The sequence below is a fragment of the Melitaea cinxia genome, chromosome 3 (assembly GCF_905220565.1).
Source record: "Melitaea cinxia chromosome 3, ilMelCinx1.1, whole genome shotgun sequence".
Taxonomy (NCBI): Eukaryota; Metazoa; Arthropoda; class Insecta; order Lepidoptera; family Nymphalidae; genus Melitaea; species Melitaea cinxia.
The window spans coordinates 11,259,949-11,404,127 of NC_059396.1; the positions used below are offsets into that span (position 1 = coordinate 11,259,949).

General features: G+C 31.9%; 3 protein-coding genes and 1 pseudogene across 3 annotated transcripts; 3 read left to right on the plus strand and 1 right to left on the minus strand.

Annotated features, from left to right (window-relative positions):
* Window positions 1-5,552: 5,552 nt before the first annotated feature.
* Window positions 5,553-8,500, plus strand: LOC123669467 (exonuclease mut-7 homolog). Its single transcript, XM_045603072.1, has one exon. The coding sequence runs from the start codon at window positions 5,903-5,905 to the stop codon at window positions 8,438-8,440; it is 2,538 nt and encodes an 845-aa protein (XP_045459028.1). The 5' UTR covers window positions 5,553-5,902; the 3' UTR covers window positions 8,441-8,500.
* A 671-nt stretch (window positions 8,501-9,171) lies between these two features.
* Window positions 9,172-14,076, minus strand: LOC123669468 (geranylgeranyl transferase type-2 subunit alpha). Its single transcript, XM_045603073.1, has 10 exons — window positions 13,928-14,076; window positions 13,697-13,807; window positions 13,486-13,601; window positions 13,149-13,348; window positions 12,627-12,788; window positions 12,230-12,343; window positions 11,911-12,140; window positions 10,856-11,039; window positions 9,652-9,977; window positions 9,172-9,565 (listed from the first exon to the last, which is right to left on the minus strand). Exons 1-10 carry the CDS (start codon window positions 13,928-13,930, stop codon window positions 9,413-9,415), a joined length of 1,599 nt encoding a protein of 532 aa, XP_045459029.1. The 5' UTR covers window positions 13,931-14,076; the 3' UTR covers window positions 9,172-9,412.
* Window positions 14,077-15,081: 1,005 nt separating this feature from the next.
* Window positions 15,082-16,469, plus strand: LOC123669170 (protein bric-a-brac 2-like). The gene is made up of 2 exons (XM_045602798.1): window positions 15,082-15,816; window positions 16,008-16,469. The coding sequence occupies exons 1-2, from the start codon at window positions 15,123-15,125 to the stop codon at window positions 16,259-16,261; spliced, it is 948 nt and encodes a 315-aa protein (XP_045458754.1). The 5' UTR covers window positions 15,082-15,122; the 3' UTR covers window positions 16,262-16,469.
* Window positions 16,470-23,961: 7,492 nt separating this feature from the next.
* Window positions 23,962-82,116, plus strand: LOC123667498 (annotated as a pseudogene).
* Window positions 82,117-144,179: the final 62,063 nt, after the last annotated feature.

Sequence of the window (144,179 nt, forward strand, 5' to 3'; positions counted from 1 at the left end):
GGAATAGATATAGGATATTTGTGACATATAGATCATAAATATATAAAATAATAAAATATATACATTCAAATATATTACCTATATTATGTATGTATGACATACATAATATAAAAACTAAACCAGATAATTCCAGATACATATTTAATGTGATAAATATTTAAATTTCTATATTATTAATAATTATATAATCTGAAATTATTTTATATATGTAATATTTTTTTATAAATAAAAGACAAGAAATTGAGGTTGGAAAAGGGATATGATATGCTAGTAAGGATTTCAGGAAATCGATACGATTATAAAGAGGACAAGAAAAGAAAAAATGATTTGCATCGCCTGTTTCACTACCACACAAACAAGAAGAGTCGTTAGTAATTTTAAGCTTAGCAAGATGAGCAGGTGTACAAGTATGGCCAAGTCTCAATCTTGAAATGATACTAGAGCACCTCCTATTAAAATTCATTGAGAAGAACCATGGTTTTGATGGAATATCAGGCTGAAGAGAGTAATAATAATTACCCTTTTCTTTACTACTTTTTTCCCATAACGTTTTCCAAGATGTGTCAAGATCGAGTTTAGGTATTGATAACAAATCTGAGCAGTAAATCTTATACGGAACAAGGTCACCACAAGAAATCGCTTCATTAGCAAGAGCGTCTGCAATAACATTTCCTTGGATTCCAGAATGACCAGGAATCCAAGAAAATTTAATATTATAATTTTTTGATAAGCATATAGATAGAAGTTTTCTTATATCGAATACTATAGGATTGTGCTGCTTAATTTTAAACGGGTTCTTTTCTAATGCTTGTAAAGAACTAAGTGAATCACTAAAAATTATTGAGTTATTGAGCTTAGCTAATAATATATATTCTAAGGCTTTGAAGATACCAAAGCACTCTCCAGAAAAAACAGAAGATTCTGGTGGGAATTTTACCTTCTGTACAATATTATACTGACAGTGAATGATTCCTACACCTACAGTACCGTTAGCATCATGTTTTGAAGCATCAGTAAATATCAGGTGGAAGTTTTTAAATTTTTTGTTAATAATTGTATTAAATTTTTCGTTGGCTATTAAAAAGTCCGACTTAGATATACCCATATTCAATATTTGTGGCGATAGAATGAGAGATTCGTAAGGACAAGAAAACAAAGGTAGCATGTTAGATTGATGTAAAGGTGCAGAAAGAGATTTGAACTTATAATAGCTGTTGACTAAATATGGATTGGATTTATGAGTCCAGTACGGTGAATTCGACACAAAGGAAGCTAAAAGATGAAGTTTTTCAATAAGGGGATGATTGGTAAGTTGTAGACGGCGAAAAAGAAATTTATCAGACAAATACTGACGTCGTAATTGTAACGGGGGATCGCAGCACTCGATTTGTAAAGCGTTAATTGGGCTAGACTTCATTGCTCCACAAATTATTCTTAAGCATTTATTTTGAATTTTGTTCAACATTTTAAATCCAGAAAGAAGACCCGGTTCTAATAAGAATGAACCATATTCCATGACACTCCGTATGAGAGCATTATACACAATTTTCAAATAAAAAGGATGGGCACCCCACCAAATTCCTGCTAAACACCTTATGATGTTAATTATTTTTTCACACTTACTTGCGATAAAATTGCAATGAGAGATGCCTGTAAGCTTATTGTCTAAAATAACGCCTAAAAATTTAAAATCTTGTTTTTGTGGTATAATGGTCTCATCGTAAAAAACGTGAATTGGAGTGGTTGATCGCATACGGGAGAATAAAACTACTGAACTTTTAGATGGGGACAAAATTAGACCATGATCATCAAGCCATTTTTTTAAATATTGAAGAGATGTCGTTAACTCTGTACATGCTAATTCAATGTTTTCACTTTTTACATATAATAATAAATCATCAGCATATTGCAAAACCTCAATCTTTCTATCGATATTTAAGTCTAGATCATATGTGTATAAATTATACAATATGGGGCTCAAAACGGATCCTTGTGGAAGACCTTTAGAAAGAACTCTAGAATATTTTTGATCGCCGTCAATAAGAAAAATCGATCTATCATTAAGCATATTTATAATAAAACAAATAATTTTTTTAGGGATCTGTAGGTGTATAAGTTTTTGTTTGAGAATTGGGATCACCACATTGTCATATGCATTAGATAAATCCAAAAATGCTGCAATGACAAAATTATTAACAGAAAATGCTAGCCTGATATCAGTTGTAAGTAAACTAATATTATCTATGGAGCTTCTGTTTCGTCGAAAACCAAATTGAGATGCTGAGAGCAAACCGTTGCTTTCGACGTACCATTCGAGACGATTCTTAATTAATTGTTCGCAGATTTTTAGGAGAACAGATGAAAGGGCAATAGGACGATAGGACAAAGCAGAAGAGGGGTCTTTATTAGGTTTTAATATTGGAATTATGATTTGTGATTTCCAGTTTGAAGGAATGTGACCAGATTGAAAAATAGAATTTATCAAATTTAAATAAAATGTCAAGCTTATGTCATTTAAATGAGTAATGAATGAATAATAAATTCCATCTAGTCCAGGTGCAGAATCTGATGTATGTTCTAAAACGTTCTTTAATTCTGACATTGAAAAGGGAGAGTTTAATTCAGATGATTCGTTATAAAAGGCACCATAATCGTTTAAGTTATCTTCACAGAAATTAACAGTTGGGGGAGAAATTCTATCAAGAAAATCGTCTATTAGAAAAGATGGAAAAGTTGGAGATGAGGAGGTATTATAAGCTGATCTAAATCTTCTAATGTTATTCCAAACAGCGGATGGGGGAGTATTGGGAGATAGAGATGCACAAAATTTTTGCCAACTGTCTCTTTTTTTTCTTTTAAAAAGTAATTTTGTTTTGTTAGTAATCTCCTTTAGTGATAAGAGGTTCTCTATGGTCATATTATTGTTAAATATTTTTTCGGCATTTTTTCTTTTATTTAAAAATTCTTTACATTCGACATCCCACCACGGAGGACTTGGAATATATGAGCCCCCATGATTTTTATTAAATACTTCATTAGCACTCTCAGTTAATGCATCCAAAAAAATTTGTGCATAACAAGAATCACTAATATTTTCTGATATTTTCTGATTAAGTTTTAAGTCCACATTATTACTGAATTGAATCCAAGTATCAGAACTGGCTTTAGATATATTGAATCTAGGAGGTAGTTTTTTACAGTTTTTAATTAGTTTACCAAGAGGAAATGAGGTTACAATGGGATAGTGGTCACTTCCGAATGTTGATGATAAAACAGTACTTGACAGCTGAGATGTAAATTGGGGTGTGCAAATAGTTAGATCAACTACACTATTACCTTCGGATAGGTTTGTACGTCTAGTGGGATTTCCATTGTTAATAACACATAAGTTGTTTCTGTCTAATATGTCTAAAAGTTTATTACCATAACAGGTTGTCACGGAGCAGCCCCAAGACTGGTGATGACAATTAAAGTCACCAGTTATGATTAATGGTTTAGGAAGAGATAAAAATATATCCCCAACTTCATTTAATATATTAATAGAAGTATGTGAAATATATACAGAAACAAAACAAATTTTATTTACAGTAACAGCTAAAATAGAAATTTCTGAACTATGTACAGGAATGGATACTATATTAAAAGGATAGTCTTTCTTAATGAGAAGAGCTACACCACCATATCCATCTAATCTGTCTTCTCTGACAGTATTATAATTTTTAATATTTAATGTAAAACCTGGTCTAAGCCAAGTTTCACATAATGAAAACAAGAATGGTTTATATTTATTTAATAAGTAAATTAGATCACTTTTCTTATTAACTATACTTCTAGCGTTCCATTGTATGATTTTGTTGGCCATTATTTATTTTAAGTAAATTTACAAGTAACTCCATTAAGGGGGCAACGATGGACGGTATATTATTATTGGTCTGGGCAAAGGTTTGTAATAAAGATATAATATCTGATATTTTTGTTGGTTCTTGTGTTGAGGGAGTATCATTTGTAATTGGACTATAATTTCTATCTATTTGATTAAAGCAAAATTCTTTTATGATGTTGTCATGTGCAGTTTTGTCATAACCTTTTCCAACTTTTATAGGACGGGAAGATTTAGATATTACTGTTTTCTTGTAAGATTTTTGTGGCGAATATGAAGTTGTAGTATTAACGTTTTGGAACGATAATTTTCTTTGAGGACTGGACAAGACTTCAGCAAATGATTTATGAAGTGTAGGGAAAATTTTACTTGCTTCTTGATAAGAAACGCAATTTTGGGACATATAAAGCTTAATTTCTTTCTGTCTCTTAAGTTCTGGACAAGATTTACTGTTTGCCATGTGCTGGCCAGAACATTGACAACAGTAATAATCATCTACAATATTACATGAGTCGCTAACATGATCTTGACCACACTTTAGACATCTAGGTTTGAAACGACATTGCAACTTCGTATGTCCATAACGACAACAATGATAACATTGAATGGTGGGAAAAACATATAGGTCCACGGGCAGGGAGTTATAACAGATAAATATTCTTTTTGGTAGTACCTGACCATCAAAATACACTACTACCGACTGGGTTGGTTTCCACGTTGGAGACCCATTAACAATAGTTTTATAATTTAATCGTCTAATTTTAACAATTTTGCCACAGCCAACAGGGGTTGAGATATTAGACATTATTTCCTCAGGAGACCAATCTGTTGGAACTCCTCTAATAACACTTATTCTTAAAACGTTAAATGAAGGGACATATGCTTTATAATTATTTTCTGTTATAATACTATTGTTTATAAAGGAGTTGGCATCAAGGTAATTTGTAAAAGAGACAGACATACGGTTTCGACCAATTCTTTTAACACTACCATTAACTACATTATAGATTTTATTTTTTAAAAGAAAATTTCCAAAGGTAATTGGGTGCAATATAGTTCCATCATTATCGGAGGATTGAATTTTCTGAATATGTATAATGTAGGGAGGCGCATCTAATTCATTATAAAGATTTCGACTAACAGTAGAATTTGTTTTACTGTGCGAATCAACAACTACTGGATTATTAGATTGTAAAATAGGCTGCTTTGTCATTGAAGTATTTGTTATGTCTTTACCCTCATCAGATTTATCGGACTCTATACAGCGACATCCAATATCTTTTTGGTTACCTACATTTTTTCTTTTCTTTTTATTGCAATTTTTGCATATTTTATGTAAGCGACCACGTTTTAAACACTGTTTTTTCGATGACTGGTCAGTGTCCATGCTAGAATCATCGTATTCTACGGTGATATAACTACCTACTTCGGGAACTTTGTATGTTCCCCCGGGATCGGGTGGATCATTCATTTTAAGATAATAAAAAAAAAAAAACTTACCAACAAAGACTGCTAACTAATTATAATATATACAAACTAAATTAATAAAAAAATACAATATAAAACTGTTCTGAATGAATAAAATAGAAAAAACAATTAATAAATGAAGAACACAAAAAAAAGACAACCGCGCGCCTTGAAATTTCCCGCCGTTTTTTTCGGCTTTTTTCTTTAAACCATTATACTTTACGTAAAATTGTGTGTTGTCAGCATAAAGGAAAAATATTGCCGTGTAATTAATAGAAGAAATAAACCTTTAATAATAAGCTATAGATAATCTAGAGACAAAATAATGAAACTTCCAGTTTTGTTTCTATTCATCCCGCGATTTCTATTCACCCCATTTTACGGTTGTCATTATGTCATTTGTCCATTGTCAAATTTGTCATAAATACATAAATACGAGGTACAAAGTGGTCACATTGAGATTTCGCCTTGCTAACTTAAAATTCCAGAAAAAAAACTGAATTATTTTCCTCAGTTCACTTTGCCAAACATGTTTGATGATATTTATAAGTTTATATGATTTATGTGAAAATGGATATCAATAAACTAGTTGACAAAGACCAGCCTATAAAAATTGTTCCATCACTAGAAGAAACTTTAAACGTATTAGGTCTGAACACGAGCATCAATGATAACATAATAGTGTGGTTTAATCAACTAAAGTTAAAATGGAAAACTTGGAAAATAAGTCCAACAACGGATCATCACTTTCAACAATTGTTTCAGCTTACATCTGATCCATACAGAGATATTTTAGTGTGTATTATTAGATGCGAAGAATCCAAAGATTGTAAGCCAAAAACTTTGCCCTATTATATGTTAGAATGTTTACATAAGTGGTCTGAATCAAGTGATATTTTACCAGAAGAAACCTTAAAACTTCCAGCTTTTCAAATTGCAATACAACAAAGAAACTCACAATTTTTAGTCTTACTTTTAAAGACATACAAAATAAATACGATTAAGAAAACAATTGTACCCATTGTTAAGGATATGTTAAGAAATGACAACTGTAAAAAAGCTTCTCAAATTGTTATAACATTGGAATTATTTGATGAAATACCAGTTGAAAATTTACTTTTTCCTCTAATTCTACAAGATAGGTCTACCATTATTGATGAATATTTGTTAGAGTGCCCTGATCAAGTAAAACCTCTTATATTATTTTTAGATAACCTGTTAGATAATAAAATTAATCTAAAAGATTTTACATGTAGATATATTGATGAAAATAAAGTATGCAATGTTAAGTATGAAAAAATTCATCATAAACCACTTGGTAAATTAGTTGCTCGATTATGTAATAAATTCAACATTCCGATTGAAACATGTAAAAATCTTAGCAAAAATCGAACTAGAGGAGGGTTGAGATATTTAATTTATCAAAAATATGTCGAACACAATGTAAGTGCCTCAGTGTGGGATGATCTGGTAAAAGATTCTTTAAGAAATAATATTGAATGTGTCAATGAGTTTATTGACATGTTAGTAGATTATGATACAAAAGAAGCTCTTAAGTGGGCCACATACTTCAATGTGCCTAAAAATAGTCTACCATTAGCCATAACAAATTTATCAATAGAAGAGGTACCTGTCGACGTAGAGAATTGGGATGACACCACAAATTATAATCAGAAATATTATAAACTGACAATTTCTGAAAAAAACATAAAGTTTATTGACACTGGTGAAAAATTCTATGACCTAGTATCTAACTTAGTAAATTGTAACGTTGTAAGTATTGACTGTGAATGGAAACCATCGTTTGGTGCAACACAATCACAAGTTGCTTTAATTCAGCTTGCCTCTTACAATTGTGTTTATTTGATTGATACATTAATTCTTAATAATAAACAGTATTCAAGCTTTTGGTACAGATTTAACAAATCCTTGTTAGATAATGCAGAAATTATAAAATTGGGTTTTGGACTTGAACAAGATCTAAAAGAAATAAAGTCTTCAATTACTAGTTTAAGCAATATTAAAGTTAAGGGTGAAGGATTATTAGATTTAGGACTGTTATGGAAAAGTCTTATTAACATTGGATTATCATTACCAAGTGATAGTGACAGTGGAGGCAACAGTTTAAGTTCTTTAGTTCAGGCTTGTTTTGGACTACCCTTGGAAAAGGCTGAACAGTGTTCTAACTGGGAACTGAGGCCATTAAGGAGTACACAAATAGACTATGCAGCTCTTGATGCTTTTGTACTGCTAGAAATTTATTATCATCTACAAAAGTTATGTGCTGAACAGCAAATTAATTTTGATGAAGTTTGTAATGATGTTATGTTAGAAAAGAAATTAAAAAGTGCAAAGAAGATTACAGTTGCTGATAGGTTACAAGCATACACAATGGATTTTAAATCAAAACAAGTTAACGAAGTAAAAATAGTTGTTGAGCATGACTTGTCCTATTTATTAGCATATTTTAGATACTGTGGCATCGACACTATAGTTGTATCACCGACAAATTTATGGCATGACACTGTTAATTTAGCTCTTCTCGAAGATCGATACATTTTAACAGCTAAATTAAAATGTTCTCCTACTCCTAGATTTTCTCAACATTTAATATTAGATGTAAGCCAGGGTAGTGTTAAAGACCAAGTGCTAAAAGCTTTATCAACATATAATGTTGTTGTCACACAAAGTGACCTTCTAAGCAGATGCTTACAGTGTAATGACATTGATCTAAGAAAACTAACTATAGATGAAGTTAATGATATTTGTACAAAGTATCAAATGCCATGTAAAAGTAGCACAAACTGCAGAAGATATGCAAGTGATGAAGAAGAAGATCCTTACTATGATAATTTTCTCAGTGACTCAGATGGAGATGATTTGTATTTATGTCCTTCTGTTACTAAACAAAAGAATTTATGTGCTACTACTAACAAAGGTGCTTTAATTGACATAAGCAATTTTGAAAAGTTATTGACATCTCCCAAACCAGCTGTTCTGTGTGAAAAATGTGGTAAATTGTACTGGGATGAAGACCCTTTGATAATGTCAGTTTGTGAAATCATTTCATCTATAATAAAAATTAGTAATTAGAGTGTTTAAAGTTTAAGAGTACAAAATAAAAGATAAAGCAATAAAGTAATTAGTAATTAATATTTTTTTTTATTTGTTTATACATGTTTAAACATAAATAATGCATATAAAATAGATACACATGGTGTTCTTAAAATAATATGTAAGAAATAGTATTTTTGTCGTTTATAATATAATGTGATAATGATTATGAATAAGGTAACAAGGTAAAAATGATGTTCATTAAAAGTAGTTTTTGACTTAATATAAATATTGTTTACAATCTATACAATTATAATATAATAAAAATAAAACTTTGTTATTTAGATAATTTGAAACAAGTGTTGTTTGTTGTTTAATTCAATTCAATACAAACTTGAAACTTTTATAACTTAAATTACCCTATAGCAATAGTACATAAAATAAACTGTTATCAAATAAAATTTGTTCTAAATCAGATAATGTACTTTTCAAAATTCATATCATTTTTTTATAAAAAAATAGTTTGGTTGGCTAAAGAACAATAGTTATTCATAATAAACGTAATATGTAATTTACCTACTTGTATTTTTTTTTAAATGTATACACAACTGACTAATAAGTATATAAATTTAAATTTATAAAATATGAATTACTCATGTGACATTTATTTGCTTTTATTGTGCTGAAAGTATTCTGAAATTTCTTAAATAACATTTAAAAAAAATTACAGAAGCCATTTAAATAACATATTCTCTACACAAAAAAAAATTTCTGTTGATATACCTATATATACATAACATTAGCGACATAAATAATTAAACTAATATATGATTTTTATAGATTTATGTTTTTCTTTAAGTAGTTCTATCTCTTCCAAATTCAAATCTGGATTGTTTTCTAGGTTCAATACCTCTAGATTAAAATAAGGAAATTTCTTTAGTGTAGTTAATTTGTTGCCATTTCTGTTGATATACCTATATATACAAAACATTAGCGACATAAATAATTAAACTAATATATGATTTTTATAGATTTATGTTTTTCTTTAAATAGTTCTATCTCTTCCAAATTCAAATCTGGATTGTTTTCTAGGTTCAATACCTCTAGATCTAAATAAGGAAATTTCTTTAGTGTAGTTAATTTGTTGCCTGATAAGTCCAACTCCTGAAATAAATATAGAATACTGACTTAGAAGTATTTAACTAAATTTAAGCAATCAATATCTTACAAACTCTTTAACAATACTCTACCTTACAATGTTGAAGCTTTTTCAAACACGGTAAAGCACATGATGTAAGATCTTGATTTGAAAAATCAACAGATTTACAAAAATTGTAATACTGTAAATGAGGTAGGCTCGTCAACTTCTCATTAAATCCATTTTTGTAATGCATACTATTCTTCTTGTAGTCACAAGGTAATTGTTGCTCTATATTCCATTTGGATAGTAAATCATTATAATATCCAGCTCTCAATGAATCTACCTTTTTTAGAGTTTCAAGATTTTCTACTACCTCTTTATGATATAAAGATGCATTTATACAATGCAAGAAAACAGTTGTTGTTAGCAATGTCCCTGTAAATTATAATTAATTAATTTTATTACTAAACTAGCTGTGCCCGCGACTTCGTCCGCGTGGAATTTAACAAAAGAGTTATTTTTCAGTTTGCAAAGTTATAAAATAAATAAATTTCTTAAATAAAAGTATCCTAAGTTTCTCCTTATTACATCAGCTGCATCTGTCTGTAAAAGTTCCGTCAAAATCCATCCAGCCGTTTTATAGATTAGCCGGCACAGACAACATTGTAAAAAATGTTATTTTAGTATATGTACCGTGTATAAATCCATATACATTTAGTAAAAAGTCGTTATTTTAATACTACAAACAGACACTCCATTTTATTTTATTTGTATAGATATTATTATTGTAAATTTTGACTTTTTACTTTTATTTTCATTTGTATATAAGGGCGTTCCCTTACTACGTGAAGTATTCATGGGTCTTTAAAAACCACTCTTGGTCACAGGGGTGGGGGTGGTCTTAGGTTTTCGTTACATAGTCAATAATCTCTAGAAAAATCTTACGCTTTTTCGAACTATATTCAAATATGGCGCTTTTATTGTATTAATATATATATATTACTTTCATTTGCAAAAGTTATTTAAACGTACTTTTGAATGACCACATAAAAACTGGAGGGGGGAGGGGTAGCAAATGCTACGTAGTGTCACCAAGGGTGGGGGGGGCAAGGAGAAAAAAATGAAAAACTGGTCACATAGTATGGGTCTCTCTACTCACTCTCTAATGTTAGTAATAAAAGGCTAGTTTAACCTAAGCAGACCTCAATACTTTAATTTTGACTATAATTACATTGGTAAAATATAAAGTAATAGCCAATACCATACCAGTATTTAAAACAAATCAAATTTTAATAGTAAAACTAAACACTTACACTTGCTATCAGGTTCTAAAGCTAACAATTGGCGACATGAGTCAAGTTGTTCATTTAGTTCCTTCATGACGGCTTCTGAGTATTGATTTTGGAAACATATATTATTCTTTCCTATAAATACATAAGGTTCATATTTCTCACACGTAATTATTTCATTTTCATCATCCAACATTTTGTGTTCAACCTGAAAATTTATTGTTATAAATTATGAATTGGTCTTTTTCTTTTTAACCGACTTCCAAAAAAGGAGGAGGTTCTCAATTCGACTGTATTTTTTTTTTATGTATGTTAGTTACATCAGAACTTTTGACCGGGTAGACCAATTTCGACAAATTTTGTTTTAATCGAAAGGTGGTGTGTGCCAATTGATCCCATTTAAATTTATTTCAGATCTAACAACTACTTTTCGAGTTATATCTAATAATGCGTTTTTACTTGACGTTTTTTTCGTCGACCTACGTTGTATTATACCGCATAACTTTCTACTGGATGTACCGATTTTGATAATTCTTTTTTTGTTGGAAAGGAAATATCCCAAGTTTAGTACCATAATAAGGAAACCCGGATCTGATGATAGAATCCTAGAGAAATCGAGGGAAACTCTTGAAAATCCGCAATAACTTTTTACTGGGTGTACCGATTTTGATAATTCTTTTTTTGTTGGAAAGAAGATAACTCTAGTTTAGTACCATGATAAGGAAACCTAGATCTGATGATGGGATCCCAGAGAAATTGAGGGAACTTCTTGAAAATCCGCAATAACTTTCTACTGAGTGTACCGATTTTAATAATTTTTAATTTAATCAAAAGCTGATGTTTGTCATGTGGTCACATATAAATTTTATTGAGATCTGATAACTACTTTTTGATTAATCTTTGATAACGCGTAGTTACTTGACTATTTTTTCGTCGATCTACGTTGTATTACTCGTCGATGTAATTGAAGTCGGTTTTTTTTTTTTTTTTCGTTTGCGAGCAAACAATTATTTTATGAATTGGTCTTAAAGTTTATAATATAATAAAAATAAGAATAGTCTTGTTATGGGTTAATATACCTTCACATTTATAATATCATCACTGATTTCTTTGTTGTGGTCAAAGATCCATAAATTATCATATTCATGTTCATTACAAGAGATCCATTTACCTTCTGTTATTGTATCATTAAAATATACTTTTAGCTGGCTACTTATGTATTCTGCTGAAACAAATTTGTTCCAGGCAGCTGTTGTTTTTTGTGGTGTAACAGTAAATGTAACTACACGTACAGTCTCTTTCACTGCACCTGATAAATAACAAATAATTTTAGTTAATTTCTCTTTACATATTTTAAAAGTAACTTTAGTAATAGCAGGTTTTAAAGAAATCAGTTACCCAATAACCATCTTTGATAAAACCAGGCACTTGTGTCATCAGGATCAGTGAAAGCTGCACTTTGAACCATTTTCAATTCATGCTTATGATGATTATCTTGAATTGGTCTTCCTCCTGTAGTGATAATATGAAATATGTAGTTGGCACAGAAATGTATTATAATATGAAAATGATTTATAGTTGTAATGTTAGTATTCTCAAGTTAATAGTTTTTTTTTTTTTTTTGTTTATTCATAGTATAGTAATTACATGAACTTGTCTAAGTTTTAAACATAAACATGTATATTTTTATTTATATTATACATGACTATATTTTTATCATATTATTGTGCATAAAACTTTTTGAGACAATAATCTTATTAAATTTTATCAAATAAATAGTACATAATTGAATTACCTACGAGATCAGGATACAATTCTAATAATATTTTGCTTCTATAATGCCAAGCTGAGTAGTTTGAAAAGTTGTCGTACAGTTTTTCTGTAGTAAATTCAAATTCCTCTTGTAAAGGTGGTTTACACTTACTAACGACGAAATGCCGATAATCCCAAGTATGAACTGAAATAAGGGTGGAAATAATTCTGATAAACTTTTATTTACAATTTGTTGCTTTTAATAAAACATATAACAGCAAAAATGGTGGACTAATACTAAAATGACTACTAATGATTTTCAGGGAGATTTTTTTAATACAAAGTATCAATTATTTTTTTTTACTTTTCTTACAGGATTTCAATATCTAAATTATTTATATTTAGCCAAATCTATCAAATGATTCTCAAGTGGTTTCATTGAAACTTTTTATATTAGAAATACAAATTTTTTTTCCTTGTTTTTAATTATATATGTCAGAACAGCTTAATAGACAAATTATAATTACGCTACAATAAAAATATTTCAATTAATAAGTTCACACACAATTTCTCTCATCTAATTTGAGGTATGTGTTACATAACTCAAGTTCCTTCTTCCAATCAGGGTCTGTCCTTGTGGTAAGGACCCATTCTCTTTGAAGCCAGGAACAATATGATTTAGGATTAATTTTTAAGCAATATTCTGTTAAATGTAATTCCGAGTCATATAATTTTGATATGGTTTCTTCATTATCTGCCATTTTTCTGTAACCAATAAAAACCACGATAATATTAACCACTAAAAATATTATGTGTATATTTGTTTGTCTTGTAATTTAAAGATTTAAATGAAAAGAACAAATAAAATACAAAAACAGTATAAATGAAATTTTGAACATTACCCGATAGATATTAATACTTCTCTTCTTATATTCCACAAAGTATGAATATCAGGATTGGAACAGAGAACTTTTTCTGTTAGATCCAATTGCTCTTTGTCTTGCTCACCATTCTTTCGCTAAAAAAAAGTATTAATTTAAAACAATAATTTTAATGTAGCAAAGGTTACCTTATAGCTCAATATTTAATAAGATAACAAATTAAAGAGGTTACTTTTGTAAGAATCTTTTGCATTGCATATTTAAACTGTTTCAACTTCTCTTGTCTCTCCTTTTCTTTTCTTGCCTTTTCTTCTTCAGATGTTCGTACTTTGAGTCTGCCGTGCTAAAATATAAAATACGTATTATTTATTACATTACTTGGTCTATGCGTATTATATTTAAAAAATATTACAAGTCAATAGTATAACAATCATTATTAAAAACTCTATGTACATTTTCTTACCATTTTAGCCTCTATAATAGCAGTGTCAAGTGTGTAATAAGAACTGATTGAAGATAATATGTAATTGCACTTATATAGATAATTTTACAATTATTTATTCTCTTACTTCGCTTTAATCAAAGCATTATTATTATAATATTGTCACAAAAACTTCAAAATTCTACTTAATTAAAATAATGTAAATACCGTTTAAATGCAATTATTATATTTATTTTGTACAACGATGATACAATAAATTTCTAATTTCTTCATAAACTTAAATACTCTTTGACTTAAGCTACAATTGTGGCTACAATCAAATCATAGTGACAAAACTGACAAAGTCAAAATCAAAAATGTTTTGTTTTTTTATGGATTGCACGTTAGTACATTGCCAGTGACGAGCACGAATTAAGGGAAATGGTCAAAAATTGTAGATAACGGACAAGAGAAATTGATTTAAATTATGACTGGATTCACAACAGGATAGGAAGAAACAAAATAATACATTTCATAATGAAAAATAAAATAAAAAATGTCTATATTATTAAGAAATATATAATCATAAATGTATATATATATATATATATATATATATATATATATACTTTCTAGACAAAAAACAATTTATAGATGTAGGAAAAGGAATTTTATACTCAATCAGTGACTCCAGGAAACGGGAGCGGTTGAAAAGTGGACAAGAGAATAAAAGATGATTAATTTCATAACCACATCACCCATTTCATAATCACAAAAACAGGACGGACTGGAAATAATTTTAAATCTAGCCAGATGGTGTGGAGAACAAGTGTGACCAAGCCTTAGTCTCGATATTATGCTACAGCCTTTTCTATTAAATCCATATTATAAAACCGTGGTTTTACCAAAATTTCAGATTATAGACTATTTTATATTTATTATGAATGTTATCTCCCATTCTATTTTGCAAAATTGCAAAGATAAATTCCCAGGAATCCATGTTAAATTAAGACGCTTGACAGCGCCCAAATATACGTTCCACTCAATAAGCTTACGTTTCAGCGGTCGTGATTGATGGCGTTCTGTTCTTTACCTTAGGTGGAACGCGCCTTATATTGACGTTACTTATTCTTATTTTATTATCTATATTAATCCATGATATTAATAGACATAAGTCACTTATGTCAAATAAGTCTTAATTTTTGATAAAGATAAACCTCAAACTCAATGTAAAAGAATGAATAACGCACCACAGTTTTCATTACGTTGGAACAATTACGTTAATCACGTAACTGAAGCTTTTAATTCCCTTAGGTTCGAGAATGATTTAGTCGATGTGACTTTATGTTGTGATGGTGGTAAAATTCGTGCCCACAAAATGTTACTGTCTGCATGCAGTAGTTATTTTAAACAAGTTTTTAAAGAAAACCCATGTCAACATCCTGTGATTATATTTAGAAATTTTAAATATGAGGATCTCAATGCTATCGTTAATTTTATGTATCACGGAGAAGTAAATATTTTTCAAGAGCAATTGGAATCTTTTTTGATAACTGCAGAGCTTCTAGAGGTTAAAGGTTTGACTGACAATGTGGATAATGAATCGTCTAAGAACCAGTTGAAGATAACTGAGAGTAGTTCATTAGATCTAAGTTCTAAATCAAGCAGACTGAACGACCCCCCTGTGCCTCTTCCTACTGAAGAACCCATGAATCTAGCTACACTGCCTGCAAATAGAGATGAAAACATTCCACAAGAGATCACCGTAGTTTCTCAGGACTCTGAAATCCATGTAATTGAACCTCAACCTGAAACATCCAAAGGTGAAAGTACAAATTCCAAGACAAAAGTAATAACAAATACAAGCGATGAAATGCAAGTTGACAATCAGACTACTTCAGCAGAAGACTTATCTGATAAAAGTAATACAGGTGTGTAAAGCATTACTATTTCGGCTATGGAAGTGTATTAAATTGTAATGTAAACCCAATTTATTTATTTTCTAAGTTAGACACTACAGTTTGAAATATAAAAATTCAATTTATGTATGTAACAATTTACTAATTAACAAAAATATTTTAGTAAAAATATTAAATATTTGTATTTTTAATTTTTTTTTCAGAATCAGACTTGGCAAAGTTTAGATGTCAGCTATGTCCAAAAGGTTTCAAGCATCCAACATCTTTGACATTACATAAAGACTCCCATGCAGGCAAAACTCAGTGTCCAGTATGTCATCGGTCATTCTCTCGATCATATGATATGAGAAGTCATTTACAGAGAATACATCAAGGAAAACAGTTGACAATCAAAGAAATAAGATATAAAAATAATAGTGATACTGTAGTACCTAAGCAGTTTTCAAATAATATATAAAGTGTTCGGTAATAATGATTACTGTTTTGCACACAGTGCACATTTGTTATCATCAAATTTTAAAAATGTTTATAAATTATAAAACACTAAATTATATTTATTTACATTTAGCATCGAAAGTCACAAAAAAATTGCTCAGTGATTTAGCCTTGGCTATTTTTATACTAGTCTATTAAGTAATATTGTTAATATAATTGTTTATACATTATTGCTGTATTTTATTTCACCTTTTATATATTTCCTCTAAAGATGTAAAATTTGGATTAAAATAATTTTACTAATTAATATATTTTCCTATTTCCTGCTGTGCCCCACTTCAGTTAAACCTTTTTAAGTGATTTCAAGTAAAGTAGTAGTATAATATGGGCTTACTATATATATATATATATATGGGTTAACTTTAATCCAACCAAACAATTTTTTTCCTATTGTGTATCTAAGTACAAAGCAATATAAAAAAAAAACCTTTAGCATTCAGTCTTCGTCCTAGCTTTTTACGGTAGTTTCAGACTCGCTTCAGGTCTGATCTGAATTATATTGTAGAACACATTTAGATAAGCAAAATACAAAAAGAAATAATGGGCAGCGGGGCAAGTAAGAGCAGGTTGTTATGTTATATACACATGGCCGTCACAATTAGAACTACGCTATTTTTCTTTGCTATCTAAGATGTAAGACTAAATAAGTATATAAAACAAAATAAGATATTATACAGTTACATTTCACTTTACATTACATTATACATAGTTTGCAACTACTGCTCAAAATCCCGGGACCCGTCTGCCCGACTGGCTACGCTAACCTTACCTTTGGTGGGCCGTACATTTGTTTTCGACCTGTTTGATTACAATATTAATTCATTTAAATTATAGAATAGTGACTTCAATTACATAGCCAATTAATACAACGTAGGTAGACGAAAAAATACTTAAATAAATACTCGTTATTAGAAATAACTTCATAAGTACTCGTCAGATTTCAATTAAATTTAAATTGGAACAATCTTTCGATTAAAAAAAGATTCATCGAAATTTCTCGAGCCAGTTAAAAGTTTGGAGATAACACACACAAAATACAGTCAAAATGATAACCTCTTTTTTGAAGTCGGTTAAAAACAGACAGGACGATGCTGGCGAACAAGGAAAGTGTTCAGAAGACCGGAGAGAATCTTAGCGGTGAGAGCCATACGTCGGTACCGTACGGTGTCATGGACGGCGACGACACTTCACGCGAGCAATCCGCTTTGGAAACTCCAGATACCGGTTGAGCCTCCGAGTTCGAGGACAAATTCTGAGTGCGGACTAGTTATGTAGTATCAGTGTTCAGGCTCAGAGAGCCCAGCTCGATTAGTGGTCGGAGGATCTGGTGTCTCCAGCGGCGGGCTTAGCGACGATGGACGCCATAAGTCCTCACTTTCGTCGCTGGGTCCAAAGGCGACACGGGATGCCATCCATTAGGTGTTTCGGTAATAAAAAAAAAAAAAAAGTATTCTTTATTGTAGACCAGAAAACGTACAACTAGAACTAGAAGTCTAAACTGATCGAAAAATAGCTCGCGTAATTAATGCCCCCCAATGAATAGCTCGTTAGTGCAGTTTAGGGAATGCAATCCCGCGGATCCGCAATCCCCTCAAATCTCAGGAGGAAGGTCATTCACAGTTTGTACGTACGCGGTATAATTGAACGAGAAGCCATCCAGTCGGTATGGATGATATTTATTCCTGTGGCCAAGAATACGATTGTAAAAACTTGACAGTGGTTCCTAATCGAAGAGTTCTTTTAAACATTCCCCATTATACAGTTAGTAGAAAACTTACAGAGAGGCAACGTCTCTGCTTACACTTAAAGGTTCTACACTATCCATAAGCTTCGGATTGTCGACAATGCGAACCACCCGGCGTTGAATGGAGTCAAATTATTGGAGTTGTTATTGGGGACTACACAGGGGCTGACCTGAACTTTGTAAAGCAGAGGCCGATCGATGATTTTTTTTTCTCAATAAAAAATATTAGTATAACCTGGTACATATTGTTAACATTTAAATTTGTAATTCTAACGCTAACGATTATGAAAATATTGGATTTTGTATTGATATTACGATATTACTCTTATTATTTATTTGTTTAATACCGGAACAGTTCAAAGATGACGACACCATCTTCCGAATGGGTAATATTAACCTTTTGACCGCCGTAGTCACCTATACTTGACAAGGGCTCGCGAGTCCTGTGCGCCAGCGACGTCTATAGGTGACAAAAAACCCGGACCACAAAAATATTAAATAAAATTATTAAACAAATATTTCTAGTATTTTAATTCAACATTTATGAAAATAGAATATCCCCGCAACATTTGAGTATAAAAAACAAGTTTTTTAGAGCTACACGTACGGAGAAACATTGAAATAAAAACATGTATTTTTATTCCACGTAAATGATATGTCCAGAACGCCGAAGTCGTCTATAGTTGACCGCTAGGGATGTGACGCAAGAGGTATAAATAAATAATAAATAAATAAATATTTACAACATACACACACGGTCATCTGTTCCTAAAGTAAGCAACTTAATGCTTGTGTTATAGGCAACAGCTGACTGGTATAGCTATTTTTTTTTGATAAGCATACATATAAATAATACACATATAAATAAATATATATTATACCCAGACTCGGGGTGGGAATCAAACCCATAACCTCCGGAGCAGAAAGCACCGCCGACCTGTAGTCACTACAAACTGCGCCAACGGGCTAGTCAAAATGGTATAGATGATTTATATATTCTTTATTGCACTTTAAAAAAATCATAATTACAAGTCATTTTTGCAATTAGCTATTCAAAATTCAACTCAAACGTGTTATATTTTCTATAAATAATTTAATATTTGAATAAAACAAAAGGTAAAAAACATAAAACTATCATCAGCTAATCAAACTAAATAGCAAATGAATAAAAAATCAAATCAACTAAAATCAATTAAATCGCCATAATAAATCTGATATCTCAAATCTGGCGCATCTCTAGCGCGTAGTCATTAATCCGTTCTCTACACGCCGTTGTCAAGTATAGACGACACGCTGATGACGTCATAAGCGAATAGCGAGAAAACTAGTGAAGTGCAAGACGAGCGATACCTTAGAACATCGTCGCATTTTGGAAGGCGTCGATGATTTTAATAATATACAATGAAAATTTTTTTTTTCATTTTTTTTATCTAAGGTTAAGAGCGAAATTACGATTTTCTTTCTCATTCTCAAAATCATCTGGCAGCATCAATATCATCTCTAACCCCCACTCTCATAAAAGCTTTTTTTCTAAGACCCATGTCGTGTCGTGTGTCGTGAAATATTTGATTTGAAATATTGCTACTTACTCAGTACTGTTTTAGTACTATTTGCTACCTAAGCAAAAAAATATTTAACGCATGTAAATATTTCTTTTAAACTAAGGCTGGCATCGACCGCACCGATTATATTAATTTGCTTCATCGGATCAACTACTGAGTTGGGGAACAGTGGAACACGGGGCACTATGGAACAGTGTCGATAAAAATTTGGATTCTAAACTAATCCGTGTGGTAACGCTTCGACCAATTACAGCGCGTAGGGACTCTTGCAAAACCGTAATAACTTTTTACTGGGTGTACCGATTTTGATAATTTTTAATTTTATCGAAAGCTAATGTTTATCATGTGGTCACATATAAATTTCATTGAGATCTGATATCTACTTTTTGAGTAATCTTTGATAACGCGTAGTTACTTGACTATTTTTTCGTCGATCTACGTTGTATTCGAGCAAACACAATTATTCTTGTTCAAAAGTTGAGATTTCTTTTCAAAGTACTTTCTTTTTAGTAAAAAAGTTTAAAGAATAGGTAAATGATATTTTTTTCCATTAATTTTAATCATTTGAGACAATTGTGTGGAAAGTTCAAAAAATAACCTAAATTTTTATAAAACTCGTTTGAAACGTTGGCCTTATGGGGGCACTATGGAACGGGGCACAGTGGAATACTGTTTTAATGAACCTTAGATAATAAACTATTATCTATTAAGATAATAATTGTGTTTGCAGGCAAACGAAAAAAACTAACTTCAATTATATCGACAGGTAATAATACAACGTAGGTGGACAAAAAAAAAGGCAAGTAAATACGCATTATCAAAGATCAATCAAAAAGTTGTTATCGGGTTTGGATGAAATTTAAATGTGACTACATGATAAACATCGGCTTTCGATTAAATTAAAAATTAATAATTATCAAAATCGGTGCACCCAGTAAAAGTTATGCAGATTTTTGAGATCTCATTATCAAATCCTGGTTTCCTTAGCATGGTACTACACCGGGGTTATCTCCTTTCCAACAAAAAAAGAATTATCAAAATCGGTTCACAAATGACAAAGTTATCCCCGAATAATTGAGTAACCAACTCCTTTTTTGATGTCGGTTAAAAAATTACAAATTTGAATTTGGTTAATTTTTTTCTAAATTACTTTTCATGTATATATCGATTCGATTCGAAATCGATATATAGCCTGCGGCTTCCTTGCGTGCGACACAGCACGTCTCTAAAGAGAGTTTCAAAACCGTAGGTCAGCTGCGCCGTAGTCGTCCAGTCGTGACAATGACGTCATGGCGATAGAAAAGAGTGTTGTGCTTTACTACGATTATTTTTGTAATGTTTGTTTTTTATTTATGTTGTTGTAAGTATATATAACGAGTGCAAGATAACACAAGAAAAATATTAAAAAATAAACCTTCCTAGATTATATAAGTAGTCATTTATTGCATAAAAACCAGCAAAAACAAGTCGCTGTGTGGTACTCGATAACGACTCTTGGCAGCACTATTTTTTTCGTAGGTATTTTTGTTTATTTTATGCCTTGGCGTACAGGGCACGGGAATGGTTTTGAGGCGTGGCGGTCAAAAGGTTAATTTACGATTAGTCAGTCATCATTTTTATTATCTGTTTGGAGGGTAGTTGCCCAATAAATACTGTTATCATTCAAATTTATGCTCTAATTAATTTAAAAGATTGTACTGGTTGTAATTTGATTAGATTGTAGTGTTCTTAATGTGATTAATATTTGTTGAAGTACCGGAAGAGCCTAAAGATGAAGACACTATCTTCCGTATAGTTAATACTAATTTTCTGATTGGTCAGTCGCCATCTTTGTCATATATTGGCGGGATTGTTGTCGTATAAAAATGATAATTTGTAAGTGAAGAAGTAGTTATTATTTAATTATTATGCGGCTAGTGTTGCTGCTCGATAAGTGGCGTGTAAACGATTATTGTGATAACGTATTTAACGTAGTTAAAAGTGTGTATTGTTAATGAATAACTATAGATTTGAAGTGAGAAATAAGTGTTTCTTTGAGTGTTTTCAGTTGTGTTCTACACTATGTACAAATATTAGCGGAAATCAAACTTATACGGTCGGTGTAAAAATAGTTTTGTTATTAAAATATAAGTAAGTAACAAATATAAATTTTATCAGTACTTAGTATGGTTCAATATTCATCATCTATACATCTACGCGTTATCAAAGATTACTCAAAAATTAGTTATCAGATCTCGATAAAATTTAAATGTGACCACATGATAAACATTAGCTTTCGATTAAATTAAAAATTATCAAAATCGGTACACCCAGTAAAAAGTTATTGCGGATTTTCGAGAGTTTTTTCGAGAGAAGAAGAGCGAATTTTCGAGAGAGAGACATAATAAAATGGTAGGAAAGTCAAAACTGTACATTGAATATTTTTTTAAAAGAATACTTGGGTGTGATCTACAATCGATACCGAAACCAAAAATATGGTTTTTAGAATTTTTGTCTGTTTGTCTGTATGTATGTCCGGGATAAACTCAAAAAGTACTACATGACTTTACTTCAAATTTGGCACGAATATTATTAAGAAGTCGGGTCAACATATAGGCTACATATTATCACGTTATCACCTACGGGGAACGAGCAGTGAACCTTTATTTCTTCAACGCATTCTGTAACAACGCGTATTCTAACGACGCATAGGTATTTGAATGTTGTTGTTATTATGTTAATAACCATGTCATAAGCTAGCTTCACACTATAATTAAAGACATTCTGTAGTATTTTTAGTATCAGCATTGCACCCGTGCGAAGCCGGGGCGGGTCGCTAGTAAGCTTATAATTTATAACATTATCAAGTCGAATAAAAATTTACTATTTATGTTATGTCCTATTTATGTACATTACTTACTTCAAACCATCTCAATGTGTAAGGATGTCAAATTAACTCAAATTAAATGACTTTCTCATAAATGAAAGTTAACGCAGACTCGCAGAGTTGTATGTAGTTATGCATTAAAGTTCGAAGCTAGGGGGAGTTTGGAAGACCTCGATCCTACCGTACGTAGTGTAGCAGGAGGGTTGGTAAAAGCGGGGGTGGCGGGGTCGGGCGGAACGTTCAATACGCGCGCGCGCTGCAGATTTTAGTCGGCAGTCGCGTTTTCATGCCGCTTACGTACGGGTGTTGTCGTATGAAAGAGGGCATCCCTAGAACGCTACGATATCGCTATATTATCCGCATCTCTAATAAGTACGTACTGAGATTTTATTTATGAATTTGTTAACATGGATTTGTAGTGTTTAAGTGAATAAAAATTATACCTTTAACTACGGAAAATAAATATCTCTATTTTATATTTTGTTTACATTCGATTCACATGTTTACAAGTAGGATTAAATTGTTTTACAATTAAACGCATTAGTGAATTTAAATAAACAAAGTGATAATCGAATGTTTTTTTTTTCAGTTTTATGTAATAGAACATTTTTTTAAGCGTTAACCGATATAAAAGCAGTTAAAACTAATGGATTTATGAAAAACGACGAATTTGATATTTGTAAATGGGTACGATAGAATTGGTTTCTTTTCAGTGTTTTAAGTGAGTGAATATTTGATGGTATATCGTGAACTGGAGCAAATACAGTCTAGATTTGCTTGCAAATCGTTGCGCGACGGCGCAAAGGGGGTATTGATCGGCGGCGGCGGCTCGCGAGACGCCGGCGTTACCGCCTGCCGCCTAAATAAAGCTCTGCATGTGTGCCGACTGCCGCCCTTCGTCGATGCCATCGTCTATGAATCCGCGTGTCTTTCGTTTTCATACTGTTTCATATGATATATTAAATAAACATTACTAGGTACTACTTTTATTAGACATTCCGCAGAATAGACCCTTAATCGTTAAAAATATTTTTACAATATGTCATAACTCTTGAACATCAAATTTTTACTGCATTGAAACATCTTATTTGTAAGTAGAGTAAAAATTAATGTAGAAAAGAAAAATCTTTTTGATTTAAACGATTTTATGCTTCCACTATAAGTCTTAGAAACGAATAAAAATGTAAACATACGCAAGTTATATTAATAATAGTCCTATACTCGTACTAATTAATTCTTGATTAACAAATCTTATATTTCTTTTGATTAAATAATTCAATTAAAGATAAACGAATTATATAACGCATATTATTATATATAATTATATAATAATATGCGTTTTTGTTTAAACGAGATTTTTTTAGTAACAAAGTAACAGCAGTGTTTCATTAAATAAAAATGAGAAAGTGGAATAAATACATTTATTTGTATATGTATATTGTTTGTTACAGGTGGAAATGTTAGGATAATTAAAAATATCCTCAAGAGCAATGGCGCGCATAGTGTTGGCGGGAGGAGCACTGCTCTACGTCATTATCTTTGCGCTCGAGACCAGCGCACTTATCCTCTTGCCACATGACGTCCGCCCTGGTCACGCTATACGGCACTTCGTCAGTAATCATTCGCGATACACTCTGCTTGAACCTGAATATGCTTCATACTTCACTCTTCTGGATGACGGACTTTTGATGACTACTGCTGATCTTGCACCATTACTCAATCAGCCTCTAAATCTTGCCGTTTTAGAGCAGACTCCCTTTAGCAGTTCGGCGCATACGGTGCACCTCTTAGTAATGGACCGCAAGCAAATGCTTCATTTTACTGAAACAAATGGTGTACATGGTGAAATTCCAGAAAATTCTCCACCAGGAACAGTGGTCGATATGTCACCTATAAAAGCTACCGCGCTTGCTGATGTAGGTCCCATAGCGTACAAGATAATTCACGGAAATGAAGGATTAATTTTTGCTCTTCGTGATAAGGGTGCGACTACTGACTCTGATATAAGATCAGTAATAACAAACGGCGATGTAGAAGTGGTAGCTAAACAAAGCTTAGACGCTGAAAGCAAAAAATTTTACGATTTAATTGTTCAAGCCACTGATCTACATGGAGTAAATAAGGCAAATCTTCCTGTCAGAATTAATGTTGCTAATGAAAACGACCATGAGCCTATATTTGAACATGAAATCTATTATTTTGCTGTGAATGGAACTTGTGATAATGATTGTCATAACGGAACTGCACATTGGCAACGATTTTCTACTATAGGGAAAGTAAACGCATTCGATATTGATGGCGATCGCGTATATTATTCAATTAAGACCCCTACGAATATTGCAGTGATAGTTCCACAAACGGGAGAACTTATTCTAGCCGGTGAGCCAGACGGACACGAAGTCATATTACAAGTTCTGGCACACGATACTGGAGTTCCACCGCGAAAGAGTCTACCCGCACAAGTTTTGATAGAATTTTTTATACGAGAACAAAAAGAGTTTCCAACACTTCATCGCGAAAAGAGAAGAGTTACGCGCGCAGTACGCCCAACAAAACGTATCGAATTCACTGAAGCTGATGGCGAAGTTGAAGGTCGTTCTGTGTTTACTCTTGAAAAAGAGACCGATAAAGAAACTTTTAAAATTAGAGACGAGAACCCGTGGGTTACCGTCGAACCAAGTGGTGTGGTGAAAGTTAAAAAGAAGTGGGACTATGAAGAATTAGGGCCTGAGAAGACTATCGACTTCTGGGTTACTATCACCAACGTCGGTGCAGGTAGGTCATAATTAATGGCTTATTTATCTAGTTTCCTGATCTGGAAAGTTATAAAGTAGATATCCTTAGATTTAGTTGACCAAATAGAAATAATATTATAAACAATAAAAATTAGCACATCTATTAAACCGACTTCAAAAAAGGAGGAGATTACTTTATTCGACCGTATATATGTTTTTTTTAATGTATGTTCGGGGATAACTCCGTCGTTTATGGACCGATTTCGATAATTCTTTTTTTGTTGGAAAGGAAATATCCCTAGTTTGGTACCCTGATAAGGAAACCAGGATCTGATGACGGGATCCCAGAGAAATCGAGGGAAACTCTCGAAAATCCGCATAACTTTTTACTGGTAATACCGATTTTGATGATTTTTAATTTAAACGAAAGCCGATGTGTATCATGTGGTCATATTTAAATTTCATCGAGATCTGATTAAAAATTTTGAAGTAATCTTTGATAATGCGTATTTACTTGACATTTTTTTTGTCTACCTACGTCATCATTACAGCCTAAACAGTCCACTGCTGGACATAGGCCTCCACAAGTTTACGCCAAAAATAACGTGAACTCATGTGTTTTGCCCATAGTCACCACGCTGGACAGGCGGGTTGGTGACCGCAGTAGGTTCGCGCTTTGTCGCACCGAAGACGCTGCTGCCCGTCTTCGGCCTGTGTATTTCAAAGCCAGCAGTTGGATGGTTATCCCGCCATCGGTCGGCTACGTCCTACGTCATATTACTTGTCAATATAATTGAAGTCGGTTTTTCTTCGTTTGCCTGCAAACACAATTATTTATGGTCTGTTTTTAACGACTTTGTAATATACCTAGTAGGTATTAAAGGGACGTGACAAAGTTTATAAAGAAGTCTAAAACAATACATACAAATAGAAACATACAACTAAAACATGTTAAATTACATTTTTTTTATTTATTTTTTTTTATTGATTCTAGTATACTAATGTATCATATAATTTAGATCTGAAGTTCACAAAATTAACGTACGTCTTTCTCCCTTCTTGTCACATTGTTGTCCATTTTTAACCGACTCCTAAAAATGAGGTGGTTCTCAATTCGACTGTATTATTTTATGTATGTTACCTCAGAACTTTTTTAATCGAAAGACGGTGCGTGTCATGTGGTCCTATTTAAATTTAATTGTCTGACATGTACTTTTTGAGTTATCGCTGATAATGCGCATTTACTTAACTATTATTCCGTCGATCTACGTTGTATTATACCTCACAACTTTTTGCTGGATCGGTATCTGTTAGATTTCGATAATTATTTTTTTTAGTCGAAAGCTGATGAGGTTCCGTTTAAATTTGATCAAGATCTGCCTAGTTAGTATTTTTTGAGTTCTCTCTAATAGTGCGTATTTACTTGAGTTTTCGTCATGTAATTGTAGTCGGTTTTTTCATTTTCAAGCAAACACAATTATCTTTTCATTAAGTTATGTCTTATGACGTAACTTTTTATTGGTTGTATATATTGTTTTCTATTATTTTAATACCTAACATATTTATTAGATAATAGATACAATTAGGATTCAGCCTGTAACATTCCACTGCTGGGTATAGGCCTCTTTCTCCACGTTGGAGAAGGGTCGGGGTTTTGTGGCGAGATCCACAAGGATAGACAACTAGACCGGAAAGAAATATTGTAAAGAAAAAAATAAATATCCATCTCGAGCGGGAATCGAACCCGAAATGTAAGCGCCCACACGGTGCACGCACCACCACACCAAAGCAACGTCTAATTGGTAATAGATAAAAAAGGGCATTACGTATTACAATAATATAGATTTGCTAGTAATAATGAATTTTTATAAAATAGGTATTTCATTTTCTTAGGAAATCTATAATTATATATATATCTTATAAAAGTCTTAAAATAGATTAGTATGTAATTAATGATAATAATGTAACAAAACGACGACAAAATACTGATAAAAGAACTGAGAAAACGAAAACAATAAAAATAATATGTCAATTTAAACTTGAACTTAGAGTGATTTAACTTGTATCTATATCCTTTTTTGTGCCAGAGACATATATGATTGACTAATAAAGTCATTGCGCAAAAAATAGAGTCACTCGCTTTTAAACCACATAAACAACAAATTTTTGACGGTAAAAACAAACGGTGACATATAAGTGTTTAAATTATACTAATAGGATTTGAACATTTTTAATATTTACAAATATGTGTATGTGTAAATATTATTAAGATTTGAATAATTTAAAAGTATTATACCTAAGAATTGTTATCTAAAATTATTATAATATTTTAAAGGTAAACTCGTTCAAAAGCTGAAAATGATTTAGAAATTTTGAATAGGCATTAATTTTTTGAGTGCGTTTAGCTTATATGAGACAAACTTCTTAGCATAGATAGGCGTTTAATGTTTTATGTCTGCTCAAACTTATACTATAATAACTATAATGTTTTAATTTACAACTACTACAAAACGTAGGGTCGTTGAGTGTAAAGCACACAAGGATTTGCATCCAATGTCAGAGGTCCGAAAACATAATTTACAAGATAAAATACTGAAACCTCGACTTCTATATAACCTATACAAAGGAATATTTGTCGTGTGCAAGAATCTATCCCGCGAACGTTGGCGCATCAATCAGTTGCTGTAACTCGTAAGCCACAATTACAGCCATAAACTAATTATCTGCTATCTAACGAAACTAACGGGGAGAACAATACATTATGTCATTATATATCTGTTACATATCAAAAAGTAATTTGATTTGTGTTATTTTTGATTTAGGTCTAGAAATTGTTAATTGTTGGACCAACAAAATATTGGGAAAAAGATTGATAAAATGTGACAAATACGTAGATGCGTAGATGCAGTAGAACATGCACAAATTCTACAACTCTAATGTTATACCTACAATCTACATTCGTTTGAAGGAAATATTTGCGATAGATGATAGTAATTTTGTATAGATGAGGAGGCGTAAATTCTAACGCTATTCAATTGTATGTAAAAATCGTATCAAATGTTTTTTTTACTCTATAAACAAGAAAGAATAGCTTTGTTGTATGGTAAAGTTATGGCAAACGCTCGGTGTTACACCTGTCGTATCGAATGGCTCATCGATGCATGACGTCGTGTAGACGGGGTTTCGGAGGCTTTGCTCACGATCTCATCAAGACGGATAGAATTGGAATCAACTCACCGACACTTACTTTTAATCATTTGAATCGTAAAAATATTTTGTAGGATTCTTGGGTTAACGTTAAGTAGGTAAAGATTCGTTTATCATTCATTAAACTTAATGACACAACAGCAGAGCAGTATAATACTGTAGATTGTTTTTTTTTTTTTTTTTTACTAAAAACATATTTACCTAACATATAATTTTTTAAATAAATTATAATAAATTACTAGTTAAACTTTCAATAGTTACTGATAAAGAAAACACATAGTGTCGCCTACACATATAACATTTTAAAGGGTTCTATTCAATGTAAAAATGTTCCGAACTTTATTCGACGAACGGAACAATATGAATAAAGCCAAAGGTGATTAATGAAAGATAGCTTCGTTGTTTTACGGTTGCATACATTAAAAGCATCATCATTGGCCTTAATCCGTCTATTGCAGACGATTTAGACAATGTCAGATAGACACTGTGTTACCTAGGACACTCTTCAGAAAACGCAGAGTTGCCTAAGCTCTGCGCCACCCTCTCGACCTCACTGGCTAGGCCCACAGGAACGACGAGTATAACGATACGTGTGGAGTCTGTTCGGCTGCAGGAGTCTTTCGCATTTTAGAGCTATGCCAAAAATGTCTGACGGAGACCCCATTCCGGGTTTCAAATGAAGTTTTCCTGAAGAAGGACCTTGATAATTTTGAGCCAGGTTTATCCCTCTGTCGCCTTTTACGACCCCCACGGGAAGAATGGGGGTTGTGTTATTCTACTCGGTCAACACCACACGACACCATCAAACTACCATAAAAGCATATTTAGTTTGTATTAACTAACCTAACCTGTTGTAATAAAAAAATGACAAAATTGTTTAATGAATCATGCCATCTATTTTACAAGAAAAGGTACCTATTATATAAATGTTGTTCACTTATCTAGATCGATATACTCGTATGTATATATATCGATCTAGGTAAGTGAACATTATCAATTTGGTCGTACCTACATTTATAAATAATACAAGTAATTAAAAGTTTAACAGTCTATTACAACTTCACTGAAGTGAAAGCTTGAATCCAGGTTTGTTTTGAAAGTGATGGTTAGGTAACTACTAAAAGGGATGGAATAGCTTTTATGAGGAATATAACTTTTATGAATGCATATCAATACAAACTTTTTGATGCGTTAACTTAACGGGAGTTAGGATTAATTTTCGAAAGTAACAGTTTTGTTCTCTGGGTAAGTATATGTTTTTATTAAATTATTATCTTAATTTAACCCTATTATTATGGTAACAATATTAGGTTATATAAGATGTTTGGTACAAAGGTTTAATAAAAAATAATAATAATAAAGTAATAAATAATTTAAAGTGTAATTACGTATGTATATCTTCTCTTGTCTTTTGTACTCTTGAGACTGCTGGTTATTTTTAAGCTTGAGATGCTTTGTGTTATTAATTATTATAAATTGTCTCTCTTAAATGTTGAAAAAAAAAGTTAAATCGAGAACAGGGCAATAGTATGTATGACATGATAGTTATAATTGAAAAAAATATTTTTGTGTTATTCTGCAGTAGTAACACAATATTATTTTAACTTGACGTAATGAAGTATCATATTTGCAAATAACACACACACACGTTCAGATTACAAAGCATTAATCATATGACAAGAAAAAAACAAATAAGAATACTGTAGCACGAGACAGGCACAGGTGTGCGAGTGGTTCCCATTATAAATATATAGGAACGTGGTAGAGACGCGACAGGTTGCGACCACCGTGCAGAATGCGTTCATAATCGTGGACCTGTCGCACGGCCCCGGCTATCTCGTCGATTCTCTACGCTATGATCATCACGACACGATGCCAATGTAAACTATAGATTGTTTTCTAAGATAGAAGAGTAAAGGCATGTGTGTCGAAACGCAAAATATCGAAATTACATCATACTTGCTTACATTCTATGGTTTATTTCAAATAATTGAAATAAAATTTATAGTGATAAAGGATAAATATGCAGCTATGAATATTAGTTAATAATTGCGTCAAATTAATTTTCCTACCATAAACTTGTACGATAATATAGTGGAAAAACAATGTAGTGTAAACCTCAAATAACTTCGACCTAACATGTTTTTAAATGAAGTTTTACACAAAAGGTACTTTATATTTTTATATTATAGTATATATATATTATTGTTTCCGGATGATAGTAGTGAGTGCAGCATCGTGTACCGGTGAGCCACGCAAAACATTTACGCTCCGTTTGGCTAGCGTTGTTAGTTAAAGTAACGCATTCATTCAATAAATGGCGATGGGTGCGGGCGTTGGTCGCACAACAATCGGTACTGGCCAATTCCCCTCATTGTGTCCAGTCGTCACAATTACATACTCACTTCCTATGAATGACCCCACAAGTTACACATGATCTGATCGCATCTGCTGGCATTTGTTTATTTTTTTCTTAATTATTAAGCTTTATGAGGATGTGTATCGTGATGTATTACTTTTTTTATTTATTCGTTCATGAGAAATGAACAAATAGGTTTGAATAATCTGTTGATTTAAAGTTGACGTTACAATTCGTTTTATTCTCTATTAGGCCATTTGGTTTTAATATTGCGATTGCTTTTGTAGAACAAAAAAAAAAACTATGTATAGAATTTTTAAATTGTGCGCGCTTTTTTAATTATGATGTCTTCATCATTCCATCATCATCTTTAACAGTTATAATCATAGTCTCACAAAGCTAAGTTTCATAAAAATCATCTTAGTCAATTGCGAGATTAGCATTATTATTTAAAAATTAAACACACATTTAGCACGGTAGCATAACTGCATACGTAGCAATTATTGTTATTCAAACAATTCAATCAATAAAATGGGTTTGCATCAATTTCGTTATATACAACTACATATTGTGGAAGTAATTAATCAACGAAAATTTAAGTAGTATATATTTAACTCACAAGTCATTATAAGGCTTAGTTTTTATACAATAAATATCTGTATATTGTAATTATTATGTAACCATAGATAATTATGTCTATAATCTTGCTACACATTCCAACGAGAAAAACTATATCGGTAGAGCAGACTAACGTATAACAATATGCGTGATGACCATACACGGTGATAAACAATGAAGATTAAGTAATTGTTAATCAGAGGGTCAAATTTGATTTCTCAGCTCAAACCCAAATTGCCAGATATGGAATTAATAATCATACGCTAATACATAATTTGGTACACAAAATTTATTCTGAAAGATCCTTAGGGGGATCCATTATTTACGTGAGCTCTTTTTCGATCAGTTTAGACCCCTCCCACCCTTAGGTGAGATTTAGTGAGATTTGCCCTTACCTGAAATTGATGTAAACAATATATTAAACTAAATTTATTTTTATTATTCTGGAATATGATAAAACGTTTAGGTAGGTATACTATAGTAAATTTGTTTAAATTAAATAAAATTCGAAACAAAAATAGATATAAAACAACACTTTTTTAAAATTTTTACTCAACCCATAGAAACTTGTATTTTTCGATTGAAATAATCGGACACACGACATCTGAGATTTCTGGTAGTGCTGGAAGATAGTCACGGGAAATGTCTACGTTTTCTTCGTCTATCCACTCCAAGCTTTATTTATATTTTTTGAAGCTGAGATGAAATATTCGATTATCCTCCCGGCTTAAATGAGATTTGGTGAGGTTTCATTAAACCCCTCCCCCCATTCTGAGCTCACGTAATTAATGGATGTCCTCTTACTGGTCAAGTTTTATTTGTGTAACTTTAATAGTTTAGGCACGGCGATGAAGCAGTTTCTCAGTCACACAACGATTTTTATGACTATGTAATAATATGTATGGATATACGAGTATTTATGTCAATAGTCTACAGGGTTTAGAAAACTGTAGATGTTTGCTTTCAAAATGTTGAAGAAACGTGCGAATGTTACCGTTACCGCTTCCCTACGTGGGTCAAGAAGTGAGTGTTTACGGAACACTTCTAAATTGTTTGAAGGTTAAAGTACCCACTGTATAGCCCAGTTTGTTTTTATTTTACAATCGCAAAATATTGAATGAGTCTAGCAGTACAAGTACTTAGAGTATAAGTACTATGGGTTCTATAAGGCTAGTAAATATTAAACAGAGAATTTTAAGGTAATACCTATATACAATTATGATTTTACAATAAACATATTTAAAAACTGTCATTAAAAATCAATAAAAATTACAATTTTTATTGATATTTTTAGGGTATTTATTAATATTTCAAGGACATTCATTTCATTGTTTTTCCACTATATATGCACCACTCACATTACATACGAGGCTAGGTATATTTGTATAATTTATGAGAATACTTTGAACAATTATGAGACGAAACAATTCTTTATCTAAATAAATAAAAAAAAAAATACAAAATTCGATTTTAGTGTGTAAAGACCACTAAACTTTACATTAACAAACATATTTATATAGTCTGTATAGATTTCTGTCTGTGATGTATCAAAAATTGTCGGGTAACAATAATTTGGCAGTCGTGACTAGTGAAGCCGAAGCAAGTGATATAATTAGATCTAACACGTTCTAACGTAAACAGTACACGCAACAAAGCGTCGGCTTGAGGCATCAACCTCCGAGATGTAAGGCTTTCTCTCTGATTGTGATTTGATTGCCGTTATTTGCTCGTTCTCCCAAATGGGCAAAACTATACTTTTGCCTAATACATTAATAGTTACAACTTAACTACATGTAAATCGTTCTAGAGCGTTTGTCTTGTTATTTAGTGACATAGTCCATTGTGAACTATCAGGCTCAGTTCGCGTAATTTCTTTCAGGCTATCCTGATCAGGACTAGACCTGGTCCTGATGCAGTTATGCCTTACCATACATTATTATATTTTATATCAAGCTATCCTTATCTGGACCGGACCGGGTCCTGATCCAATATGCCTTACTATACTTGATTATATTTTACATCAGGCTATCCTTGTCTGGACCAGACCTGGTCCTGATACAGCTTGCCGAATCTGGCATGCCTCATTCTATCTTGACCCGGTCCAGATATATGATCTGGTTGAGCCTGACTTTTTTTCTAGTCGGGATCTTTTTGTTAAAAATTTTGTGTGAATTTATATTGTGAATATAAAAAATATTTATTAACTATTTAATTATTAAGTTCTTTAGTTATAAACTTCTTCAAAAGTCTTTGTAACATTTTTTTTTTAAATCATAACCCTTTTAAGCAACTTAAAATTCCTGCTACGATTAAGCCAATAAAGTCGGAGTCTGCCTTCTACGCAATGTGCTGTACGATCTTGCGTGTGCTGTACTTCATAACGCATTGTTCACTAAGGAAAGGCAGCTCGAGAACCCTCAAAACCCGATTGGCATTCACAGTACACACCGCATGCACATCTCCCCTCGTCTGCGATCAACTGTTGTTTGAGTAGGTATTGCGAAAAATAAGGGCTTGGTCCAGGGAAGATTTAAAGTAATTAAGTATTTATAATTTTTTCACTCCTAAAGATGGACGTTTTCTGAACGTATTTTAATTTAAACGACTTCAAAAAAGGAGGAGGTTTCTCAATTCGACCATATATATAAATATAATATAATAAAGAAAAAGATTCCAAGATTCTAGAGAAAGAATTCCAAGATTATAAGTAACCTTATTCTAGGTATTTCAGTTTATAACCATCTATGCAAATAAGTACGATTAATTTGTTAGTAGCCTTATTTTTCCAGAAACTACTATGCGTCGTATTGTCTACAAACTAAACTAAATACACAAGAGCAATAGCGAGAAAAGTCAAGTAGTTTTTATCATAATTTTATTTTTAGTTGAAATTTAATGATATATCAAACTTTAAATTCTTTTTGTTTGTTTGTTTTATGTTTTAACTGTTTTTACAGTTTACTGATAGCACTATTATAATTACGTTTGTTAAATTACTGCGAGCTATCATTTGTATATCTAGAACATGATTGGAAACAATTTCAGGTAATAACGTGAAAAACATTTTGTTTCTCTTGTATTATAATTTATTGCGATGATAACGTTGAATTACGAGAAAATGTTTGACAGTTCATTAAGATTTATTACAGGTCTGAGGGTAAGGTGCAATTGTTAGGTTTGTGCCCTTGGGAAATATGTAGAGGGTAGCCTATTAAGATAATGGCCTGTCCTTACGTTGACTATCTAATAAACATTACCAAAAAATATTCCATTAATTTCCAATAAAATTAATTTTCAAAAAAAAATATATTTTTCGGTACTTTAATGAGCTGTATGTGTTGTATTAATTTTAAATAATTAATTGAAGGCGTACGGTACCTTTGAAGATTTGCTATATTGTATTTGAATCAGAGTCATTTTAATAAATGTACCTAGGTAGGTTATGTATTATTCGTAAATCTGTAGCCAACTTTCAAAAAAACATACAATTCGAGCATTATTAATATAATATTAAAAGGTAAATTAATGTGTAGATATTTGTATGTAATTTTATTATAATATAACTGCACCACCTTCCCGATCTCTCAAATAAATAATATTCAATCCTATTTCGGGTTGTCTGGAAGAAATGGCAAACTGGCCATAAGACCGCCTCTTGTACATCCTTAAGTTGTCTGTAGTATTTTTATTTTGTATTTGCATATTGTAGTGTACAATAAAGAGTAAAATAATAATAATGATAAAAATTTTATGGAAAATTTTTATAGAAAAATGTGTTATACTTTCCGTTCATACTATTTTAGGAATTGTAATTATTAAATATATTATTTGTTTGTATGTATATGTATGTTTATCGAAAAAAAAAAAATGTAGCTATACCAGTCGGCTGCTAGGTGGACCTAGCTCACGTAGGAATATTTCACAAAAATTTGGTAAAACCTTCTTTAAAATGATGTTTCCTATGTAGATTAAAAATACTAAACAATTAATTATAGACATTTTACACAGAACAAAAGTACTTACACTTTTTTCTTTAGGCCGTTTGAGATTTTAAAGAAAAAGTTTAGGAGACAGGTTGTTATTTTCATCAGTTATTTCTTTGTTTAAGTTAAGTACATTTAAAGCAAACGGTGCTTGATGTTCTAGATGTCGTGCAACGACTATTTAGATAATTCGTGCCCCTGATTATTATTTTACATCACCAGCGAAAGCCGGTGAGAATTTGACATAGATTGTGGTCGCCTTCGCCTATTTGTTAGTTAATTTGGAAGTCAAGTTGAGATTTAATTTCCAGACCCCGATACCTCTTTTTTCTTTGCAAAATTAAATGGTTGATTTAAATAAATTTAATAAAAGCAAAAAAAAACATCGTAATCATATTTATTTATTTACTTATTTTTTTTTTTATTTTAGTTTAAAATAATGATTTTCATTTGTGATGTTATTGTATTATTATTATACAGAGTGAACGTATAAGTATCGCTTTTCTAACAATTGCACAATGCCTTATTGAAACTGTTAAACGCGAATTCAATTGAGCGTTCTCGTAGACATCTACGACCTTTACTAACGGATCAACAGTTTTTTGCATGTCAATAGCATTTTCTATAATAAGCAGAGTTTTTGCATCGAACAGAAGGAACTCGTTGCCTCTTCTAGTTTGTAGTATTGAGAGTTTAATTGGTTGAAGTAAAACTGACGCAACTAAATGTTGTTTCTAACAAGCGAACATAGTTGACAGTTATTTTATTTTGAACCTGAAACTGAAATAGTTGCCATTTCTACAGATTGGATAAGTTTACTTCTATTTTGCCATTTCAATCTTTTAGCAAAAGACTCCAATATACATAAATAAATTTTAATAATATTTATGAAAGTAATGCGCATCTTCTTATTACATCCACCTCATCTCATTAAAAGTAGTTCTTTTTACCGACAATATGATTAAATATTCCCCCGCAGTAAATTTAAGCAAAGATTTTAATGTTAATTAAAAAAAGTATTAAACCTTAACAAGATATTTTCTTATACCTAAAAGCCGTAACTTCTTTTCATATAAAAGCACAGTCGTAGAGTTCTTTTTATTACTTTACTTTTGATACATGCGTTACATATAAAATTTGAAAAATTTTCGTTGATTGATAGGTCCTTATTGAGTGGTATAAAGTGTTAATTTACTTCCACAAAATAGGCACGGCGGTATGTTATTTAGCTGATGTAATATTCTATTATGATTTAACAGTTTGCCGCGTCATCACATCGATCACTAGCTTAAGTTTGAATGGATCGTTACAAAGTTTGTTTCCACTAAAGAAACAATAAAACGAGAGCGCGCATAGAATCGTGTTTAATAGCCGATGTAGCGATGCGATGCGAGTGGTCAGAGTCATCCTGCGTTTAGAAAGAGATGCACGTGATGCTCGGATACTGCCGATGCAGCTTTTGATATCATAATTAAGCCCGAAACGAAGGCGGGGATAATGTTTATCTTATGATTATAAATGAGAGGAACTTTTTAAAGGGCGTTATTGTAGTAATTTATACAGAGTGGCGGTTGTCAGAAAGTAAAGTCTGGTGATTCATAAAGATAGAACGATAAACATCTTACATTATTATTATGGTATAACTTGATGAATAAAAACTGAAGAGTTTAATTATATTTTATTGCTCTTATAAATAAACGGACGTGCAATTACAGACATATTAAAAATAGCTAAACAGTGTCAAGGCAAGTTCACCAGAACATGCATTCGTATTTTTAAATGTGGTAGTAAGAAATGATTTTTTTAAAAATAACTTCGCGAAGTGGCAGGCGGATGCACGTGTGCGACAATCCAGCTCCCTTACTCTGTCGGATTTTTATTGCATGCCGACAATTACGCGGAGAGTTCCAAATGCGTTAATCTCATTCACAAAAAGAATCTTAATAAACGGCTTTTGTTTTAATATCTTGATTTGACCTGATAATCAAATCGGAGACCAAATTCTATCGAATTGCTGCGATCGCTATCACCTATTCATAGGAATTGTCTAGCAACGGATATCTGTTGTTCTTTTATGGGCTCTCCCTTTTAGAGCTTTGTCGAAATATTTACGCCCTACATTGAACGTGAAATTCCAAACAATGAGAACGTTCGGGTCGGTTCGTCCGAGTGAGCGCATATGCGCGCCACACGTGCGCTGCGCACAGATTATTGAAAGAATTGAATAAATAAAAATGGTCATGGGTATTAAACATTTCTAATGGTTTTTGATTTACCTAAACGTTTACATCGCTTGCTTAATTTAATAACTAATGCGCCAAAGGCCCCTCCTTAAATGTAAAATTATACAAAATATATTATTTAATTAGTAATTACTAATTAGTTATGTTGACTTATTTCAATCTTTATAAATTATGAAATAAAAATCACTTTAGTTTGTTTGATTTATCTCAATTTAAATTTAAAAATGTTATGTAAAGTATGTTATTAGGTTAGATTGCTTTTTATAAGGGCTTAAATACGCAGCATTACTACGATTGAAGAGAAATGTTATATAATTATCAAGTAAATTTAAGTAAGTGAAACCGCGACGGACGCTTGTAGTAGTCCAGATTTTCAATAATAGTTCAATAATAGTTTCATACTACAATAATAGTTTCATAGTACAATAATATATTATTAATTGTTCTTTAATTATGTATAACGATATGCTAAACGATATAGCTGTTTATAAATTTGTCATTTAAATTTAAAACAGTTTCATTTATATGTATTTAATATTGTATAATTGGGCGTGTATCGAGAACGAATTAAATTGTGTATGCTTAAATATTATGTATGTTTTAGAGATACACGCCCATAGTATTTTAATACAACTCCAATATTGGTTTTTGTAATTGGAATTTTAAATGACTTCGAAGCGACACGGGCATGAGATCACATTTGAATAATATGTTAGTGGAATACATCTTATAGGTGTTTTTGAATGTTAAATTTTAGATTGTGATCAGTTACGAATGGAAATTTGAATAGTTTAGAAAAAATAATACATAAAACATAACTATTTTGAAACGAATTTAAAAAAAAAAAAAAAAAAAAAAACTTTAAATGTTGTTGAATTCAAAATAAAAATTGATTAAAATATAGCAAGAATACCTAATACAGCTTAGTTTGTTAATTAACTATATTTATTTAGTAAACTTTTATCGGTGAAACAACGCTATGATTAACATTTATATCCACTTTCACAAACTAAATAATTCGTTTAATTGAGTAAACTGTTCAACCGAAAACAAAAAGATGGTTAAAGTGGATCAGGTTGAACCGCGACCGCAACGCCGCACCGCTTTATCTTAAACGAGAACCTTTGTTTTGAAAGTAAACCATTATTTAATATCGTAGCAATAAAACATATGAAAATAAAAATAAATAAAAAAACAACTATTTTTGCTTACAACAGTAAAAGAAAACGCTGTGCAATTTTTATTTAAATGTAAAAGTGAATTATCTAAAACGATTCATAATGTTATATGTAGTAATGTAGCTTACAAAGCGGCGTTAAAAGACAAGTGCTGGGTCACGAATCGATCGAGACAGTCGACCCGCACCGGCTGTTATACGATACTCGGTTACTCACTGTAACATGTCGTCAAACAGAGCGGATGTTTCTTTAGATTTACACATACGAAGCATCTGTACAATACCGCGAATTGTCGGTTGCAAATTATTTTCTAACGAGACAGAACAATATGTATGATGCGGGTGATGATTACTAAAGGACCATGAGGAGGAGGAGTCCTCATACAAACTATACATGAGACATAACTGTTTATATCTGTTTTTGCATTCTAATTTCAAGAATAATAAAAGAAAAATATGAAGATTTTAGACTTTTCTATATTTATATTGTAGTTAGTTGTATAATCAAAGAAAATAATTTTATAATGATAATATAATTAATGGAAAATTGGGAGGCAGGCGATACCCGTTCTATCATTTATTACCATACGTTTTGCTTTACATAATAATTACTTAATTGCTGATTCAAAATGCTTTTCGATTTTCTTCTGCTTATCAATTTGTTTGTTGCCGAAATTAAATTTCTGGAATCAGCAGTTCTGTAATTAACAATAAAGCATTTGTATCAATGGTTTGTAGGTAATTACAAATATAAAAAAATGGTTAGAATACTTATTCTCTTTTTAAACGACTTAAAAAAAAAAGGAGGAGGTTACTCAATTCGACCGTATTATAATATATATACTATATTTTTTTATGTATGCTCGGGGATAACTCCGTCGTTTATGAACCGATTTTGATAATTCTTTTTTTGTTGGAAAGGAGATATCTCTAGTTTGGTACTATTATAAGAAAACCAGGATCTGATGATGGGATCCCAGAGAAATCGAGGGAAACTCTCGAAAATCCGCATAATTTTTTATTGGGTGTACCGATTTTGATTACAACTTTTGGAGTAATCTTTGATAATGCGTATTTAGTTGACTATTTTTTCGTCTACCTACGTTGTATTACTTGTCGATATAATTGAAGTCAGTTTTTCTTCGTTTGCCTGCAAACACAATCTTAACGAACTTGATAAATATTTTTTATAAATTTCGTAATATATTACTCATTAGTAAATAATGTTTAACTTTTGATTTATATATGTATTTTTTAACTTTTATTTATGTTGAAAAGTTATGGGCTATTATGTGTTTATAAATACAGGTTGAAAGCAGCAGAAAAAGATATTCGAACATTTGTCGTGAGTTATATATAACTAGTTAAATGTAATCCGAAACTAAATGGATCTAGACGAGACAGAAAGTATATAAAACACAGAGGTTATTCACTCACCTGCCCATCAGAACATTCTTACGTACTGTGTTTTACACAAGCAATGTTGAATGGAGGTACTGGTTTTGAAATGAGACTAAAATTTAATTTTGTGAATGATATTTGCAAGACTCTATTACGTTTGATATATTAAAAAATGGTATGTTATTTTTGTTATTTATGAACTGAAATCATTAAACGATGGAATATGAAAGCCAATATTTTTGTAAGCTAGTGTTATGGTCAATGTCGCCGAGTAAGCGGAAGGATGTGAGCGACTCAATTATGCTATGGGACTGTGTAGCGGCGAGTCGACATGGTAAACCAGTCGATCGATAATATTTATGGAGTTATGGTTATAACAGTTGTAAGAGGCTATTTTACTGAATTTATTTCAGAAAAATGTTTAAACATAAATCATTGCAGTCTATTTCATTACTCGTTTACTCGTCGTACTTCGTCGTTACTTCGTACATTAGTAATGAAACGTAAACATTTTTCGCACGGTAAAAGTTACGCTAAATAGGTTCGAAATAATTCACGAGGACATACTACATACTACTGTATAAATGAATAGTTTTGCGTTTGCAAGAGACCTGCTGATTGGCTCTTTCTTATGCATGAGGTTGACCTACAACGGAAAACGAGTTTTGCTTTAAAAAAAATCCCTTTAAGTCTCCTCACGCACAGTTTCCTGTGTCATTTAACTTTGCGTGTTACATGCAGTTCCTAATGGATTAATATTTTATTGAACGCAATGACCCACTCTAATACAATAATATACACCCGTTTTCTAAAAGAATCAAAACAATTCGTTGTTCACGTTCAACTTTATTTTATTAGCTTTGAGTCGTGTTAAAGATAGGTTATCTAAGCGGGTTTGTGTATTACATTTTCACTAAGATACTATCATGTTGTTTCCACAATAGCGGGGATCGTGACCGCTCTGACGATCAGGAGCGAAGATAGCACTTAAGTTCTCCATCCGCCAATCACTGGGATCAAGAGTGAGTCGTGAAGAAATTAGTTTTTACAAAGCGTGCCCGTTCTACTTTACTTCTCTTGATATTTATAAAATTCTAGATTCTTTCGTAACAAATATTTTTAATAAAATGGGAAAATGTTTTTATTTAAGCTCTGTTATACCTGCGATAGTGGATAGTTATGTCAAAGAATATTGAAATAAATCTGTGTACGTTGTGAAAATGTTGCGATAAATTCATTAACAAGTAATACCTACATGATGTTAGATTTAAAAGTTGCATTTGTATGAAAATCATTGTCTTGGCGACGTTCAGGGTTACATACGTAAGAATCTCATTTGTTACGTAGGTGATTAAATATCTTGACATTTATTTAAGCCGACCGTTAAGCTCGTTTCAAGGTAGTAACAAGTCGATGTTATCAGCGTTGCGAGGTGTGAAGAGCCAAGATATAAAGGCGGTTAACGCGTCTAAACTCCACTCCAACCAACAAAAGGACAGCTACGAGTCCGCGTCAATGTATTCAATGTTGTTCCATTATTATTTTTTGTTGTGTTTTATTTATTAGTCGTGGCCCTCATTATGGGTAAATAAAATAAACAGATGAAATATATTATTCTTAACTAAAACTATTAAATTTATATACGTCTAGAACTCTAGATCATAGGTTCCCTATCACCTACCGGGAACGAGCAGTGAACCTTTATTTCCTCAACGCATTCTGTAACAACGTGTAATCCAACGACGCATATTTGAATGTTGTTGTTATTATGTTAATAACCATGTCATAAGTTAGCTTCACACTATAAATAAAGACATTCTGTAGTATATTTAGTATCAGCATTGCACCCGTGCGAAGCCGGGGTGGGTCGCTAGTAACAAGATAAACTTCTTGGGCGGCTAGACAAAATGTTATTTCATCAAAATAGGTGTATTTTCAAATTATTTTATTACATTAAATTTCTAATTAGGTAGTTATGCCGCGAATGCCCCCTTGACTGTCATAACGCCCCCCATTTGCGTTTGGACCGGCTACGAAAAGTTCTAGCGCCCACTACGCGGGTGTGGTGCCGCTCCCGTTCGGAAACTATGGTCTAGATAGACATAGAAGAGATCTTCTATTTCAATCTTAACACATAAGTTACGTGCTGTAAATTTAAATATCAATAGTATTTTTATTTTTCACAAGATTACACTCTTGAGTACTTTAATAGAAGTCTAAAAAAAACTAGAATATTTTTACGTCTACTATAAAACAAATGCATTTATACTATGCATTTATACTACTATATATTAAATTTGTGCAATTAATAAGTTTTTGTTTCGATTCTTGTTAAATACTTGTTGTTTGTTGTCTTGTTAAATACTTGTTGGTTGTCTGGAAGAAATCGCTCTTAGCGATAAGACCGCCTTTGTACATCTTTCTTTGTATGTATCCCTTTTTAACCGACTTCCAAAAAAGGAGGAGGTTCTCAATTCGACTGTATTTTTTTTTTTATGTATGTTACATCAGAACTTTTGAGCGTGTGGACCGATTTCGACAATTTTTTTTATTCTTTAATCGAAAGGTGGTGTGTGTCAATTGGTCCCATTTAAATTTATTCGAGATCTAACAACTACTTTTAGAGTTATATCTAATAATGCGTTTTTACTTGACGCTTTTTTCGTCGACCTACGTTGTATTATACCGCATAACTTTCTACTGGACGTACCGATCTTGATAACTCTTTGTTTATTGGAAAGGAGATATCCCTAGTTTAGTACCATGATAAGGAAACTAGGATCTGATGGTGGAATCCCAGAGAAATCGAGGGAAACTCTTGAAAATCCGCAATACCTTTTTACTGGGTGTACCGATTTTGATAATTCTTTTTTTGTTGGAAAGAAGATATCCCTAGCTTAGTACCATGATAAGAAAACCAGGATCTGATGATGAGATCCCAGAGAACTCGAGGGAAACTCTTGAAAATCCGCATTAACTTTTTACTGGGTATACCGATTTTAATAATTTTTAATTTAATCGAAAGCCGATGTTTGTCATGTGGTCACATATAAATTTTATTGAGATCTGATAACTACTTTTTGAGTAATCTTTGATAACGCGTAGTTACTTGACTATTTTTCGTCGATCTACGTTGTATTACTTGTCGATGTAATTAAAGTCGGTTTTTTTTCGTTTGCGAGCAAACAATTATTGTAACATTTCTTTGTAGTGTACAATAAAGAGTATTTATTATTATTATCATACTTAAGTTGGTTCTAATATCATCAAATTAAATGTAATTGATGAAATTATTATTACGTCAACGCGATAAGTACGAGTGAAATAAATACTTGTGGTGTATTTCGCACCACGTGTTTGTTTTGGTTAGAGTGATGAGTTGATAACTCTTTTCATTGCCGTTACGGGTCATTATATATAATAATTTAATTAATTTACAACCAACGAAAGAAACGTGTGTATATTTCTCCTTATACTAACAACTTTATCTCAGCTGCGCAGCCCTAATCGGCAGGTCTAAAAGCATAAAATTTTCGTAAATAATGTAATTTTTGTAAGTATCAAAAGTTTCGTACATAATTTAACTTTTGAAAGTTTGTCCTTTGAAGGGGATAAAAAGAGAAGCAAATTATACGTATGTATAAATAGTATAGTTTTACAAATATAAAAGTTCATGCTAGCAACCCGACTAGAAAACAAGTCGGGCTCAACCAGATCATGTATCTGGATCGGATGAGGATAGAATGAGGCATGCCTGATTCGGCAAATCCTATCAGGACCAGGTTTGGTCCGGATAAGGATAGCCTGATGTAAAATATAATCTAGTATGGTAAGGCATACTGGATCAGGACCAGGTTTGGTCCGGATAAGGATAGCCTGATGTAAAATATAATCAAGTATGGTAAGGCATAACTGTATCAGGACCAGGTCTGGTCCAGATAAGGATAGCCTGATGTAAAATGTAATCCAGTATGAGTCTAGTATCTAGTGGTCCAGATAAGGATTCAAAAAAGTAGCAGAATTTGGCAGATATCAAAGAACTCTTTAATTTTCATTTAAATACATAGTATTTTAAATATATGGTTATTTATATATAGAATACTTAAGTATAAAGTTATTTGTTCTTTTATTATTTGTTATGCATTTATTATTATATGTAGTCTAAACTGATCGAAAAATAGCTCACGTAATCAATGGATACTCTACATAAAATTAATTTGTTTAGAAATATTAAATCCTATTTGGTGTTATGCCAAATATACGTTTAATAAAATTTACAATCTGTTCTTATAATAGGAGTATTATTATTAAAAAAAATATCAAAAATAAAACATCTAAATTACGCGAACTGATGCTTATTCTTATAATTTATTATATACTTATTCATATAAAAAAATAATTTTACCAGCAAATACTTATAATACACATTGTGTTCAATTGTAATGCTTTATATTGTTTATTTGGAGATGAGTAATATATGAGACTGCGTCTAATCTTTAAACAAAAACCATTCGTGAGCACGTTGTTCACGGCGAACACATATGGAAAAAATCCATTGGGATAAACAGAATGCCAGGGGATTCGTGTCAACGGCCGCGCGTTCGTATCCCGAGCCCCACACCCTCCGCCCGCAACGGCCCGGGGGGACGAGCTAAAGGGTGGCCGCGCTTCTACGCTACGATATTACTCTTACGCCAAGATATTAAGATCTTAAAGACGTACACAATGACTATAATATTCTTTATCGGGTCGTGTTTTTAGGTTTGATGTCTACATTTCGTTTGATTTGCCGTTTCGAATTTTATTTATTGCCCGAGACCTAATTCTTTATGGTTAACGTAATAATATAGGTGACCGCAGTTTATAAAGTTAGTTGGTGATAAACTTTTTTCAAAAATCGCTTTTTTATATACCTAGTTCTAAATAAGTTTTTTTAAATATCAACGCTAATGTTGTTTAATGTTATATACCTAGTAATTATGTTTCTTGTGTTGTTTATCGTATTTCTATAGTTAATTAGGTATTACGAATGACTCTTATATTATTGCAGGAACAGAAATTGGAGGAAAAACGTAAATAATAAGGTTCTAATGAATGAAAAAAAAAAACAAGTAACAAATAAAGAAGTGGTTGTTTACTTCTTGATAAAATTTTTATTAAAACGTTGATTAAATATTAGTCTACATTAACCTTCCTAAATATTACAAAACGGAAGTTTGTTGATTTCTCTTTGCTTTTGGCGAAACCACGGTAGCTAGCTGCTTTTAGTAATTTTTACTTAACTTTTTTTTTTTACTTGGGTTTCAAAACATTTATATTTTAAACATAGCATTTTTTAAATTGTTTACATTATAAGTTAAACTTCAATCGACTTGTGACCCACGGTCTCCTGAAAAGAGGCGACAAGAGTAGCAAGTGACATATCCTTTAATTTTTTTTTTAATATCTCGGAACTTTACGGGGAAGAATGCGAATTTAAAAAAAAAATTAAATTACTACCATATTAGTAGTCATATAATTAAAATTGCTTAAAATGAAAGTAGTAAAAAGGAAATTTTATATTGTGAACAAATTGATAAAATCATACCATATTAAAGGCTTTTATTTATTTTAGTATATTCAGAACAGCTGTAGGGCTACCTATAAAAGTTGCGAAGAATATTATTTGAAATACTAGGGTTTTTGTTTTAAGCGAAATTCATCAAGTTCAAATTTATTCACAGTAAAATAAGTGGATACATAAGTTGTCTGCCAGATTTGTATTGTATTATTAATGTAGGAATTAATTAATATTTTAATAAAATTTAATTCTTCATAATATACTTTTACGTGTGGTTTGAGACGAAAGTGATTCAAGTAATTAAATTGTTCGTCCACCAATTTTTTTTTTGTGTTTTACTTAAACAATTAGAAATTAATACTTTGTAGTAGAAACATAGGTTTTTAATTAATTATTTTACTTTTATAAGTGGTAAGTCTGTATTTTTAACCTGCCTCGATAATAGTTATGTTTATCGGACTAATGCAAAAATATTTTGTTATATTCTACAAGGTCAAGAGATTATCGTGTTTGAACGAACGAACACACATATAAATACCGTGATATATTTTAAATTTATGTTCATTGTCATTATTACTCGAATTATTATAATAATAAAGGTAATTAACTGTTACACTAAGCTTCAATCAAACCAACATAATAACAGATTTTTTTTTATGAAATAATCTTTAACTTAATACGCGAATCAAAAACTTTGTGTCCCTTTTTACAAAAATGCGATGACAGAGGAGTATGAAATTTCGCACATATAAATTACGCATAACGTTGTTTGGCTGCGATAGACTCCTAAACTACTTAATCAATTTTTATAGAATATGCACACCGTGTGCAGTTTGATCCAACTTGAAAGATAGGTTATATATTATTTTGATCCATGTAATTATTATATTTAAGAAAAAAATAAATAAGGCAATACGAAATTCGCCAGGCCAGCTAGTAGTTTATATAGAGAAGTAGTGCAATATTTTTTTTAAATTATGCATTAAAAATACATTAAATCAATAAATAAAAAACATTACACACACTAGGTACTATGTATTAGACACACACGCCTATGTGTATACTCTTTTGTTTGTTATATATATAATATAATATATAAAATTCTCGTGTGTGTCGCGGTGTTTGTAGTTAAACACCTCCGAAACGGCTTGACTGATTCTCATGAAATTTTGTGTGCATATTGGGTAGGTCTGAGAATCGAACAACATCTATTTTTCATCTCTAAATGTTAAGGGTAGTCCACCCCTAAATCTTTTTATTTTTAGATAAATTATTTATTTTTTATTTTATTATGATTTGGCGTTGAAAAATACATACAACTCTAAATTTTCACCATTCTACCACCAACTCCTATTTTTAAATAGTGTTTATCGGCAAGACAACGTTTGTCGAGTCAGCTAGTATATATATAGTCTTTGACAACAGAACCTTAATAATGTTCAAACTTATAATTTAAAATAAATTAATTAATCGGATTTAATGGAATTTAAAATTTTTTTGAATTATGTCATTGGAATTTATTAATTTTAAAAGTTGTTTCCTGTTAAAGTATTATTTTAAAATCTGACATAGATTTTTACTATCGCCATCAAATGTCATGGTGTTCTTAAATTTTTTTTATAATCATCATATACTTTATATTATGTAAAAGAAACGTAGCTAAACTAATTAATCAATCTGTACAAACTTTTTTTACAAATTGATAAATATTTATAATAAATTAATACGATTATTCTAATATAGCATTTAATTGGGAAGTACCTACCTATTGACAAATTCGTGCGTAATTGTGATGTACAATGATTAGTGAATCTATATACGATCTACGACCGACCATTTCTTATCCAATATCTTACTCGGCCATTCGCAGGGGATGTGGAATACCTCCACTTGTAATCGCCGACGTCCAGTCAGCGGAAACTTGGATACATGTTATCGAGGGGTACTGTGATATATGGCGGCTTTCTTTGAAAAATATCGCACGCACGGAGTACGTACAATGTAACATCTACAGGGGATAGAAAACCACTTTGATAATAGGAAATTTATTATTTATTCACGTTATATATATCTTTATCATTTTCCTTTCATATATTTTTCTAGGAATATATAATTTTTTTTGGGTTTAATGTACGAAAAATAAGTAATCTAAAATAGAAACAAATATTTAGGCTTAAATTTCGAAATACGTTTCAAAAATTTATAACTAATGAGGTTTCGGTCATAAATCAGTATTTAAAGTGTAACAGTAGCTTCCCTAAATTAATTTGTCTCTGTAACAGTTTCCTATATAATATTTACCATAATCTCAGAACCCAGCGCACGCTCCGTTAATCTCGTCATAAAATACCTTTTATACAATAGACGTGATACAATAGGAGTGTTTCACATTCTAAAAATGAATTATAGTTCTGGTTCCGCAATGCAGTGGTGCATGGGGTAGCATGAGCCACCGCGGCGCGTTGCCGGTTACGAGTAGGTACCTACGTATTGCAACCCTAGGCGTGCGATTAACTCGACGGCCGACATGCGACTCACACACATAATTCGTTATTGATTGTGATTTTTTCACTACACGGAATTTCATTCAGACTTATTTGTAATATATAGTATATCGTACGTACGATATACTTCAAGTTTTATTTTTATTTTAGTTATACTTAGACTTAAGAATTTTTCGTCATGTAACACGTACATACCCAAATAGGCATAATATAGATCAGTTAAAATCCTTATAGACTAAGGGGAGACGAACGGATGTCGCCGATTTAGTTGTGATGCCGATGTGGCTTTTAGATTGATTGTTCTCGACACAGAAATCAATAGTAACGATTTTATTATTGTTGGCTCAGAATTTTGACCCTCACGCAGTCTAAATGAATCCAATTTGTCAAATCGATGTATAAATGTATTTGACATAGACCGACAATAACTAGTATTAAGTGTATAGGTACGTATTTGTTCTATTTCTTATTCAGTTTTATATTTTGTAGTGACAAAACTACCTAAGCTCATAAACGTAGAAACTTGTCGTTTTATATAATAATTTTAATCTTTTTTTTAATACATAGCAAAGAGTTTATTAATTAAAATATACTAGAACTTTCTGATAAAACTTTTAAAGTTATTTTATCGATACAAAACCCATTTATTCACAAAGTTTATTGGTTATAAAACAGCGTGCAGCGCGCTGTAATTTATAGGAGTCAAGTAGTAACTTTTATCTTGTCAACGCGGTTGACAGTGTGTATAGTGAAAAAGAACAAACCCGTATAATTCATTACAAAAAAAAAAATCGTCTTCAATTTACATCGACAAGTATACAATACATTTTATTACAGATAACTCAAAAACTATTTGTCGTATGTTACTCGATTTAAATGGGACCACAAGACAAGCACCGGCTTCCGAATAAAAAAAAAGAATCATCATAATTGGTACTCGTAGTAGGTACTAGTAAAAAGGTTACACACAAAGGGTAACAGATAAAAATACAGTCGAATTGAAAACCTTCTCCTTTTTTAAAGTCGGTTAAAAAAGCATGTGTCAGCTCCAACATCTGGCTGAATTATACACCTTGAGAAAGATTACTGTGATATTTAAAAATTAAATCAAAAAACTCTAAAATAAAGACATAACGCTTGCTATTCGTATCGCTTCAGTAAATGATGGCTCATAATACGAGTATACTTATGTACCTATATTTTATATGAACAGCTAAAAGCGCTGTAAGGCGTCACTCTCAGCGTAAGTGACAATGAGAGGTCACGCTTTATAGCGTTTTTCAGCGTTGTTTCACACGATATAATTTCCTAGGCTAAACTACAAAATAAATATAACATATCATACCAACTTCGACATATGTGGCTCATTCAAAGTTAATTTAATAAATGCATTATTGCCGCCATCTTGTCTAGTTTGTGTTCAGAGCTTAGTAAGTTGTTAGCAAGTTAATTCATATCATGTAACTTAAGATTCTGTTTCGAACTTAACAAAACTATAATGCGAATTAAAATTTTGTACCTGCCTAGTTTGACGTCCGCTTCTTAAATTAAAGCACGCAAAATGTAAATAAATTAACTGTATAAACTTGTTAGAAATGAGCTTAAACTTTAGTTCCTCTATTTAAAATAGTTTGTTAAACATATAAGTTTAAAATAACCTTTATCTGACTTCAATTATATCATTTTGTAAAAATGATTGCACATAGTATGCCTAGCGCTTAAATATGTTTTGATTTGAAAACTCTAAACGAAAATATATGCATACTAGTATATCCATAGCTATATGCAATATTCGTACATGTGAAACTCATATGAGCATGTATAAGTTATGCCTACAAAGTCCTAGTTCCGTTTTGCAATTATTTTATTTTGTCCTATAACTAAGTTGTATTGATTCGTATTATGCAACACTGCAAATGGTGCATTATTTTCATATAAATTAAAAATTAAGCGTAGAAAATAATCCTATGTACACGATTTCACCAATTTGCTCGTTTATAAAATATAGCGATCCTTACATGATAGGGATATATTTTCCAACCGGCAGTGAAGCAGCGTGGTGCATTGTGCTCCAACCCTTCTACATGGAGAACCAAAAAGTCCTAAAATTAAAGCGTATATCATTTTAGTGATCCTATATATAAATAAACTTAATTATTTGATAATGTATTTAATATGTAGGATATAAATTAGCCGAAACATATTTATAACCCAAGGCTAAGCTTGAGGAGGAGAAATTATAATTTGTGTAATTGGAATTTGGCAGTAAGCTTAAACTTGAGAGGATTGCCTCTCCGCGCCTACGAAAGGAGTGTTAACAATTTAATCAGACGACGTCTTATTATGTAACACGTAGGAGATTGATCTTATCCTAGTTCATTACAAAAAATATATTATTAGCATTTTAAGTATATATAAATAAAATTTAAAACAAAAAGTCCTTACTTTAGTTGATTCAAGTGAGTTAAGTTTTTTGTAACAATTTTAATAAAATAAAAAATTAAAAATTAAAAAGTATTTTTCACCAAGTGTATTGTGTCTAATCTAACTCAACCTGAGTAAATGAGAAATTAATTGATTGAAATTTAAATTAGGATGTAGAGTAGTAGAGACAAAAAGTTAAGCTTGTTTCCTAGACTGATTTTGTCATGCCATCGATAAATTAAAATCAGTAGTAAATTTTGCTTTGTTCGTATAAGATATAAGTCTGTTATATTAGGAAAACGATTCTTATACTCGATACAACTTAGCATGATGTATGTATGTGTGACTGCTTCTCTTGCTTGCTATATAGGTATCTATTAATTTTCTTTTTATCATTTTTCATGGATTAAAATTAAATACATGATGTATACATTTTACGTATATTAACATAATCGCTCATTAAAATATCAATTAAAAAATTTAAGTAATCCACAACGAAAGTTTTTATGTAAAACAATGTCGAACTGTTTACTATCTAATTTCACAATCGTTACAATTTTCGCAAATAGTAACACATCAAAATAGATATACACATTTAAATGGTCAAAATCTATGAATTGTATCCAAATGAATTAACAAATTTAATAAATCATTTGGTAATTATTATTCATAGGCTACTGTGTTTCATTATGAGTCGATATAAAATCATATTATCTGTTAAGTAATCAATTACAGTTTAGTTCTAACAAGAGTGCCGTTCGAGAACTCCCGTTGTCTTATGTCACTCATCACGTACTTAGTTTAGAACTCTGAGCCCTTTCTGGAATCACTTGTCAGGTCAAATTGAATTGAACGGAAGGAGCGGTTTGAGTATCTGATGAACTTTGAATACGGTTGTCCTAAAATAAAACTTACATTCAATTAATCCATTTTGAAATTTATGTGACTTACGTATACGACTGGCAAATGACCAAGTTCCGTTTTCTTTCAATTATAGATTTCGTTCTATAAGAAAGAAAATAATATTTGTTAGATACAATCAATCTTGAACTTTTGTCGATAAAAATCTTGAACAATTTTTAGATTTAATCGTAAAAAGTTTTTTTTTTACCAATTTGAATTAAACCCATATAATTAGATATTATTAGCAATGAGTTCTTATTATTATTTAGCTTTTATAAAGTGTAAGTACGTATGTAAGTTTGTTAGGGTTAGAATATTGCAACTCAATTTTGAATCATATAACTTTAATCGATTAAGCTGAAATTTTGAATACATGTTTAGTTTGGTTAACAATGCATGTTTAGTTATGTGACGTCATTCTAAATCCAACATGGCGTCCACACTTAAGATGGCGGAGTAGTTATTTTTAATGCATTCCTACATTATGGATATCAAATGAAAGGGGTTGCTGAGAATAGCTCAAAATATGAAGTGATGTCACTCGAAATCTAATTTGACGAACTTCAATTTAAACGAGCCTTATCATCAACACTTTATTCTGTGACTTGCGCAAAATACTTTCGTAGTAAATTGCCACCGTCTATCGTAATCTCGGTAAAAATGCATTCTCTTTTGTCGTCCTCGTTATTTCATTTTTACATAATGAATGTGAAAAATCTTGAATGTGTGAAAAATCTTCCTTTTAGTAAAATGTGATGGAAATGAGAGCATTAAACGTGAATGGTTTATGTTTGACTCATACTGTTTCAATTTATATTATTTTATTTGATGATATAAATATTTGTAGTGAAGAAAAGGATTACCCTTTTTAAAGTTTGAACAATGATCATAAAATAATTAAAATTTTCAAAGTTTATTTAGGCACATGTGTAACATTTTACGTATACCAAATTGGAGCTATTGTTGTTCTTATCATGATTTGAAATTATAGAAAAATATTCACAAATAGTTAGTATTATATTTGTTCAAACAAATCGTGCTATTTTAATGGGGTCTGACGATACAAGTTTTTATTTTATGAATTTTTATCCATATTTGTGGCATTGGGTTCATATCTTAGTACTTTGTTTATCCATGAATTCAGTTGACTCGTTTTGTGAGGATTTTTTTTTGCAAAAGAATCATTCTTACCTTTTTACCTTTTCTTTTTGTGTTATATATACTTATATGAGAAAGAAAATATTTTATAGCAAAAAGTAGGGTTCTCGCAGTCGTACCCTCAGGCGCTAGAACGCGTTCATTGTCTATCTAAACACCCTTTTGAGACGTCTGCGAGGGACGCCGCGTTGATAAAATACGTATTACATGTAAATCGTAAATAGGACATGTACAGCGATTTTTTAAAATAGCTTTCCACAAATAAATCAATAACGTTCTATCACTTTAAGTTACGTAGTCTTCTCTATAAAATATTTTTAACAATTGTGTTTGCTGGCAAACGATAAAAAAACGACTTCAATTACATCGACAAGTAATACAACGTAGGTAGACGAAAAAATAGTCAAGTAAATACGCATTATCAAAGATTACTCCAAAAGTTGTAATCAGATCTCGGTGAAATTCAAATATGAGCATCGGCTTTCGATTAAATTGATAAACATCAAAATCGGTACATCCAGTAAAAAGTTATGGGGATTTTCGAGGGTTTGCCTCGATTTCTCTGGGATCCCAACATCAGATTCTGGTTTCCTTATCATGGTACCATACTTAGGACATTTCCTTTCTAAAAAAAAAGAATGATCAAAATCGGTTCATAAACGACGAAGTTTTCCCCGAACATAATTATATATGGTCGAATTGAGTAACCTCCTCCTTTTTTGAAGTCGGTTAAAAAATAGAGAAGTGACATGTATGCTATTTTCTCCTTGTACTTTTCGATTTCATATCCCTTCAGACTGGTAGTGGTGAAAAATAAATAAGCTTAAATAAGCGTGGGGGTCTCCCCAGTGTGTCTGAGTGCAGAATTCACGGAACTCTTGTGTTTCCCCTGTCAAGAGAAATCAAACAAATCATCTTAGCTTACTAATATAAATTATACTAATATTGTATTTGCGACAATTTAGAGAGGTGAGATGGATCTATGTTTGTTGTTTTAACACTCAAATGCTGAAACATTAGTGTTGAAAGTTGGTACCGGATCTGAGTATCAAGGTTTAACATCTAATCTTAATTCTAACTTGTTATGAAACAGCACTAAATAGGTATATTCTCAAACAGCGTTAAATATATTACTGATGCCTTAGATACCAAGGTAAATTTAGAACGAGAGGGATAAATAAAAGTAAATACTACAATCTTGCGTAAAGTTAAACAGGTAAAGTTAATGAAAACTCAGACACTGGTCAAACATTTATATTATTATTTTTAGATTGCAACAGTCGACGTATTTTAATAATTATTTTATATTATATTATATATTTTTACTAATCAGACTATTAACAGTTTTGTAAACGGATTGTTTCATAAAAGCCACATATTAACTTATTACTTTTCTTACCCTTTGTTTGAAACGTAAACTTAACTGAAGAAGCCGAATTAAAGTAACGCTGCTGATGAGAGTTGAAACGATATAAGAAAGTTTTCTCACAAGCAATACGGCGGGCGTGCTCTGGACTCCTTTGATGAGTTTAGGAAGTTTTCTTATTCGTGTGAGCTTTGTTTTCCATTTAGGTAGCGTTGTTAAAACGATCACGTCAAACGGCCTTACACTTTTGATATCTTTGAAATATTTCTGACCTATATTGACCTGAAAACGTTAATTTCATCTTATAATATCTTTAATGAGTTTTTAATATAGTTAGTAAATCAGTCTAGAATTCTAGACAAGCACTAAAGTAGGTGCATAACATAGAGGAACTATCACGATTGTCTCAAGTATAATTATATTAATAATATATATATATCGTAATGATTTTAGTAATATTATCTAAATATCTTAAAGTGGAAGATTCTTTTTGAAAGATTACTTTGGTGACTAATCACGATATCTCCTAAAATACAATATCTATGATTCCAGAAGTATTAGATTATACGGTTTAAGAATTTAAGAATTATGAGTCAGAGTCTTCAGCTAATATACCTTTATATAATTATATACATATATTCAGATTAAAAAGTTTATTATTTCTGAACTTGGATTACTAGATAATTCTAATAATTTATGACTGCTAAATACAGCCAAGCTACCACGGGTTCAACTGTCTGGCATAGCAAGCAATCTCTAATTACATGTATAGAGTTTAATATAATTATTAAGTATAAGCGGCACGTATCGACTTTATAAGCATGTAGACTACAACCATCGTCAATCAGTAAATGATTTCACATGAATAGATTTTTTTGATGATTATAGCATTATTTTGAAAACTTGATATCTTCTTAAACATACGTTTTGAACAAAGTAGCGTGAAATACTATTTTATTGAATAAAAATTAGGTACCTAATACTAATTAGTTATCATAGACTTCATTCACAGATATTTTTATGATCTTAGTCTTCTAGAACTTTGTTATAACATATCCTAAGGTTAACGCAGTGTTCTACATGAAAGATGGCGAATGCTAGCGCGACCCCATCTCGCCCCACCCAGGCGGATGACTGCTAACACGTGGTGGTTTTTAGTCAGTAGGAGTCTGACATAACCCTCTGGTGCCCCCGCGCTGCAGGGTATCCGTGATGGATTTTCCCCACGTAAAAAAAAAGTGTTCTACATGAAAGCGTATAAAAATAGTATTGTTAAAAATATCTTCGAAGTTCATTCATTTGTACGAAATACTTACTATTTTCATGAACCTTCCTCATACACTGCTTTTTCCATTAAAATGCTTATAACAAAAAATGTGCAATGCTATATTAGGATATGTTGCTTTTATCGTCAAAATGCTTCAAAATAAAAATACATGGTTGTTATGATCTTCATACAGTTGCAATAAAAGACTAAATTATCAATACGGTAAATACGGTTCAATTTCTTTTTTCAGTGTAAAATATATAAAAATCTAATTTACTTTGCGTCTTTCTGAGTTCAGGATCTTGTTAGTGTGTTACGAGTATGTACTGGACGTGACTACATACTCAATATTGGTAGAATATACGATAAATGAACAGGGAAGTTATGGAACTGTATGAAGTATATAACACAAACCGATCCGCGTGACTTCACTTGCATTTACGTTCGTAAACGTAGCTTATGATCTTGATAATCGTGAGACCATTAGTAGATAGATGCATACAAATCTTATATATAAAATTCTCATATCACAATGTTAGTTAACATACTCCTCCAAAACGGCTGGACCGATTTTTATTTATAATTTTTACGAATATATTTATACGAAATTTTGTGTGCACATCGGGTAGGTCTGAGAATCGACCAACATCTATTTTTCATACCCCTAAGTTATAAGGGGGAGGGATTAAGGGGGTTAATAACATATACGGCAAAACAACGTTTGCGGGGTCAGCTAGTACATATATATTTCTGTCTCCTTAGTTATGATTATCTTTAACGTAAATTATGTAGAAATGTGTATTAGAAATCTTAATGAAGGTAAAGGTATTGTTAGTAAATATACCTACGAATTCGGTTGTAAGTGCAAAGAACTCAAGTTTGCTGAGAATGAGACGATACTATTGATTTCAGACCGCGAAGCACGCGATGTTGTATAGTCTAGTCCTGTTGAAGGCTTTTAATACTATTATTACAAAAGACGTTTAATTATTTAGAGTTAGATGACTCGGTAGTTATATACTTTTGTTATACACAATTAAGTTTTAAATTACATTTTTTTAATCTAAGTAATTGAATTTTAAAATTACATTATTAAAACATATGAAAAGTAACGATTATTATGCGTTATTGCTTTATTTTACAAACTCAATCGTGTTAGAAGAAGAAGAATAAGTAGAATTAGAATTTTTACAATGATATTTTCAGTATCAGTAATGTAAGAATCGTATTGCACGTGCAGTTTACAGCCGACGTGGGTTCGTGTGCGTTAAATATAGACTGCCGGACATTGAACCGTGTAGCGCCGGACATCACTGTAATGAAAGTGTCCCAGCGTACTACGTTCGAGATTTCATGGATTTCCCGTACCTAGTAAAGTTCGATTTACGTTAAAGTTTGACACAAATTCTCGTTTAATTCTGTCTCTGAATTAAAGTTATAATAAACTAGGTAGTTTTCCTCGCGGCTTTGTCCGTGTGAATTATGCAATTTTGGCTGTTCCGTTTTTTCCCAGTAAAATGTCACTTAATAATAATATCGCATGCTCTTCAAGAAATTTTAAAATCAGTCCAGTACTTTCATGCATTGAGTTTATTCATGAAACAACAATAAAAAATTGAAAAATATAAATCTTGGTAATTTATAGGTATAATTTGTATAGATTACAACGTTTTGCAGTAAATAGGCCAGTAAAAATAGAATTTAATCACGCACTAAATTAATAGATGACTACATATATTATATAGTAAATAGTATGACAGCATCTAGAATTGGAAATCTTTAAAAAATAATGAATTATTAACAGACAGATTTTAGAGAATTTTTAATTTCTTATTTTTACTAAAATAAAATAACAAAATGAATAACAAAAAGAGATATTGAAAATTAACACGAGAATGATTGTGTAGGACTCAGAGACGTAAAACTAATGTAAATTAAAAACCACACATCTCATTGTAAGTTAGGTAATAAAATATTTTTCATAGGTGTCATGCACCGGTGGACACACATAATTTTTGTAGTACTCATTACAATTGCGTGTTAAGCCAGCGTTTTAGATTCAAAATCATTATTTTGTTGTGATTACCTATTCTGCATGTTGACACATTGTGCATGTTGTGTGTTTAAAAACGTGTCTACTAGCGACACAAAATCCACTGTCGCGCCGTTAGCGTTAATAGCATCGAAATTATGCGCTATTTTTGTCACAAAACTGTCCTACTAAAGTTTTTGTTTTATTTGATTCCACGAATAAACTTTATCGGAAATATGAAATCTTGTCCGTTATAAATTTTAAATGTATTCATTGTTGACAATGCGCATATTCATTTATTTAACAATGGGTACCGTATATACCTATCCCACCAAAAACATTTTCATGTAAAATGTTGCCAAGACGAGATCATATGGCTCGCACTGTCAAAAAGTTATCAGATCTCATGTAGAGCCAAGCTTCTAACTCTACACGCCCTAACTCTACAAGCCCTAACTTCACAAACTCTACACCTTAGTCAAAATATGTGGCTTGGCCGTTTCGTTACTACCGGCTGCCGATGTTGTAGATGACGACTTTCTTGTCTCATTTATATAAATATATTTTCTCTTTTTATTTTTATTTGTATTATATGTATATCAATTATTCTTCTTCTTTTTATTTTTTCTTTAATAGAACTATTGTATGACAGAAAAGTAAAAAACAGTGAAAATTTTTTTCACCTTACGCCCACGTGACGGTAGCGAAACGGCCAAGCCACATATTTTGACTAAGGTGTAGAGTTTGTGAAGTTAGGGCTTGTAGAGTTAGGGCGTGTAGAGTTAGAAGCTTGGCTCTACATGAGATCTGATAACTTTTTGACAGTGCGAGCCATATGATCTCGTCTTGGCAACATTTTACATGAAAATGTTTTTGGTGGGATTTCACTTCTTTTTGTAAGTTGCTTATGACAATATGTGTCGATAGATATCAAACTCGCCCAAGTCACGTTTAAACATTTTTTGGGTAATGATGTTATTTTCTAGTTGGAAGTTTTAGCTAGTAAGAAGGTGAGATTATTATTTTGTGCGATGAATATTAAGCCTGGCAACACTGATAAAATAAAAAGAAAAATCAATTCATAATTTAAATATACATTTTCGATGATTTTTATTAGGACTTAGGTGCATATGATATCACACTTATGGACTTGGTCAATATTGAAAAATAGGGCATTGGACTTGGGAGTGTTTGAAATATTATAATAGGACTTAGGCAAGTTTAATATGACTTAATGATTAGGGTACGGACTCAGGAAATTAAAATGCATTGATAAAATAAAAATATTTTTCTTCTTAAAAATATGAATTTACATATTTATTGTTTTTTGCTTGTTATATTATTATATGAGATCAGAATCACGGTTTTGCCTTACATACTAGTATTGATATCAAAGCAAGAACAATAAATTAAACAAAATCAAATATCTTCTCAGGAATACAGTCATCCTGTTCACCGTCCGAAGTTTCAGCATCATGGCCTGGTTGAGCGAGAACCTTTTTAAAATAATGTAACTCTGGAATTTCTGACCACTGCTCACCGAAGTTTTTTTTTTTTTTTAAATAGTTTATTAACATCGTCAAGCTTTTCTTGTTTGTGTCACTATGATTTATTCTGTCATGTAATATTTGTGATATTTTTTTGCCTCTTTTTGTAATGGGTAAAAGTTGACTTATGTCATTTCTGTATGATACTTCACCACGTACCAGAATTTTTCGCGTCACCTTTTCAATAATTATGCGCTTACATTTACTTATTTGGAAGTGTAGATGCTGTGTGTTTTTAGGCACATTCTTGCATGCTTCTTCTGCAAAGGACCGATAAGAAAAAAAATCTGATTAACACAAGAAAGTCGGAATATTTAGCCCAATTAAAAAACCACTACATTAAAATCTTCCGATTTAAAAAACGCTCTTTAAGTTGGAACGTTCCGAATCAAAAAACGCTGTTTAAGTTGGTACGATAAAAACAGTCCGGCCCTGTTCGACGTCGTACGTCGCTGTCCGGAGGTAGGGTCTTGTTATGAAAAAAATCTTATATTACGAATCAAACTTACCGATTTTGTTTGTTTTTCTTTATGATATCACTTACACTGTTCTTCTGCTTCTTTTTTGCTTAGTCTGGAGGAACAACTTTTATTAAATTGTCCATAGTTACACTAAATACAAGGAGCACGGTTAGTTCAAGCACGTGGAATAAACAAGAATGGCGGCCATGACAGAGTAAGGACGACTTGTGATTGGCTGTAATGGACTTGGGCTTGTATGATCTGAAATTCGTGTGTGACTTAGGTGGTATTGAAAAAATTTATCAATTTTCGCCCTTAATTTCTTTAGGAAGTCGAGGGTTTAGACTGGATTGATCTAAAACGAAAAGAATCGTATTTTTTTGCTGAATCGAAAAAATAAATAAAACCTCAAATGGCCGGTACTGGACTTGGGCGAGTTTGATATCTATCGACACATATTATAGTTGCATTTTACCTCCGAGACATTTTATACCATAAATATTATCCAATCTTCACCATATTCGGTTTAAGCACGCTGTTTTTGATTTTATGTTGAACTGATATGCAAACGGTGATCTCCGCCAAAACTTAAATACCAAAATTACAAAATGTGAATTTTCGACATAAACTAATAACCGATTTTTATTTTTTATGTATTTTATTATTATTATTAATAACAAGGAGTCCCTCTATCAATTTTCAGATCTCTAGCATCAAAATTTGCGGAAGTCTCATACAAATTTCCATCCCCTAGTTTAAGGGGTTGAGGGGTAAAAGTTCCAAATCTTAGAATTTTTTTGTTGTTTGTGTACTAATACTAGCTTACATACCAAATTTCAGCTTTCTGAGACTTCAGGAAGACTCTAGGAATTTTGATGATCATCAGTGAGTGACGAAATCGGGGTTTTTTAGATATCAATAAAATCTAAAGTATAAGAGCTATGCAATTGAAACTTTATATGTTTAATAAGTCCACTATTGACACTATATCCCCAGAATTTTGTTTATCTGGTATAATCCAAACCCAAGTTATGAGGGTTCAAAAAAACGACGAAGCACTTCGAGAAAAGATAGGTAGTGCTTTTCGTTTTTTTTTTTTTTTTTTTTTGTTCGTCTTGGCGGGGGCACTACCGTGCCCCCAGATTAGAATGAAATTTGAAGATAACGCTTTTACTGGGTAAAAAATGGTATTAAACTATTATGACTGTTCAAAATATTTATGAAAATCTTGTGTCCAGTGTGTTAATAGAATTTTATTTTTTCAGTTTTGTTATTGTTAATGTGACTGATTTACATTGTTCGTAAGTATATGTTTAATATAATACATGTTTTACAACATCATCAACATCACAGCAATTTTCCGTTAAAATTTATAACATGTTGACGAAGTACCTACCTACATTTATAACTAAGGTACCTGCGAGTAATAAGAGCCGGCGTATTGCAAGGGCCACTACTCCAAAAATACACTTCCAAAGTATTTATAAGATGGCCCTTGCGCACACATATAAAGAACCAATAGGAAAGCTTAATTTCATTGCCACGTGATAGCACGATCCGCCATCTTGTCAGTAGCCAAAAAACTGTCCGAACAGTTGGTCGACGTCACCCGTTAGTAAAAATCTCTCTCTCTATCTCTAAGAATTGTGTGTAAAATAGTCTGCTGTTTGTAATTTTTTTCTGTTTTATAGTAAAAAGTAATCATAAGAGTTGACTAATCAAGGTAAGTTTAATCGCTTTATTGACAATTAACAATTTTACAAAGAAAAGCCTAAAAATCACTCTCATGGTCTGATAAGGGCCACTTAGGTGGTCGGTAAATAGAGCCCCTGGCCGGCCCTTATTAAACTAGTGGAATAATATTTTTTTAGACATTTGCATAACCTTTTTCTACATTTCCCATAATATATTTTTTAAGCGTTGCTCATTACTTACAATGCCTATATAATGTAATAATTAAAAACTTAAGTGAAACATTTAAATACTTAACCCAATAAATAATTGTAAGTTTTATTTATTTCATCTGTATTTGCTTTGCTTGAGCTTATTTATTTCCTTTTTAGAATATTGAATTGAGTTAATTATGGAACCTCCTTCAAAAAAACGTCGAGGACTTTGGTCACTTCAACAATTACGAGCTGCAATGACTGCAGTTCAAGACGGACTGATGTCGCAGCGTGCTGCAGCTGCATATTATTCTATACCCAGAAGAACTTTGGTAAACCATTTAAAATCTGGAAAAGTCGAAAAACAAATAGGACGACGTACGATTTTAACACCAGAACAAGAAAATGATTTGGCGTTAAGGATTAAAAAACTTGCCTCCATAGGATTTCCTTTAACGCCTAATGTTATTCGCCATCAAGCTTTTCTATTTTGTGATCAACAGAAAATTCCTAACAATTTTAATCAAACTTCAAAGCTAGCTGGTAAAGATTGGTTAAAATTATTTTTAAAAAGACATCCCGATATATCAAGGCGCAAGGTTCAAATCTTAAACCCAGGACGAGCGCAGAAACTAAATAAGCACATTGTTATGCAGCATTTTACTGAATATAAGAAAATTTACGATGAACTGGAGATAGGGCGACATCCGCAGCGCTTATATAATATGGATGAAAAAGGCTGCCGTCTCACGATTCATAACCAGCCAGTAGTATTGGCACAAAAAGGCATTAAAAGAGTCCATATGGTTGCACCAGAGCATGCAGAGAATGTTACTGTGGCTGTATGTGTAAATGCTTTAGGCAATCCAATACCGCCAATGATATTATTCAAAGGTAAAAGGTTAAAGCCTGAGTTTAATGACAATTTACCTGCAGGATCACTTGTGAAAATGGCAAAGAAAGGCAGTATGACTTCATCATTATTTGTAGATTTCATACATCACTTGGGAAAATATAAAGCCGCTGGAACGTGTCTTCTTGTATTTGATGGCGCTTCATGTCACTTAGATTATAGTATTGTTGAAGCAGCCGACCATCACGATATTGTATTATATTGCTTGCCGTCAAATACTACGCACGAGCTCCAGCCGCTGGATAAAAGTGTAAACAAATCATTCGAACATCACTGGGACAAAGAAACCTTACTTCATTTATACCAAAACCCTGAAAAAAAAATAACCAAAGCACGATTCAACTCCATTTTTAGTAGGGTTTGGTCAAAATGTATGACATTTGAAAATATAGTAAGCGGATTCAGAGCTACAGGGTTGTATCCTTTGAATCCAGATGCAATACCACAAGAAGCCTACGCACCTTCTATATTGACTGAAAAACAAATAGCACCAGACAACGTGACGACAGAAAACATTCAATCGTTGCAAAGACCTTTAGAAGCCTGTCCTAGTTCAATAAATTTAGCAAAGACATCACAAAATCTTGCTGATGATCGTCCACATTCTGAGAAGACAGTTTTTGATCAAAATAGTAATATGCCTTTGGAAAATTCGCCAACTCCTGGTCCTAGTGGTATAAATTACCGGCATGTAGTGAAAAGTCCCGATGTTAGTAGTTTAGATTCTGACATGACCTTTTTTGACGATCATTACTCATATTCACCATCTTTGTTACATCAGAATGACTTTTCACCCGCTTTAACTACGACAGCGGTAAAAACACGTTTAGTTGATTACAGCTCATCTGATTCTGATCTTGCAAATTCAAACTCACTAACAGGACTAAGCCAGTATGCTGCATCGATAAGAAGACTAATAATTGATAGCTCTGAATCTGATACTTTTATTGCAGAATCACTTGTTCCGCGACAAAATTTTACGTCTCAAAATATCCGTGATGTATACAGTTCCTTTGTTGATGAAAATGTAGATCCAATATCAAGGCAAGAACAAACTCCCAAGAAGAATACAGCATATACTGACTTCTACAGTATAAGACAAGTACGTGATGGCTCTACAACAGCAAGTGATTCTGAAGACAACTTGCCACTATCGATAATAAAAGCCAAAAAAGTCATAAAGTCTCCATTTCAGGAGCTGATACCGACGCCGAATTTAGCTGTGGTGAAACAAAATAAGCCAAGACGTAAGGCCGTCAATTATAAAGCACGGATTGTAACCAAATATTTGTTTGCTGAAAAAGTTAATGAAAAACACCAACGTGAGAAAAAAACAAATAATGAACTGCCACAGCAGGCAAAGGTAAGGACGAAAGGATGTCCAAAAACATTTCGTCCTATTCGAAGAAATAAAGAAAAGAAACAATTTAAAGGACAGGAATTAAAAAATAGAAAACAGAAACGGACACTAAATGACACTTTTGACAAATGGTACTGTCATGCTTGTAATACAGAGAGTTTTAAAGACATGCGACAGTGTCCAATATGTCAAAAATGGTTCCATGAAGAATGCGTGGGCCTGACAAAAGATGATATTGATTTTCAATGCCCTATGTGCAATTAGCTGATCAAAGCTGTAAAATAAAGCATAAAGATAAAACTGATTTCTACTGGATTTTATAATGATTGATCTCATTAGTGTAATAAGGGCCACATTTTTTATACAAAAAAAAAGTTTTAGTTTTATTTGTTTTTATTAAAGCTTTTGATATTGTTACGCGCTAATTCTTCTTAAATATATTTAATATTTTTTATTTTATTTTCGTAATGCTTTTTAATGCGACTTTTTGTTACTTTATTTTAATAAGGGCCATCGATATATTTTTGATTAGTTAGAATTCATCTAGAACGTGATTTGTAAAGAAAGTGATAAATGATAATTAGTGGAAACAAGAAAATATAATAATAGTGCTGATATAAGTGAAAAAAAATTATTTAAATTTGGCCCTTTTTAAACCACCAGGGTTTATTAAGGACCACACAGAGGGTTTTTAAAAAACTGATTTGTAGACGAAAATTATAATAGTAATCCAAAACATTGTACTTGGTTTGATTAATAATAAAAAAAATATTTCTCTGATGTCTTGTTTTTTGTTCTCAACGTTTAAATATTTAAAATATTAAGTGTTGAATTAAGGTGGCTCTTATTTGCCGCAGGGACCTTATATAAAGAACGTTATCTTGTAAAACTGTAATAGTAACCTTTTTACTATTTGAATCAAAAAGTTATAAGTTTTAAAACTCCGTAAGTTTGTATACATTATTAAACTTACATTGTGCATAAATCTACCGTGAGACCATTTACGGTATTTTTTGTAACCCTGAATAAAATCATAATGATTGTAAAGTAAGACGCGTTTTTTGAAACATTTGTTACGGATCGTCACAGAAGTCAGAGACAGTTGTTACTTTCTAAGCGTTGGAATGGTATATGGGGGATAATAAACGGCTGCCGCTATTAGTAGCCGACTGATTCCATATCATTAGTCGCTGTCGCAAGCTGGCGCGTGCCACGATGAGTTCATATTATCAAGTGTTAACTTTACTTGTAGGGTAGGTATACTCTCTAACAAACGTAATTCTTAATTACCTATGATACACTGTCATCATCACAGTAGTACAAATTAGAGTGTTCCAATTCTATTATTATTATTTTTTCATTGCATTATGTTAGAACGCTAAAAGGAAATGTTTATTTTATTTAGAAATGTCTTAGATCTTATATCTTATCTACAAAGAAAACGTAATGACTTGTATTTCATAATCTAAACGGTCTCTACACACGCAGGTCTTCTACGACTATCTATTAATATTGTAGTCTTTGTATAGTAAGTATACAAAATCGTGAACTCGTGAAAAAATAACATGAAACATGCCACTATGTATTTATTGACATTTTATAGAGCTTTTTGTTACTTTTTTTTGTTTGTCATACTACATGCTAAAAATTTTATTTCAATGTTTCAAAGCTTAAAAAAAGTTAGAAAATAAAAAATTATTTTCTAAAAAAATCATCAACATACTTTAACATACAATATCCATGATTTATGTACCTATATGTATATGTATATATAATGTGCTTTGTTTCCTATCAGAATAATTTTTGTATCGTGTATGTAATAAATTTGTGTTACGTATAAAAAAATCGAAGCTCAAATAAACAAAAGTTAGTTTAGTCGATTTTAATGACCCCGCTCGATATAGTTGTTGTTAGTTATATTGTAAGGCAATACGGCTAATGGTAGTTGTAGGGCTCTTGTTCATAATGAAGCCCTTTTAATTGCCCCCCTCACACCCGTATCCAGACTAGAGTCAAATGACCCGACAAATTGACCGCATCACGCGATGTTAACTTGTAAATATTAGTCTAGATATGTGATTTTAAAATGTTATGCTTTATTACGATTTGAATATTATCAAATTTCATATGTAAATAATAAATAATAACGTTATTAAAAATAACAATGGAAGCCTAAAAGTTATGTTTTTTAATATATTTGTAACGTCATTAACCGTATCTATTAATTGATGTCAATGTTCCATTTCCTATTTAGGCCGTTTTCATTACAATATGCGTGGAATTAGCTCTCGTGAAACTCAATTCTGTACACATTCCGTCGGAGCTATATTTGTGATTATGCAAACTATTCAATGTTGGATCTTCAAAATAGTTTTTTTTTAAAAATAATTTTGCAACGAGAATATTATATCAAATATTTATATATATATTAAATATTGTTTGTAATTTTAAATGCGACAAGCTCTCGTTTATCCAAACTGTAATTGTTATGGTAGCGTTTACTTTGTCGTATAATATTTTCGTTCAGTGGCCATGCCATGTGCAATTTCAAAGTAACTGTTAACTAGTACGCACTATAATTCTGAACTCGTAGAATGTATGTTGTTGCACAGTTGTAAGTTATTAATAAAGACCTCACAGTCGACTCAGTGAATTCCGACGTAGAAAAATGTATTTACTAATATTGTAACCTAGTTCCAAGAAATAGCAAATGGCTCTACATTTACTAACTTTCCCTCATTTTTCACAGTTATATAGTGGCATATAAAACTTATAATTTTTATGAATCTTTGTTGAAACTTATTTAAATGTACTATAACCTATTTTTATTGATCATACGATACATTTAGTAGGTACTAGGTGATGTAGTCATATTTTATTTCCTGAATTCATAAATCTCATACATGCTAAAATACGTTTTTTTCTACACGTAATAAATGCTAATTACATTTAATTTTTTGTTTCAGGTAATTATGGAGATAACAATGAAGTTAAAACGATCGGTGACTATTACCTACCTAATTGATCCAGAAATCGCCATATACTAAAATAATATGTATACAAAGTGGTAGTAAACACAAATACTTAGAAATACCTTCTATTTGTACCACTATACCATTTTAATAGCATAGGCAATACGACACTGAACTATACATTGAAATATATTAGATTACTTTCATTAGTAAACCTGTTTAGTTTCTTCTCTTCTCATTTACGTATCGTTGGCTACATCATCTGTGCTATTTTGTTTCGCACTATTAAAAGCCATTGATAATGTTAAAACTCAATGCTTATTGAATACTTTTACAAATGATCATAAATTATTACGGAATTAAACGATTGTTTATTACACAAATCAAAGTAAGTATTTTGCAGGCAGTTGCTCATCAAGTTTAAATTATACATATACAGCATTGTATGAGTAACAGCATGTAAATGTTTTTGAATTGGGTAAACCTCTTCTGTGTACTATGAAGAAGGTGAAAATAGAAAAACGTAGATCTTAGCCAAGAATTACTTTAGTTAAATTAAGTAATAGTATTATCATGTGATTATAAAACAATTGCGGAATGCAAAACTTTTAGCTAACTCGGTGTTAAAATCCAGACTAGATTACTGGAATATTTCGAGCGTGCTCAAATACGGCCTCCAGTGTGATTAATGTCCTTTCAAAATGTGGTTGAATTACAAATTATATTCTATGCGAGTGCTGCAGGTATTCAGATTTTGAGGATTTATTATCCTCAAAATTGGAGGGAAATGGCTCAAATGCTACTTAGTTGGAGCGAATTTCAGAAACTTTTCCTATAGATATGAAGTAACGGAAGTTTTGCAAAGTTGCATCTAATATGCATTCGTTTAAGAGTAGAATAGTCTAGTTTGTAATCAGCTAAAAAGGAGGTGATGATTATACATAATAGTAAGTTTTTTTGTTTGGCCTATTTCAAAAATTTTGTTTTTACCGTATTCATATACACGGAGCGCAAAAGGAATTAAAAAAAAAATACAGGAATGATTACAAATAGGTACGACCTTGCGCTTATTGGTTTCGAACTACGACTTCTAATCAAGGGGGTATCTTGGCATGTTTTTAGTCTTTTCATAACATAAAAACCGAGGCACCGTTTTTACATTTTCACCTGGCGCGCTACTGGAGGGTTGTAGGTATATTGTAAATTCCATCTAAACGGTTCTCTAAAATTTTGTTTTTTACCGTTTTCGTATATACGGAGCGCAAAAGGAATTTAAAAAAATACAGAAATGATTATAAATAGGAACGAGCTTGCGCTTATCGGTTTCGAACTAAGACTTCTAATCAAGGGGGTATCTTGGATTTTTCTTTTCATAAAATAAAAAAATTAAGCACCGTTTATACATTTTCACCGGACGCACTACTGGAGGGTTGTAGGTACATTGTAATTTCCATCTAAACGGCTCTCCTTAGTTAACATTGCTCCCGATTTGACTTTCTTTAGAAGCTCTAACTTATCAAAGTTTCGCTTCAATGTACCGCCGCAGCTACACGTTTAACGTGCTACAACTAGGTTATTCATGTCTCATACGTTAACATTGCCCATTGGACACGTTCCACCGACAAAGTTAACATATAATGGAATAATTTATTATTTGTCTACCGTAGGTACAAGTAGTTAGAACTAAGGCAGATTGTACGAAAAAGTTATACACGTTAATTGAGGTTTTAGGTTTACTTACTAATTTATAAAAAAAATGCATTAACAATAGCGGTAGACGTAAAGAAACAAAAACACAAGACTTGTATGTGTTACCTCTTAACTTTGTCACAATTTATTATAAGCTTTTGTAATGTTAAAGTTATTGATGATATGTCATTAAAAAAAAAATTAAGAAAAGTCCTAGAAAAATTAGAAAATGCTAGATTTTTTTAAAAGCATCCAAATCAAAATTTTTGAAATGTTATTTCATATGAATGTAGTACCGTGGTACAGACACAGACGTGGTACAGAGTGGAAGTAGACATGGAGTACCGTGTAGGTCATGTGCTCCTTATAAAATAATTGATATTATTGATACGACGCGCCAGTGGTAACATCCCTACTCTTAAATAAATGGAAATTTGCCAAGCCGTCAAGTGATAAAATATGTGGATCCGCGATCTCTAGGGGCTCAAATGCAAAGGTACCGCTGAATAATTTAGATATTTATTTGCTTTAAATTGCATATAACCCAAATAGAAACAGCATTAGGTGATTAAGCTTCGTAGTCTTCTTAATTTCTTTTGGAATGCAGAGATACTTCGTTCTTGAGAGAATTTTTACTTACTTTACTACATTTTATAAAACAAAGTCGCTTTCTCTGTCCCTATGTATGCTTTAATCTTTAAAACAACGGATTTTGATGCGTTTTTTTTAATTGATAGAGTGATTGAAGAGGAAGGTTTATATGTATAATACATGCATAATATAGTAGAGGAATTTTGTTAGTTTATGCAACCGTGCGAAGCTGGAGCGGGTCGCTAGTTTCATATATTTTTTAAAGGTTATACAATCTGTTCATAATTTAGTTGTATATTCTACAAACGTAAGTCGAGAGTCATCTGTCATGGCCGTCTCGTACACCACGAGGAATACCGCGTGCTTTTAGTGTACGCATGCGCAGAATGACGAAGTCGAGTAAGGTGGATGGGTGGGGTGGTTAAAGCGAAATCTCCTCCTCCCACCTTAACCTATTAAGTTCAGCGTAACAGGACTATATTAAAACACACCGTCTTTTAAAAAATCTAAGACATTAATTGCTGATTCCTTTTGAAGATATTTCAAGAAGCGATAATTGAGTGTTTAATGCTAAGATTATTCAATAGTAGTCACAACAAAGTAAACAAATGTAATATAAATAATAATGTAAAGCAACAATTTTTTTTTTTTGTCAGATCAAATAAAATAGTCATGCAAACTTGTTACGGAAATTTAACTTTCGTTATGTAAGTATATATTAAGAATACTCGGATAGTTGTCACAGGGGCTTTATAGAGAAAATAGTTTTTCTCTCAGCTACGCCAGATATTATCAATGACTGGCGTTACGCCAAAATAAGAAGGAGCACAGGGACCAGAGCCTGCATCGAAGAAGTACTATATGTACTTGTGGGCAGTCAGCTAAAAATCTTATTAATCGAATGTATTATATAAAAATAAAAATTCCAGTAATGCAAACAGTACTTAGTGCTTACTAATTTTAAGTTCTAAAAATTGTAGCGTATAGGTACTAATACAAAACTGGTCAGCTATAAATGCAACATATCTGTAAATATTAATATACTGATTGCTAAGTAAAAGCGTCTTCCCCTATCGACATCATCAATCAGATTTATTGATTAAACAGATTAGCCATAGTTTTTATCTAACAAATTAAATTCGACGTTGGTGTCAAACTACACTATAAAACAAACACTGATAAATATTTACAAACTTCAGATTGAGGTTTTGGCGAAATTCCAGATCGTAGTAGTTGAATACAAACATATTTCTGTATTTTGTCTCCCGGAAATCTTAGACACGGGGAAAATGTCGGAGATGCACAAATAGGAATTGTTAAACGTCATATTGAATATTTTGTTTCTTTGCTTTTTAAATAACTAAAATGCATGTAATTGTGATTTTTTAACGTTTAGCACTTTAAGTTATGTTTGTGGAGAAATATTTGTTTAGTATGAATATTGAGCTCGTTACGTTATGTTAGAGATATACAAGAGTATTTGTCAAGAACTAAAGAAGGAATAAAAAATCAACTCAGTCAAAAGTGCTTGAAATTGATTATTTCGTAATTATTTTTCATTTTTTGTCTTATATTTATATAATAGGCCATCTACAGTGTCTAAAAGTTACTTTGTTTTCAAAAAACACTTGGCACAATACGTTATTTCGTATAAACTAAAAGTTGGCATTATTACGGGCTTGGCAATTCCTTCGCCTGGAGGCGCTCGAAGATCATTGAAGTAACTTCTTGTATATGGACTTGTTTTTAAGCCAAAATACTAAGCAGAGTTCCGGATCGCGAAGTAACAGAATCAAAGTTTTATTTTGTTACCGTATGTAATATTTAAAATTGCCTGATATTAAAAACTTTACATTAATAGTTATGTGATCTATACATACAAATTCTTTCGTCAATACTAATCTACGTTATCACTGAGTGGCATTATGTATATTAACTGGAAAAAACGGAACAGTCACGTCGATGCGAGCGAAGCTTCTTGTGTAGAACATTTTTGACAAATATCACAATATATGTCGAGTCAATGAACATAAACCTGTCTTTATAAGAAATAAATTATTTACTTTCCAAAAATATGATTGCGTTATATTTCAAGATGATTATGATATCCTTTTTATGTTTTCATCATATCCTTTTAAGGAACATAATAGGCCTTGTGTTTAGTTGTGTGTGAAATAACCCCTGAAACTGAAGACGACGAATAGGATTACACCAAACGTCGGATTTATTGCGGATATAATTAAGTAATTCCTAAGAGACAAAGGGCAACGCACAAGTCCGTCTTGTTTGTAACTCTTGGATAAAAACATTATTAGTAGGTGGCGATTTCTTGGGTCGATTATGCTATTGCATGATATAAGTTTTAATACTGTACTCGTTTGTGTTTTAATGAATACTTTATGTTAATGCTATCAGCAAACTCAAACTATTAACGTAATCGAAATTTTTTATCGTTCTTTTATTTCTATTACCTTTATACTCTGTTTATGACATTTTAATGTTCTGTTCGTAAAATTAGGGTAAGTTTAGTGCATTAAGTTTATTGAACTAAAAAGAAGTTTAAAACATTGGCGCGGTTCTGTTATCTCAATTTTGTTTCAATGGTCAATGGATTATTTTTTAGGAATTAATGTTCACATTTACATAATTATGATTACATATGAAACCAATGTAACAAGATTATACTAGCAAAACCGCACTCCAAATGTATGATTGATAAGATGATCTTATTTATCAGTTGTTTTTTTTTTTCTATTTTCATGCAAACCAAACAGTGGGCCTCAAATGTAAGTGTATACCTACTTATGTTGATTATTGTTTTGTGCCAGCAATCGATTGGTCTGATTGTTCATTAGCCTCATTATTCCATTTCATTCATGGTGTTATCGGTAATCGAATCTTATTTAACGAAATCTATTTATCGGAATCAGATACAGAATTTGACTGGAGAAGTCTGACTTGAATTGAAAATCATTTTCGTTAAAAGAATGATGAAAAAATTTACTGCACACTTCGGGCTATCTTTTTAATGAGCCCATAAAAATAAGGAATCCGATAAAACTCTCAGCCACATAATTACAAACTAGGATTATTAAGTCATAAATATAATAATTTTTCATCAAAGTTTTTTGTCATTCCATCCAAGAAAGACATTAATCAATCATTATCATAAATCATAAAAATGCTTCACAAATCAGTTTAACCCTTTAACAATATAACGATATATCAATAAATACTATCAAATAATGACCAGTTTATACAAATTAAATAAAAATGATTTTTGAATCAATTACTAACCTAAAATTGAAACTTGAAAAAAATGTTTTTTTTCCAAAAATTAAAATAAATAAAGAGCCCTAAATGTGTGCAGAAGTAATTGCATATTTTAAAATAATATTTTAATTGTTATTTATTTGTAATAATAGTTAAAAAGATATTAGTATTGTCGTATTAGAGTCTCAGTTCTGATTGTTTATAATAGAATGTTTTTCGTAAAATTTCAGACACGGATAATCAGCGCGTAATCATTCACGTGAAAGACGTTAACGACGAACCTCCATATTTTATCAATCGCCCGCTGCCAATGCAAACTGTTGTACAACTGAACGCGGCTCCAAATACACCAGTCTTCACTCTCCAAGCCAGAGATCCCGATACCGATCATAATATACATTACTTCATAGTCAGAGACAGGACAGGTGGAAGGTTCGAGGTGGATGAACGTTCGGGCGTGGTCCGCACCCGTGGCACGGAGCCCTTCCAGTTGGACATGGAATATGTACTTTACGTTAAGGCCGAAGATCAGGTAAATTATATTAGCGATTTTTCTATCTACCTGTCTTAACGTCTTTATGAAGTACCTACTTAAATATGTTTTATCTCGGTGTTTAATTAAAAGTTTTTTCCTTCCAAATATTTTACGCTATTCTAATAGAGTGAATTTATGTCAATGTTTATCAATCTACGTAATTAAATAATATGCCTATTATTTTTATGACCTTTGATATTTTAAATAATTAACATAATTATGACTTTTTCGAAATAAAAACATGTTCCGTTTAAAATCCATTACAGAGTGGTCGTGTTGATGAGAGAAGATTCCAGTCGACTCCTGAAGAAAGGCTTAGCATCGTTGGTGGTAAAAGAGCTCCTCAATTTTATTTGCCGAGCTACGAGGCCGAAATTGCAGAAAATCAGAAGAAAGATTCAGAGTAAGTTTTAAGTACTATATTATACAGCTTAGGTTATGTAGTTAGGTTAACGTAGTTTATTGTGGTATCCTTAACTCCCAACTCGTACCTTTCGTTACTTTAGCAAAGCTTTTGCGGTTTCTTTGGGTCGTGTAGTGTTTATATCACTTCACATGAAGTAAAACCAAGAGGAACAATATGGTCCTGTACTTGCTACTTTATTTAGAAACATCATCTCAATCACATAACAAAAGAGAAAATACTATTTCTTAGGTACACGTATATATATATGTGTGTGTGTGTGTGTGTGTGTGTGTGTAGTTGACATAAGACATACTCAGTTTGTTATAATTTGTTTTAAGAAAGACGGAGACTTAATATGTACATATATTGTGTATTTGGAAATAGTGTAGCTTATGATCACAACGTAATAAAGAAATTCAACCTCATGTATTTTAATTGACGAATGCCAAAGTAAATACACCGCTAATATTAACTGCGTGAGAGTAAAATTAATGCATTTATTGTTCTTAATAAGTACCTTTACTTTTTCTTTGTCGATTCCATATAGGCAACATTATAATACGAGTATAATACTTCATTTGCGGTAAATATTTACTTGAACTTAAAACGTTTTTGACTCGCTTTCACTACATTTAATTTAGTACGTAGTGATTTGTAATTAAAGCCTACTAACGTTATTTTAAACCCATTAAACATATTGTTAGTTCTATTAGGTATATTACTTACACGATGTATCAATAAATGTTGACTCGTTGTTAACCAATTGCGTTAATTATTTAGACACAATATGACATATAAACCATGCAACTCTGTTAGTGACCTCATAAATTGATTGCGCGTATATGCGGTGAGTCAATCAACTGAGTTAATTGAAAGTAAAAAAGTGTACAGCATCTTTCACATTTCTTGATCTTGTATGTTTGTTTGTCCTTTTTTTAAGAAAGCTTACCTACTGGTAAAATGTAACTATTATTCACTTTTATAAATCTATCTTTTAAATTATTTTTAAACCTGTCTTTTGATGATGATTTTTGATTTACGCTCCGCATTAAAATGAAATCTTTATAATGATACTTATTCAATGTTTACCTTTAAGAACTACATTTTAATACTAAACTTCTTCTCATTAGATAAAAAAGAAAATACATATACTCGTAATTATCATCAAAAATGCATATTATAAGATCCAGTTACAGAAAGTTGGCCTATTTTCTTATTTATCGACGCACACATAATCAATACACATAATAAAAATGTAACGGGTCGCTGTCTGTATATTTTTGATATATGAGAAAAATATATTTGGGACCTTTATCAGCACAGATAGCACTCAAAACAATGATTGTTAGAATTTTTGTCTGTTTGCCTCTGCGTTTGTGCACGCTAATCTCAGAAACGGCTTATCCGATTTAAGTGTCTTTTTTTACTATTATATTGTGGCAAGCTTAGCTTAATATTTAGTGTTTTTTTAATGTCAATCGGTTCTTAAATAAAAAAGTTATGCCAATTTAAAGAGTCACTATTCCATGCGGACGAAGTCGCGAGCACAGTTAGTTAAGTACTATATTTTTACAGCAATATGTATATACTTATTGAAATATCAAAAATTATACTTAGTAACAATTGCACCAATCTTATTAAAACGAAGAAAAAAAAAGATTTAAATGCTTGTTAGATACATTAGTAGGTATCTAATAATCATTTTAAGTCTTAAAATATTTATAAAAACTCATATTATATGTTTTCGTTTTCAGTATAATATCTGTAAAAGCGAAGTCGTTTGCGGATCGTGAAATTCGTTACACGTTGAAAGCACAAGGCCAGGGTGCTGGCACCTTCAATATTGGACCGACATCTGGAATAGTCAAACTGGCAAAAGAACTAGATTTCGAAGATTTACGTCAACCTCATGTCTACTCCTTGGTAGTAACAGCGACTGAAGATTCCGGTGGATTTTCTACCTCTGTCGAGGTGAGTTAGGTTACCATAAGCTGGTACCAACTAAAATATTTAATAATTCTACAGAGAACAGATAACATCGTGTCCGCTAGTAGCAAAATATTTATAGTCTGTTGAAAGATGATATATTAGTGTAAGTGTCGTTTGTGTTTGAAGGCTCTGAAACTGCCTGTCCTTTTGGAACAATTATTTTAATAAACCCTTTGTTATCTTACCTACGTGTAGAATCTTAATAAATTCAAAATAAAATTGTTTAGTATTTTATACATCTGTATACTATACATACATAATACAATATATAAAATAACTGACTTCAAAAAAATGAGGTTCTTTTGAGTTATACATAATAATGCCTATTTTTCAAGTACCTATGTTGTATTACTTGTCGATGCGAATTCTACGTTTGCGAGTAAATGCAAATTATGTATTATTTTTAATAGTGCATTTAATTGCGCACATGGAGGAACGACTTTAATTAAATATAAATATGTAAATAATTCCAGCTCACAATTCGAGTAACGGACGTTAACGATAACGCACCCAAGTTCGAGCTGCCCGACTACCAAGCGCACAACGTCGATGAAGACATCCCCCTCGGCACCAGTATACTCAAAGTGAAGGCTATGGATGCTGACTCCGGAAAAAACGCAGAGATCGAATATTTGGTTTCAGGTACTTATTTTTCTTATATTTTTCATGTTACGATTTGATAACATTTCTGTAAATAAAAGCGAAATACTATAGTCAGTGACTTGGTTTTTTGTAAAAACAAAAAAAAAAAATAATACGACATTACAGATTTTACTATTAGTTTTTATATTTTTGTTTAGATTTTAATATGCACCATATTAAAATACGTTTGTCAAAAAAATAAAAAATAACGGTGTGGTGTTGTGGCACACCAGCCAGGAACGAAGTTCCTTATTATAAAATATTAATTTCAGGTTCTATTCGAAGTATAAAGATCATGATTAATCGGGTATACATTTTTTATTATGCTTTTTATGCATACTTTGGAATATATTTATTATTATGATTTTTTATACCCCTCCGCAACGCCCCATACAGAACTTCGTTCCAAAAAAATCAATTTATAAAGAAAGTTTTCGTAACAATTTGTTCTTACACAAAACGTTAATTTTTGCAATGCATTGTAATTAATCACAAATTTTCTCCGTATTTCAGATGACCACTTCAGCGTCGATTCCAACGGTATCATCACAAACAACAAACAATTGGATGCTGACAATAATAACGCTTACTATGAATTTGTCGTCACTGCCAAGGATAAAGGAGAGCCAGCTAAAACTGGAACAGCTACAGTTAGGGTATATACTAAGAATAAAAACGACGAAGAACCGAAATTTTCTCAGCAGGTATACACTCCTAACGTCGATGAAAACGCTGGACCGAACACATTGGTTACAACTGTAGTAGCATCGGATAAAGACGGTGATAATGTTCGCTTTGGTTTCGTCGGAGGCGGTACAAGTTCAGGACAATTCGTAATTGAAGAAATAACTGGCGTAATTCGACTTCATAATAAAGCAATATCTTTAGATAGAGACAAGTACGAACTAAATGTTACGGCAATGGACGATGGTGCATGTTGTGTTAATGGAGATGCTACTATACACACGTCGACTGCTGTTGTAGTCGTATTTATTACGGATGTAAATGATAATAAACCAATATTTAAAGACTGTCCAACATATTTTCCAAAAGTGTTAGAAGGAGCTCCTAATGGCAGTCCTGTAATAAAAGTACATGCAACGGATGAAGATAAAGGTGTAAATGGACAGGTTAAGTATTCCATAGTACAACAACCAAACCAAAAAGGTACCAAGTTTATAGTCGACGAGGAAACTGGTGAGGTTTCAACGAATAAGGTTTTTGACAGAGAAGGTGATGATGGGAAATTCGTATCTGTAACTGTAAAAGCTACTGATCAAGGCGAGCCATCTCTGGAAGGAGTTTGTTCGTTTACAGTTGAAATTACTGACGTAAACGACAATCCTCCACTATTCGACAGACAAGTAAGTGGCTTTGTAAATAGTGTCATAATTTTTATTACCGCTTGCATGTGTTCGCTTAAGCACGCAACTATTCTTTTAAAGGACGCTTTTAAAAGTTACCTAAATGTCTTACAGAAATATGTGGAGAATGTTAAACAAGATGCCAGTATTGGCACAAATATCTTACGGGTATCGGCATCCGACGAGGATGCCGATAATAATGGAGCCATAGTATATACTTTGAGTGCTCCATATAACCCAGCCGATATTGAATACTTTGAGATTCAACCAGAATCGGGATGGATAGTTTTAAAGAAGCCTCTAGACGTAAGTATTTTTTCGATTCGTAGTAAACGAAAACGAGCGAGATAACGTGGCGAGAACGACGAATGAAAGGGATCAACTTTACTATAAAGTTTGGTGGATGAGTGCTACCTACAGGCCTTAGGATTCAATTGGCACGTACTTTAAGTTTATTTAACTGTAAATAGTTCTAAATTCTCGCTGCTGTAAATTGCTGTGGAGGGGTCAATCCTGGCTGTGAGGAGTAGTTGTCCATCGAACGGGCGGGCGGCGGGCGCCGGCGCTTGTTCTTCTTCAGCACGATTACTTTCAGTTGCCGCCAGCGCCGGCTCAGCACTAATCTCCGTTAACGTTTATTTCCGCAGCACCGTCTTGCATTGACTATCTTACCGATAAATACGAACTTGTGTATAATATTTAAAGTCGAAGTGATACTGCTGTAAATATTTCACTGTTGATACCTATGTTTAGTTCTAAAACATGTACAGTTTCCGTAAGAGCACTTCTGTATATTTCGCACAGATTAGTTTTAAAATTTATTTTATTGTAATTTAATCGGTTGATTTTGAGAAGCTTACGCTTTTGAACATACTTATCAGTATTATTACTATGTAAGTACATGTTTTGTTACTAATCTCTGATATTATCTTTAAACCGGGGCGGTTCGAATCTTGCCTCGTAAAGTTTTACTGCCGCTACAGACGACAACTCATATCACATGTTATCATTTTATTAGTATAATCATCATAATTATTAATTTTTTACAGGGTGCCACTACTTAGTATAAATTAAATATTAGTATTTAACTTAGATGGTCAGATTGCCCGTGAGGCAATTTGGCCATCTGGCCAGTTGTGACATTATTCCTTCTGTGAAAGGGGCAACGTTCTCAAACCCAAAATTTGTACAGTCAATCGTAACGTCCATCGTTTGTAATATATTCATTACAATGAGTGTCGTTTTTTTGTAGTCGTTATGAGGTCACTAAAACCTTCTTATGACAACCTGACCTTTCCGCCATGTCTTGTATGCAGAGCTGCATGCATTTGCCTGCTTTTTGTTATTTTAATTTATTTTTTAAAAATTAGTTTAGTTAATTTATTGTAAAAAGTATAAATAATGTACAGTTTATCTTTTTCCCTAATGTACAGACCGGAAATGTATAATACAGAAAACGTATTATTTCCAATTTCTTTTCTTGCACCCTCTTACATCGGCTGCTACGAGCAAATGTATTGTAAGTTAGCACGAATGATGCCTCTGCGTGGAAGCGAACGTCGTGAGTGGATTTCGATATATTAGTTTACTATCAGTAACTATTTCCTCTGTTTTAGTTTTGCTTAGTGGATGCGTGATCGACGAATGTTTGTTTCTTCGATGATCTTTTTATCCAACATTTAACGAATCATTTATACTGAAAGTGGTCTATATTCGATTTATTTTTTAATTGTTTTAGTTATTTATTAGCAAACAGTACTTATATGTTTATATTTTAGTTGTGTTATGTTTTTTTTTGTCCCCGCTGACCTCTGACCCGTGTATCTGTAGCGGGACAGGTATCGTCTGCGCGTGCGCGCCTCCGACAGAGGCGACCCGCCCTCCTCCGCAGACGTGGACGTTGAATTAGACGTGGTAGACAGGAACAATAAGCCCCCCATCTGGGACATGACCACGTATGGCCCCGTTCACATCAAAGAGAATGTCACAGTGGGTACCGTAGTGACCAGTGTGAAAGCCAGGTTGGTATAAGGCGCAGCGGGCTCCCCGGCCCGCCGCCCCTCCACTCCTTAACACTACTAACGACGTGGTTTTGTCTGTTTCCATCGACTCTTTCCCCGATAGCGAGAAACTTACAAGTTGGAGGCTATGGCTCAAGACAAGGGCTTCCCGCCCTTGTCCAGAACCGTGGAGGTCCAGATAGACGTAGTGGATCGCGCGAACAATCCCCCCGTGTGGGACCACACGGTGTACGGACCGATCTACATTCGAGAGAATTTGCCCGTGGGCGCCAAAGTGGTGTCAGTTAAAGCAAGGTGCGTGGCTAACTGTTCGGCACGGGCACCGCACGCGGCCCTGCACCGGCGCCGGCCGCGCGCGCCGCCGGGTCCTCACCGAATACACACTTCTCTGACGCGCCTACCATTGTGACATTCAGATTATTAAAGAAAGCTGATTAGACATTTTGTATTCGATGATGACAAAATCGGCGAGCGCCGTGCGGACGAGACCGCCGCGCGCCTCTTCGACCATCGTTATTATTTGCCTCACTCTCATGGTGATAGTACGTGTATTGTTACGTCCGTGAATTGCAATTGCATTGTCACGAACACGCGGTCTTCTTGAGAAACACGAGCGTGCATTTAGCGGGTCACTGCTTATGTGGAATGGGGTCACGAGGCATTCACTCAAAAATATTTATTTAAATATTTATGTTTAGCAATCCGTATTTATTCATTTTATTTTTTGTGAATTCTGAAAATTATTAATATTAAAGATGACTTGAACAAATTTAATGAATATTTTTGAGTATGCTGTATAATTGTATTACTAGTAGGTATTCTATTAATGAATAAATTTCTGTGTCTATTATATTTTGCATGTAGGAATAATGCATTAGCGTCCTCAAATTATTAACTTCCTTTGGAGGATTTAGTTTGTCTTCGTCTACGGCGTTATATGTAAGCATGATACTACAACGACCGTACAGTAGATAACGTAGGTTATTTTAAATTTGTTTTTAAATCGAATTTTAAATGTTAAATTGATTTGTTACCAAAGAAGAAATTACGTTTTAAATGTTACAATAATTGGATTTGCTTATTATTCAAAAATTAATAAATATTTAATAACTGAATGGGCGTTATTGATCAAATCAACTCAAAAGAGAAATGTTATTATTGATTAGAATTAAATTTATAATAAACATGTTATTATTTGTCAGTTTTTCAATTGTAGAGCTTAAAAATCTATTAAACGTTGTCCAAAATTTATCTTAAATAATAAAAATACAAATTTAATTGAAAACTCAGGAAGTATACTGTTGTTTATTTTTTGTTTAGCTTTTTTATGTTTTAATTGATTTACCAGCTCTAGTTTTATTTTATTTGTATTATTAGTGTTCCGTATTCAATTGGAATGATAATGATTAAAAATATTAAATTTAGATTTCGGTTTTATAAAAAGTTTTGAAGTTGATGTTTATTAAAAAAAAAAAAAAAAAAAACAACAAGACAGCAGCAAATACATAATAATAAAAATGTGGATTTATTAGATAATTGAGATATACCTACGTGTAACTTTTATTACGGTAGTTTATTTATTTATTTATTATTTTATGCTGCATCAGACTATTTTGTTTAATTATTTATAAAGATTAGATGGTATTTTGTTGGCGTGAATGTGAATCAATTTTGTTCTAAAGGTTATTAATTAATAACAAGTATTATAACAAGTATTAGAGATTAGCGGTTATCAAACCAAGCCGTAATCATAAGGTAGGTTAGTATAAATTAATAATAAACAATACGGAACGCTAATTTTATAATTTCGTCTTTGTTTTTTTTTTCAATGAGTTAAAAATGTATTGTAATAAAAGAGTAAAACATTAAGAAATTGTATTGATAAGTTTGTTTGTTTAATAATTATTGTGATATTTTATTGTTTTTTATTAACATAGCACGTACGAACGAGAAGCGTTTCAAGCAAAAATATAAACGCCTATTTCGGTCTAAAATTTTGTTTAAAATAATTGTAGATTGATTCACTAATCTACATTTATTTAGTAAGTAAAATTATTGTATCAGTGATATAATAATCAGAGAAATGCAGCGGACGCCTAGTATTTAATGTTTAATGTTTTGCATAAATTGCATCATCACACGGAATCTTGGTCGATGGTTCATTTGTTGTCTATCTGTTCATCCTAAATCACTCATTTCAAACTCACATGATCATGGGACGATGAGAATTGACTTACTAATTCACATTATTAACTCAAATATTTTTTTGTGACTGGTGTAATTAATTTTGATATAAAAATATCATTTTTATTGGAAACAAAAGTTATTTGGATTATTTGTAACAAGTACAAAGTATGAAAATCATATTTTTGTGTTATGGTTATTGTATATTTAATTAAGTTGTGACCTTTTGTTTATAAATATGAATAGTTGCATTGCTGTTACAGATAATTCAAAATAATTGCAAAACTTTTATTTAAAGTTATTACCCTACAGTTATATGTTTAGTAACACTTGATTTTTTTTAATTAGTACTCCCCTAAACGAATGTTTAAGTAGTGAATTAATATTTATTTTTTACTATTCATATATTTTCTTAATTATCAATAGAATAAAGAGATAAAGAAACAATGACTAGTGAACGCTTTGTTACTTTATATACACTTTATAAAGAAACAAAGCACGGATTTAGTGTAACCTAAATAGTCACTATTCAAATTTGACATTTAACTTATTATTTTTCTCACCCCCTATAAGCATTTGTTTGTTAATTTGAGTATTTTGCATTTGATGTCGTTTCGTAAAAGTAGATGTTTTAGTGAAGTAAAACATATTTTATAGAAACGTATAAAATAATTATTCGTTTTCAGCTCGGGCATTGAGAACAACCCAACCGTATTCTACAGGCTGATGCCTGGATCTACGGCTCAGACGAACAAATTCCATACTTTCTATTTGCAACAAAGAGCTGACAATGGATTTACTTGGGCGGATATTAAAGTAAACCATCCTTTGGACTATGAAAGCATTAAGGAATATAATCTAACTATACGAGTTGAGGTGAGAATTGCTCTCTTAATTTTCGCTGTTTAAACATTTCCAGTAAAAAAAAAAAAAAAAAAAATTGAAAAATACCCATCATGCTATGCTATCTTTTAATTTTCTTTTTCTTAAGAGCCATTTCACAATTTTACGCTCTGCAAGTTTAGGTAAATTTGGTCGCATCGCGCGAGTCGTACGAGCCGCGCGATCTTTGTGCTAGTACGTATAGTGTGACAACCAAAAGACCATCGTGATCATTTTCTGATGTATAATAAAAATTATAACTATGGTATAAAATGTTTTTTACATAATTAATTTGTTAAAAATTTCAAGTATGATAAATAACAACAGTCAATAAATTTAAAATAAAATTAAAAAAATCAATTTTATGAAACAATTTTTTTAAATTGATTTAGTTTTTTCAGTTTACGAATGAATCTAATATTTACGATATGAATAAAAAAGCATTTAATGACATCGACACCGACAAACATATTAATTAACAAATAACAAGACAAACAGATTGAAATGCCTATTTGTATTGATAGTGTGAGAAAAGAAAATTAAATTATACATTTGTTTACAGAAATTATCATTATATTATTTTACAGTCATTTTCGTAATATGTTTATTTTATTTATATTTTATTATGAAAGTATCAAATGCGTTTTATCCGCTATAACAACAGGCGCTTGGCGCGTGTGAGCGAAAGAGACGGCTGCGCAGAATTTGGCGTGGACCTTACCTCTAAGAGCGCTAGCGCTCGACTGATTTACCGGGCTTGATGCGTGGCAATATATACTATCTTTTTATTACTTAATATAAAATGTATTAAAAATAATTACATCTTTTAATTATTTTTTTTTGTATTCCTTAATGATGTAAGTTTACTTTGATGAAGATAGTTCGTTAAAATTTCTTAGTTTTCTAAGAGAAATATCGCTTTTAAAATTGTACTTATTTGGAAAATATTCGTAACTTTAAATTTTTTTTATCGTTTAATAGAGATACAAATGGAATAAAAATCTATGATAGTGGACAACAAAATTATATTCCACATATTATGATATTTTTTTAAAATGGTTTCAACGTAGAGGTTATTGAAAAGTAGGACTTCAAAGTATACATTGCGACCGTTTACCCAGGGAGGAGGCTGATGAAAAGGTTAATAATTTTATACACATAATATAAATCAAAATTCTGATCTGACTATGGACTACAACAAAGGTTGCTTTATTATATTTCAAGAATATAAATTACATTATTGCATCCAACACTGAGATTAACGACGTCAAAATATTACAATTTCGCGGATTGTTACCGATTTTTGTGAAATGGCTCTTAAGAATTAAGTCGTGTGTAATCTTGAAATACTTTCATTTTAATTGAGTGTCTAAAAGTCTTACTTCTTATTGTATCGCCCGTCGAAGGGTCCAAACGCTGCGCTAAAATGTCATGTTTTTTTTTTAAATATTATCAATATTTATAACAATTAAAAAAATTATTGAATAGGAAAATAATCTTAAATTAATTGTTATACTTTTTTTTTCTTTTAATTAACAGAACAACGGAGCTCAACAGTTAGCGTCAGAAGCGACGGTCTACATAATGCTTGAAGACGTGAATGACGAAATACCCTTATTTACGGAACGAGAACAAGAAACAGTGCTCGAAGGTGAACCCATCGGAACCAAGGTCACGCAAGTTAACGCTATCGACAAGGATGGGACGTTCCCTAATAACCAGGTTTGTTTGTTTCACCATACACAAAATAAGTGTTTTTATTATTTTCTTAAGTTTTACCTGTGATGGTATTTAGGTACATTAAGTTCGATTCTGAGTGGATCTGGATAAAATCGAAAGATTTGCATCGGTAGTCAGTCTTACTCATTATAAAATATGCTTATTAATTAGGCTTCACCTTTCTTGATTCGTAGTATTAGTTTGACTTCAATGTCTGTGGCATAATGGCATTGCAACTCTCAAACGGATGGACTGTTTTCCATGCGGTTTTTTTACGCGAAAACGACTTTCTTTTGGTGGTTCTTAGATATGCTCGGTTAACATCACCTCACTTCTGAACGACTGCATCAAATCGGGTATTTTTTTGTGTTATTTAAGTTGCTTATGACAATATTATAGCTGCATTTTACCTCCGACACATTATATACCATAAATATCATCCAATCTTCACCATATTCGGTTTAAGCACGCTGTTTTTGATTTTATGTTGAACTGATATGCTAACGGACCTCCGCCAAAACTTAAATACCAAAATTACAAAATGTAAATTTTCGACAAACTAATAACCGATTTTTATTTTTTATGTATTTCATTATTATTATTATTATTAACAAGGAGTCCCTACATCAATTTTCAGACCTCTAGCATCAAAATTTGCGGAAGTCTCATACAAACTTCCATCCCCTAGTTTAAGGGGTTGGGGGGTAAAAGTTCCAAGTTTTAGAATTTTTTTGTTGTTGGTGTACTAATACTATTATATACCAAATTTCAGCTTTCTGGGACTTCAGAAAGTACTCTAAGAATTTTGATGATCATCAGTGAGTGACGAAATCGGTTTTTTTAGATATCAATAAAATCTAAAGTATAAGAGCTATGCAATTGAAACTTTATATGTTTAATAAGTCCACTATTAATATCATATCCCCAGAATTTTGTTTATCTGGTATAATCCAAACCCAAGTTATGAGGGTTCAAAAAAACGACGAAGCACTTCGAGAAAAGATAGGTAGTGCTTTTCGTTTTTTTTTTTTTTTTTTTTTTTTTTGGCTCGTCTTGGCGGGGGCACTACCATGCCCCCAGATTTGTCAAGCAATTATGCCAGAAATGTACGTGAATAAATGACACATCACACACAGCGATTTGAGAAAACAAAAATTCAAAGACGTAAAGACGTTTGATGTAAAATACGTTTGCATGTGCAATTTTCTGATAGAATAAATTATAGTACGATGTTTACGTATATCACGAGTCTCTACAAGTGAATGATTGTTTGTAATATAGTAAAGGAGTTTTGTTAACTTTAATATTGCCTGATAGGATAAGTTTATAACATAAGCATTGCTGTACTTCGGCTTTCGGGAGTTCGTGTTATACGGTAACAACTTGATCCCGTCCATTGCATAAGTTCGGGGTGTTACTGTATGTAACATAACCTTGTCCCTTTAGATACGTTAAATTAAGTAGAAGCAAATGACGTCGAAATAAAACTTAATGCGTAAAATGCGTAATCAAAAAATTTAAAAAGATATGAACATTTAAACTTTAAATTAAAACATAAAAATATTAAAGATATGTTGAATATTTTATATAAGTAGTGTATAAATCTTGTAAAATATAAAGAATGGACACGTAATTAATTTTAACTGAGGTAGGTTTAGTTAGGCAATTGCCAACCTAGTTACATAACAAAAAGAAAAAAGTGGGAATGTCATCGATTTTTGTATGTATTTAATTTGTTTTAATAAAATTACCGTCCACTTACCTATCGGTTATTATTTGAGTTAAATGGCAAAAACTAATACATATAAACAGGAAGAAAATATAGAGCGTAATGAAAAATGTAAAATGTTATTTTGTGACGTATCCAAAAATTATATCGTGACGTTGCTCTCGGTATTTCAGTAATCAGGTAGCTGATATTCCAGGAAAGACAATGTCTGCTAGGTCCGGTAGTTACAGCTATATTTACGATTTTATTTTTTGTGTTACCCAAACATTAGTAATTCTAAACATTTTTGAATATCATATCAAAAATTGACCGCTCCAGCGGGGTTCGAACCCGCGTCTCCGACTGACCGTGTCGGCGCTCTAGCCAATTAAGCTATGGAACGATGTACCCGCTAGATCGAAATTTTTGATATGATGATTTTTATATTCGGTTTAAGCGAACCGTGGCGCCGTAGTTACAGCCATTTTTAAAACGTTGAACGTAATTTTTTTATACATATGCATATATTGGATAGATCTCACTGCTGGCGTGCCTCAAGGCGGCGTACATTTCCCTCTACTTTTCTCAATCTTCATTAAGAATATATCCAAAGTAATTTCTTCTCTCTACCATCTGTATGCGGATGATTTACAGTTATATCGACACTTTGAGCTGACTGAGTTGTATGAAGCTATTGGTGCTTTAAATTCGGACCTGGTTGAAATTCAGTCGTGGGTTCAGACTTTCGTGGGTTCAGAATACAGACTTTCGGCCTTATCATCAATCCTCTCAAATCTCAATGTATCAACGAAACGCTCCAGCCGGAGCAACTGCGGAGAATCGTCGGGGAACTCTTACCCCATGGGGCTTCATGCCCCCCAGGATGGCTCGGCAGACGCCAGACGAGGAGGAGTGGTCCGCCAACCGTCAAAGAGGCTGAAATGAAGGCGGCTCTGTCCCGCCTTCAGAGTAAGAAGAGGGCGCCGAGTTCAGACGGGGTGCACGGGAGAGTACTTGGAATCGCTTAGAACTTCGGCGACAGCCTCCGGGAACTGTTTGACTGCTGCCTGCGGTCTGGCTAGTTCCCGGGGACCTGGAGGGAGGGTCAGCTTTGCCTATTTCCTAAGGCAGGGCAGACCCCGGACTCGGCTTCGTCGGTGCGACCGGTGGTGTTGCCGAACGAAGCTGGGAAAGTCTTGGAGAGCATAGTGGCTTCCCGGCTCGTTCAGCACCTGGAAGAGGGCTCGGGATCCGGAGTCTCAGAATCCCAATTCGGGTTTTGAGCGCGCCGGTCGACCATCGACGCTCTCAAACGCCTGCGGGCGGTGACGGGTGAAGCGGAACCCAGGAGGGAGGGAGTGGTCGCGGTGTCGCTGGACATCGCGAACGCCTTCAACAGCCTGCATGCAGTGATTCGGGAGGCACTGAAATTCTTCGGAGTGCCCCGTATCTGGGGAGGCTGATGGAGGCGTACCTCTCCGATCGCAAAGTAGACCTCGAAAATCCGTTGGGGTCTGTGGAGTGTCATCGGGTACGACTGGGTCCTGCGAACCGTCTCCTCCCCGGGATGATACTCCTCGTTGACTCTCGGGGACGAGACTACAAGGAGACGGCGTTCGTTTAGTACCGCTAAGATAAGAATACGTAGTAAAATTATTACTATTTTACATAGCTCTAAAAATACTATAGAATTGGAAAATTATGACTAACTGCCAAATCACGTCACGAATCAAGTCACGATTATGAAATTATCAACACATAAAATACATAAATAAAATATATGTATCAGTATTTGTAATGTTTACGAAGAATAATTTTGTGTGCGAATCGGAGTAGTATGATTGATAATCTCGTTTTCCTGAAATACAATGATAATATAAATTTACCAATTGAGTAATAAATATTAAAAAATGGATAAGGTTTCAATGGTAAATTTTATTCAATTATTTTCATATAATATTGCGTGACTCGTAAATTTATTCTTTGTATTTTACAATATTACATTTTTATTTTATTGCCTCTTATGTTACTCTCAGTTACTATAAACACTTATATTTTCTTAGTGCATGATAATATAAGTGCTAATAATATTCCTGTCATCCACAGTGTACTTACTGGAAGAAAGGCAGTATTAGACGTTTTTTAGTTTGACGTATTCTTAGAAAAAATGGATAAAAGGTTGCTATTTTCTTCATTTAGGCTTTTTTCGTTTGGTATAAAATATATTAATAAAGACTTGAGGTAAACAATGGTCAATTAAAATTATAGAATCGTAAATGTGGATCAAAACTGACGATGGTTCACTCATCGGTTTGGGTTACCAACATGGCTCTTTTTAAATGCTTATTGCTATTAAAAACTGAGATCGGACTCGGTGGTAAAAACCGCATATCTCTGGAAATATTTTTATGTGACATCAATCAATCCTCGACGAGAAAGCACTTATCATTTGATAGAACAGGCTTTTTAAATGTAACTAGGTCGGCAAACAAGCGTACGGTTCACCAGATGATAAGCGATTACCGTAGCTTATAGACTCCTGCAACACCATAAGCATTGCAAACGCGTTGCCGACCTTATCCCCAATTCCCCCCTAGGAGCTCTGGGGTCACCTCATTCATCAACAGGAAAAAAACACTGCTTGAAAACAGTGCTATTTAACTATGATCTTCTGTAAGGTCCAGGTACTACGCCTGTCGGGCTGCTCCATATTGAGAACAGTAAACTTCCTGCTGTGCCCTACTTCAGTTAAAGGCATACAGTTTAAAAAGACGAACTTTCAAGGGGATTGTTCCGTTTTCAATTATGTACGAATTTGGTCGTATCAGTTGTGTATTTGGTTATTTACAGTTAAATTTTTTATTTAGTTCTACAAATGAGTAAGGGAAAGTCTTAAAACTCCGGACGACACGTAACGCCGGACACCAACAATATTTCGGTAAATCAATACGGGTTTGATACAAAAATCACCGAGGGTTCGCGGGGAAGTGAACCTTAATTGAGTCGTTAGACGTTTATTGTTGGCGTAAAAATATTCTAAATAGGAGTAGTATACTGTTGTTTTTGGCGGAAATGAATATATATCGTAAATTAATAGCCTAACAGATAAGTTTTTATCTATGACTTTTTCGTAAATGTGTTTAAAGTTATTTTAAAGGATGTTTTTATTAGATGAAGATCTTGAAAAATTTTTTTTACTAATATTTAAGATATGAAATATTAGCCTTTATTTCCCCTTCTATGATACAATGTTGCATAAGCATTCCACGAATACAGTGGAAAACTTTGTATATGACTTCCATGTAGAATTATCCGAAAATGCGAAGTAAGCCCTGAAGCCTTAAGCAGTTTTGCATCGGCAAACTTTGTTTCAGATGTTATCTAAAATATGAATTATGCATCAGTACTGTCAGACGTGTGGCGTCACATGTTATTAATGTTAAATACTAAATTACATCACTATATCACAGTTTAAAAAAATATAAATGATCAACCTTAAATTGAAGTTAGCTACGAATCATGAAGCTAAAAGAAATATCGTTTAATAGTACTAACATCTTCAGTTAAAAAAAAAGCAAATGTATGTCGTCGGTATGACAGACAACGCGCGTGTATGCGGGAAGGTTAATAGAAAAATACTTTAGGGAACATCAAGAAAGGAATAGGAAGAAACAAATTAAAAGCAGTATGGGGGAAAAAGTTTGCTCAAATATATGCAATAGGAACTTTATTAACTTGCTTGGAAGATCATAGCGGAAGCTTTATGTAATATTATAGAGGAAGTATAACTTTTAGATGCCTACAAATACTGTTGATACAACATATTTTGAACATTCCGGGTTTATTTTTAAATCTGTTGGGAAACGGGTGCTAAGAAGACTGCTTATGTTTTGTTACGAAAATTTCACTACACTTTGAGTCGCAGTGCTATAAATTCCTAAGAAAATTAGCGTTTTGACGCAGGACGGTAGGCGTGTGCAAATAAACAATCATACAATCTATCAACTATAAATATAAATAAAAAATATTCATTTATTAACTAAGATTAGTAGTAGATTAAAAAAAGACTATCATAAAAGCGCTTTACTTAGCACGAAATTATAAAGCCGTATGCGCTGCACATTTACATACCACAGGTTTGTTATACTCTGAGAGTTCGTGAATATTTAATTTTAATTCAGCTACCCAAACCTTGTTCATGTTATTGATTGGTGTACCTTCGCTAACATAATTAGATGTGTTTGGTGTTGTTATAGTTTGACTTTAAGCAGTTTGATTATTCAACAATATTTGTTGATCGATCAATACGATGTGTAATGAAAGGTTGAAATATTGCCTAGTGTGTTCATAACAGTACACCGAATTTAATTATGAGTAGTCAGTGCAAAATGCATCATTTATCATTATTTTTTAGGAAGATTTGTTATTTAATTGTGCTAAGTAATAAAGTATAGTTTTCCTAATTGCAATTGTGAATCCTGTAATTCAGTTTTGTATAGAGGATACTCCGCCCTGACTTGATGGTACTATACCATGATGGGTGTGTTAACATTACTGTAATATTGTTATTCTTTGATATCTCGTTAGTAATAAAACTTATGAATTCTAAAGGTTAAAAAAAAACTAAATTGTAAATCTTTTGTAATTTCATATGTAATATTCCTCACACCTAATGTTTATTTACATTTCATAATCGTAGTTGATTTCTGGATAATATTAAATAGTTACGACTACTTTTTAGTTTCATAGTTTAATAACTAGATCTAAAACTTATTTACAAAAAAAAAAAAAAATTGTATTGAGTATTGTTTAAAAATATTTTTGTCCTGCGTTCCTATATCGATACATAGATATTCTAATTAAATCTTGTCTATCGAATAATAATATTTTAAAAGTGCATAACTTTCTGTAGGTGTACTACTACATTGTGGACTCCCCACGAAATGAGGGCAAGGATTTCTTCGAGATCAGCATGCAGACTGGCGAGATTTTCACTAAAGTGGTGTTCGATAGAGAAAAGCAGGGAGCGTACGCGTTAGAAGTGGAGGCCAGGGATGGAGCACCATCAGCGCGGCCCAATTCTGACAACCAGCCTAATTCAGGTATGTACCTATATAAACAATGTGTTTGTGGGTTAAAAATATGCTACGTCTTCGTTCGTAAATATTCTTTGTGAATAATTATGTTTGCTTGCAAAACGAAAAAAAAACCGACTTCAATTACATCGACAAGCAATACAACGTAGGTAGATGAAAAAATATTCAAGTAGATACGCGTTATCAAAGATTACTCAAAAAATAGTCTTCAGATCTCGATCAAATTCAAATGGGACCACATGACAAGCACCAGCTTTCTCTTAAGAAAAATAAAAGAATTATCAAAGTCGGTCAACCCAGTAAAAAGTTATAAGGTATAATACAACGTAGAGCGACGAAAAAATAGTCAAGTAAATAGGCATTATCAGTGATAACTCAATATGTACTTGAAAGATCTCCATTAAATTAAAATGGGACCTTTCGATTTAAAAAAATACAATCGAACTGATAGCCTCCTCATTTTTTGGAAGTCAGTTAAAAAAAATACTAGTTAAAGATTAAGTAACCCAGAAGTAAGTCTTGAAGAATATTTAAAGATCTTAGAGACATATTTCTCCTAGAGATAAATAGATGGGAAAATATGTTTTTTAACCTTCTGTTTCGCTGTAGGTAACTAAGCTATAGAAACTATTTTGCGCTGTGAATTTGATACTGACCGGGTACCAGTCAGAATACGAAGTATTATTACTTACAAATTCAGGTTCGACTAAAGCCTAACAACCAAATAACCACTAACAATCAACCAGCTTATAGCTTCTACTAAAATAAATAAGTTTTTAAGTACTAAATAATTGTAGAACTTATTTTTTTATATCCCAGGGTACGAGGGTAAATTATTTTTTTAATTACTGGCACTCTGGTTAAAGCCTCTCTGCACTCTGGTTAAGCTTTGCAAATTATTATTAACATTTTCCGGGAATAATAATCATTATCCCATTCCTCGTTATGTAGAGTCTCTTTAAAACATGTAATTAATTTTGAAATGATTTGCTTCAAGTTTTTTCATCATTACATTATTTATATATGTTTTTCATTAAAAAAAAAAACTCGTGTTTTATTTTATTTGTTTATGATAAGCTATTTTTGTCTGATTTTTGTTTCTATATTTGTGAGATTTTTTGGCATTTTTTATATGTAGCATCTATTGTAGTATTCTATTAAATATGACGAGATAGTTAATATTATTTAACCTTTAAATATTTTATTTGAAGTCAGTTTATATTTAAGCCAGTTATATAGATCCCGAGACTAGCGCATTCGGGCAAACAAACACATTTTTAACCGACTTCAAAAAAAGGAGGAGGTTACTCAATTCGACCGTATATATTTTTTTTTATGTATGTTCGGAGATAACTTCTTCGTTTATGAACCGATTTTGATAATTCTTTTTTTGTTGGAAAGGAGATATTCATAGTTTGGTACCATGATAAGGAAACCAGGATCTGATGATGGGATCCCAGAGAAATCGAGGGAAACTTTCAAAAATCGTAAGGGTAACTAGTAAATTTAATCATGTTTTCATTAAGTACTATAAAGCACTACTATTTAATAAAGGTCTGGAGTCGATCTGATGATGGAGAAGAAAGATAGTCGAGGGAACTCTTCAACAATTTATAGCAATTACCTGCTTTTTGAACTTAATTCGTTTCTATTGATGAGAACTTTGCACCTGTATGAGTTATAAGTGCCATTACAGTCTGATGATGGAGACAAAAGTTAGTCGAGGGAACTCTTTAACGATTTATAGCAATTACCTGCTGTTTGAACTTAATTCGTTTCTATTGATGAGAACTTTGCATATATATGAGTTATATATGCCATTTCAGTCTGATGATGGAGACGAAAGATAGTCGAGGGTACTCTTCAACGACTTATAGCAATTACCTGCTGTTTGAACTTAATTCGTTTCTATTGATGAGAACTTTGCATATATATGAGTTATAAGTGCTATTTCAGTCTGATGATGGATACGAAAGATAGTCGAGGGAACTTTTCAACGATTTATAGCAATTACCTGCGGTGTGATAATCTGTCTCGCAGGACCAGGTTTGATGATAGAGCCCATAAACACTCGAGGGAATTTCTCAACAATTTACAGCAGTTACCTTTTGCTGTTTGACGACCGCTTTGATATAATGGTGCATGTGTCGTGTCGGCGGCGCCTAAACACCGACGGTCGCGGGTTCTATTCCAGCTCGGAGTGGATATTTATGTTTATATAAATATTTATTTTTGGTCTAGTTGTTAATCCTTGTGGTTCTCCCAACCTAGCCTCGGAGAACACGCTAGGCTGTCAGTCCCGGTTGTTATTACGTACACCTGATAGCGAACTTTACTCATAGTATGTCGACGCGTTAGCGCAGCGGTCACAGCGCCGGCTGTTGCGCTGGCGTTAGTGGGTTCAATCCCCGCGCACGACAGACATTTGTATTGGTCATATAGATGTTTGTCATGATCTGGGTGTTTGTGCTTGTGTATTGTGTATGTTTCAGAACTCCCGACATAAGAGAAAAAGCATCCTTGTTAGGTCTACCCATCACTAAAAATTGTAAAATAAAATAATTTTTAACAAAAAAAAACCGACTTCAAAAAGGAAACTAAAAAGTGAAAAATAAATTTACTTAGTACAAAGTAATTCGTATTTTGATGTAGTTAATCAGAAATGATTAAATAAATATTTTATAATTTTGAAGTTGGTGCCAAGTAAATACTACAACAACCTGGCTACAATAACAAATACAAACAGCACACAAACAACAAACAAGTACAAAAAATATTATTAGATATGTCAAAACAATAACAGAATAATAACAGTATTCAACCTTATAGTCAATGAAACAAATTATGAAAGAAAACTGAATACAACTTATGAGTAGATACTAGAGTAGTTATGGTTTTACTTGGCACCGACTTCAAAATTATAAAATATTTATTTAATCATTTCTGATTAACTACATCAAAATACGAATTACTTTGTACTAAGTAAATTTATTTTTCACTTTTTAGTTTCCTTTTTGAAGTCGGTTTTTTTTGTTATTTAATTTATGTTACTATACTTAGATAAATCTTAAATCGAAGTTAATTGGTCTTGGTAAGTGATGATTCCAGACATAGTCATTGTTTATATATTAATATACGTGAAGCAAAAAATATGTACGCCTTTTTACGGAAATTGCGCGAATGGAGGAGTATGAAATTTCGCACACTTATAGTTTATATAGAGAAGGACTGCAGATTGCTAATTTTTTTTTTAATTATGCATAAATATACATTAAATCAATAAAAAATAATTTCCATATATGTGACACACACACGTATATATACTCTTTTGTTTATTATTATAGAACTAGTTTTTGACAATAGAACCTTAATAATGTTCAATCTTATAATTGAAACTAATTATGGTTGAATTTCGAGTACTGGGCGACCACTAGATTCAATAAAAGTAGAAAGGGCTCGCTTATAAAAGCGATCCCTTTTTAGTTGATTAAGGATTGTGAATTTGACCGATGACCGACACAGGGTTCTTTTACATCGATATGGTGATAAACCAATATCGTTAACCAGTGAAACCAGTTGAAACTGCAAGTTACCTGATGTGCTTACCAAATTACAGTTTGAAGATCGTGTTTGACGTGATTAGATTAGCATCAATAATATTTTAGTAGCAAATATCAGGTTCTAATGATAGAGCACGAGAGAGAAGTGAGGAGAATATGGTTAGTCATTAAGTTATGTACAAGTAGTCGACATGAAAGTTACGGATAAATGACGTATCGATATAATGATTTCATCAATTAACATGTAAAGGGCATTGAACAATACTTGAATTGAGTAATTATGAATGAATGATTTTTTATATGATATAGGTTTTGGCGCAGATATTAAGCGCTTGGCGACAGAGTGGGGACCGCTTTGCGCATTGTTCTGGAGTCGCAAACAGAAAATAATTTTGTTCTGTACAAAGATAAATAAAATGTGAAAGTACTTAGTATTCATTAAATATCTATTTGCCGTGCGGTAACTATACAAATGCATACGATATATTACATTCACAAGTCAGTATGTAATTACGTATATTACTAACTTATAATTTTGTCATTTATACTTATATCATCAAGATGGAAAGTTTGTTTAATGTTCGAATTGAAAATTAGTTTTTATGTTGGAGATGCTATTTTTTCCTCAAATTAACGCGCGTGGAACCTGAAGGCACAGCTATGCCTTATACTATATAAAAAAATAAAAAAACTGATAAAATAAATCTTATAAAAGTAAAAAATCAAAGTTATGAGGATATTGATATTTCGGGAACAATGTACGAAATGAACGAGGATATTATTTTTACTTTAAGAGGTTTTTATAAGCCGAGAAATTTTATGTTTAACAATAATTGTGTTTGCTTGCAAACGAAAAAAACCGACTTCACCTACATTGACAAGTAATACAACGTAAGTAGACAAAAAAGAAAAATAACGCACTAGTCGTCACTACGATTTTCGACGGTTTCCCTCGATTTCTCTAGGATCCCATCATCAGATCCTGCTTTTCTTATCATGGTACCACACTTGTGATATCTCCTTTCCAACAAAAAAAGAATTATCAAAATCGGTTTATAAACGACGAAGTTATCCCCGAACATATATTTAAAAAAAAAAAAAAACATATAAACGTAACAATTTTAAGTATTTTTACACTGTAATTAATTGTACTAAATTAAATGAAGGATATTATTATACATATAATAATGAGTTCCATTTACTCTGGCACTCCAAAACTCGCAACAACAGGTAATTTGAAATCGGTCCAACAATAGAAACCCTTAAGGGTTGAAAGGTGTCAGTAAGTAGCGTTTCGGTCCCTCGGCTAATCACTGCCATGATCCGCATTTAAATGACCATTTTTACGTGTAAACATTTCTGACGGAAGGTTTCCTTTTTGTCGAATTTTTCAGAGCCTCTATTTAACAACTTCACCGACCCTTTTCGAATATTGACAGATAAGGGTCTTAATTTATTTCTTGCTGTTTTCTCAGCAGTTGGAAATTGATTGCCTCAGTACGCGTGGCTCTATAAATTTCCCCGATTTCGGCGAGAGCCTTTATTAGGCAGTCAAGTCGGCACCGCTTAGCCGTATCGCGTCGCAGTAAATCAAGCAAGAGTATAATCAACCAGCGCTTGCAGCGTAATCCTGTTAAGCGTCTCATCCCTGTATCTGTCTCACGTGCACAATACCAAGCTTTAGATCAGAGCAATGCTTACTCAGTTACTCATACTACACAATTTCCTAAATGTATCATAAATACGTAGAATATATATGGCGCAATAAAAGAACAACGTAACTACATTTCGATCGTAAAACTATATCCGTTATCTTTGTTTACAGTTAGCATACAACGTCGATTGAACGTTTACTTTAGATATTTACTCGAATCGTTTATTTGCTTGTTATTGGTAATTGATTTTATTAAAGATGCCTGGAAGCACATTTTGGTAGTGTATTTTTTTAAATAAAATTGATTAAACGGTGTATAAAATATTGAAATATTGAAAATTTAAGTATTTGTTACTTTTACCTTTATAGGGTCACTTTGTTGTCCGTCTGTTTGTCAAGACCCTTTTTCTCAAGAACGCGTGGAGGTATCAAGCTGAAATTCATATCAAATACTCAGGTCTACTGTCTCTTAGAGCTGTGAAAAAATTAATCTTCTAAGTCAACGCAATCAAAAGATACAGCCTTTTAGGATGCAAATTTTCGACACTCGCACGGGAATCAAACTTACTGGGTACTTGCCGTGAACTCAGAATCTTGAAATTTAGTACAAAGCAACATCAAACGAACGTGCAAAACGAATAAATTTTTAGTTAAATCATAGTATAATAAAGATGTTTTTAATAATTTTTGTACCGAATCCTTAGTGTGCGAGTCCGACTCGAACTTTGCTGTTTTCTTCACTCATTCGCTTCGAATATCATATCACTGACCATTGAATATGTTCTTAACTTTACAATTTTATTTTTCAAAAATAAATAATTAAATAAAAACCCTTAGTGTATCAAAAATTATTTCTTATGAAAGGCTTGTACAAGATCTGTCGATTCATTTTAAAAATAAGCCAGAATAAATGCATAAATATTTCTCAAAATTTCTAAAATTGAATTTAATATATGTTATACATGTTATTAAATTTAAACTTCTTATTTAAAAAAAATAATAGATAAAGCTTATTCGGTGCAGTATTACATAGTTGATAAAGATGTGTGGACTTAGTAACGCTGTATTTTATGTTATGTAACAAATGTTACTAATTTTGTACTAAAACACAGTTTATATATTATTTTTCAAAAGAGTAACTACGGAGTTTCTTGCCGATTATCCTCAGCAGAATCTACATTCCAAATCGGTGGTAGCTTCACTTTTACAAAAATAATAATTTATTTTGAAAGTTTTAATCGGTAAAATAACGATTAGAAAGTGCTCTTGGGGCATATTCGAATAAGCCATTTTTGATTTTGATTTTATATATGAATGTAGATTCAATTAATTTACTAATAATTGTATTTGCAGGCAAACGAAAAAAAAACCGACTTCAATTATATCGACAAGTAATACAACGTGGGTAGACGAAAAAATTGTCAAGTAAATACTCATTATCAAAGATTACTCCAAAAGTTGTGACCACATGATAAACATCGGCTTTCGATTAAATTAAAAATCATTAAAATCGGTACACCCAGTAAAAAGTTATGCGGATTTTTGAGTTTCCCTCGATTTTTCTGGGAACCCATTATCAGATCCTGGTGTCCTTATCATGGTACCACACCAGAGATATCACCTTTCCAACAAAAAAAAGAATTATCAAAATCGGTTCATAAACGACGAAGTTATCCCCGAACATACATACTCCTCCTTTTTTGAAGTCGGTTAAAAATAACTATTTGTTGGCTTTTTATTAAATTATTTAATGCGACGTTTCTGGATTTTATTATCAATACTTTAAAGTGATCGCGACTTTTGATATTTGAAATTTTTGCCGCAAATCTTAGTAAAGAATCTTGGCAGATTAAGCTGATCTAATATAGAAAAAAGACCTTTGTCATGTAGTAGGACAGGTTTATTCGATGATAATATGGTATTAAAACTTCACTTTCATGAGTAAAACAGTTTTGATACGTGTAAACGATATCATTAATTATTCGAAAATTTGCATTGAATTGACACGCTTACGAACAATTATAAAACATGCAAAGATAAATTAGTGTTTTACAACTTGAATTTAGAAAAATATGAACACCCTGGAATTTGTAGGCTGTAATTGGTTATATTATATATATGTATATATATGTATATGTATTACAATCGCGAAATACACTATTAGGAAATGTTACGTGATTTAATCAATCTGTTAATGTGTACTTAACTAATTATGTATGTATATAATCTCACTACAGGAGTATATGTGTAGTTAACATAAAGGACCGATATATGCGGTGTTAATGGGCATACACAAGACAACGGTTTATGTTCCATAGAAATTCAATATATATACAGAATTGAGTAAATAGATTATTTAGTACCGCTTTAATTGTTAGCTGAAATGCCAGGATAGAATATAAATCATAAATCTTTTCAAGGGATTACCATATATATGTACGTTTTAAATATGGACTCTTGTTAATATATTGAAAATTTATTCAGCTCAGCCTATTTCAGTCCACTGCTGGACATAGGCCTCCCAAAGCGCGCCAGACATCCCGGTTTTCCGCAATCTTCATCCAGCCTACACCGGCAATCTTACATAGATCGTCGGTTCAACGGGCCGGTGGACGTCCCACACTGCGTTTGCCAAGACGCGGTTTCCACTCCAGGACCCGTCTGCTCCAACGGCCATCGGTCCTGCGACACAGATGACCAGCCCACTGCCACTTCAACTTAATAATTATGTGGGTTATGTCGGTTACTTTCGTACTCTCGCGGATGGTCTCATTTAAAAAAATAACATTTTATATAATTTTTGTCTGTCTGTCTGTTTGTTCCGGCTAATCTCTGAAATGGCAGGACCGATTTTGACCGGACTTTCACTGGCAGATAGCTGATGTTATAAGGAGTAACTTAGCCTACTTTTATTTTAGAAATTTATTTATTTTATAACTTTGCGCACTGAAAAGTAACTTTTTTGGTAAACTCCACGCGGACGAAGTCGCGGGTACAGCTATTAATAAGAGGAAATATTTGATTGTTTGTTTGTTTGTATTCAATAGTCTCTGAAACCACTGAAACGTTTTGAAAAATTCTTTCACTGTTGAAAAGCTACGCTATCCGCGGGTGACCAATGTTATATTATATTTTCAAAAAAAAAAAAAAATTGGGAAAACAACGTATTTTGAAACTGTTATTGACCCGTGCGAAGCCGGGGCGAGATGCTAGTAATATATATAAATAAAATAAACAAATGTTGTAGTTGATTTCTAAAATTACAAAATATATATTTTTCAGTTCCAAATGAAAACAATGAGTCTAATCATAATAACGAAGGAGCAAATGTTAGACTGGTTTCCTGTTTGAGCTTTGTTTAATGTCTACAGCGGCTCTAAGAAATTCTCATTCCTTTTTTATTGTGTCAGCTCCTTTTCCTTCGCCTTTTGTGGTACCTACTTTCATTCGACCCACGCTCTCCGATACTGTAGTTACGACTTTATTTTAATTGGCTCGACGAAACTTTTAGTTAGAATTTTCACAATTACACTGCTTTTCAGGATTGTTATTTAATTCGATCAGAATAATGTTTAGGCTTTCTGCTTACCAGTTTAGGAAATTTTTATTATGATACGCTAAATGTTTCTCGCAGTTATGCTTGTGTAAGATTTATGGTTCTTTGCGCCTTTTAATCTTTAACACTGGAATGTTTTATGACCAATGTTACCAGTAAATAATATATCTGCGTATTTTATTTTTAACAAGGACAGTATTATTGAAATCGGTTTATTAATTGTAGGGTTTATCTGTTGCAATAAAAAAAAACCAATTAATATTTTCCCCTTATAATAATAAGATCAAATGATAAAATCAATCATTTTGTAGTCTTCAGTTTTTGAAATACTGAATTTAGTAAGATGTTTATTACCGCTTTTACATAAATAACAAAGTCATCCTTTTAAATACTTGAGACAGTTCGTGTACCTAACGTCAATAACTAACTTCTATGTAAAGTAAACGATATTGTTCGGATTATTTCAACTATTTCCAATTACTTGGGCTTAGGAAACAACGATGTCGCCAAGTGACAAAGCAATATTCCCTTGGCGGGCGGCGGGCGGGAACTTCGTGGCCTACATTTAGCGCGCGCTCGAGAATCCGTGATGAGGGCGCGCTCGAGTGCATTGCTTGCCGGGGATTACTGTCACGAACTACTAAATATTGCTGTTTGTCGTCTCAACTACACTAGCTAAGACCTCATTCAACTTCTATAACTTCTGACTTAAGATAAAATTGGTAATTAATATGAAGTTAATTTCAATGCGGTCCCTAATCCTTATTTCCTGACTCGATACTGAAATTAGAATAACATAAATCATTAAGGTATTTTTAAACTAAAGAACATTTTTATACACAAAAGTTTCATTAAAAATGTATGAAATGCAATATTCTCAAGAAAGTTGAAAAGATTTTTCCAAAATACTATGTCATTCGTGATATCGCTTATGACATGTTCTTAAGAGAAACGCGGCTATGCCTCACGTCTCCAAGTCGGCGGAGAAAGTTGAGTCTCGCTTGTGACGTCGTGCGAAACAGCTGATTGTGTTTGTAATTCCGAAGTTACGTATTTCTACCCCCAACCTAAACATATATAATAAATAAAATACAAAAATGCCTAAATGTGATAACTGCAACAAAGTGATAGCTAAGAAAACTGCATTTCTCGAATGCAACAACTGTTCAAAAACAGTGCACGCCAACCAGGCTTGTACTGGCTTGTCATCCAAGCAATTAGCAGCACTGCGCAACGCTGAGAATTTAGAATGGACCTGCGAAGATTGTTGTCGCGAATCTCCAAGACGGAAGTCGTTTATGATACAAGAAGAAGAAGAAGAAGAGGAAGATGCAGAGGAGCTAATAAAGACACAGGGAAATGATACAGAAACAAGTGTGATGAAAAAACTACTACGCGACATTTCGATCGAGGTTAAAAAAGCAGTAAAGAAAGAAATATGCTCAGTGAACGATGCCCTTAATTCCTGTTGTCAAAAAATGGATGGAATAATGGATACTTTGGCGATAATTAGTGGAAAAATAAAAGAATTGGAAAATAAAAATACATATTTAACAAATAAAAATAAAAATCTGGAGTTAAAAATCGATGCAATGGAACAACACATTGGAAACCTAGAGCAAAAGCAGCTTAACAACATTATCGAAATCGCTGGTGTACCCGAAATGATAGAAGACAACACGGAAATTATGATAAATAACTTAGCTACAAAACTTGCTATGAAGAAAGAAGATATAATTTTAACTAAAACTGTGAAGGGAAAAAATGGGAAGGAAGGCATACTCCACGTGTCTGTAAAACAGGAAGAACTAGTGGACCAGTGGATACGAGCGGCAAGAAAAGGAACCATTTATGCAGGGGACATTGTTTCATCTTCAGACCCGTCTGTTGCTAGATCCAAGATTATGATACGCCGTGCCCTATCTCACGCCAATAAAACCCTCTTGTGGCAAACTAAGTTAAAGCTCAAAGATACCCATAAATATATATGGTTTCAAGGCGGTAAAATTTTAGTTCGCAGGAGTGATAATGATAAGCCTGTCGTCATCCGAAACTGTACGGATATAGACAATATAGTGATGGAGAAACAAGTGAGCCGATAATAGAAATCTTACGCGCTAGGCACTGTATCGGAAATAATTGAAATTCATGATGCAGCAAACTTAAATGACTTTAGTACCTATCTTCCTAAACATACTTCTTTATTTAATGTTGTCCATGTTAATATTAGATCCATTATCAAAAATTTTAGTTCATTAGTGCAGATATTAAATCAATCTTTATTATCTATAGATATTGTTATTGTAACTGAGGTAGGCATTTCAATGAGTAGCGATCTTTTGAAATTATTTAATATTAACGGTTATGAAATGTGTAGTGTGCTTCGGGAGCGGCGACGTGGTGGTGGTATAATTATGTACATCAAAAATTGCCATAATTTCCAGATAGTAAACGATTTTAAACTAAAACACTGTGAATCACTAATAATAAACATCCAAACTACCCGCCACTACCCGACACACATCTGTGCATTGTATCGACCACCTAACGAAAGCAAACACCTTTTTATAAATGAGCTTAAATTACTATTATGTCACAATTCAATCAAAAACTCTGATTTATTCTTCTTTGGCGATATAAATATTGATCTGAAATTAAAAAATAACATACGAGATCATTACTTAAGCTGTATGTCCGAGTGTGGTCTGATAAGCGCGATATCGGATTACACGAGAATAGAAATTCGAAATGAAAATATTACGCGGAGTTGTATTGACCATATATTTGTTAAGTCGCGCTCGTCAGACTTATACTCGGCCGCGCTTGGAACTGTAGTGGCGGATCACCGCATGTGCATACTGTCGTGCGCCTCCGCACAGTTTGATAGCAGTGTACAGGATGATACGAAAATCAAAGAAATAATAAATGATACAAAATTAATATCTCTTCTTGAAAACGTTGAATGGAACATAGTTGAAAAAATGCAAAATCCATTGGAAATATATAATTTTATAGAAGATAATTTTAAAAAATGTTACGAAATTTCCAAATATACTATAAAAATTAGTCTTAATAGTAAGAGAAATAAGTATCCGTGGATAAACAATAAAATTAACTTTCTTTGTGAAAAAAGAGACTTTCTATATAGGGAGTGGAAAAAAGATACAAGCAATAAAATATTAAGGTTAGAGTACAATAAGGTAAGAAATAAAACAAATAAAATTATTGAATTATCGCGAAACAAATACTATAATCAGGAAATAAACAATAATATAAGTAACCCAAGAAAGCTTTGGAATATCTTAAATTCCCTAACAGGTAGAATAAATAAATCTTTGGATGCGGCAATACTAAAAGCTTTTAAAAAAAATGATTTAACTATTAAACAACTGGCAAATAATTTTGGCAATAGTTTTAAAGAAAATGTTATAAAAATATTACCTAACTGTAAGAAAAAACTTTTAAATGAGTCGACGTATATATTTCCTCAAAATAGTTCAATAAGATTTAAAGCGGCAGATGCAATAAGCATTAACAAAATAATTCAGAAATTAAATACAAGCAAAGCACCCGGGGCGGACCAGATTCGATGCATAGATATAAAACGCTTAAGTAAAAAAATAACAGCTGTAATTGCAAAGCTAATTAACACCAGTGTTAAATCTGGTATTTATCCAATACAACTAAAGGAAGGAATAGTAAGACCTATCTACAAAAAAGGGTCTCATAACGACTATGACAATTATAGACCAATTACCATATTGCCAGTGGTCGATAAAATATTTGAAAAATACATATGCAATCAGATACAAAATTACTACGCATCGAATGACGTCTTATCCGGGGCTCAGTTTGGATTCCAAAAAAATAAATCAACTACTTTATTATTATCAAAATTTACCGACGAAATTAATAATTATCTGGACAGTAAACAACACGTAATTCTTTTATTTATTGACTACAGTAAAGCGTTTGATACACTCGACCATAAATTATTAATAAAAAAATTAGACAATACCGGCGTCCGTGGACCACTTCGTAGATGGTCTGAAGATTACCTCAAGCACAGAAAATACCGAGTGAGAATTGAAAATGAACACAGTGATAAAATATCTTTCACTACGGGTACAGCTCAGGGATCTGTCCTTGGTCCTCTTCACTATCTGGCTTTTGTAAACGATATGGGAAATGTCGTTAAGTATAGTTCGATGTATCAATTCGCTGACGACACATGTCTAGTAATAGCCAATAAAAACCTAGCAAAGGCAGAGAAAATGTTACAACTTGACTTTACCAACCTTTGCATGTGGTCGCACGACGCAGGATTAGTATTGAACTCGCTTAAAACCAAAGTTGTACATATCCGCTCGACGCATTCTAACAAAAACGAAAGACCAATAAAAATACTGGCACACAGCCACGACTGCCTTCACAAACCAGATGTTAGGATAAACTGTAATTGTACTTCTTTAGAACAGGTCAATCAATATAAATATCTAGGCTTAATTGTGGACGAAAGATTTCATTGGAGTAAACACGTTGAGTATGTATGTGACAGGCTACGGGCTGTGTTAGCAAAATTTGCCATTCTAAAATACAAAATTCCGTATCCCATTCTTATGAATCTCTTTAATGCACTTGCTGAGTCTCTTATTTCATATGGAATAACGAGTTATGGTAAAACATTTAAAACTTACTTAGATAAAATACAAAATCTACAATTAAAAATATTAAAAATTATAATACCCAAAAAAGTTAAAAATCAATTGTACAATGAAAACAACCTAAATGGAATATTTAAATATTGTAAAATATTACCTGTGCATACGAAATTTCAGATGCTATTATTAATGGAACAATTTCACAAAAAGGAATTTCAAATTAAAATTAACCATAAAATCACAACAAGAACAATTACACAAAACAAACTCGCTACACCTAAAGTTCGTAACTATTACGGTAAACGCACAAATAGATATTTGATACCCACTTTAATTAACCAAATACCCAGAACTGTACTTTTCGATATTACAAAAGATAATTACAAATACAAATTTAAAAAATATTTCTGTGAACAACTGCAAAAAAATGAGAAATATTAAAAAACTCAAATTTAATAAATGGATATATCTATGTATGAATAATATGTATTTTATTGCTATCTGTTTTTGAATAATTAATAAATAGAAGTAAAATATATATGAATATAGTAACTAATTTACCATAACAACCTGTATACTGCTAGCTAATTCTGAGCAAATAAAAACAAATTAACTATCTCGCTTACACCCGTATGTTTTTTGTAACTGTTTTTGTGACCATACCGTCGATGATAGTATTGTTTAATTAATAAAAACAAAACTATTTTTAATAAGTAGGGTAGACGTAAAACTTTGTTTAGCAAAAATTATCTAAGCGTAGTATAAATATGTTTTTTGTAACCACTGTAGATTGTAAATGTTATAGCAATATATTACAAGTCTTATGTAAAATGTGAGAGACTGTTACTTGCGGACAAGCTTATGGGCTTTTGCAAGTAAATATAATTTGATGTATGCTTTTCTTAATGTTACAAATAAATAAAAAAAAAAAAAAAAAAAAGTAATGTATAACATTATTTATCACGAAAATATTTTTCCATTTCGGTTTTAGATAAATTGAGAAGTTTCTGGTTTCTGAATTCTTAAAATAATTTAAGATAATTTACTTTAAGTCAAAGAAAAGTCTTCGAAAATAAAGAAAGATGAAAAAAAAAAAAACTAGGTATTTATCTAAATCTAGATTTGTGCTGGATGATAAAAATAAATATAAATTGTATCGCTAATCTGAGATCATGAAAGAGAAGCTGTTACTTTGACTCGTAATATTATTTATGGAACGATTATTTTTCAAAGGATTTTACTTGTCATTAAGTCTGCTATTCACTAAATGAATCTTGATAATTTGAAAGCTTCTAAGGCAGATCCCCCGCGGGTGGCAAATAGCTTTGTCTTTGGGTGGAATTTTCTTAAAACGTCAACTCAACATGGGCGTTTATAGACGCCATAACAACCAGAGACCATCCGCCTTAGCCGCTATAAAAATCACCTTATACCCGTTTTTACTGTCTCTGTTTGCTATTACATAAATCTCGGATAATTTAGTTAATGTAATTTTGTAAATATAATGTTTGAGTATCAAAATTCACATTATCATTCATTCAAATATTTAATTTAAATTTAATTAGTAAAAAATATCACCGAGTGAAAAAGTGGCTTATAAGTTTAATTAAAACGGAACATCGTCTGACAGAACGAGCCGATCTGTTCCTCCTGCCCATCGACAGTTCAATAAAGGGACTCTAATTAAAAACGCTAATAACAATTAATTTGTAACAACAGCGCTGACAACAAAATTGCCTTGTTCGTCTGCGTCATGACAATACCATTCACTTCAATAATAACAGTGTGGTTATTAAATGCATACATGTGTGTTTATTATGTAATTATTTTTGTGTTATTTAATAAAAAAACTAACATTTTAATTGAAAATATATTTTTTGCGCTCAAAAGTATACTTTTTATAATGTTACTCGCTGACTCGGCAAACGTTGTCTTGCTGCTAAACGCTATTTAAAAATAGGGGTTGGTGCTAGAAGGGTAAAAATTTAGGGTTGTATGTATTTTTCAGCGCCAAATCATAATAAAGAAAAGAAAAAAAAATCTACAAATTAAAATAAAAAATTTAGGGGTGGACTACCCTTAACATTTAGGGGGATGAAAAATAGATGTTATTCGATTCTCAGACCTACCCAATATGCACACAAAATTTCATGAGAGTCAGTCAAGCCGTTTCGGAGGAGTTTAACTACAAACACCGCGACACGAGAATTTTATATATTAGATTAGAACGTCATGTAAATGTCCATCATCTATACATCTATACAAATAAATAAAATTGGAGTGTCTGTTTGTAATGTTAAAATAACCTCTTTTTACTAAATGCATATGGATGTATACACTAAAAGAACACTTTTTACAATTTTTGTCTGTCTGTCTATCTGTCTGTCTGTCTATCTGTCTGTCTGTCTGTTTGTTCCGGCTAATCTCCGAAACGGCTAGACCGATTTTGACGGGAGTTTCACTAGAGCTGATGTAATAAGAAGTAACTTAGGTTACTTTTATTTTAGAAATTTATATACCATCATCTACGAGGTTTGTCTCCATTTGAAGCAGTTGTGTACATGATCTTGTATTTCTAACTTTGGGGGGCGGGACCTGGTGACTTATAGTACAGGTATTTTATAGCTTTTTTGAGCACCAGTTCTTCACTAATCGTGTTGTCAAACTTTGTATTGTAGTTATATCATTAAAAAGATAGGTTATCAGGTATTATATATAGGTTTCATTGTATCAACATGACTGTGATGGAAAATGAATGGACACAGCTAGTAATATATATATAGAGCTTAGTTTTTAGCATTTTATAGTCTTTATTTGAGTACCGACGTTCATAATAACACTTGTACACATGTTTGGTTACAACATCTTTATTTATTATTTTCAAGAAATAAGTCTGCAAGTCGCGATGTTAAATGAAATTTAATGTGAATTTAATAACATCTTCGAAAATACTTTACCAAAATTTAGGGATGACTTTAAATACTATAGATAAAATCGCTGTCCGCATCAAGCCGACGCGGTTAATTTTCCGGGTGTAGAGGTAGAGATAGCATTTAAGAGGACTGTTCATTACTTTCACCATTTTTTTTATTTCACTATAGTAAGTATATATTATATCAGATGACGTTCTTTTGAAACGGTATCAGTGGGCTATTGTCGCATCGGTCGAATGAAGAAATCAGACCTGGGCGTGGCTTTGTGAGTAATGGAACTTTGAGCTTACATGAGGAGGGTTCACTTATGTCACAGAATGGTATGATTGATATTGTTTTCGGAAGGAAAAACAGTGACCCTTTGTAACATTAACAAATATATTGAACACAAATATTGTTTTGCAATGTATTTATACCAAATGTCCTTATAGCTAAAATCCCTTACTTACAATGACATTTTTCTTTCACTTATTGTGACAACCGCAGATATAAATCTCGATTCATTAATGCAGATACTTGTAAACTAATTAACTGAGTTTTTACGTGAGAAAATTTCGAAAACGAAATAAAGTAATTTATCAATAAAGTAATTCAAGAATCTTTTACTTTCCCTATGTTAAAAGTGAAACTTTTGTTTTCTTGGTTGGTTGACGATTAATTCTAAATCACTTTATAATACATATTATTGTATATTTAATATATGTATACAAGTCAGGTTATCATCGAGGATCTTTATATAATATTTAAAACATTAAACAAAAAAAACTGACTTCAATTATATCGACAAGTAATACAATGTAGGTATATGAAAAAATAGTCAAGAAATACGCATTATCAAAGATTATTCCAAAAGTTGTTATCAGATCTCGATGAAATGTGACCACATGATAAACATCGGCTTTCGATTAAGTTAAAAATCATCAAAATCGGTACATCCAGTAAAAAATTTCGCGGATTTTCAAGAGTTCCCCTCGATTCCCCTGGGATCCCATCATCAGATCCTGGTTTCCTTATCATGGTACCACACAAGGGATATCTCCTTTCCAACAAAAAAAAAAGAATTATCAAAAACTTTTCATAAACGACGAAGTTATCCCCGAACATACATTAAAAATACACACATATATATATATATATATATATATATATATATATATATATATATATATATATATATATATATATATATATATATATACGGTCGAATTGAGCAACCTCTTCCTTTTTTGAAGTCGGTTAAAAAAGACTTCATCCAAACTGGCACCAAATCATTTTAAGTCTCTCTTCTACTAATCCTTCACGATTTACTAAAAATACCTATCTGAGCTCGGTCACCCAGGTACTAATATTTAAAGCAGTAAAGAACTAGAACAAAGTAATATATTGATGAAATTGTGTGTACTTAGAATACAGTATAACATTTGATAAACCGGGTTAACGACGCAAAGTTTTCCTGCGCTATGCTTTAGGGAATGTATGAATCACGTGTGTTAACACTGTTAACAGTAAAGTTTACACGCACTCGTTTAAGTATGTAAATTGATTTACAAATATAAGTTATTTGTGGTTTTAGAACATAAATACTAAAGTAGAGAAAAAGAAATATCATATATATATAATTAAAAAAATATCTATTCAATTCATAAATGTATAATAACGTTTTAATCTAATATATAAAATTCTCGTGTCGCGGTGTTTGTAGTTAAACTCCTCCGAAACGGCTTGACCGATTCTCATGAAATGTTATGTGCATATTGGGTAGGTCTGAGAATCGAACAACATCTATTTTTCATACTCCTAAGTTATGGGTGGGTGGGGAAGGGGGGGGGGGGGGGGGTTAAGAGGTTTAATAAAATATTATGAAGTTTTGTGTGCATATCGGGTAGGTCTGAGAATCGGCCAACATCTATTTTTTATTCCCCTAAGTTATAGGAGAGGGGGGGATTGAGAAGGTTAATAAAATATATGGCAAAACAACGTTTGCGGGGTCAGCTAGTGATATTCTAAAAGTATCGATTATAAATTATAACTTAAAATAAAGTTACTAAGAGCAAAATATTGTGAACAAATCGTTGTCAGGAGCAAGTTGGTCTTAGGGAGGTTGGGGGTGAAATTAGCTGATGGTTAAAGTTTTAAGGTTCGGTTAATTATTGAGCTTGTAAACGAGCGGTTCACGTTGTGACGAGTGAAGCGCGGTAATGGTTTGTAAGCTCGTGAAATCGTGTTTAGTTGTTCGTTCAATACCGCATTACTTAAAGATATTTAATCTATAATAATGTTATTAGAGGATTTAAATTTAGAAAGAAGAATTAGAATTCTTCTTTGATTTTTTGTTTGTTTATAAAGGATAAAGTAAAAACTACTAGACAAATATTAATAAATATTTTACCAGTATGCTACGTTAACAGTGAATAACTTAAGTTATATTTCATGAAGAGGAAACGGAACTTTCAAAATCGTAAGTTCGACACGGGCGAAGTGCGGCGAAAGCCAGTAGTTTGATTAAAATTGTTGTAAAAATAATTTTAGTTTTTTTTTGGGCGTCAAATAAATTTATTTTCTTACTTTTGATTTTATTTTATCTCTTAGTGAGTAGTAATAGAAATAATTTTCACTTGCATATTTCAAGGTCGTTAACTTAATTTAATTTGACTATTATGTGTGCGATATAGAGATAAACGACTTAATTAGAACGTCATCTATCAACAGGCAGATATAGAATATAAACTACATAGTGTAATTTATTAGTTAATATATGTATAACAGGTTACTAATACATTTTAAGAACTAAAATCGGTTCGTATAAAACCTACATAACAAATTTTGAATGAAACAATAGATTTTTTTTAACTATAATTGAATCATCTTTGTCCTTTGTTTAAGATTACCATAATACTAACTAAAACAATTTTATTAATTATTTTACTTATAAACACTATATAGTATCTTTATCGATTTATTTTATATTATTTTAATAATATTAAAATCATTTTAGTTACTAATAACATCAGTAATAAAATGATAATAAAATTAACTTTTACCATTTTATGACTTAACGGCGAAAATTAATATAAATAGTAAGGGATAAAGTAAATAAAATAATTTGATAAATAATTTATTACCTCAATAAGGAAATTTTTAACGTTTTAATACGTTACAAATAAATTAGGTATTAAAATATAATGTATATTTTAATACATATCTTTTATAATAATTTAAATATTACTATTAATTATACGCAATTAACTACGAGCTCCCACCAATAAAATATATTTCATATATAAATAATAATATATTACTTCTCGTATTCGTAACCATCCTTTGCAGCGTAGTCGGTTAAAAAGAGGGTGAAAACTTAATTAAAAAAGGACAGGGATTTCAACACGTGAAAATAATACGTATTATTTTTTTCATTGTACGTACATTATCACGTTGAATGTTTTAAAGGAATGTCCTTGTACGAGTATAATTATTACAATTTCAACCAAAATAATAGGGTAGGCGGTTTCATCTTTTGTTCATATCAAGTACTTATTATATAATATTATCTCTAAATAACTCTGAATAGTTTCCTTTATTAAGTAACCAAAATACATTCTTATTTTACATACGGTTTTGAAGATTAATTACAAATCAAATATTAAACTTGTATAATAATCAATATTCATTATGTGCTTAGTTTCTGTTAAAAATCCTAGTCTAAATATACTATAGATATTTTATGTGTGATGTGATTAAATAAACAAATATATAATAGTGGTTTATGCTTGTGAACATAAAAAGTCATTATTGTATTTCTGTTTCTAATAATTATTTAATTTATAATTATCATATAACATTAATAAATTACTAAGATCCTTTACAATATAGTCACGAAAATGTCAATGTAATATTTCAGTAAAAACTAACGTTATTTTACTATTAAAATATTAATATAAAAATCTTTAACAATAATTACATACATTTGTATGAAAATAGACTAAGGGTCTTTAATACCAGTTGCGGATAATACTATTTGGCGGATGACAGAATCCGACAGTAAAAATTTTTTGACTCATTATTTTTCTACCATCAAATTCTACTACATTTGTGAAATATTTCTAGTCGCATATATTAATCTTAAAGTTGCAGTTTATTAATTGAGAAGAAACAAGTCCTACTGGCTTATTCTACCTCCCACTGACAAAGTTAATTTGTATCGTCACCCATAAGTCGTCTTCCCTAAGGCCAGTTTTACTGGCTACTTCTAAAGTCTATCTATATATTTATTTATATGTATATTTATCGAAAAAAAAAAACTGCAGCTATATCAAAGTGTAGTCGTGTTTTTTTTTTAATTTAATTTGCGTTTGCATAATAAAGATTAAATTCTAACAAACACTTCTTACAAATTTGTTGTTCAATTATTATTAAACAGAAATAATTGTTAAATATATTATCATTAAATATATAATAAAATAATAAATTTTCTCATTTGCACATTTTTGTAACTACCTGTTAATAATTAATTATTCCGTTTTGGTTGAATTAATTTGTAAAAAAGCGTCATCTATGTCTCGACCAGGAACTAATAATAAGTGCGTACCGACTTACCATTTTTGAGAAAAAAGCGCATTCTATGATTTTACTGAAATGGATTTTTGAATACTTGTATAATGAAAAAAGGAATTTATTCGTGGAATAACAACTAAAACGATAGATAACGATAACGAATAAAAATTCTTTACGCACGTTTGACTTGGGGAGTAAGCTGGTAAATGCGTGACGAGAGCGTTACGAAAAGTGTGATTGGGCGAGGTGAATGGAAGTTGAGAGGGAGATATAAGTTAGTGAAGATAGACAAAGAGAGAGTTCGTAAGTTTTACTTCAGTCGTGTGGTTTAAAGCACACTCGTTTTCTTATTTCTGTACGTTTCGAAAGCAAACCTTTAATAAAATTTTATACATTCAAATTCCGTAATTTATTATTATCGAATTTCAATATATATATATATATCAATTTAATGAGAAGTTCGACGGTGGAACAATGTGTACAATGATTTGGGTAACAAATCTTAGCTTTTATCGGCAAGTGATGAAACAGCTCCTAAAGAAAACTTCTTAAAAAATGGAGCCAAATATTAAACTTTGAAATAACATCAGTTGTTTATATATTAACACTTTGATAAAACTTAAATTAACTGAGGAAGGGCACAGGAGAAAATTTCCTGGTCGAAATTTGGAGCAGGCCGACTAGGATAGTACCTCGACCTTACAGCAGAAGATCACAGCTAAATAATACTGTTTTCAAGCCGTATTGTGTTCCTTTTGGTGAGTAAGGTGACCAAAACTCCTGGTGGGAATTGGGGGATAGGGTCGGTAACGCGCTTGCGATACTTCTGGTATATAAGCTACGGTAATTGCTTACCATCAGGTGAGCCGTACGCTTATTTGCCGAACTAGTTACATTTAAAAAAATCTATCAATGACTAAATGTCATACAACAGCTTTGAATATTGAATGTTCGTTCCACTAATGTCTCTTGTGTAATTGGAGATCACCGCAGCTCATCTCTTATCAGAACACTAAAAGTGATATTTAAAAATGATTACCCTACAGGATTAACTTCGTCCAATTTGTATTATAGAAATCAGATTTTTGTAAAATATATTAAAATAACATAATTATTTGTACTTATACAATTAAGGAAAATTATCCGTCAAAAAATATCGAATGAGGTAAAAAGTACGTTAAATTAAGAAAGTAACATATCCCTTAGTGTTTAATGAATATTATATATTTCAGAAAACATATTTAGATACTTTTGCTTAACGTCATTTATTTAATTTAATTAATATATACATAGATACAGTTGTACTACCAAGTACAGTTGTAGCGTACAGACTAGAAATGTACACTGATTGAGTTCAAGACTATTACATTAATTTAACATTAAACATATGACCAAATTTAAATAAGTAAAGGAGTAGAAGAAGTGTGAAAATAATAAATGAATTAAAAACGCAATTCGATAGACTGCGAATATTTGATGCTTTCTCATCTGTTTAAAAATATTTTTACAAAATATCTTATTAATTCGTTATATATAGACTAATTAGGAGTTAAATAAATGGTAGCAAAAAATTTCCATGTAGCATTTTTTAATAATAATTTCCTCAAATGAACATAAGTCATCGAGGTTAACATAAAATCAGAGAAAAGTTGTGAGTTAACCCAATTGCGCTGTGAATTCAAAGGACAAATGTTTGTTTTATGTTTTGCTTTGTACTTGTTATTGCAGTCATAAGATATTTACTTATTTCAGTTGTAACTTTTTTTTTAAATTTAAAACCTATGTAGTAACATTTTAGCACTACTATATACTTCGTCATTGCAGTGATTTGAGATAAAATTTCTGTTTCCATTATTATAGAAGTGTATGTATGTAATCAGTAAAATTAAGTTATCCAATAAACATTTATTTTCACTAAAATAAAGTTGATTGTAAGTGGACAATTCCATATCACAATTTGTACACGAAATGTAGTAGTATCGTAAAATAAAACGAAATCAAATTACTTCGAGGGCATAGTATCAATGCCAATATGTGAGAATTAATTACATAAAGTACTGCATCATACAACGGGTAGGTGAATGTTGCTGCGGTATCTCAAATTACATAGTAACTTTTAGCGTGTGCCGAGTTGTCGACACTAATGCTTTCAAATTTATTAGTATCGGTTGCGATGAGATAGTTGAAAATCTACAATATGTATTTCCTATCAATTATGCGAGCTTGTTGTTTTCGTGAATTGTTGTTACGTCAGCTCAATATGTCAAGATTTTTTAGTGTAGTGAGATTTATTCAACAAATAATGTCATAATCGAGATCTTGATAAAAAGGAAATTGGGCTCGTATTGTCCGTTAAAAACATAGGCTCTCAAAATAGACAAACTTTAATATGTAGGATTTTATTTTTGTGTTACCCACACATTAGGAATTCTAAACATTTTTGGATATCATATCAAAAATTGACCACTCCAGCGGGGTTCGAACCCGCGTCTCCGACTGACCGTGTCGGCGCTCTAGCCAATTAAGCTATGGAACGATGTACCCGCTAGAGCGAAATTTTTGATATGATGATTTTTATTTTCGGTTTAAGCGATTTTCATTGTAATATGAAACTTTGAATAGTTACGGGTCTCTGTAAAGAACTCACTATAGACGGCGCCACGGTTCGCTTAAACCGAAAATAAAAATCATCATATCAAAAATTTCGCTCTAGCGGGTACATCGTTCCATAGCTTAATTGGCTAGAGCGCCGACACGGTCAGTCGGAGACGCGGGTTCGAACCCCGCTGGAGTGGTCAATTTTTGATATGATATTCAAAAATGTTTAGAATTCCTAATGTGTGGGTAACACAAAAATAAAATCCTACATATTAAAAATAGCATGGTGTCGTCTCCTGTCGAAGATTTTCATTGTAATATGAAACTTTGAATAGTTACGGGTCTCTGTAAAGAACTCACTATAGACGGCGCCACGGTTCGCTTAAACCGAAAATAAAAATCATCATATCAAAAATTTCGCTCTAGCGGGTACATCGTTCCATAGCTTAATTGGCTAGAGCGCCGACACGGTCAGTCGGAGACGCGGGTTCGAACCCCGCTGGAGTGGTCAATTTTTGATATGATATTCAAAAATGTTTAGAATTCCTAATGTGTGGGTAACACAAAAATAAAATCCTACATATTAAAAATAGCATGGTGTCGTCTCCTGTCAAAGATTTTCATTGTAATATGAAACTTTGAATAGTTACGGGTCTCTGTAAAGAACTCACTATAGACGGCGCCACGGTTCGCTTAAACCGAAAATAAAAATCATCATATCAAAAATTTCGCTCTAGCGGGTACATCGTTCCATAGCTTAATTGGCTAGAGCGTCGACACGGTCAGTCGGAGACGCGGGTTCGAACCCCGCTGGAGTGGTCAATTTTTGATATGATATCCAAAAATGTTTAGACAAACTTTATTTCGTAAGTATAATAAAAATTTGCACGAAGTTCGAAGTTAACTATTTTTATTATTTGAACTTAAAATTTAAAAAGACAGTTTTTAGTCTTCGAGTTTAAAAATAACGTTTCTTTTTGGTTTTTAATATTTCTTCATTGAAGCCGTGAAACGTGCAACGAAATTTGCAACGGGTAGAAACCGCTGTCGGAGCAGTGGCCATACGTAGTGGCCAGTACATATGGATAAAAATGCGTAGGTTCTCACTCACTCTGCAATAATGATTCGAGTCACTCTGCAATTATGATTCGAGTTATATTCATTGTAACTTGTACAATATATATTATAAGAGTACCTCAAAATTATTCAAATAACAAGTTGTTTTTAATATCTCATTGTCATTTATAATGTTTTAATATCATGAGTTAAATAACTATGTTTACGTACGATATATTGAATATTCCATTTCGAGTAATTTCAACTCATACGCGAGCGTAAAATTGACGCACAAAATTACCTATCAAATCGGCTTATTACGAAAAGCGCCAGAGTGCGGAACTAATTGCGTTTATTCTGTAAATAAACCAGAATTTCATCAGGCTTTCTGTTTATACCTTTTAAAATTGTCGGCGGTGCTCGATGTAAGCAGGTGTTCCAATAAACGTAGTCGGTGGCTTCTTTCAGCTCACGTCCCTCGACTCGTAACAGCGAGGCACTTCGCTTATATGAAATACCGTCTTTATGGTTACTTATTGTCGTGAATATGACAGTCACATTTATTATTATTTCTTGAATATGTTTGTATATTTACCGCATGTAATATTTGTGTTATAATGATCGTGATCGAAATTATGCTATTAGGTATATCTATATACACATTTCTTTCGTTACTTAAATTTTAATATGATTACTTTTATATGTATATTTAAAAATGTGTATTCTAGTCCTTATTTTAATAAAATGATATATTACTTTTCTCTATTTTCGAATATGAATGTAAAGTGTAACTAGAGCTTAGGAAAAGGTACATATGAATAAAAAATCCGTAATTCAGAGGTAGTTCTGCGTCTTTTACATTCACGGTAATAGAGTTACGTATGAAAGCGTCGAAATTGTTGAATTCGAGTCTCGTACATTTTTGGCTGCTAAATCTCGTATATCCTGTTACGAATAAACTACACAAAATAACTGTGTGTGTGCTCTGAGTTACTTCGGCTTGCCGGCTCAAAACCTTCTTAAGCCTACCTTAATCCTCTTGCCTATTGAGCGCATTTTCTTGTGTTCGCATCTGGCGTCTCTAAGCTAAAGTATCAACACGTGCATTAAATGGTAAATAAAATAAAAATTTGGTGTACGAAGTAAACATATAGGTATAGTTAACTTCAATATATGTTTTCACGTTGTTTGATGAGTATTTACTTAATTCTAATGAACTCTTGACAGAATTACTTACAGGATACTTTTACAAGTGCGTTAACGTATATATATAGCTCCTGCTACTGTAGATGATGTTATATTTCTAAGACAAAAATACTAAAGTTGCCTATGTCCTTTCTCAGGCTCATCATTTCAATGGGTTCAGTAGTTTTGGTGTGAAAGCGCAACAGACAGACAGAGTTACTTTCGCATTAGGATATTTACAGTATTAGGATAAAGTATTAAATTTGAGTTAAATATTGTTTTGGAAGTTTTTGATTTTAGGTCTATAAAAAAGAAAGGATGAAAGAGGGAAATCATTGTTTGAACACAATATTAAATCTAGTCTTTTGTAAAAAGACACGTTTCTGATATTCTGTTTTCATTAGATACAAATTTTATTTAGTTATAAAAACGCTTCGCTTCAGCCTGTAATATCCCACTACTGGGCATCTATATCATAGGCCTCTTTCCCCATGTAGGAGAAGGATCAGAGCTTAATCCACCACGCTGCTCCAACGAACGAACCAATGAACGATCAGGTGTACGTGATAACAACCGAGACTGACGGCTTAACATGCTCTCCGAGGCACAGTGGGGAGACCCACAAGGACTGCACAAACACCCAGACCACGGCAAACACCTGTATGGCCAATAAAAATGTTTGTCATGTGCGGGGATCGAACCCGCAACCGCCAGCGCAACAGGTACAATCCATGGCTGTAACCGTTGCGCTAACGCGGCGTCATAAAAAGGATAATTAATATATTAAATGTTATGAAAAGGATAATTCATATATTAAATGTATATGAAATAGACACGGAAATGAATTATTACGAACTAAGAATGCAACGCTCGGCGAACCTTACCTATGTCGAACTTTCTCGGAAACTTAGAACGAAGTTGGTGACGTTATTTACACAGAGAGCATCATATGACTGTAGTCTCTATTTGTATTCAGTTCTTTGTACTCAATAAATTACGAAAAGTTTCATTCAATTGGCAAATTGGCGGAAAAATTATATATAATAGTGTTCAAGTGTGAAACACAAAGGAACAGTTTTGAGAGATGTCTCTTGCGGCGAATGCAGTCGACAGGTGTGGTGCGCCAGCACTTACGTGACTTCGAAACAATAACTCAAAGGAGTATAACATTATTGAGTTGTTTCGGTTGACTTCAGTGCATATAATATTTGAAGAGTGTATTCAGACACTGCCAGATTCCCATTTCTATGTTATTCGCTTTAGTATACGAGTATTTTAGAATATTTTTACAATTTATCATTAAATTTTGGGAATTTATTCAATGGTTTGAGTTCCTATCTATCATCACCATCATTCATTCATCATATCAGCCTATTGCAGTCCACTGCTGGAATTAGGCCTCCACAAGTTCGTGCCCAAAAATGGCGCAAATTCATGTGTGTTGCCCATAGTCACCACACTGGGCAGGCGGGTTGGTGACCGCAGGGCTGGCTTTGTCGCCCCTAAGACGCTGCTGCCCGTCTTCAGCCTATGTATTTAACAGCCAGTAGTTGGATGGTTATCTCGCCATCGGTCGGCTTTATAAGTTCAAGGTGGTAGTGTAACTGTGTTATCCCTTAGTCGCCTCTTACGATACCCACGGGAATAGAGGGGGTGGCAATATTCTTTAATGCCGTAGCCAAACAGCCAATCCTTTCTATCATATTAAAGATATTGTGGCATAAATACAAAATGTTATATTTGCTTGAAGTATTAGGTAATTATATGGAAAGCGAACAAAGGAACTGATCGGTCGTAGAGATCGCTATTTCTCCGTGGTTTTAAAGAGCTGGTATCATTAAACATCCCCAAGGTACAGCAACGCTTACCTACTACCGCTTATTTACTTACCAGTCTCGTTTGGTACTCACAGTGGTACTATTGAAAAATACGAAACGAAATTTTGAGAGGCAATGTAAATAAGATACTTTTAAACTGTAACTTAACACTTATTGAAATTTGAAATGTTCCGAACTTTATTCCTAGCTCTGTTTCATTATTTAAAAGTTAAATGTTTATTTTGAATCTATTTAACTACTAACTTGCTTCGTTTGAATAAAATTCACAAGAATGGCTTTACGAATTTACATTAGATTAGTATTATTCACTTTATTTTGCTGCACACTATAATTACCGCTTGGTGTCGAACTATTTTTGTTTTGTACGTTTTTGTCTTACTCATTATTCGTCATTGTCATACTTATAAATATTGTAAAGGGAAACCTGTTATTGACCTGATTTTTTGTAATTGTTTATAGAATGTATTAACTGAAACGCTGTTGGTTTTCTTAATAAATAAAAAAAAATGAATTAAAATTTTAGTGACAAAGTTACAAGCTGAAAGACAGTTTCACATTAAAGTTGATCTAGAAACAAAGCACGACTTATAAGTTAAAACAACTTCAAGTGATAAAAAAAAAAGATTTAGTGTTCTTAAAGATTCAACTAAATCTCAAATCATGTCTGCTTCTAGTTAAATCTTTAAAAAATTGCTACAATTTATGGAACTCGACGATTTCAATTTATATATAATCCCTTGCTCGATAGAAACTAATGCAATTGCATTGGTAATATCAAAGTGCGCCAAGAACTTTCTTTTATAGTTTAAGATTATATAAAAATAATATTAGTATTAAGATGTGTTAGGTATTAAGTTGACTTTTTTTAAATTAACCGCTAGAGAAATAAAAATTCTTAGTTTTGCTTATGCATAAGCTTTTCACGTAAAAGCGAAAATGTTACTGTACTGTATTTATTAAACAACAGAATGTCCGCATATGTTTACATAATAATTATTAAAACTTTATTCCTTACTAGCTGTGCCCGCGACTTCGTCCGCGTGGAATTTAACAAAAAAAGTTATTGTTCAGTTCGCAGAGTTATAAAAAAAATATATTTTTAAAATAAAAGTAGCCTAAGTTACTCCTTATTACATCAGCTATATGCCAGTGAAAGTCCCGTCAAAATCGGCTTAACCCTTTTAACGATAAGCCGGAATAAACAGACATACAGAGAGGCAGATAAAAATTGTAAAAAATGTCATTTTGGTATATGTACCGTGCATATATCAATATGCATTTAGTAAAAATCGGTTATTTTAATATTACAAACAGACACTCCAATTTTATTTATTTTTATATTAGATAGATATAAATTATATTATAAATAGAGATAAGTAAATTATAAAATAGAAATGTCAACAGTTTATGTTACATTACAAAAAAAAAAAAATGACGAAGTCAGACGACAGTTGACTTAACTTTTTTATTTTTTTAAATATTATTTAATAATCTATAATCTACTACATATTGTGTCTGATGACACTGGTTTTATTTGATTCGGGAGATTTAGACATTTTTAAGTATAGAGAAGAGGCTGGTAATGCCGAAACAGTGCCAATCTTTAGTCATAAAATGTTACGTCTTTCTGCACAGAATGGCATCGAGTCACCTTAACGGCGTAGTAACAAATAATACAAAGTATTTTTATCACTCGCTTGGAGAGATGATCTTTTTTAAAATTATGTGACTAAAGAGTCTGTATTTCTTTTTCAGGTAAGATCAAAGCAGCCATCGTAAATCGTAAGTCGAGTAAATTGTTTTATTATTCAAATAGCGACACTGTTTTATCGGAAAGAAATCAGTCGTTCGAATGCAACGATAAAACGGAGTATAATCAAAGTTAACTGTTATTATGATATGTATGGATTTATTAGTTTTCATTTTTCTGGAATGAGTATAGATTCGAGTTATCGAAAGACTCATTATTATATACGACCTTGTAAGGTTTCTATTGAAATATATTACTCATATATAAGTAGAATTTATAAATGTTTTGGATCGTTATCGAAATGGAATTAGAGACGTATTTAAAATATGTAATAGAAAATGTTGCGTAGGAAGGAACCGTTAACAGGTCGATTATGCGAAGCCATCAAAAGCGTACTCGAGCGAACCGGGCCTCCGCCGTGCGCCTAATGACGGGTCACGCATTTAAATAGCCTGATTACGATCCGATCGCTTATCGTATACATATTCATTAGATATTAATTTTCATTATTTCACGTATAGTTTGAATAAAATCTGTCACAGATTTTTATTACGTTGAGTAAATACAGAATAATTTATTGTAAACGTGAACAATGCAGTTCTGCAATTTCGCAGATTTGATTATTCGAAGGATTTACATTAAGGTTCGGTTGAATTTTAAGTACATTAATTTTTGGTGGAAAATTGTACAGAGACTATTGTGCTGGCGAAAAACAATGGAAATATGTTCGGTCTATTGTGTAATAAAATGTATTCAGCGTATCAGACTTTCAGATTAAAAATAGTCTATTAATTTCGTTCATCTGGAAGAGGTTCGTAAAGATTTTATGATTGGTGCATCATTTGATATTTCATATGATCAACATCAGGCAGTTTGTAAAATCACAAAAGCGCAACTTTCTACTAAAGCCTTTTAAAATAAGTAATGTGAACGCGTGTAAGCTTCTGTACTTAATAACCGTATAATGCAGCACTTACTTTTATTGCACGCTTACAGTATTTTCTCGATTTTGAATATAAAAAAATAAGCGCGAGTACATCTCAAACATAATTATCCAATGTATAATTAAATTAGTCAACTCTTATTCTTCTTGAAGAATGTAAAAATTTTTGTGACAGAAGTGTTTGAAATAACCACTGTTACTCAAATTTTGATTATTTATATTTCATTTTGTTTTGAATAGTCTGTAGAGCATTAAAGGAAATGTCGAATAGTACATATATAAATGTGTAAAGTCATTTAAAGATACGTTTATAATATTTATAACGTTTTGTTATACTCAAGTTTCATTCTAGTTAATTATGCAGAAAATAATTTTTGAGACGTTAATTACAAATAGTATGTAGTTTTTTAGAGATATTATTACTTCATTATGTAAACGAAAAACTTTCCTTGAAATTCAGAATCTACGGTGTTGCTTTTTGCAATTCATTCTGCTGAAAATAATTAACTGCCTGACTCGACAAAATCTTCAGTAGGTACCTACCTAAATCTTAGTTCGTTACTGTTAAAGATACGTACAACTCTATCCAATTTACATTTTTACAAATATATATATATATATTCTATACATTAGGGCTTATTTTCTGAACAGTAAGTCGTTATAATTTCATGACTTGCTTAAATGTCCATTCGAGTGAGCCGACAACTCGAAATGATTAGCAGAATAGACGAGATCGTTTTAACGTGCATTAGCATGCGACTACATAATTTGGTCGAAGCAGGCGTCATTGTTTAGAGGCGGTAATTTATACCGTGCTTTGCTAAATTAGCGAGGCCGCAGCAGCCCAGGTGGCGCCCGGGGCCATTACCACCGGGATTTAGTTTGCGGAGCGCGGACTTTAACTAAGGCCGAGTAATCTTTTGTGTAATTGTCGTGCTCATTAAAAATGTATTAAGCTCAACGATCAGCTTATTTAATCTGTTAAAATTAATATATGTTTATTTTCACTACGTGTACCAAGAAATGTTCTTATAGAAATTGATATTTTGACTCGTGTATTTTTGTTAGTGTTTATGATTATTAGTAGTCCTAAAATGCCTATTTTTATAGCAATAATTATTTTAGTAACACCGATATAATTTAAAAAAAAATAAACACTTAACGGGCAATATAGAAATATGTAAGTCTCACGAATGATATACATATTTTGACAATACCAAAGATATTTGCTACCAAAAAAGATTATTTTTCTCATATATACTCGTACAAACTAGTCATCACGTAACCTTGTCGTTTTACTCTTTTTAAAATACTTGGAAAAACACTGGGAGCGTGACCACCTGAACGTAGTTCTTCACATATTTTCTTAGAATACGAAAATAACTTATACAAATGTCAGCCTTGTGAAATAGGTTCACACAACAAATGTATTTTATTTATATATTTTTATTTATAACAAGAAGTGGAAGAAGGGGAAGACAGAAGACATTCTTAATACAGTTTAAAAAAATATTTGAATAATTATAGCTATAGCTTATATTTGCAGACAAATAAAATTATTAATTTTAATTCGTATTCAAACATGAATTATCCTTAATTCTATTCTGTTTTGTTTGTAGAATTATTTTATATTGTTACTCACTTATTTTGTACAATACGGCGATAGTATCTCAACCCAATTTCATGCAACACATGTTTCAAAAATGTTTTTTCCGTTCCCTTGACCGCCTAAATTTCTAATTGACTTCAGCAAAGCTTCCTTCGCGGTTGCTTTTGATTTTACCCTACTTGTCAAATCTTTGTTTTATTTTTGCATCGGATTTTTTTAAATAATAGATCAATTTGAATGAAAATGAAAATGTTGCATTTTAACAAAATGGCTTTAAAGCGATTCTAGTACAGTAATTGTAAAATACAACTATATATAACAATGAATAAATAAATTCTTATAGGATACTCACATAATCGTACGAGCCTACAGTAAGAAATTTAATCCTTGTGTTATACACAGCCGATCGATATGACTATTTTTTTTTGAGTAATATACATGGTAATAATACATAAATTAATAAATATGAATATTACTCCCAGACTCAGGCGGAAATCGAAGCCATAACCTCTGGAGCCAAAAGCAGGACCACTACAAACTGCGCCAACGGGCTAGTTATATTATATCGATATTTTATATTTTTTTGTTATAAAAAACTATAGCTTCTATGTTTACTGATTACATTGAAATGAAATCAAACAAATATTTTAATCATAGCAATTTAATCCCCCACGAACTTATTTTTCCCATTTTTGTTCGAAACATGAGCTGAATAATGGTCACAGAGAATTTGTAATGGGACTGAGAATTGTGTCTTGAGAAAAAAATATATTTGGGACTAGCGCTGCGTATGAATTACTCTTCGATTTTCAATTGAGATTTTCTATTAAATTTCCCTATTACAGGTCTCGCAAATGTTATAACAAGCTTAGATTTTCGCTTTGTACTTTTATGTTTTTGTCATAACAATCTTATTAGTATTCAAAAAAACTTACAAGATATAATTACGTTTAAATATGTAAGAATCTAATTTCTAAATTATTCCCTAAAATTTTTTGTTTAAAATTTTCAAAATTTATTCGCGGTTGATAAAAAAAATAGGATTTTAATGAGATGCATACCGTTATAGCCATTTTAGCTCTAAATGAACCAATTTGAATCAAATGTATAATCAAAATGTATGATCTTAGAATTAGGATCATTACCACTACTACTACCAAACACGTTTTAATAAACTGTTTTTATTCATTTAAAGTTAAAAATAAAAATAAAAGTTATGCCAATAACACTACATTTTAAAATTTATGCAGGCATTAAAAGTTTTTTGCCTCAGAAACAGACGACCCTGTATATTATATTAAACATATTATTTATTATAAACATAAATTTTAAATTGTTTTATTTAATATGAGAATTTCAATCATATATTGTTTTATAATTTATTAACAAACTTGTACTTAATACAATTATTACAATGGAAAGGGGAGATCTTTTGTAGGTACTGTAAAACTTACCTTTGACGTGTATGTAAAAACAGGTTTTTCGACTACGATATTAAATTTATTTCTGAGATGAATTATTCTCAAAAATGTGTCGTTATATATTAATAATTTATCATTACATCAAGAAATTGATATTAAATTCTAAAACCCACTGAGGTATCAAAGTAATAAAAGTATGGCTACCTCTGCCGCGTGTTATGATTTTAATTTTAACTCGAAGTAATCAAAACTGTTGACATATATTAAAGATGGATAAAATTAATAAAAAATGGCAAGAAAATTCATGCAACGACGCCGAAATATCGAGAGTTTCAAAATAAAAATCTCGGTAACTCTTGTAGAATAAAAAGTAGTAGTAGTGACCGTGACTGTTTAAAAAATTAAGTCAAAAATTTTAAAATTACAATTTTTCAAATGGTAATTTGTATTTCAAAAAACTTTTAAATATAAACTTCAGTAATTGCTTACTGACAAATATTTTTTTTTCTGAATTTTTTATTATTTTGAAACTTATCATGGTATAATTACTATAAAAAGTGACATATACTTTTTATGGTTTAAATAACTTAATTATTGTGTAGACGCAAAAGAAATTATTGACATTGTTGAAGGCTGTAGTCTTGAAGAAGTATGTATCGTAGAAAAAATTTGACCCCAAAAATTTCGTACTCAAATCATTCATATTTATGTGTACTTCGTAATGGCCCTGTCAAAAGAATTGAATTAATTAACCGCTTTATTCGTCTTTTATGTTCGAAATAATAAGAGATAAAAACATAATAAGATAAAAGATTCGCAGTACTTAAATTATGGAATTTAATATTATTCGAAAAGTCGCACTTATGAATGGAGACATACTCAAGATTGTATAAATATTTTCTTTTACCTAAATATACGACAGAATCGGATATCCTTACCTTTGCAATGTTACAATTATTGTAAGTGAGATTTAGCGTTTTGATTAGTAAAGGACCAAGAACAAAATGCTGACAGGGCTTTGTAAGACTGTAATTCCATAATTTCTTAGTTTTGTTACTGCTTTGTACAGTGCCAATGACTACCTTAGCCTGAAATAAATTGTTTTATATAATTTGTAAAGTTTTTTTAAGAGTTATACAAGCTTAAATCATTAAAAAAACAATGAAATATTTTTAATATGAATGTAACAAATTTTATTGGAAATTTTATGACATTAATGTTTAAATATGATTTTATGTGCCACGTGGCCGCCATGGCTGGCGCGGACAAGACGCAATTTGATATAAACTATATATAACTCTTCGAATATTGATTTCTGGGTGTTAACAATTAAGAATTAAGAATTGAATTTTGAAGCGACTATTAATTATTATTTGTAAGGTGTTCAATTGTCTCTGGTTTATGGACGTAAACAAGTGACTCTACATAACACCAAAGAAAATAATCCAGTAGGGTTAAATCTGACCATCTTTTTAGTCAATTAATTAGATCATTTCGTGAAATTATTCTGTCATCAAAAGTTTCTTTGAGTAAATTAATTTTAGCGCGCGCTGTGTGGCATGTAGCTCTATACTGTTGAAACCACATGTCAGTAAGATTCGTTTCAGAGTATAGCCGTCTACTGCTAAGCGTAGCCTCCCTAAGTTTGCACCTCTCTTCTACAGTACTTTCTTTTTTTAGTTGTACTTTCCAGTCCTCCGTAGTCCTTTTCCAGCCCCTCCCCCCTCAGGCGATCTTACGTAGATCTGCTTTGCTTGCTAACTTTCATGCCCCTTCAAGAGCAGCAAGACCATCTTTATTTATTCCATTTGTAGAAAAATTCACCCGTACTCGTCAGGGACGCCATTCACCAATTAACAGGCTGATGATGAGTTTTAATTCGTTTTACAAATCGAATTGCAGAAAAAACATTGATAAAAAGTTAAAACAACCCGATTCCAATGTTTCTATTGACATATTTTCGAGTAACTTATCAATATTTAAATATATAATTACTGATGATTTTTTTAATGGCATGACATAATTCCCTAATGTTTATTATTCTCTTATTATTATACTTTTTTTTATTTATGTAAATAGATTTTCAATTATCAACTTTAAATTATACTATATTTAGTTTTATAATAACAGCGATTTATTCATTGATGTTAATTTAATTTTATAATCAAATCATATCAAATTGTTTATCATTTCAACTGTACGGTTAATTGATTGGGACTTTATTGAACTATTTTGGAATTGTTTTTCGATGTATTGTAATTATTATTGTTTGTCATAATAATCTTTATGTATACGTGCTTAAATTAATAGAATGAGTGTACCACCTATAATTAAGATAACGCTTAGCTTTGTTTATGATTATATATTAGTTTATCTTGTTGGTGTTAAATAAATAAATCTATCTGCGGTCCAGCGAGCCGGAAGGCGTCTCACACTGCGTCTGTCAACACGCAGCCTCAACTCCAGGACATGTTTAATCCAATGGCCACCGGTCTTGTGATATTGATGATCAGCCCACTGCCAGTTCAACTTGCTTATTCTACAGGACATGTCGGCCAGCCTGATCCGGTAGTTAGAATTGGTTCTGGCATTGAATTCTTTTGGCGAGACAATTCATAACGCCCTTCGAAAACAGTTGATAGACGTTAGCCACAAGTGAGATAGTTCTGTAATTCTTTAAAATACACTTATCGCCTCTCTTGAAGTAATGCTTTGAACAATGGATCTTCAGCGTCCCGAGTTTCAGACTTCTGTGAACTCGATGAGTACAGCTGACCATAAAATTTCTCGACCTCTTCTCGGATCTGAGGGCGAGAGCAAATAGATCTACCGTCCGCTGTGTGTGTACCCGTGGTTTTTGAAAACTTCTTTCGACTTTCTCATCAGAATGTGACGAGGTTTTTAATTGAAATTCAATATTACTACCAATTTGTGCTTTTAGTCCATTCGCCGAATTGGCGACAGATACAATGGTTTTGATGTTTGGCTTTTATCGTTTTTAAGCCAAGACCCTTTCTAAAATCTTCCATAAAGTGGAAGGACACAACCTCAGTCGCTGAGAACAGCGACAAATTAATTGATTTGGCTCTTCTTCAATGCTTTCCTGTACAGCGGCTACAACTTCTCTAGTGCGCACTATTCTGCATCTCACGGAACGCACATTATTATTAATCCCGCCATCGGTTGGCTTTTTAAGTTCCAAGATGGTACTGGAACTGTGTTATCCCTTAGTCACCTCTTACGACACCCTCGGGAAGAGAAGGGGTGGCTATTTTCTTTACTGCCGTAACCACACAGCATAAAATATGTATGTATAAATCTATGGTACTTTGTAAATCACCCACTATTATGTAAGGGCCTCTAATCCTATACGGGAAAAGTAATAAAATTTTGTCAGTCCAATGTTCCTCTATGTTGACGAATATTAGAATTTCAGAAATATTCAATTACTTTTATTATGCTTCTTTTACTGTTGAACAATATAACTACAATAATTATTATTAGAACTAAGAAATACGACGTAACGTACTAGTTTTGGTTTATCGACTCACACGTTCTTCTACTAGGTCATCTATTCTAATCTCATTTTGACTCGTAAGGATGTTGAAGATTGTTTTTGAAGTAAAACTTTTTTACGCACGCTTGACTCGAGGAGTAAGCTGGCGAATGCATGACGAGAGCTTTACGAAAAGTGTGATCGGGTGAGGCGAACGGAAATCGAGAGGGAGATATAAGTTAGATGGAGCTAAAAAGTTTTACTTCAGCCGAGTGGTCAAAAGTATACTTGCTTTTTAAGTGATTACATAGCTGTGAGGCAACTACAAGTCAGCATTGTTTGAACAAGCAAGAACACGCGCCTAGACAACGATAATTATTTCGATGTCCTATATAATACATAAACGTTATAATACGTTATAATATATAAACGTTTTCCTAAGAAAAATCCCCGTCCGCTAGTGTTACAATCAGCCAATAACAGTTTGAATCAAGGCATAGTGAAGAATTAGGATCAGCGTACTTTAATATTAAGACTTACACTTTTAACTGGACAATCATTTGGAAAACTTAATATGAAAGGTATATCAGACATGTTACTAATACTATCAATGCGGACAATACCACAGTCCTCTCTTTTCGGTCCTTTACATGTTTCATATTTTAAAAATTCCATTTTGTACGGTCCCTGTAACAAAGAAGAAAATATATATCTACGAAAAATAACTATCCAACTATTTTTGCATTTCCATTAACAATTGAATCTCTAAGTGCGTAAAATGTGAACGTATCAGTGATTTTTTTTTGTAACTAGCACTTATCTCTTACTCTGTCACGATTTATCAATCCTTATTTATCGAAGAAAATACAGATGAGGTTGTTTATGACAAAAAATGTATATATGTTTCGATACTAAAGGAAATTTTCCTGTTCGAAATAAATAACCATACCTATCTATATCTTGTATGTCATTTTTTTGTTTTTATAAAATCAGCAAAAATCGAGGAAATTTCGTATTTTACGAGCCTAAATCTCATATATTTAGAAATATTTATTTGAAACACGCGGTCACCTTATTTAAACATTATGCGAGGTGGTTATGTTTATAATGATAAACAGGAGTTTGTATTAAACAAACGCAATAAAAACATTTTATATTTATCTTAAATTAATGAGTTAAACGTAATTCATATGGATTAAGTTTAAAATAGCAGAGCAAAAACATTATCTCACATATCATATATACATTATATCGTATATTATAGTGAAAACATCAAAACTTAGGAAGGTATTTTGATTTCATATAAAAGAAGTTTCTTATTCAATAAGTATTAAGTTTGCGGCAAATTGGAGTTACATGGATAAAGTTAGGTTACAAAGCTTACTGAAAAATTCGAATGTGTCGAAACCACTGGCAAATTTGGATTGCTATTCGAATTTGTTACATTAGTTTTATGAGTGTTCTCAAAATCGTTTATTGCTTGAAGTTATAATGATAAATATTTGAATCACAAGTCAATATATCGGGGCATTAAAGTAACGCTTTCGATACTGAAATTAATAAAGAAACTCGGATGAACATGTAGAGGTATGGTGGTCGTCGCAGATTAAACGGTTTTGCGAACTCGAGGCTTTGAAACTGGTAGTATTACTTAGAGCACATGTCGAGGAAGTAGTTTTGGAGTTGGATAGCATATAGCTAACGTAGTTGGGTATGCTTCATACAGCTGGATGACCTAGAAAAATTGTGTATATGTAACTAGTTGAATACGGCAAAACGTATTATAAAATATTTTATTTAATACAATAACAAAAATATTACTATTAAAATGATAAAATGTGATGAGTTTCGAATGTTGCACATGAACGCCTGCTTCTTTACTGCACGTGACATGTTCATCATTACAGCCTATACAGTCCACTGCTGGACATAGGCCTCCACAAGTTCACGCCAAAAATAACGTGAACTCATGTGTTTTGCCCATAGTCACCACGCTGGGCAGGCGGGTTGGTGACCGCAGTACTGGCTTTGTCGCACCGAAGACGCTGCTGTCCGTCTTCGGCCTGTGTATTTCAAAGCCAGCAGTTGGATGGTTATCCCGCCATCGGTCGGCTTCTCAAGTTCCAAGGTGGTTGTGGAACCTTGTTATCCCTTAGTCGCCTCCTACGACACCCACGGGAAGAGAGGGGGTGGCTAAATTCTTTAGTGCCGTAGCCACACAGCACCGTGATATGTTGATGTCGGTTATTTCAAATATAAATTGAAGATCAAATATAGATATTTTATTGAAGATCAAACGATGCTATATAATATGTTTTGACTGATTAAGCAAGTAGAAAAACAGATGTGAATGTAAACAAGCATTGAAAATAGATAAATAGAGCACAAAGGCTACGAGTATCTCTCTCAGCTCTCAGACAAACCTAATGTTTAGTTATATATAGAATTGTTATTTGGTTACCTAGGCGTATGTTTTTGGAAGTTGTATTTATCAAAGTATGCATGTATTATTTGTTGCTACCACCTACAGGTAACTACATTGTTTTCCATTTCCATGTATTATATGTGTTTTTGTATTTTTCATTCCGCGAGTATCATTAGTTGCTTTAAAATTATTAAAATTTAAAATGGACGATTTTAAGCGGATGATTAAAAAAAAAAAAAAACTTCTAATTCCGTTGATTGTAAACAAAAATAAAGGGTTTGATATTCACATAGCGTATTATTACTTTTGTTTCTGAATAGTTCTTTAAAATAAAATAAAAAATAAATAATAATAAGGTAAATATTATTTAAAAAAACAAATGAAAAAAAAAATCTCCATTATATATATTATATAAGCAAAATGCCAAGATGTAAAACGATTTTTGACGTAAAAAGTGTCATAAATTATGGTATTTATTTTTTTGAGAAAGTCGCCCGACTACATTTTGTATTTGTTATATTTATATTTTTACTTCAAACAAACGTTTAAGTCATTTACTTACGTAATCCTTTTGCTGTTGAATTTGACTAAACACAACAGCATATAACGAAATAAATATTAAAATATAGTACAGTGGCTGATTCATCTCGAATAAAATTTGAATTGGTCAAACACACTTACATATGAATGTTTATATATGAAATAAAATAATTTACAAAACCGGAACTTATTTCACTATGTAATTAGTTTAATGTCTAACCAAGAAACAATTTCCTGTTATTTGTTTAATGTAAACCTTTTGTTAGATATCATTTACATTTCAAAGCGAATGATTAATACATGCCGATAGGGACGAATAATTTAGAATTAATTCAATTTCGCATAAAGTATCGACAAATTTTCTTTATTTTATGTTATTTTAATTTTCTTAATGTATCTGTTTAACGTTATCTAAATAATTAATTATCCAATAAAACAAAAGAAGATGAATATATTATGTGTTACAATGATAAGGCTTATTAAAACTAGCGACTGTATTGGTTTTTGTTAAAACCGATTGTTATAACTTTTAATTTATATTAGTTAAAAATATCCTGTCAATTCTATCTAGTAGTCTAGATATTTTTCGCATTTCAGCCAATTTTTATTAGTTTTATTAATACATACATTGTACCACACATGAAAGGTAGTTTTTTCTTAATTTTTTTTATGTGAAGCATTTTTAATTTCTCTGAAAGTACCAATTTTAATTTAGGGAATTTATATACTACTTTACAACTTGTTTACTTGTGTCTATTAAGATTTTATTAAATAATAATCAGAACATCACAGCCACCTCACTTGTGTTTACATTAAAAATATAAAAAGGAAATTTCCGAGCAGATTCTTAGTAAATGAGCGTGGATATTTAAAATAAAAAATTCATCCTATCAATTAAGCAGATACGTTTTTTCAACAGTGGAATATTTAAGTAGCTACGAATAACAAAGTGTTGACGTTATTCAGTGTTATAAAAATCGTTAAAACAGGATCAAAGCTCCATCGTATCCATCCATTCCCATCGGGTTCGCCTTAGGCGCGGTTGAAAAAAAACCGCGCGGTAGCGGCGGATGGGTCATCCTATATATTTGCACATGTGGTTTACTTTATGGAGAAATTTCTGTTTCAAAGGGTAAGCTTTATAAAGTCCTGTTTGATATGTATATTTGAAAATTTTGATTCCGTTATAGCATTTTATTTTTGCATGATTTCCGCGTTGAATTTCGTGTTATAGCTTAATGCACTTTCCCATTACGCGTCATCTGCGACATCAACTATTCTTTCCTCGTTAACGTTGGTCGTTAATTACCATTTGTACATTAATACAATAACAGAATATGCTCACTTTTTACTGTAATTAATTACTAAAATAATTATAATAATCTAATTTATAAAATGCTCATGTCGCGATGTTTGTAGTTAAACTCCTCCGAAACGGCTTGACCGATTCTCATGAAATATTGTGTGCATATTGGGTAGGTCTAAGAATCGAACAACATCTATTTTTCATCCTCCTAAGTTATAGGGAGGGGTGGATCAAGGGGGTTAATAACATATATGGCAAAACAATATTTGCGGGGTCAGCTAGTATTCATTATAAATTTGTTAAAAAAAAATTAATTGGCAAATCAAAAGTGCTTCTTTTGCCTACTTGACTAAAAAGTAATTTTTGTTTTTTATTTTGGTGTTCTGTGTGAGACTTTATTACAAATAAGTATGTATACTGTTCAAAACAACCTATTTACCACCAACCAATTTAAAGAAAACAATTAATGGAGATTTTGTCTAGAGGTGTTATTAGTATATAAATGAGTTTGTATGATAGTGGAAAAAAAAACTAGGAGACACTTGAGGCGGCTTTAAGCCGATGGAATTTTTTCAGAGAAATGTTTTCTTATTTTAGCTAATTAAAATTGCTAAGAATTTATTTAGTCTTTGAAAGTTCTGTTATGCTCGTTCTGTGTTATGACTTAGTCTAGCCAAAAGTGGTTAATAGGTCTTAGATAGTGTTTTAAAATCCGATAAAGTACAAAATGCATAATTAGAATTTTTAAATTTTTAAATTTTAATAGCCATGTTGACAAACAGTAAATTTAAATGAAAGTCGCATTTTAAAAATATTCGCAATCGTTGAGTCGCTCTTCAATGTATTCGATCACAAGTGTACACTCGCCCAGACGCTTCTGTATCTGATTCAGTTCACAGACTCTCGACCTCTCTGTTTCCCGGCTTATGTGGCGATCACTGGGCTTAGTCTAAATTACAGTGAAATGAACTTGCGAGCTTGCGAGCTCTGGAAATTTTATTTAAGGATTAGGTAAATATTTGAACTTGTATGAACTACTCTAACTTAGTGGTAACTTTAGTACTTAGCTACAAAGCGTTATTGTGCTAACTTTAAAAAGACAGTGAGAGTGATGTGAACCGAAGACATATTAATTATAATGATCGCATTAAACTTATAATAATGTTTTATTTTTGTTGGTTTATGATCCTTTATTAAACTTAAACTGAACTCGAAAATCCAAAATCGATTTAGATTACTCTATGTTCATCTGTTGGATTTATTAACGATTTAATAAAGACCGTTGCCCGAGTTGGGTTGAATGAATATGCGTCCCTAATATGCCTCGCCTTCGTCTACGACCGCTGTCGACGCAGTATAAGGATACCCGTCATATTCTCACCGCAATTTCGCTATTCATATGGATAACGTGCGGTAGTTTAAATATTACGTTGTGCCATTGCTTAATAAACCCTCTAATATTAAAATTTGCATATAAAGTGCGTTTATCCTTTTTCTTTTAGGGGTGTACATGTGTTTATTTGGTTTTGATCGATGATATTTAAGCAAAAAAGATTTTTAGGTATAAATGTAGTTTTAATGACAATTAATAATAACCATTTACTTGTTTAATTTTAAAATCAGTTTTTGTTCTTCAAGTTAAAAAGTATTCGAAGGTCAATTGAGTTAACACTAAATGCAGAAGTTCAATAAATTCAGTAGATTTGCATCTCAATTAGACGAACCCTAACTGCTTCTGCACTTTTCATTCTTTATATATAACGTCGCTTAAAAAAAGTCATTTTGAAATGGTTTCCATCACAATAGATGATTCGAAATATATTATTCAATAAAATACTCGTAATAAATCAAGTTATTTGTTAAAAATACTTAATTATTCAAAAGTAATCTTTATTTTTGAATAACACTTATGATTCTGATCTTCGACGAACATTCGAAGAAATTTGACAGTTTACTAGTCCTTCGATGTTGGTTGGAGTTTTTACCACCGAAAAATTATTACTTTTATATTAGATTATGTTTGACACCATCTGTTACAAATAGAGCACAGAGAAGCCATCGATCAAAATAATGTACCTACTGATTAGAATTTTTATAATCTATTTTCCTCGCACTTGTTTATATAGTGTATAGAAATATCGTGTGAAGCGTCGTCACACTACTTACGAAGGCTCGAAGTGTGATGAATGGTTGTGTCACAGCCGCGACTCTGGCTTTACCCTCTAAGTTGCACAACTAACGTGATTGATAGTACATTACGAATGAATTAACGTAGAAATATTATACCAACGTATATAGCACTAGCAGTTTTTATTTAAAATAATTAAAAGTTCCTGTGCGTCAAAATGTATTTTGTTTCGTGTTCATTTATATTTAAATTTTTATAATTGCAATTTAAATTTTTATATCTCCCGTGAATTGTAGTCGCAAGCGAAAATGAGAATACTGAAGCTACTTACGTAATAAAGTAGACAAAATAATTTGATTTTTATGTATATTTATTACTGTAATGGAATGAGGTACAGGAAATGGGGCTATTGACATGAAAAGACCCTTATCAGAAAAATCCCCTGTTGGAAAAAATGCTTTCAATTTTTCAAGCATTTTCTATCTTAATACGTTTTATAGGAGATTCCTATTTAGAAATTTAGGTATGTACTGAATGAAGAAAGAAAATCGAAATCGAAAATGAGTTTGATATTATGTTTTTGATAAACCGTAGTAAGTTGCAAAGATAAAAAAGTAATTAGCAAAATGTTTTGACCTATTCGTCTATAATAAAACTCATGGCAATAAATTATTTTTGTTTTATTTTGGTCCTTTTATAGGCTCGTTTGTTGATTAGATTAACTCATTTGTCGTTGAAATAGGAGTGGGAGTAAAGTGGATACCCTTGTGACTTTCGTACTCGCGAGTAAACTTTGCAGTTTACCTTGCCTATTGAGTGTTTGCTTCCATTTATCGATTAAACGTTGTTTTGATTGTCACAATCTGACCTACCTACTTTCAGACCTCTCTCGTTGATTGCCCCAAATATTTTCAAGTGTTCTTTACAATGCTTCAACTTCGAGTATTTTATACTTTAATAAAAAATGCTAAGCTTCGCATTTCTTTTCTAATTATACTCACAAATTAAGTGTCGGTAGTGCATATATAAACCTCTACCTACAATAGGACCTTGATTGGTCACCTCAATTTAGAAGGCATTCCGGTGGTAACCTCGAGAATTCCGGAATAGTTCCCATTCCAGACCCAACGTACAATTCATATCAATTTGTATAAATACAATATAGGTATGTATATGGCATACGGACTATTGTATTATAATCTCTATTTCTAGAGTTTCGAAACATGTCAGTCCAATACGTAGGAGAACGTGCTTGTAGACATAGCATTAATTGCTATGCAATGGACTGATAATATATTATTGACTGTGATTAGACAACGGTAATCTGAGTAGTATTTGAAAGATAACTTGGAGTTATAAAAGATATCTTATGACAGATATATAATTAAAAAATATTATCTAACAATCTAAATATTGTTCAATTGTTGTAATTTAGGGATATACAGAATGCTTACACGTGACACTTTAAAAATGTATTATGTTAGCGTTAGATTGCTAGGGTAATCTCAAGCTTTTTATTACTCCAGAGAGGAGTACCCCTTTCCAGAGTAATCAACTACTTAAATATACATGGCAGGTTGAATTGATCTTACTTACTATTTGTTAGATCAGCATTAAATATTGTAAGAATGAATATTCAGAAATGAATATACAATATATGAATGAATATACAACAGATTTTAGAATAATTTTAAAATTCAAGTAAGTGAATGAAAACGAGTAACTTTTTTGTAAGGTAGCTATAATCTTAATAAATGTGACGCAGGAATGTTAAATGTTTATTCTGCTGGAAATTTAGATAGTAAAACGATAAGCACTAGAGGTTCATGAACGAGTGAATTCATCTTGATATCTGGAAGGAGGATTTATTACTGCAGCGCAGTTAGTAGTCATATATGATGTGCACGAGGCCTTGAAATATATTTTCCTTACACAATAGAAATATTTTCATATTAAAAAGTTCATATTGCATAAGGCTCTAGACTCTAAGACGAGCTATTGCGACAGTAGACACCTCCGCACATCTAAACAAGTAACAGTAAAACAAAATATTGTATGGATTTTCGTGTCTTTGAAAATAATAAAGGAAGATAGTATTCGTTCCACGATCATTCATAAGCATTGAACATTAGTTCAGATGTTCGAGACATTTCAAAGATGTTGTTAAAAAGATATATTAGTGCATTTTTTTTTTTTTTACATCAAGAAAAAGTTTCATAATTTAAAAGATTGAGTAAATGAAATTCAGAAAAAAATATAAAAGAATATTAGATCTTACACGCGTTCATAATTTCTAATAAGTTGGCAAGAACCGCACTCATGAGATTAATACCGTGAGAGGTAGCGGTCTCGTAATAACAATTGTCCTTAAGGTGTAATTTGCGCAGAAACGGGCACTTAAGTGTCATTAAAACGTTCATTTTAATTCTTTTGTTAATTATCATTCAACGGATGTCTCACAAAGTGGTCGTTCGAAAGGCTCTATGAATCCGCACTATAGTCAAACTCAATCCGTTTTAGTTAGGGTGGCGTAAGGCGATAGACTTGCAGTAACCGCTTACACAGACCTGAGTATCGTCCTTTCTGACGCGAGGGCACTTCAATTAAAATTGTTCGAGTTAGTTTAAATGTTTGTGTCGTCTGTCCAATATAAGTTTTTGTATAATTTCGCATAGTTGTATGTTTTAAATACTATTATTTTTCAGATATTTTACAGTTGTGGATTAATACGTTCAAACAAAGTGCAATTTTTAGATAAATTGTGAATAATTATATGCTTTCTCATAATTAAAAAATGTAATAATAACTTAATAACTAAATAAATATAGTGTAAACCAAGCTCATTGAAAATACCTAATTACTAATAATGAACACTGTACTTTAACTGTCATTACATAGTATAAAATAAAGTCGCTTCCCGCTGTCTATATGCTTAGATCTTTAAAACAACGCAACAGATTTTGATGCGGTTTTCTTTAGTAAATAGAGTGATTCCAGAGAAAAGTTTATAAGTATAATACATGCATAATATAGTACAGGAACATTGATAGTTTTACAGGTTTCTAATGTGATGTCGTAACGAAACTAACTGAGGTAGGGCACAGCAGGAATTTCCTGCTCAAAATCTGGAGCAGCCCGACTGGGGTAGTACCTCGACCTTACAGAAGATCACAGCTAAATAATACTGTTTTCAAGCAGTATTGTGTTCCTGTTGGTGAGTAAGGTGACCAGAGCTCCTGGGGGGATTGGGGATTGGGTCGGCAACGCGCTTGCGATGCTTCTGGTGTTGCTGGCGTCTATAAGCTACGGTAATCTCTTACCATCAGGTGAGCCGTAGGCTTGTTTGCCGACCTAGTGATATAAAAAAAAAATAATAATAAAAAAAACACATTTTTTGCGCATATTTATATCATATGTTATATTATATATTATATTTATTTTATTTTATATTTTTTAATTAGTATCAGCATTGCAATAATGTGAAGCTGGGGTGGGTCGCTAGTAAAGAAATATACTATTTATTCCTTCCTTTACTTCTTCTTCTTCTCCTTCTATTTTGCTGATTTTTGATTTTCAATATTTTAATAATGCTCGGTAAAATGCGGGAAACGGAAAATGAAAGTACATCTTGATGAATATATTTATTTCAGTTATTTTTTATTGAATTATGCTAGAAACTACTAACTGACCCGGAAAACGTTGTTTTGCCAATAAACTATCGACTACTCGTATAAGTGTGCGGGGATTTACTTATTTATGTATATGGTTGACATACCTACTATACGCACTAAGCGATTCGCTAGTACATTCTTGATGCGTACGGCTAAAGAATGGAACTTCCGTACAAACATGATTATTAAAAATATTTTATTACATGATGTAACTAAAAATTTATGCTTTTCGCACCTTTTCTTTATTTATGCTATAAGACGTTGCTTCGTAGGAAATTACAAGATTCTGAGTTCACGGAAAGTACCTACCCTTTACGTTTTGATTCCCTTGCGAATGTCGAAAACTTGCAGCAGAAACGGCTATATATTTTGATTACGTTGGCTTATTTAGTAGACCTGAGTATTTGATATGAATTTCAGCTTGATATCTCCAAGCGCCCCAGAGAAAAGGGGTCTTGAGACACACACGGACGATAAAGTGGTATAAGGTAAAAGTATTCCGTTTTTTCCTTTTGAGGTACGGAACCCTAAAAATGAAATAGAGTAAAACTCGCGTATATTATAGTATCAGAATATAAGAATTCGAATGATAGATCGAACAACGTCAAAACGTCAAAGTTTAACGTGACATCATGCAATTTTAGTTGACAAATTACCATTAATTACAGCGGTGCACGGTCGTGACTAAAACAATGATTAGTGAAATTAGTCGAGACGCGCAACCCCGTATTACGGGCGCATTCAACGATAATTATGTAAATAGCCTGTTCGGGGATGCACTTGTCGATAAGGCGTCGTCTCTTGTAACGCGTACATTTAACGAGCGCTAAGCGTGCTTCATACTATAAATTCATGATGTAACGCAAATTTTGAGCTATTGTTTGTCAATACAGGTTAGTGGAGTACATATAGGTATGATATGATCAATATATTGCCTAATGACTATGCACGGTACTAATAATATTAATTTTTAAAGACGTCACGGCAGTTTATATCAATATTCGATGTTTGATTTTTCATATTATTGTCAATATTTTCTTTTATAAAGTTGAAATTAGTTTAGACTTACTAAGAATTTTTTAGGTTCTTTATAAGGTATCTTACAAGCCAATATAGTTTTTTTTTCTTAAACTGGCAGAACCACAACATTGTAGGAAATATACAACGTATTCAAAAGCATGGATTATATTATAATCACTCATATAAACTTACGTTTTTATTTAATTAACAATTTAAAATCATTGGGAATGAGAAGGTTTCAGAATAGTGGTAACAGAAAAGGGCGTTGCTGACTATAACGTGTTCGATCCCTGTAGATTTTTATTAAATATACGTAGAAGGTAAAAATCTCTTGGCGCAAGTGTTTATTTTCGGCTTCTTACACTTGATCTCATTAGATTGAGGATCGTTGTGTGAGGTTTTTATTATTGTGTTCGCTTATATAATTTTACTAACTTCCTAGGAAGTTAAATACAAAAGACACTATTTAAAAACATCACTTAAAAGATACACTGAAGAAATGAAATATAATATTACACCTCCATATAACGTCTACGTGCCTAGGTAAGCAATTATGTAATAAAAGGATTTGTGGCGATACATTTCTAGAAATACGCGTAAAGTAAAAATTCAAGCACTCTAAAAGTAACATTCGCGAGTTAGATGTTTGAATAAATATGAAAAGAGGAGTAATTTATCAACACGCCGGTCACGTTAATGACGCCATATATCAACGAACCGAAGGGGTAGGTAATTATTAACGTGATATCCGGCAATTCTGTTTGTTTGCTAACATTTACGTTTGATATTTTCGCCAGTTAGCATGTGGACAGTAGGTTATTTCGTTTGGTGCTGGGATGACTCGAATGATTTATTGTTGCGTTGAATATGCATGTCGAGATGAAAAATGACGACAAACGCGCAATAGTTACTGTGTATGGATAGATAGTATATAACGTGGAGTGATTGCAGCCGCCATGCCGCGCCGCCACCCGAGCCGCGCCGCACACGTCACACTGCGGAAGTCGTTAAAAAGATAAATTAAGATAAAAGCAGGATTTCTTAATCCTTTTAAAAGTAAAACCCATTTGTTTCTTTTGAAGCTTTAGCCTTCTTGGTTTTCCCTTAAAATAACATCAAATAACAGAATAACATTTAAATGGCTCGTAAAAGAGGTCATATTTAATGATATTTTGTAATTTCGTTTGACCTAAACAAGATTACATTTTTACCAAAAGATCTTTAAAATTCGATTAAGAGGCCGTTAAACCTCTGCCTGTTGTAATTGGAATAAAATTTTAATATTGAACGAAATAAAAAAATTCATAGATCATATGTGCTTTATCTCGAAATAAGATTAAAAATTGTTTCATTAGTTTTGAACAGCGTGTAATACTCGCTAGGACATCGCGAAGTAAGCTTCTGGTGAGATATACATAATACGTACGGCAGATGGAAACAACAGTAGAGACTAACTTTCAGTTTTGTAGCGAGACGGCTCGACAGTGAAACTTGCTACGTTCATTTAAGGCCAGAGTATATTCTATAGTTATATTTTTTCAGTTGGTCGTCTCATAATATTTTCTTCTTAATTACTTAGATTTCAGGTACAAAATGTTCATGTTATTTTATTCGTTTCCGGTCCAGGATAACTATATTAAACTGCCGAAGCTGACGTTATTTTAGCCTCGGATGGTTAATGTTATAAAACGATGTTGTTGTCCACTAGGAGATTAATACTATAGTCATGTTATTTTTCAAATTTTAATCTGAAGTTTTGTAAAAACTTTACTAAAAAAAAAAACATATAATTTGGTGTAGTGATAACAAAAGTTGACTCCGACGATCGTGCTTTCGATTCTGACTTGAAGAAGATATTTATACTTGAACAAGTTGTTAACCTTACTCTTGATGGTTTTCCTTGCGGGTGATCCCACTATGTGTTGAAGAGCCCTTGAAGTTACCGCGCATGATTGTTATCCATAAACACCTTACAAAGATCATAACTTTTCCTATATTTAGCTTAGTTAAGTTTCTCATATGTACTTTTTTTATCGTAAATTTAATGTGTTTTATAATTTTGTAATCCTGAAAATAGTACAATCTTATTATTATAGAATCTTATCTTATATTTTAATAGTGATTAATTTACATTTAAAAAACACATATTAAAATTAATCAATAAAATTGATCTAGTGTCTATAAGTACTAGATCTAGGTCTAGTTAGGTACACTGTTATTTTACAAAAATATCTAGTGTTCATAAAAAATAGGAAAAAATATTTATAGACAATGAGAAAAATGTATAACGGTATTGGATACAGAGCGAATCGAGTATCAATATAATTGTGTTTGCCCGCAAACGAAAAAAAAACCGACTTCAATTACATCGACGAGTAATACAACGTAGATCGACGAAAAAATAGTCAAGTAACTACGCTTTATCAAAGATTACTCAAAAAGTATTTATCAGATCTCGATAAAATTTATATGTGACCACATTATAAACATCAGCTTTCGTATAAATTAAAAATCATCAAAATCGGTACACCCAGTAAAAAGTTATTGCGGATTTTCGAGAGTTTCCCTCGATTTCTCTGGGATCCCAGCATCAGATCCTGGTTTCCTTATCATGGTACCAAACTAGGGATATCCTCTTTCCAACAAAAAAAGAATTATCAAAATCGGTACATCTAGTAGAAAGGTATGCAGTATAATACAGCGTAGGTCGACGAAAAAAGCGTCAAGTAAAAACGCATTATTAGATATAACTCGAAAAGTAGTTGTTAGATCTCAAATAAATTTAAATGGGACCAATTGACACACACCACCTTTCGATTAAAACAAAATTTGTCGAAATCGGTCCACCCGGTCAAAAGTTCTGATGTAACATACATAAAAAAAAAAAAAAAAAATACAGTCGAATTGAGAACCTCCTCCTTTTTTGGAAGTCGGTTAAAAATCCTTGTGTCTATATTTTCAAAAACATATTTCTCGAAACAAAAAAATCTTCTGGTAACTTGATAAAAGAGACGATCCCGATAAGAAAAAGATTGTATGTCAAATTTGAAGCTCTCTACATTTTATTTATTACCTGCAGTTGCCCGCGGCATCGCTCGCGTACAAATTGGTAATATTTACATAGAGGGGCTAGAGTAGTGTATACCTAATCATAATATCACAATAACTCATGACCTTTTCACCACCTATACCTCTCGTAGAACCACCAGACTGCTTGCAGAGCTCGCTCTCAATCACGCTTCATGTGCGAAAAACAGTCTTCCCTTAGGTTTGATTTTATTCATGTAATATGCAATCAAACCATTAAAAATGATTGTTATTTACTACTTATTGTATGCTCGTTCGTTACAAATCAAAAATTATAAAAACAGCTGAAATAATGACCCCCATGTTTGATGCGACTTGTATAACTACTACTGTTGAAGAAAATAGTGACGATGGCTGAATAATCAGTATAATAACATTATCCGTGATTATGTTTATATTTTGTATGATTTAATTATATAATACACTATTTCATATAAGTACATATCTGTAATTGATTTTTAATTTTTTTAATCTATGTTCCACCAATTCGACCATTTTGTGACTTTAACATGTTATAATAGCTAAGTAATTAACAAGTAAGATATATATTTTTTGGTAGGTGTCACTTTGAGTATTGGTATAAAAAACTATCCCCAAAAAATAAAATTCTCGTTTTTTACAGTTTCTAATATTGCGAAAATTCTAAAAAAAATTATTATATTTAGTATATCGATAGTCATGTACAGTTTCAATTTCATGAAGATATCTTCAATAGGTACTGCGAAAAAAAAATTACGCGACGCGGGTGCAGTTTTCTTAATATGCCTATGCTTAACCGGCTAGATCCTTTCATCTTCATGCGTCCAGCGGTTTTTGAGATTTTGTGACGATTCAATGACCTGATGATTATATATGACGATATTATATATATATATATATATATATATATATATATATATATATATATATATATATATATATATACATATATATATACCTACATAATATTTATAATATACTCAGTTACTTGTAAAATGAAAAGGGAAGAAAGTGTTTCGTGAATTTGTAAGGATTATTACAAGATTTCACACATATCAAATTTGGTATTTTATTATAAATCAACAACTGTATCGACATTTCTATGAACTAATTTACTTGCTTGAGATTTTTTAATATATATCGTGTTTTTGAAAGCAGAAAATCGTACCACCATTTTCTTAATTTCTTTTCCAATGAATCTGTTATTAAGTTCATACAGTGGAAGAATTTATTTCTTTGTTTGTTTGATCAAAGAATACGAGTTGATTTTTTTTTCCTTTCGATTTCTCGTTCTATAACAAATACGCTTAATGTTTGTACATATAACATTATAACACAAAGAAAATACATACAAGTAACATATCTAAGTAGTAAACTATCATCTGTTTTTGATAATTCATTTAAAAAAAAATATTTTTTAAGGTATACCAAATCTCATTAAATCTAACTCCATTAAACGTTTAAAATTCATGTAACCAATCCTATTATTTACTCGTTTACTATTAGATTAGAATTGATTTTCAACATTAGTTCTAACGAGTCGTAGTAGGAACTTTTATAACTTTAAAATGGATTCTTAAATATGCATTTCGCAGTTGATTTTATATATTTTTTTGCGATTAATATCTGCAGAAGTCGCGAGATCGCGCCAGGAGTCCTCGTACGAATTGGATAACGACATTTCTCTTATTAAGAATACTTGCATTATCTGATTGACGAAAACGATTCTCGTGGAAATTTATGCAGATATTTATGGTTCTAAATTTTATGTAAATACTAGCTGACCTGGCGAACTTTGTACCGCCTTCTTTATTTTTTTCTTAAATATAATAATTAATATATCAAAATAAAATATAGCCTACCTTTCAAGTTGGATCGAACTGCACATGGTGTGCGAATTTTATTACAATCGGTTAAGTGGTTTAGGAGTCCATTGAGGACAAACATTGTGACACGAGATTTATATATATTAAGATAGAAATAATATCGCTCATAATATAGCATTAACGTACTCATTATTTTTCATATTTTATTAGAAACTATAAATGAATTTGAACTATAAGAATGTACCTATGTATAAACAAATGTTAATATTGTTTTCATAATTTCCGAAGATTCAGAAGTTTTAATTAAGAGTCGTCTAAAAGTAATATTTGCTACTATTGTACGTGGTATATAATAAGCCGAGCTCAGCGCTGCTTTGGCATTATGCAGAACTTTTGTGGTTGTCGTTATTTCTCTTTTAATGAATTATAATTTAATTCAACGTTTTGTGGAACGAAAAATAATTCAAATAGTACTTTTAAGAAGTGTAAAGGTGACAATCTTTTTAATTACGTTACGTTATAAACGATGATTGGATCAAAATAAAAAATAACTTTATTCAAATAGGCTTCAAAACCACGTTCGATTCGTAATTTTTATTATTAGAATTTTAAATGTGATTGTTTTATTTTTTAAAGTTAAGTTACCACCGATTCAGAATGTAGATTCTGTAGTGAAGAATTGGAAAGAAACTCTGCAGTTACTCTTTTAAAAATAATACATAAATCGTGTTCGTCTATGT

Coding starts and splice junctions, on each gene's coding strand:
- LOC123669467 (XM_045603072.1), top strand. CDS start 5,903: ATGATTTATGTGAAAATGGATATCAATAAACTAGTTGACAAAGACCAG.
- LOC123669170 (XM_045602798.1), top strand. CDS start 15,123: ATGAATAACGCACCACAGTTTTCATTACGTTGGAACAATTACGTTAAT. Junction 15,817..16,007: donor ATCTGATAAAAGTAATACAG/GTGTGTAAAGCA, acceptor TTTTTTTTTCAG/AATCAGACTTGGCAAAGTTT.
- LOC123669468 (XM_045603073.1), bottom strand. Junction 12,141..12,229: donor TTATCAAAGATGGTTATTGG/GTAACTGATTTC, acceptor GTTATTTATCAG/GTGCAGTGAAAGAGACTGTA. Junction 9,566..9,651: donor AAAAGCTTCAACATTGTAAG/GTAGAGTATTGT, acceptor TATTTATTTCAG/GAGTTGGACTTATCAGGCAA.